Source organism: Coregonus clupeaformis, chromosome 9, assembly GCF_020615455.1.
Source record: "Coregonus clupeaformis isolate EN_2021a chromosome 9, ASM2061545v1, whole genome shotgun sequence".
In the NCBI taxonomy this organism is placed as follows: Eukaryota; Metazoa; Chordata; class Actinopteri; order Salmoniformes; family Salmonidae; genus Coregonus; species Coregonus clupeaformis.
In genome coordinates, this window is record NC_059200.1 from 51,187,438 (window position 1) to 51,331,616 (window position 144,179).

The 144,179-nt window shown below is 43.1% G+C and overlaps 6 protein-coding genes and 1 long non-coding RNA gene across 13 annotated transcripts in view; 5 read left to right on the top strand and 2 right to left on the bottom strand.

Annotated features, from left to right (window-relative positions):
* Positions 1-5,112: 5,112 nt before the first annotated feature.
* On the bottom strand, positions 5,113-25,715 carry LOC121574063 (lymphocyte cytosolic protein 2). Its single transcript, XM_041886634.1, has 21 exons — positions 25,178-25,715; positions 24,972-25,034; positions 24,760-24,806; positions 24,086-24,151; positions 23,964-23,992; positions 23,800-23,840; positions 23,463-23,667; positions 23,208-23,305; positions 23,044-23,110; positions 22,833-22,934; positions 22,716-22,741; positions 20,955-20,974; positions 20,606-20,707; positions 18,513-18,537; positions 17,917-17,929; positions 17,689-17,779; positions 12,229-12,272; positions 12,019-12,104; positions 6,470-6,544; positions 6,064-6,213; positions 5,113-5,718 (listed from the first exon to the last, which is right to left on the bottom strand). Exons 1-21 carry the CDS (start codon positions 25,253-25,255, stop codon positions 5,578-5,580), a joined length of 1,569 nt encoding a protein of 522 aa, XP_041742568.1. The 5' UTR covers positions 25,256-25,715; the 3' UTR covers positions 5,113-5,577.
* Positions 12,084-17,438, top strand: LOC121574064. Of its 2 annotated transcripts, XR_006002139.1 has the most exons (4): positions 12,084-12,151; positions 12,931-13,036; positions 13,662-14,889; positions 16,735-17,438. XR_006002139.1 is itself a non-coding variant. In XM_041886635.2 (3 exons), exon 2 carries the CDS (start codon positions 13,948-13,950, stop codon positions 14,716-14,718), a length of 771 nt encoding a protein of 256 aa, XP_041742569.1. In that variant the 5' UTR covers positions 12,468-13,036; positions 13,662-13,947; the 3' UTR covers positions 14,719-14,889; positions 16,735-17,437. The 2 variants fall into 2 exon arrangements, 1 of the variants encoding a protein (XP_041742569.1); XM_041886635.2 differs by lacking the exon at positions 12,084-12,151 and having other exon boundaries at positions 12,468-13,036; positions 16,735-17,437.
* Positions 25,716-34,242: 8,527 nt separating the features above from the next.
* Positions 34,243-36,221, bottom strand: LOC121574447. The gene is made up of 3 exons (XR_006002200.1): positions 36,015-36,221; positions 35,735-35,808; positions 34,243-34,341 (listed from the first exon to the last, which is right to left on the bottom strand). It is a non-coding gene; the product is annotated as an uncharacterized LOC121574447 (long non-coding RNA).
* An 8,659-nt stretch (positions 36,222-44,880) lies between these two features.
* On the top strand, positions 44,881-54,515 carry LOC121574448. The gene is made up of 8 exons (XM_041887068.2): positions 44,881-45,124; positions 45,657-45,791; positions 47,433-47,504; positions 49,515-49,598; positions 49,879-50,025; positions 53,206-53,382; positions 53,462-53,624; positions 53,705-54,515. Exons 1-8 carry the CDS (start codon positions 45,075-45,077, stop codon positions 53,873-53,875), a joined length of 999 nt encoding a protein of 332 aa, XP_041743002.1. The 5' UTR covers positions 44,881-45,074; the 3' UTR covers positions 53,876-54,515.
* Positions 54,516-54,718: 203 nt separating this feature from the next.
* On the top strand, positions 54,719-66,485 carry LOC121574065 (protein FAM53C-like). Of its 5 annotated transcripts, none has more exons than XM_045222669.1 (5): positions 54,719-54,801; positions 56,777-56,998; positions 57,137-57,194; positions 61,211-62,055; positions 65,257-66,485. In XM_045222669.1, the coding sequence occupies exons 2-5, from the start codon at positions 56,924-56,926 to the stop codon at positions 65,524-65,526; spliced, it is 1,248 nt and encodes a 415-aa protein (XP_045078604.1). In that variant the 5' UTR covers positions 54,719-54,801; positions 56,777-56,923; the 3' UTR covers positions 65,527-66,485. The 5 variants fall into 5 exon arrangements, with proteins under 5 accessions (XP_045078604.1, XP_045078607.1, XP_045078603.1 ...); XM_045222672.1 differs by having other exon boundaries at positions 54,741-54,797; XM_045222668.1 differs by lacking the exon at positions 54,719-54,801 and adding an exon at positions 54,873-55,435.
* Positions 66,486-66,998: 513 nt separating this feature from the next.
* On the top strand, positions 66,999-87,187 carry LOC121574066 (C-terminal-binding protein 1). Of its 2 annotated transcripts, none has more exons than XM_041886636.2 (10): positions 66,999-67,133; positions 67,984-68,098; positions 82,718-82,872; positions 83,081-83,225; positions 83,348-83,554; positions 83,804-84,018; positions 85,419-85,549; positions 85,737-85,864; positions 86,155-86,275; positions 86,455-87,187. In XM_041886636.2, exons 2-10 carry the CDS (start codon positions 68,041-68,043, stop codon positions 86,654-86,656), a joined length of 1,362 nt encoding a protein of 453 aa, XP_041742570.2. In that variant the 5' UTR covers positions 66,999-67,133; positions 67,984-68,040; the 3' UTR covers positions 86,657-87,187. The 2 variants fall into 2 exon arrangements, with proteins under 2 accessions (XP_041742570.2, XP_041742571.2); XM_041886637.2 differs by lacking the exon at positions 66,999-67,133 and adding an exon at positions 69,682-69,797 and having other exon boundaries at positions 68,011-68,098.
* Positions 87,188-142,519: 55,332 nt separating this feature from the next.
* The window catches only part of LOC121574067 (early growth response protein 1), a 3,451-nt gene continuing 1,791 nt past the window's right edge, over positions 142,520-144,179 (top strand). The window contains exons 1-2 of the mRNA XM_041886638.1: positions 142,520-143,098; positions 143,669-144,179. The exon at positions 143,669-144,179 is cut by the window's right edge and continues 1,791 nt beyond it. Coding sequence (XP_041742572.1) covers positions 142,888-143,098; positions 143,669-144,179 — 722 coding nt within the window. The 5' untranslated portion in view covers positions 142,520-142,887. The remainder of the gene's footprint in view (positions 143,099-143,668) is intronic.

Sequence of the window (144,179 nt, forward strand, 5' to 3'; positions counted from 1 at the left end):
TTAAGGTTAGGTTTAAAATATGATTTGATGACTTTGTGGCTGTGCCAGCTTGCACTCTGCAGAGCTGCATCTAGTAGGCTACATGAGACATCCCAATAAATGCCACCTGCAATTCTCACTGCATGTTTTTGTCAACTGGGTGCCAGATAGTTGGTCAGTCAGATTTCTGCTGCAGAATGTGAAGACAGATGCTGTTCTCCATCTAGCTAACTATAATAAATAACTCGTAACAATGCTACTGTTTATAGTGATCTTTATTTAGGGACAGTGCTAAAGTGGTGAGAGTATTTGTGATTGTGAAAATGATTATCAAAGGAATTTCGACAGGAGAGATCACATGGATCTTCTTGCCTTGGCTAGCTAGCTATCTATACGCCACCCTTGGGCCAGCTAACGTTTGCTGGCTAGCTAGCTAGATAGCTAACCTTTTGTTCACAGTACATTTAGCAGAAAGGGTCTAGCTATATGGTAACTTTTGATCAGAAATACCATGGCACAATTATTTTCATGTGGTAGCCTAGTTAGCCACGGTTTGCAGGCAGCATCAAGTAACCTTCAGTCTTATGTAACCATACCAAACGTAACAAATGATACTCATTTGTATCCTGGGTTTTCATTTACTATGTTATGTCTATTCTATGAGACCAGGCTGCATGGCTCCAGAGAGCTTGATGACAATTACATTTAGTCATTTAGCAGATGCTCTTATCCAGAGCGACTTACAGTTAGTTCAAACAATTAAAACATTTTTTTTTTAATACTGGCCCTCCGTGGGAAACAAACCCACAACCCTGGCGTTGCAAGCGCCATGCTCTACCAACTGAGCTACACGGCTTCTTCATGCAGAATAATTCATTTTTACTTAGACAGGGACGTATGTACAGTGGCTCGCAAAAGTATTCACCCCTGTTGGCATTTTTCCTATTTTGTTGCCTTACAACCTGGAATTAAAATATATATATATATTATTATTATTTTTTTTGGGGGGGGGTCTAATCATTTAATTTACACAACATACCTACCACTTTGAAGATGCAAAATATTTTTTTGTGTGAAACAAACAAGAAATAATATTTAAAAAAAAGAAAACTTGAGCTTGCAATTACAGCTGCAAGTCTCTTGGGGTATGTCTCTATAAGCTTGGCACATCTAGCCACTGGGATTTTTGCCCATTCTTCAAGGCACAACTGCTCCAGCTCCTTCAAGTTGGAAGGGTTCCGCTGGTGTATAGCAATCTTTAAGTCATACCACAGATTCTCAATTGGATTGAGGTCTGGGCTTTGACTAGGCCATTCCAAGACATTTAAATGTTTCCCCTTAAACCACTCAAGTGTTGCTTTAGCAGTATGCTTAGGGTCATTGTCCTGCTGGAAGGTGAACCTCCATCCCAGTCTCAAATCTCTGGGAGACTGAAAACAGGTTTCCCTCAAGAATTTCCCTGTATTTAGCGCCATCCATCATTCCTTCAATTCTGACCAGTTTCCCAGTCCCTGCTGATGAAAAACATGGATGGTGTTCTCGAGGGGATGAGAGGTGTTGGGTTTGCGCCAGACATAGCATTTTCCTTGATGACCAAAAAGCTCAATTTTAGTCTCATCTGACCAGAGTACCTTCTTCCATATGTTTGGGGAGTCTCCCACATGCCTTTTGGCGAACACCAAATGTGTTTGCTTATTTGTTTCTTTAAGCAATGGCTTTTTTCTGGCCACTCTTCCGTAAAGCCCAGCTCTGTGGAGTGTATGGCTTAAAGTGGTCCTATGGACAGATACTCCAATATCCGCTGTGGAGCTTTGCAGCTCCTTCAGGGTTATCTTTGGTCTTTGTTGCCTCTCTGATTAATGCCCTCCTTGCCTGGTCCGTGAGTTTTGGTGGGCGGCCCTCCCTTGGCAGGGTTGTTGTGGTGCCATATTCTTTCACATTTTTTTATTATGGATTTAATGGTGCTCCGTGGGATGTTCAAAGTTTCTGATATTTTTTTATAACCCAACCCTGATCTGTATCTTTCCACAACTTTGTCCCTGACCTGTTTGGAAAGCTCCTTGGTCTTCATGGTGCCACTTGCTTGGTGGTGCCCCTATCTTAGTGGTGTTGCAGACTCTGGGGTCTTTCAGAACAGGTGTATATATACTGAGATCATGTGACAGATCATGTGACTCTTAGATTGCACACAGGTGGACTTAATTTAACTAATTATGTGACTTCTGAAGGTAATTGGTTGCACCAGATTTTATTTAGGGGCTTCATAGCAAAGGGGGTGAATACATATGCACACACCACTTTTCTGTTTTTTTGAAACAAGTTTTTCTTTTAATTTCACTTAACCAATTTGGACTATTTTGTATATGTCCATTACATGAAATCCAATCCATTTAAATTACAGGTTGTAATGCAACAAAATAGGAAAAACACCAAGGGGGATGAATACTTTTGCAAGGCACTGTACCGCCATGGACTTTTTCTGGGTGAGCGAAGGTTTTGATTTCAGTGATCCATGCAGGCTTTACTGCAAACATTTCTGCACAGTCATGGGTAATTCAAGCCTGAATTTGGGCAAACAGAGGCATACGGCAGTTGGATAGTTTCTGCTCTTCATCATTCGTGAACATGGAAGTTGCTCCCAAAGATACATCCCACCTTATCAGCTCAGAGTTGTCGCTCTCAAGTTGCCTGCAAGGACAGGTAAAGTGTTCGATTATTCATTTCCAGGAAAAAAAAATATTGGAGGCTGCCAAGGATGGCAGTTAGTGGGATTAAGTAATCCTCTCCTGCTGTGCTGACACAGACATAACAGCATGTCTGTCTCTCCAGGGGGTTTATATTGTCTGCTATTGTATTTGACATACTGTATGCTTTAGATCTTCTCTCTAGGCAGAGGAGTCAGGTTTCAAATGTATTACACAAGGCTTGTGTAAATTATAACAGACAAATGAGAGATTAGGGACATAAAGCTTTTATACACAGATTATGATTCCGGTGGTGAGGCATTATGTTTTACAACAGGTTAGTGGTGCAGATGCAACATACTTACATTTTTTAAAACATGTATTAATTTTACACTGCCAGAGCAGCAGTGAGACAACCCTTTTATCATCTTCTATGTTTCAGGCAAGTTAGAGAAACAATGGAAGTCGTTGACAAAAGTCAATTAAAAAGATGGGGAGAATTTGGCACAGAGGTCAGTAAAGTTTTTTTAGTGTGCCACCATCAATGACCAATGATTTGTAGAATTTCTGCCACAAGTTTCCAATAAAAAAAATAAAAGCTTGTTTAAACAGTGAATACAGCTACAGTTGAAGTCGGAAGTTTACATACACTTATGTTGGAGTCATTAAAACTCGTTTTTCAACCACTCCACAAATTTCTTGTTAACAAACTATATTTTTGGCAAGTCGGTTAGGACATCTACTTTGTGCATGACACAAGTAATTTTTCCAACAATTGTTTACAGACAGATTATTTCCCTTATAATTCACTGTATCACAATTCCAGTGGGTCAGAAGTTTACATACACTAAGTTGACTGTGCCTTTAAACAGCTTGGAAAATTCCAGAAAATGATGTCATGGCTTTAGAAGCTTCTGATAGGCAAATTGACATAATTTGAGTCAATTGCAGGTGTACCTGTGGATGTATTTCAATGCCTACCTTCAAACTCAGTGCCTCTTTGCTTGACATCATGGGAAAATCATAAGAAATCAGCCAAGACCTCCGAAAAAAAACTGGTTCATCCTTGGAGCAATTTCCAAACGCCTGAAGGTACCACGTTCATCTGTACAAACAATAGTATGCAAGTATAAACACCATGGGACCACGCAGCCGTCATACCGCTCAGGAAGGAGACGCGTTCTGTCTCCTAGAGATGAATGTACTTTGGTGCGAAAAGTGTGAATCAATCCCAGAACAACAGCAAAGGACCTTGTGAAGATGCTGGAGGAAACAGGTAGAAAAGTATCTATATCCACAGTAAAACGAGTCCTATATTGACATAACCTGAAAGGCCGCTCAGCAAGGAAGAAGCCACTGCTCCAAAACCGCCATAAAAAAGCCAGACTACGGTTTGCAACTGCACATGGGGACAAAGATCGTACTTTTTGGAGAAATGTCCTCTGGTCTGATGAAACAAAAATATATAATGACCATTGTTATGTTTGGAGGAAAAAGAGGGATGCTTGCAAGCCGAAGAACACCATCCCAACCGTGAAGCACGGGGGTGGCAGCATCATGCTGTGGGGGTGCTTTGCTGCAGGAGGGACTGGTGCGCTTCACAAAATAGATGGCATCATGAGGAAGGAAAATTATGTGTATATATTGAAGCAACATCTCAAGACCTCTGTAGCTCAGCTGGTAGAGCACGGCGCTTGTAACGCCAAGGTAGTGGGTTCGATCCCCGGGACCACCCATACATGAAAAATGTATGCATGCATGACTGTAAGTCGCTTTGGATAAAAGCGTCTGCTAAATGGCATATTATTATTATAAGACATCAGTCAGGAAGTTAAAGCTTGGTTGCAAATGGGTCTTCCAAATGGACAATGACCCCAAGCATACTTCCAAAGTTGTGGCAAAATGGCTTAAGGACAACAAAGTCAAGGTATTGGCGTGGCCATCACAAAGCCCTGACCTCAATCCTATAGAACATTTGTGGGCAGAACTGAAAAGGCGTGTGTGAGCAAGGAGGCCTACAAACCTGACTCAGTTACACCAGCTCTGTCAGGAGGAATGGGCCAAAATTCACACAACTTATTGTGGGAAGCTTGTGGAAGGCTACCCGAAACGTTTGACCCAAGTGAAACAATTTAAAGGCAAAGCTACCAAATACTAATTGAGCGTATGTAAACTTCTGACCCACTGGGAATGTGATGAAAGAAATAAAAGCTTAAATAAATCATTCTCTCTACTATTATTCTGACAATTCACATTCTTAAAATAAAGTGGTGATCCTAACTGACCTAAAACAGGGAATTTTTACTAGGATTAAATGTCAGGAATTGTGAAAAACTGAGTTTAAATGTATTTGGCTAAGGTGTATGTAAACTTCTGACTTCAACTGTACATAATGGAACATAGTGTCAGATATTAAATAATATTGTTTTCATTTAACCATTAAACAATGCAGGAAAGAAATACTGTTTTATTTAGAAGCGGATAAAATTCCATATTATGAAAGCTCAGCAGTTGTGACTGACTGTTTAAACCACTATTTCCTTACTTGGATAATTGCATGTAACGGGAAAATAAGAGAGCAACAAACATTTACAGAACTACACACGGACATGTTCAGCTTCTGTGCTTTCCATACTCAAATAAATATATAAGTAGAGAAAAAAAAACGACAAATATTGTTGAACCCGTATTGACTTTTCTTTTTGAGGTCCATAGAGTAAACAGTTGACAGTGGCGTACTCTTCATCCAAGAGTCACTTGGCTTTACATGAAATGACTGTACATGTAAAGACAATGAACTGGAATTCAAAGGTTGCATAATTAATTCCCCCATAATGTTAGTGGTATTATTTTATTAAAACCAATGTGAATCTTGACTATTGCTCCATGTCATTGTTCTCCCTCCCCCAGGTGTCTATGAAAAGGATGGATGGAGACCTGCTGGGTAGATCAGAGGACACTGGTTCTGCTGACCTGATTCACGGTTCTTAGCATCAATCAGCAGAAGTGGTGACTGTCTGTAATGGTTGATGATGTGTGCCACCATCAGAAAGGTCTGAAACATAAAACATGAACCCATCCATTAGCAGGGTTTCATTGAGCCGTAACATAACAGAAGCTGAAACATACTGTACATGTCAGATGGCTGTACATCTAATCAAATCTTCTAGTTGATGTTTTGGCAAAAAGTACTATATAACAAACTTTCAGATTACATATACATGGATTCAGTTCACAAAGCTCAATACGTCATCCCCAGAGTGATTGATAATATGATATAGAATTACACATATTACTCTGACTTGTCATAATTAGGGCTCTGAATTTATTTCTGACCATGTGACATGATCAGGAACAACTCCTGGCCCTGGTCAGGATGAATGAGGTAGATAATGTGTACCTCTGAGGCCTTAAGACCAGTTCCCAGCAGAAACTCATTCTGTTCGCAGCGAATCTGGATATTGTAGACTTTGTCCTGGTAGAGCACCATGAGCGTATAGGGCTGGATGGACGAGCGTTTCGAACTGTCTCGTACCAGAAATGCACCATCCTAATAGGCAAATGAAACAGAAAAACATTGCTCATCATAGTGGTGTTTGTGTTGTATTCTATCACCACAGAGCACTGGTGAACTATACACATTAAAAAAATATATATATTGACATTGGACTATATATGATATTTCATTGTCCCCTTCAAAAACCATTGTCACGTTTAATCTATGAGTACAGTGCATGAATGAGAGTTTGCCTGTTATTACAGTCAACCAGGTGTGTGAGTGATGTTGGCAGCAGAAGACGTCTCACCTTGTTGACCTGTCTGAGACAGCCCTCTGCTTGGCCCCGCGTCACCTTGCCAACGTACCACTGAGGGTTCATGTCCTACACATTCACACAATCACACATCAATACTATGGGATTTGTGACTTTGTGACCTGTTGATCATTTCTGTAATAGGCTTCAGACAAAAACCATGACACAACAAACATTTGATACATTTGCAACGTTTCCACATTTTTGAATATAAATGATTTGTCGTCTTTTGATGAACATATCAATAATATTTTTTACATCTTCGGAACATTGCAAAAATCAGAAACATTTGGTCCAAAAATTTTGCAGAAAAGCTAATCCGTGCTTTTGTCACTTCTAGATTAGACTACTGCAATGCTCTACTCTCCGGCTACCCGGATAAAGCACTAAATACAACTTCAGTTAGTGCTAAACACGGCTGCTAGAATCTTGACTACAACCAAAACATTTGATCATATATTACTCCAGTGCTAGCCTCTCTACACTGGCTTCCTGTTAAGGCTAGGGCTGATTTCAAGGTGAGTTCCTCCTGAGTGGCGCAGTGGTCTAAGGCACTGCATCGCAGTGCTAACTGTGCCACTAGAGATCCTGGTTCGAATCCAGGCTCTGTCGCAGCCGGCCGCGACCGGGAGACCCATGGGGCGGCGCACAATTGGCCCAGCGTCGTCCAGGGTAGGGGAGGGAATGGCCGGCAGGGATGTAGCTCAGTTGATAGAGCATGGCGTTTGCAACGCCAGGGTTGTGGGTTCGATTCCCACGGGGGGCCAGTATAAAAAAAATATATATGTATTCACTAACTGTAAGTCGCTCTGGATAAGAGCGTCTGGTAAATGTAAGGTTTTACTGCTAACCTACAAAACATTACATGGGCTTGCTCCTACTTATCTCTCCGATTTGGTCCTGCCATACATACCTACACGTACGCTACGGTCAAGATGCAGGCCTCCTTATTGTCCCTAGAATTTCTAAGCAAACAGCTGGAGGCAGGGCTTTCTCCTATAGAGCTCAATTTTTATGGAATGGTCTGCCTATCCATGTGAAAGACACAGACTCGGTCTCGACCTTTAAGTCTTTACTGAAGACTCATGGTGAAAGCCAAGGCACTGGAGCGACGAACCGCCCTTGCTGTCTCTGCCTGCCCGGCTCCCCTCTCTCCACTGGGATTCCCTGCCTCTGACCCTATTACGGGGGCTGAGTCACTGGCTTGCTAGTGCTCTTCCATGCCGTCACTAGGAGGGGTGCGTCACTTGAGTGGGTTGAGTCAGACGTGATCTTCCTCTCTGGTTTTGCGCCCCCTTGGGCTCGTACGTTGGAGGAGATTTTCGTGGGCTATACTCAGCCTTGTCTCAGGGTAGTAAGTTGGTGGTCTGTTGATATCCTTCTGGTGGTGTAGGGGCTGTGCTTTGGCAAAGTGGGTGGGGTTATATCCTGCCTGGTTGGCCCTGTCCGGGGGTATCGTCGGACAGGGCCAGTGTCCACGAGCCCCCCTGTCTCAGCCTCCAGTATCTATGCTGCAATAGTCTATGTGCCAGGGGGATAGGGTCAGTCTGTTATACAGTGCATTCAGACCGCTTGACTTTTTCCACATTTTGTTGTTACAGCCTTATTCTAAAATGGATATACAGTGGGGAGAACAAGTATTTGATACACTGCCAATTTTGCAGGTTTTCCTACTTACAAAGCATGTAGAGGTCTGTAATTTTTATCATAGGTACACTTCAACTGTGAGAGACGGAATCTAAAACAAAAATCCAGATTATTAATTTGCATTTTATTGCATGACATAAGTATTTGATACATCAGAAAAGCAGAACTTAATATTTGGTACAGAAACCTTTGTTTGCAATTACAGAGATCATACGTTTCCTGTAGGTCTTGACCAGGTTTGTACACACTGCAGCAGGGATTTTGGCCCACTCCTCCATACAGACCTTCTCCAGATCCTTCAGGTTTCGGGGCTCTCGCTGGGCAATACAGACTTTCAGCTCCCTCCAAAGATTTTCTATTGGGTTCAGGTCTGGAGACTGGCTAGGCCACACCAGGACCTTGAGATGCTTCTTACGGAGCCACTCCTTAGTTGCCCTGGTTGTGTGTTTCGGGTCGTTGTCATGCTGGAAGACCCAGCCACGACCCATCTTCAATGCTCTTACTGAGGGAAGGAGGTTGTTGGCCAAGATCTCGCGATACATGGCCCCATCCATCCTCCCCTCAATACGGTGCAGTCGTCCTGTCCCCTTTGCAGAGAAGCATCCCCAAAGAATGATGCTTCTTCTTCCTCCAAACACGGCGAGTGGAGTTTAGACCAAAAAGCTATATTTTTGTCTCATCAGACCACATGACCTTCTCCCATTCCTCCTCTGGATCATCCAGATGGTCATTGGCAAACTTCAGACGGGCCTCGACATGCGCTGGCATGAGCAGGGGGACCTTGCGTGCGCTGCAGGATTTTAATCCATGACGGCGTAGTGTGTTACTAATGGTTTTCTTTGAGACTGTGGTCCCAGCTCTCTTCAGGTCATTGACCAGGTCCTGCCGTGTAGTTCTGGGCTGATCCCTCACCTTCCTCATGATCATTGATGCCCCACGAGGTGAGATCTTGCATGGAGCCCCAGACAGAGGGTGATTGACCGTCATCTTGAACTTCTTCCATTTTCTAATAATTGCGCCAACAGTTGTTGCCTTCTCACCAAGCTGCTTGCCTATTGTCCTGTAGCCCATCCCAGCCTTGTGCAGGTCTACAATTTTATCCCTGATGTCCTTACACAGCTCTCTGGTATTGGCCATTGTGGAGAGGTTGGAGTCTGTTTGATTGAGTTTGTTGACAGATGTCTTTTAGACAGGTAACGAGTTCAAACAGGTGCAGTTAATACAGGTAATGAGTGGAGAACAGGAGGGCTTCTTAAAGAAAAACGAACAGGTCTGTGAGAGCAGGAATGATTACTGGTTGGTAGGTGATCAAATACTTATGTCATGCAATAAAATGCAAATGAATTACTTAAAAAATCATACAATGTGATTTTCTGGATTTTTGTTTTATATTCCGTCTCTCACAGTTGAAGTGTACCTATGATAAAAATTACAGACCTCTACATGCTTTGTAAGTAGGAAAACCTGCAAAATCGGCAGTGTATCAAATACTTGTTCTCCCCACTGTATATTTTTTTTATCCTCATCAATCTACAGACAATATCCCATAATGACAAAGTGAAAAAAACTAAACAGATATACCTTATTTACAAATATTCAGACCCTTTGCTATGAGACTCGAAATTGAGCTCAGGTGCATCCTGTTTCCATTGATCATCCTTGTTTCTACAACTTGACTGGAGTCCACCTGTGGTAAATTACATTGATTGGACATGATTTGGAAAGGAACACACATGTCTATATAAGGTCACACAGTTGACAGTGCATGTCAGAGCAAAAACCAAGCCATGAGGTCAAAGGAATTGTCTGTAGAGCTCAGACAGGATTGTGTCGAGGCACAGATCTGGGGAAGGGTACCAAAAGATTTCTGCAGCATTGAAGGTCACCAAGAACACAGTGGATTCCATCATTCTTAAATGGACGAAGTTTGGAATCACCAAGACTCTTCCTAGAGCTGGCTGCACGGCCAAACTGAGCAATTGGGGGAGAAGGGCCTTGGTCAGGGAGGTGACCAAGAATCCAATGGTCACTCTGACAGAGCTCCAGAGTTCCTCTGTGGAGATGGGAGAACCTTCCAGAAGGACAACAATCTCTACAGCACTCCTCCAATGAGGCCTTTATGGTAGAGTGGCCAGATGGAAGCCACTCCCCAGTAAAAGGCACATGATAGCCCACTTGGAGTTTGCCAAAAGCCACCTAAAGGACTCTCCGACCATGAGAAACAAGATTATCTGGTCTGATGAAACCAAGATTGAACTCTTTGGCCTGAATGCCAAGCGTCACATCTGGAGGAAACCTGGCACCATCCCTATGGTGAAGCATGGCGGTGGCAGCATCATGCTGTGGGGATGTTTTCAGCGGCAGGGACTGGGAGACTAGTCAAGATCGAGAGAAAGATGAACGATCAAAGTACAGAGAGATCCATCATGAAAACTTGCTCCAGAGCACTCAGGACCTCAGACTGGGGCGAAGGTTCACCTTCCAACAGGACAACGACCCTAAGCACACAGCCAAGACAACGCTGGAGTGGCTTCGGGACAAGTCTCTGAATGTCCTTGAGTGGCCTAGCCAGAGCCCGGACTTGAACCAGATTGAACATCTCTGGAGAGACCTGAAAATAGCTGTGCAGCGACGCTCCCATTCAACCTGAGAGCTTGAGAGGATCTGCAGAGAAGAATGGGAGAAACTCCCCAAATACAGATGTGCCTAGCTTGTAGCATCATATCCAAGAAGACTCGAGGCTGTAATCACTGCCAAAGGTGCGTCAACAAAGTACTGAGTAAAGGGTCTGCATACTTATGTAAATGTGATATTTCCGTTTTTCATTTTTAATACATTTGCAAACATTTCTAAAAATCTGTTTTTGCTTTGTCATTATGGGGTATTGTGAGTAGATTGATGAGGGGAAAAAAACAATTTAATCAATTTTAGAATGTAACAAAATGTGGAAAAAGTAAAGGGGTCTGAATACTTTCCAAATGCACTGCATCTGATGTAATTCTCCTGTCTTATCTGTTGTCCTGTGTGAATTTAAGTGTGCTCTCTCCCCTCCCAGAGGACCTGAGCCCTAGGACCATGCCTCAGGACTACCTGGCCTGATGACTCCTGGCTGTCCCCAGTCCACCTGGTCGTGCTGCTGCTCCAGTTTCAACTGTTCTGCCTGCGGCTATGGAACCCTGACCTGTTCACCGGACGTGCTACCTTGTCCCGGATCTGCTGTTTTCGTCTCGCTCTCGACCTCTCTCTCGACCTCTGAATGCTCGGCTATGAACAGCCAACTGACATTTACTCCTGAGGTATTGACCTGTTGCACCCTCTACAACCCTGCTGGTCATTTATGAACATTTGAACATCTTGAAGAACAATCTGGCCTTAATGGCCATGTACTCTTATAATCCCACCCGGCACAGCCAGAAGAGGATTGGCCACCCCTCAGAGCCTGGTTCCTCTCTAGGGTACTTCCTAGGTTCATGCCTTTCTAGGGAGTTTTTCTTAGCCACCATGCTTCTACATCTGCATTGCTTGTTGTTTGGGGTTTTAGGCTGGGTTTCTGTATAGCACTTTGTGACATCTGCTGATGTAAAAAGGGCTTTATAAATACATTTGATTGATTAAATGCTCAATTACCATTATTTGCATATACATTATTGTATGAGGGCCTACTGAAATATTTGATTTATTCAATAGGATCTGACTAGTCTCACAGAGTCAAAGGGCTCAGCTTGTAGACACTACAGCTATTAAGACTAGGGGCTGCAGCCAGAATCTACAATACTCCCTTAGAAGAACAATACAATGGCGCTACCTACTGAGCTATGCAAGTCATTGCATCACTAGATCAGGTTCAACGTAAGTACGTTCATATTCGAGAGTCTGTCTGTATGGTAGGCGGTCACCTGTTCATCCTCTTGGTCTGCCGGTGGGGGCATAGAAGCTTGCACAGGTAGCGGCGCGGGCATAATCTTGCTCCTGTGTGAGAAAGCTTACAAAGGAAAAAGGAGAATCCAATCAGTTATCAATCGAGAAATTGTGAGTCATATTTACACAGTATCCTTTACCACGGTAGTGTCTGATAATGGGGACTGAAGTGAAAATACAGCACTCACATGCCTGCAGTCTTGAAGCACTTGAAGCGATATTAGGTGACAAACTGGAGAGAGATGGAACAAGAGTTTGCAGATTACCATTCAAATGTGTGCACCTTTTAATTCCATCACCTCTGCAAAATTATGTCCTCCATATAAACCATATAGCCATTTTCCTTCCTAACTTTGACATGACAAAACAACTGATCTTACCTGCAGTTGTGTAAAGTAATGTTACTGTACTTAAGTAGTTTTTTGGGGTATCTGTACTTTACTATTTATATTTGTCGACTTTTACTTTTACTTCACTAAATTTAAAAAAAAAGTATACTTTTACTCCGATTCATTTCCCCTGACACCTTCGTTACTCGCTACAAAATCAAATCAATCTGAAGCTGGAAGAAAAAAACGAATCATGTTGGAAAAAATATGCAAGCAACATCGGCGAGTCGGCACACTCATGGGTGAACTTGTTTTGCAATGCAGCAGGCGACGACATTCAGAGTTGATCCAATCCTCATCAGTTTGGGCAAATCCAAGGGTCCTAAAGTGCAAAGGCCAAACACCGGGAGCCTGTCACTTGCAAAACAGTCATCCACTCAGTAGCACTTTGGCCAAGCGTGTCCGAAATCGCACAATCATGTCAGACATCGCTCTACCACCACCTCCCGATGAGGACGAACACCCTTCGCTGTATCTAAAATAAATGTTTTATTTTCTCAGAATGAAGGATTCATCCTACCGGTTGAAACGTCTGTTATGTTTACCAAAAGTTCAGGAAATACTAGCGTTCAAGAACTCGCCTTCGAAGCTAACAAAACACATTGAGGTAAGCCTACTGTTAGCTTGCTAGCTAGAATAACGTTAGCATGCTAGCTAACCTTGCTAGCCCACATTTGCTAATGCAACAAGCAGTGTTCGTTGATGCTAGCTAATCCTATATACCTAAATAGTTCACTAGCTAGTAGCTACCTACTTTAGCTGGCTAAAATGTGCCCAGATTCGAAAGCTTTGTTAGCTAACGCAATCTAACTAAACTGACACGAGCTAACTAGCTGGCTTGTTAATAAGCTAGCTAACTAGTAGGTTTCCAAATCTGGGCACATTTTAGTCAGCTAGCGTTAGTCTAGCCAAATACCTTTTCTGTGAACACCTGGTCTAACTAACTAATGTTAGCTTTCGGGTGTTAACTAGCCATTTTATTAATTGTGTTAGTTGATAAAGTTGTTCCTACCTAGCTAATTACTGTAGACTTAAGTTATTGACTTAACCTACTTGCTAGATCAATTAACATAGTTTTTTTCTCATTGTAATATTAAATGGTGGTCACAAACTCTCACTTAACTAATGTTGTTTATAGCTTTAAAATTAGGATCCTATACCTTAAGTATTTGGTGATGGTAGTTATGTAGCTAAGTAACAGTCTTTCTCTTTTCCTTTTATTCTTATTTCAGAGAAAGCATGTACACCATCTTAAGAAGTATGGAGAACTGATGGCAAACACACTGAAGAGAAAACATGCCCCTAAGACTCCCTCCTCCACCAGGCAGAGCGCATTACTGAAGACAGTCTCAAAAATTCATAGACAAAGCTGTGGTGAAGTGTGTGGTCCAAGGGCTCCAACCATTCGCTGTTGTAGAACAAGAACCGTTCAGAGAGTTTGTCCAGGATCTGCAGCCTAACTCAAAGATCTTATCAAGGCCCACCCTGCGCTCCAGGATTGATGAAGCCTCCACGGAAATGAAGAAGGTGACTGAGGCCATGAGAGGAGTTGACCACATCGCCACCAACACCGACTGCTGGTCTGCAAGAAGACGGAGCTTCATTGGTGTCACAGCCCACTGGATAGACCCTGACAATCTCAACAGATGCTCTGCAGCCCTGGCCTGTAAACGGTTGAGAGGATCGCACACCTTTGACGTGTTGGCAGGCGCCCTAAATGACATCCATTCTGAGTTTGAAATCCGGGGTAAGATTGTGAGAACAACAACAGACAACGGCTCTAACTTCTTGAAAGCTTTCCAAGTTTTTGGAGAAGATGAAAACCCCAAGACAGTGGAAGCAGTGGGTGGTGAAGCAGCTCAGCCAGGACAGGAAGATGGTGAAGAGGAACAAGAGGAGAGTGAAGAAGTGGAGTTTGTTGATGTGGCAACGATCCTGAATGAAGATGATGGTTTTGAGTACCAGCTGCCGAAGCACCAGCGCTGTGCTTGCCACCAACTCAACTTAGTATCTACAGTCGATGCCCTGAAAGCAACATCCAGTGAGGCTTACAAAAAAGTGTCCCGTTCAACATTTGGCAAGTGCCAAGCACTTTGGAACAAATGCGGAAGATCCACACTTGCAGCTGAAACGGTTGAAGATGCTTGCGACCTCCAGCTGCTACGCCCGAATGCTACAAGGTGGAACTCCTGGTTCATGGCTGTAGAAAGACTCCTGAGGATCGTCAAAGACAAAGGAGAGGCGGCCGTCAGAGTTATCAACTATCAACCTGCTGATCACAAAACTTGACCGACTCAAGTTGTCCATGAAGTACTGTAAGCCTCTGGTGGATGCGCTACAACTGGGACTGAAGAAGCGCTTCAGCCACATGTTTCACGACCCTGAGCTGATCGCAGCTGCAATCCTTTCTCCCCAAATGCAAAACAACGTGGGCAAAGGATGACGCCACCATCAGAATGGGTAAGACAACATGGTTAATTAACAGTATTTTATTATTCATAAACAACTGTGTATAGTGTACATTTTGACACTTCATAGATTTGAGAACCACCCATTTAAACTACAGTCCTGACTTTGTGGTTCAGTCCAATGGGTAGCCTACTTAGCCCTGTTGCTTGGTTTATATACAGTGGGGAGAACAAGTATTTGATACACTGCCGATTTTGCAGGGTTTCCTACTTACAAAGCATGTAGAGGTCTGTAATTTTTATCATAGGTACACTTCAACTGTGAGAGACGGAATCTAAAACAAAATTCCAGAAAATCACATTGTATGATTTTTAAGTAATTAATTAGCATTTTATTGCATGACATAAGTATTTGATACATCAGAAAAGCAGAACTTAATATTTGGTAGAGAAACCTTTGTTTGCAATTACAGAGATCATACGTTTCCTGTAGATCTTGACCAGGTTTGCACACACTGCAGCAGGGATTTTGGCCCACTCCTCCATACAGACCTTCTCCAGATCCTTCAGGTTTCGAGGCTGTCGCTGGGCAATACGGACTTTCAGCTCCCTCCAAAGATGTTCTATTGGGTTCAGGTCTGGAGACTGGCTAGGCCACTCCAGACCCTGAGATGCTTCTTACGGAGCCACTCCTTAGTTGCCCTGGCTGTGTGTTTCGGGTCGTTGTCATGCTGGAAGACACAGCCACGACCCATCTTCAATGCTCTTACTGAGGGAAGGAGGTTGTTGGCCAAGATCTCGCGATACATGGCCCCATCCATCCTCCCCTCAATACGGTGCAGTCGTCCTGTCCCCTTTGCAGAAAAACATCCCCAAAGAATGATGTTTCCACCTCCATGCTTCACGGTTGGGATGGTGTTCTTGGGGTTGTACCGGTCCTTCTTCCTCCAAACACGGTGAGTGGAGTTTAGACCAAAAAGCTCTATTTTTGTCTCATCAGACCACATGACCTTCTCCCATTCCTCCTCTGGATCATCCAGATGGTCATTGGAAAACTTCAGACACGCCTGGACATGCGCTGCCTTGAGCAGGGGGACCTTGCGTGCGCTGCAGGATTTTAATCCATGATGGCGTAGTGTGTTACTAATGGTTTTCTTTGAGACTGTGGTCCCAGCTCTCTTCAGGTCATTGACCAGGTCCTGCCGTGTAGTTCTGGGCTGATCCCTTACCTTCCTCATGATCATTGATGCCCCACGAGGTGAGATCTTGCATGGAGCCCCAGACCGAGGGTGATTGACCGTCATCTTGAACTTCTTCCATTTTCTAATAATTGTGCCAACAGTTGTTGCCTTCTCACCAAGCTGCTTGCCTATTGTCCTGTAGCCCATCCCAGCCTTGTGCAGGTCTACAATTTTATCCCTGATGTCCTTACACAGCTCTCTGGTCTTGGCCATTGTGGAGAGGTTGGAGTCTGTTTGATTGAGTGTGTGGACAGGTGTCTTTTATACAGGTAACGAGTTCAAACAGGTGCAGTTAGTACAGGTAATGAGTGGAGAACAGGAGGGCTTCTTAAAGAAAAACGAACAGGTCTGTGAGAGCCGGAATTCTTACTGGTTGGTAGGTGATCAAATACTTATGTCATGCAATAAAATGCAAATGAATTACTTAAAAATCATACAATGTGATTTTCTGGATTTTTGTTTTAGATTCCGTCTCTCACAGTTGAAGTGTACCTATGATAAAAATTACAGACCTCTACATGTTTTGTAAGTAGGAAAACCTGCAAAATCGGCAGTGTATCAAATACTTGTTCTCCCCACTGTAGATGGGGGATGGGGATGGATTAATGTAGGCTCATAACGGCCTGATTTCTATTGTCATCTTCCTTGTATATCAGGAATGGACTACATCAAGGACCACCTGGAAGAACCCTTGCTACAGCTAGGTGATGGCACCAGTTCATCAGATGAGGAGGACTTCTTCTCAGCTGGACGGATACCTGGCCTGTTCAGCTGATCATATGGAGTTGCTCAAGTCCTTCCCGTCAGTCTGTAAGCTGTCTCGGAGGCTAAACACACCCTTACCTGCATCAGCTGCATGTGAAAGGCTGTTCAGCATTAACGCTAGCAAGGACACGGATGCCTTATGCGTTTTGTTAATTTATGTTTAGAATTCACAAGTTATAGGTGTCCTTGTTACAAAGGCATGACCTGACACACTGATTTGTAATACAGTTCTATCAGTGGTGATGTCCTCATATTCCTACAGTGAGGTTGTGTGCAGTTCTGTACATGTACTTTTGATAAGCTCATCAATTTTTTATGTATAGGGTTCTATTATAGGATGTTTTTTCTAAAGCAAAGTGACTGTGATTGTAAGTGCTTACGTTTACTGGCTATATTCCTTTGTAATTAAGGAATAATTATATTTAGTCTGTAAGAGATGTATTTTGAAGTGATGCCTATTTGAGAATCCACGTTCTTTCTTTTTTTTATCTGAGCTCTTGTATCTGTAAGATTGTTACCTTTCAGAAAAGCTCAAACCAAATAAAAGGTCTGGCTGTTTTGGATTTACGGCTCTTACGTTTCATACTTTTACTCAAGTATGGCTTTTGGGTACTTTTTACACCACTGCTTAATATAAGGAATTTGATGTATAACATTTACTTTTACTCAAGTATGATGATTGAGTACTTTTTCCACCACTGTACTTGAGTACATTTAAAAACAGATACTTTTAGACTTTTACTCAAGTAGTATTTAACTTGGTGACTTTTACTTGAGTAGTTTTCTAAGGTATCTTTACTTTTACTCAAGTATGACAATTAAGTACTTTTTCCACCACTGCTTACCTGTCTGAATGTAAGTGCAATCCGGGGAGCATTGGTCTAGGGAGCCCTGGTCTAGGAAATGTGTTGGAGATGAAGGGTTTGGCCATGGGCACTAGAAGAGAGATACATATAATCATTATGAGAACTAAATACATACTGCATAGTCCTTCAAGGTAAAACAGGATGAAGATGAAGTACAATGTAAAGTCCCCTTATACAAGAAGAAAAAGCTTTTAGAAAATGGCTTACCTTCATCTCGTACCTGTTGATGACATAAGAGAGGAACATGGTATGAGGTGGAACTGCAGCCTTTTCTCAAGCCCCGTTTATACCTGGTGCTAACATGAGTCCTTTGTTTTGATCTTGTCCACATACTGATTGTGCCCACTTTTTCAGATGTGTCTACACATGGTATTAAAATGTATTTTATCTGTCCACTATGTCCGCATTGTGACCGAATTTCCTGGTTATTATTTGAAGGGATATTCTTTCAAAAGAATATGTATTTATTTTAAAACGCATGACACCTGTCAATGATTTTAGAGGGCGGGATATTTATGATTTTAAATGTTTTCACTATCCAGATCCATCTACACTTGCAAGATATCCAGAGACAATGAGTGCCTGACGACCTCCAGAGGTGGTCAGGAAGATCTGATCACAATGCGTATTTTATTTGTTTACTATATCTGTCAAATGTGGGCACAATCAGAATGTGGACAAGATCAGGACAAAGGATGCATGTTAGAACCAGGTATAAACAGGGCTTTAGTGAAGCTAAAGATAGTTTCAAAATCCTTATTAGCAACTTCCACCATTGTGGTGATCCCGTGAAATAGCCTTACCTCATTTCTTGGATCAGGCACATATCTGCAACAGAAATGGACGTTACAGATGAATGAGTTGTTATATTAACTTGCATATTGCTAATTCGTGTCAAACTGAGTAAGCGAGCACAAAGATTTGGCCAAATATGTGCAACAACCAACAAATCAAACGAAACACGGATGGAAAACTGGAAGGGTAATCATAAAACGATTCACATGTTGTGATGCAAAGAGTTTCTCCTTTGTACCACAAGCAAAGGTCCTACAAAGCTGTGATCTGTGGCAGTGATTCACCCCAGCTCAATTAGCTCCCACTAAGTAAACAACCACAATTCCACTCCGCCACCCCATTTATTCCTGATTGAGTGTACTGTACTTCCCTAACCATTGAACACAGTGTGTTTATTTAAGGATCAGTTGATATGTAATGTACAGTGAGGGAAAAAAGTATTTGATCCCCTGCTGATTTTGTACGTTTGCCCACTGACAAAGAAATTATCAGTCTATAATTTTAATGGTAGGTTTATTTGAACAGTGAGAGACAGAATAACAACAACAAAATCCAGAAAGACGCATGTCAAAAATGTTATAAATTGATTTGCATATTAATGAGGGAAATAAGTATTTGACCCCTCTGCGAAACATGACTTAGTACTTGGTGGCAAAACCCTTGTTGGCAATCACAGAGGTCAGATGTTTCTTGTAGTTGACCACCAGGTTTGCACACATCTCAGGAGGGATTTTGTCCAACTCCTCTTTGCAGATCTTCTCCAAGTCATTAAGGTTTCGAGGCTGACATTTGGCAACTCGAACCTTCAGCTGCCTCCACAGATTTTCTATGGGATTAAGGTCTGGAGACTGGCTAGGCCACTCCAGGACCTTAATGTGCTTCTTCTTGAGCCACTCCTTTGTTGCCTTGGCCGTGTGTTTTGGGTCATTGTTATGCTGGAATACCCATCCACGACCCATTTTCAATGCCCTGGCTGAGGGAAGGATGTTCTCACCCAAGATTTGATGGTACATGGCCCCGTCCATCATCCCTTTGATGCGGTGAAGTTGTCCTGTCCCCATAGCAGAAAAACACCCCCAAAGCATAATGTTTCCACCTCAATGTTTGACGGTGGGGATGGTGTTCTTGGCAGATTCTTGGTCATAGGCAGCATTCCTCCTCCAAACACGGCGAGTTGAGTTGATGCCAAAGAGCTCCATTTTGGTCTCATCTGACCACAATACTTTCACCCAGTTCTCCTCTGAATCATTCAGATGTTCATTGGCAAACTTCAGACGGGCATGTATATGTGCTTTCTTGAGCAGGGGGACCTTGCGTGCGCTGGAGGATTTCAGTCCTTCACGTAGTGTGTTACCAATTGTTTTCTTGGGGACTATGGTCCCAGCTGCCTTGAGATCATTGACAAGATCCTCCCGTGTAGTTCTGGGCTGATTCCTCACCGTTCTCATGATCATTGCAACTCCACGAGGTGAGATCTTGCATGGAGCCCCAGGCCGAGGGAGATTGACAGTTATTTTGTGTTTCTTCCATTTGCGAATAATCGCACCAACTGTTGTCACCTTCTCACCAAGCTGCTTGGCGATGGACTTGTAGCCCATTCCAGCCTTGTGTAGGTCTACAATCTTGTCCCTGACATCCTTGGAGAGCTCTTTGGTCTTGGCGATGGTGGAGAGTTTGGAATCTGATTGATTGATTGGTTCTGTGGACAGGTGTCTTTTATACAGGTAACAAGCTGAGATTAGGAGCACTCCCTTTAAGAGTGTGCTCCTAATCTCAGCTCGTTACCTGTATAAAAGACACCTGGGAGCCAGAAATCTTTCTGATTGAGAGGGGTTCAAATACTTATTTCCCTCATTAAAATGGAAATCAATTCATAACATTTTTGACATGCGTTTTTCTGGATTCTTTTGTTGTTATTCTGTCTCTCGCTGTTCAAATAAACCTACCATAAAAATGATAGACTGATCATTTCTTTGTCAGTGGGCAAACGTACAAAATCAGCAGGGGATCAAATACTTTTTTCCCCTCACTGTATATGACATGATGTGTGTCTGGAGCTGTGTTGTATGGAGTTTGAAGGGAGGCTGGGTGCACTGCAGACCTGTTGCCCACCGATGAGCTGCTCCTGATGACTCTAGCTGACACGGGGAGGGGAGGTTTGGGCATCCTGGGAGGGTCTGGACTCCTCTCTTCTGCCTGAGGCCTGGAAATAGAAGGTATGTGAAGTCAGATGTTCCCAGACAGTTCAGTGTAGTGAGCATTTCAGTTATAGCTTGTTTAATTTCTTAAGAAAAGGTACAGTTCTATTACTGAGTATATGTACAACAAATGTGGCACGTATACACGTGCAGTCACAATTCAATCAGGGAAGGAGGTGCATTGTCAATGACATGAAATAGAATTGAGAGAAGTTATATGAAGGAAAGCAATAGACAAAAAAAATGAATTACCTCCATAAATGTGGAGCAGGCTGCGTGTGTGAGGAAAAACAAACATGTCATACACTTCATTGTGAAATCTTCCTATTTCAAACTATTAGTAAAGATTCTGGGATGGCCTTTAAACACTCACATATAGACATGCTTATAGCAGTTATATAAAAGCAAAATATAACTTCAGCAAGCACATAAAATATATAAACTCAGCAAAAAAAGAAACGTCCTCTCACCGTCAACTGCATTTATTTTCAGCAAACTTAACGTGTAAATATTTGTATAAACATAACAAGATTCAACAACTGAGACATAAACTGAACAAGTTCCACAGACATGTGACTAACATAAATTAAATAATGTGTCCGTGAACAAAGGGGGGGTCCAAATCAAAAGTCACAGTCAGTATCTGGTGTGGCCACCAGCTGCATTAAGTACTGCAGTGCATCTCCTCATGGACTGCACCAGATTTGCCAGTTATTGCTGTGAGATGTTACCCCACTCTTCCACCAAGGCACCTGCAAGTTCCCAGACATTTCTGGGGGGAATGGCCCTAGCCCTCACCCTCCGATCCAACAGGTCCCAGACGTGCTCAATGGGATTGAGTTCCGGGCTCTTCGCTGGCCATGGCAGAACACTGACATTCCTGTCTTGCAGGAAATCACGCACAGAAAGAGTGGTATGGCTGGTGGCATTGTCATGCTGGAGGGTCATATCAGGATGAGCCTGCAGGAAGGGTACCACATGAGGGAGGAGGATGTCTTCCCTGTAACGCACAGCGTTGAGATTGCCTGCAATGATAACAAGCTCAGTCCGACGATGCTGTGACACACCGCCCCAGACCATGACGGACCCTCCACCTCCAAATCGATCCGCTCCAGATTACAGGCCTTGGTGTAACGCTCATTCCATCGACGATAAACGCGAATCCGACCATCAGTGAAGAGCACTTTTTGCCAGTCCTGTCTGGTCCAGCGACGGTGGGTTTGTGCCCATAGGCGACGTTGTTGCCGGTGATGTCTGGTGAGGACCTGCCTTACAACAGGCCTACAAGCCCTCAGTCCAGCCCCTCTCAGCCTATTGCGGACAGTCTGAGCACTGATGGAGGGATTGTGCGTTCCTGGTGTAACTCGGGCAGTTGTTGTTGCCATCCTGTACCTGTCCCGCAGGTGTGATGTTCGGATGTATCGATCCTGTGCAGGTGTTGTTACACGTGGTCTGCCACTGCGAGGACAATCAGCTGTCCGTCCTGTCTCCCTGTAGCGCTGTCTTAGGCGTCTCACAGTACGGACATTGCAATTTATTGCCCTGGCCACATCTGCAGTCCTCCTGCCTCTTTGCAGCATGCCTAAGGCACTGTCACACAGATGAGCAGGGACCCTGGGCATCTTTCTTTTCGTGTTATTCAGAGTCAGTAGAAAGGCCTCTTTAGTGTCCTAAGTTTTCATAACTGTGACCTTAATTGCATACCGTCTGTAAGCTGTTAGTGTCTTAATGACCGTTCCACAGGTGCATGTTCATTAAATGTTTATGGTTCATTGAACAAGCATGGGAAACAGTGTTTAAACCCTTTACAATGAAGATCTGTGAAGTTATTTAGATTTTTACGAATTATCTTTGAAAGACAGGGTCCTGAAAAGGGAACGTCTCTTTTCTTGCTGAGTTTATGTACATGTATATTTATCTTCACTTGACATTGAGCGATGATGTAGGGATGAGAAGAAAGTTGTTTGGACACAATATAGGACTAATCAGAACATAATCAAATTTTATTCTCACCCTATCTGTTGTGTTCAACTTCCTTGCTGTGTGGACAAACAGAGCAGGTGTAAGAACAGACAACTACTGTAGTAAACTTTTGCTTGCTATGCTAGGTTTGGATTGGTTTGAGAGTACCTGGTATTGGAGAATCATTAAGGCTTGTTCGATCCAGTTTGGTGGGCTTTATTCTACGGTCAACTGGTGGAGCAGGAGGAGCACTTGAGAAAGGAGCAGGCACTTTGAAAGACAATACAAAAAGACAAGGTAAAAATCAATACAAGTGACTAAAAAGTGTTCAAATGCTGTATTTATAGTGAGATATTAACATTCCAGAGTGTACACTTACTCTTGCCAGGTAGTCTGCCAGGGCGCTGGGGAGATTGCTCCCTTCTGGGTGGGGGAGGCTCCACTAGCTGCAGATACAAGGAGTTTAACGTAATGGTGAGGGACTGAGTGAAAGGAGAGAGTGGAGGATTGAAAGAGGGGTGCAGTCAGAGGGAACACACTTACACTAGGGCGACTGGCGGAGGGGAGTGGAGGACCAGGCCCAGGGCGTTGAGGTGGTGGAGGTGGCTGGCTTAGAGCTGTACCGCGATGCGGGGTACTATCTAAACACAGACAGAAACACAGACAGACATACATACAGACAGATAGATGCAAACATTCACACACAAAATATAATCAATGTGGGACAATACAAAGACACAACATATGTCCTTTGTGAGAGGAGTTGAGCAAGGCAGTGTTGTACTGATGTCTCCGTACCAATGTAGTAATCGTCAGCATTGCGCTTGGCAGCACAGAGCTGATGGGGAATCTCATCAGGCGGCTCAGACGGAGGTGGCTCATAGTCGTTGTCACTGTCCTCACCTCCAACCTCCGGCCCCTCTGTTGGTGACTCGTAATCGCCCCCACTGCCGTCATCAGCATCAGCATCTGGGCTCTCATAGTCATCGTCACTCACCTCATCCTGGGAGTGACAGACAACCAAGTTAAATATTGATGAAAAGATAAATAATCCAGAGAGGAACAAGACACTTAAACTGAATAAAACAGGGAGGAATGGAATGCAGTAGAGTAACATAGCCAAAGACAGACTTACAAATTCATCAGGTCCCCAGGGCTGAACCTCTTGCGATGTATCTGCAGTAAGTAGCAGTACAATGGTAAAATTGCCCATTTATCATGTTCCAATTGCTTCTATGTCGATCATAATAACTTGATCTAGGGTAAGGTCTATCCTTTCAAATTCAAAATCATCCATACCTGGTTCATTATATTTTGGTGCTGCAGATCTAGAGAAAATACAGAGGAGAGCAAGGTTGTGCTTGGATATTGCTTTGAATTAAACTACTTATGTTGAATAGCTAAGAATTGCAATAAGTTACCTTTTAGTAAAGAATGGCCTTTTTTCTTCTTTCCTGTTGATTTCACAGCAGATTTTGGAGATGAGTCTGTAAAAAGAGCAGACAACATTGTGGCAGTCAATACTGCTACAATATTTTGGGGCAAACAGTGTTTCCATCTTTTGTCACACAGTCGCGTATCGACACAGTCAATAATTCCCTTATAGTTTTGTTCTGAGCATTTGTCACATGTTCAATATTGTGAGCAGTGATTGGTGAGTGCTACTTGAGTCCGCCTGTGACAGGATGTGGTATCTTAAGTAGATTGAAGTTTCAATGTCATGCTTTGGCTCTCCAATTTGTATTTTAAAATAAGGCACCCTACCACTCTCCTCCCTATCTGGCTATCCCTCTGGTCCTTCTTGGTCCCCCTCTTTACAGTTTCCTGCCCTAAAACATTAATGTTGCTCCATTTTTTTTTTTTTTATCTCTGTTGAATAGTTTCCTCTCCCTGTGCAATTATCATACTTCCCAACATTTTCATTGTTCAGGGGCATAAGAAGCTGAGTGGTCTTCATTTTGCCTCACAATGGTCCACCCAAAAGTGTACCTGGGTGCCTATGCTGGTTTTCCGTGTGAGCATGTAAAAATGGTTTGATGTAATTGTTGAAATGTTCAGTTTCACATAATTAAAGAAAAAGTAATGAAATACTCACGGTGAATGGATTTTGGGGAATTTCTGAAGCTCATTTTCACTCATGTTCTACAAAATGATAGATTAAGTATTTCCATCAAGTGATATATTACATGACAGTCCCCCTCCAAATAAAATGAAATCCTTAATCAAAGATTAATTATTTTGTCTTCTAGTCCAACTATACAAGGAAAACATGGGAAAATGGACACACATTTGCTTCATATCACTTACCAAGAACCTTTGCCCATTTATTTTACATTTCATGATGACTTTGTCACATCCACTTAACTCCAACTGTAAATTCAGAAAAAAATGAATTAATATGGGCACTGTGAAGTAGCTTTGAATATGATGTTGTAAGACAGAGAATTAAGGAAAGCTTTTACAGGTTGTGAACTGTCAACAAAAGGTGCAAAATTAACCTGAAAATGACTTACCCTCCTCATGTAGTCTGACAATTGGTGTGGATTCCAGCCCATGACCTCTGACTTGGATGGCACTCGGTCAAAACTCATTTTTTCCCCTCTGTCTTCTGAATATAAATTAAATATTTACAAACTCCTTTGAAAGACAGCTGGCTTGGACACCTCCTCTGTTACGGTGCAGTCATATCCATAGCCATGTTTGACTTCGAGGCCTGTCAGAAAATGGCTCCTTGTATCTTGCTGTGACGCCCTTGGCAATGCTCTGTCTGGCGCTGTGTGGAGGAAGTGTGCAGCCTGAACCGTGTTCAGAGAAATAAAATGGGAAGATATCACTCTTTCACAACACAGAAAAGAGGCAGAACAACACCCACCACTATCTGAGGGCTACAGTAGAAAAAAAATAGAATATTCTGTGAAATCGTGTCAGGTGTGATGTCAAGTGCCTGGTAGGTGATGAAATCCATCCATCAAGAGTTATGTATGATCTGAAGTCCAGACAACAGCAACACATACATTTAAATGTCAATATTTTCAAAGTTAAGTTAGTCAGTTCTCAGAGCTCTGAGAAAAGAAAGAAAGCAAACTTCCTCTTGCGTTTCCTGTCGATGATGACAGTAGTGGTGGCAACAGCAAGGGGAAGTACAGCCCCTTTTAAGAAGAATACCAGTTAACATAGATAGGAGTAGAACATACACAATAGGCCTAATGACACTCACTAACATACACACACACACACACACACACACACACACACACTTCACATACATTGTTGCTATTACTTTAATGATTTGAGACTTCTGCAAGGTCATTAACTTGTAAACAAGGTCCAAGACCAAGGCCAGTCACACAGGCCTTTTGCACGCTCCTCGGGGAGGTCCATTATTACGTAGCTAGCTAATCACACAGGTAAGGATCTTTGATGTAATAGAAGCACCAGAATCTATGTATCGTGTCTTTTTTTTCATTGCATAGTTAGCTAATGGTTGTGCTAACGAACCTGCTAGCAAGCTAATAGCTATTTGTGCTATCAAGCTACAGCTGGCTAGCTGTATAGACAGACCTGTCTTTGGACATGGCTTTCTCTGACTCGATGTGTTCATCCTCCTCTGCAGCTTCTTTGCATTGTGTGAGTATGGTTCATGAATCTGGCTGTCCAACGGGCAAGCTAGGTAGCTTGCTAGTTAGATACAGTGGGGGAAAAAAGTATTTAGTCAGCCACCAATTGTGCAAGTTCTCCCACTTAAAAAGATGAGAGAGGTCTGTAATTTTCATCATAGGTACACGTCAACTATGACAGACAAAATGAGAGAAAAAAATCCAGAAAATCACATTGTAGGATTTTTTATGCATTTATTTGCAAATGATGGTGGAAAATAAGTATTTGGTCACCTACAAACAAGCAAGATTTCTGGCTCTCACAGACCTGTAACTTCTTCTTTAAGAGGCTCCTCTGTCCTCCACTCGTTACCTGTATTAATGGCAACTGTTTGAACTTGTTATCAGTATAAAAGACACCTGTCCACAACCTCAAACAGTCACACTCCAAACTCCACTATGGCCAAGACCAAAGAGCTGTCAAAGGACCCCAGAAACAAAATTGTAGACCTGCACCAGGCTGGGAAGACTGAATCTGCAATAGGTAAGCAGCTTGGTTTGAAGAAATCAACTGTGGGAGCAATTATTAGGAAATGGAAGACATACAAGACCACTGATAATCTCCCTCGATCTGGGGCTCCACGCAAGATCTCACCCCGTGGGGTCAAAATGATCACAAGAACGGTGAGCAAAAATCCCAGAACCACACAGGGGGACCTAGTGAATGACCTGCAGAGAGCTGGGACCAAAGTAACAAAGCCTACCATCAGTAACACACTACGCCGCCAGGGACTCAAATCCTGCAGTGCCAGACGTGTCCCCCTGCTTAAGCCAGTACATGTCCAGGCCCGTCTGAAGTTTGCTAGAGTGCATTTGGATGATCCAGAAGAGGATTGGGAGAATGTCATATGGTCAGATGAAACCAAAATAGAACTTTTTGGTAAAAACTCAACTCGTTGTGTTTGGAGGACAAAGAATGCTGAGTTACATCCAAAGAACACCATACCTACTGTGAAGCATGGGGGTGGAAACATAATGCTTTGGGGCTGTTTTTCTGCAAAGGGACCATGACGACTGATCCGTGTAAAGGAAATAATTAATGGGGCCATGTATCGTAAGATTTTGAGTGAAAACCTCCTTCCATCAGCAAGGGCATTGAAGATGAAACGTGGCTGGGTCTTTCAGCATGACAATGATCCCAAACACACCGCCCGGGCAACGAAGGAGTGGCTTCGTAAGAAGCATTTCAAGGTCCTGGAGTGGCCTAGCCAGTCTCCAGATCTCAACCCCATAGAAAATCTTTGGAGGGAGTTGAAAGTCTGTGTTGCCCAGCGACAGCCCCAAAACATCACTGCTCTAGAGGAGATCTGCATGGAGGAATGGGCCAAAATACCAGCAACAGTGTGTGAAAACCTTGTGAAGACTTACAGAAAACGTTTGACCTGTGTCATTGCCAACAAAGGGTATATAACAAAGTATTGAGAAACTTTTGTTATTGACCAAATACTTATTTTCCACCATAATTAGCAAATAAATTCATAAAAAATCCTACAATGTGATTTTCTGGAGAAAAAAATTATCATTTTGTCTGTCATAGTTGACGTGTACCTATGATGAAGATTACAGGCCTCTCTCATCTTTTTAAGTGGGAGAACATGCACAATTGGTGGCTGACTAAATACTTTTTTCTCCCACTGTAAGTAAACTAAGCTCTTATTAGATTTATTTTTGTGACCAACTTTTTATTTAATGTTGTCATTTTTTTTCAGGGGTGGTGGGGGGTGGGTACAGTTTAAAAAACAATCAAAGAAATGCATACAAAGACAACCCCAACCCATTCCCCACCTCAGTCACCATCCACCTGACCGCATCCTCCCACCCCACCCGGAAACCACGTTATCCAACCCGGCTTGCACCATTTGACTAGCTCCATTCATTCTCCACTGGTTAAATGGGAGAGAGTGAGGTGGTTGCCATCTTAGAGCCAACATTTTTCGCCCCAGAAGTGCTGCCTGCCAGCAGTAATCTTCTCTGATTGATTGAGAGATTGAAGGGGCTATCAACGTTAAGTAACAAAATAGATGCAAAGCATTAAATATTTACATTCATGCAAATCCAAATTAAATTTTGTAACTTTGCCCCAGAAGCATTTAACTGCAGGGCACTCCCACATCCTATGAAGGAACAGTTAGAAGTTGGGGCCAATTTCATCATAAAACATTTCCTTGGTGTTAAATACAGTCTGAGATTATGGGATGCCAAGCTCATATTTTTCCATATTCTGTTCCAGTTAAAGGGTTGCTCAGATTCAGTTAGGTCTATGGACCATACTTTTTTAATATAAGCTTTCCAAAATGTGTTTATATATATTATAGAGATCAGTCCTTTCGGGAGCCCGGATAATTTATTTATAAATCCCATTACTGGATGATTGGGTAGTTGGGTTTCCCAAGGGACTCCATAGGCCAGCATAGCTATACAAAATTGTTAATATAGAAAAAAGGGGTTGCCTGGTAATGTGTATGTATCTTTCAAATCTAGGAATGTTCTAAAATCATTACTGTCCATGATATTGGTATGGGTACGGCGTCCACATTTGGACCATTGCGGGGATGCAAAAGGCCGGCCTCCAGATCGCAAGGGCATTATTGTGAAATATTGGAGTATGGGCATGCCATTTTGATTCCAACTTACATTGCTTTTCAATGTTGCTCCTGCGGTGTCAGAGACAACGATGCTGATCTATGCTGTGATGATAAGAAGTCCGCTTACACTGTACTTTGATTATAAAGGTTTATTGTATCAAAGATCACAGTATCAATTTACAGACATCTGCAGATATCTGGAGAACAACGGCCCAATCTGTTAATATGTTGTCTCTCTCCGTCCTTTGTTCAAAACATGGTATTTATATCCTATGTAACATAATATGGCGTGATTTTAATAGACCTGTCAGTAGCTGAGTGTAGATGCGGTGAGGAAATCAAGCGCAGGAAACACGGGCGTTCGTCAACAGACTTTAGTTAACAAAATGCAGCACCAAACAGGCGAACAGCCAACCCAACCGGGAGGCAAAATACAAATTACGCACAACACACACAGTGCGTAAAATGAAGATAGCGCACACAGTGCGGACTCTCGGAAAACAACAAACACGAGAGTAATACAAAAAGAGCAACAGCTTGACAATAAACAATACCACATAACACCTGCCCCCACACACGAAAACTAAATAGGCAACCAAATCAAACACTAACAAGGGACAGGTGTACAAACAGACAAAACCAAACAAACATGAAACATCGAACGGTGGCAGCTAGTACTCCGGGGACGACGACCGCCGAAGCCTGCCCGAACAAGGAGGAGGAGCAGCCTCGGCCGAAACCGTGACAAGACCAATCCCCGGCCTCTACATAGCAGACTCTCCTCTGTTTTAGGGGGCCCCTATAATAATGTTTTCCAGATGTTTCCGCAAGCAGAGCCAAGTTCCTCTAACACACCATTTGCAAATGTCAGCAAAATCAGAAACTGTTTAGATACTACACTCCAAATAGAGATTGTGTGAGCAATGATAGGACCAAAGCACAGTTTACATTGTTTAAGGGATATATCAGTGAAGACCACCTCTTCCAGGGCAATAGGAGACACCATATTTCTCTCTATACTCAGCCAGGGGCAGAAGAAACATGTCTAAACCAATTTAGGATGGGGCGAGACGCTAATGCCTGGAAATACAATTTAAAGTTTGGTATGGATAGTCCTCCTACATTTTTCCCTCTTTGTAAATTTGTTAATTTTATCCTTGCCATATAAAAGCTCTTATTTGTGTATAAACAATTATTATAACTAATACCTACAACTTTGATTGCACATGACTCAAATTTGGGTTTGCGTTTGTGGAGGCTGACAAGACAGATCCAAAGAACGTCTCCAATGTCATATTTAAAAATGTTTAGCAGACAGTTGAAAACAAATTGAACGTTTTCACAATTTGTTTCCAATGGTGGGTGGTGGGGGGGCACTTATCTTGAGCTGCACACCCAATTTAGGATTTTTTTTTTTGCCATCTTCAATAACACCTTTTGCAATATGTAAATGTTAACTGTGAAGAAGATCATTGTGTAAGTGTTTAATCTATGAAGAATCAAGAATCACATCCAAAAAATGAGACTGATATTTCAGGCTACTGTAGCTGTCACATGCTCACAGGCCTCCACTGACACCAACCCATAAACAGGTTGTAAGCTTTATGCTTGCATGCATGCTGCTTGCTGTCTTGACAGCAGTTGTTTCAATAGCACAGTTTCCACTTCCTGGTGACTGATGTGGCGTAGTGGGAGTTTGTGAACTATGTTTACAGGTCAAAGAAGAAAATGAGTAGGTGACTGTTTAGGTCATGAAGATCTTTAAATCTGCTGGAAAAAAGTATTCATGCTTTTATGCAAAACAACTGACAAAACAATAGGCCTCACGGGTAAAGCAAAGTTCACTATTTCTTTTAACCCCTTTTCCATCCATTTTTTGCTTCCACAGTTGTCACTTTGCTGGCCCTGCATTTGTCTTTAGGGAGCATAACACTGTTATCAGAACCCAATTCTTCCTCACACTGGACAACACAAACATGGTGCACTTCTTCTTCAACTATGTTCGCTGTGCTGTGGCCACTACTCTGGCACTAGGGGCCGCCAACAAGAGGACAGAACCCATCGGCTACCTCATTCTGCAGGGTTGGGGAGTAACTGATTACATGTAATCTGATTACAAAAACCCAAACTAATTAGTTACGTTACAAGCAAGAATATTGTAATCAGATTACAGATATTTACAAAAAATGATATGTTACTTGTTGATTACTTTTAAATTCAGATGTATACAAAAAAATACATTATGACACCTTGCTGTTTTCACAATGACATTCAATTCAGCATTAAAAAATGTGCACAAGTTTAAGTTTGTTCCACCTGAGCGAGTCTGACCACAAGTCAGAGACCACTATGATGACACCCTAAATGTGTTTGATGGATTGTTTTTGTCTTCTTCTAATGCATAAGGGGAAAGTAATCCAAAAGTTCCGTTACTGATTACAATTTTGGACAGGTATCTAGTAACCGATTACATTTAGAAAGTAACCTACTCAAACCTGCATATGTTTTCTCAGGTATTCTCACTCACTGATTCTAAAACCACGGTTTTTGTGCCACTTTCTCTCAACTCAATACTTTTGAGGTGAGGTTTGTTATATGGCTTGTGTTGAGAGTTTTCTTGCTTTCTCAGAACTAATCTACCCCCTGGCTTGTCACTGTGTCTGGGACCAGCAAGGCATCTTCAGTCAAACTTCCGCCTCCTACCCATCACAGGTGTGAACCAGTCACATACCATACTCAAATTCAGGATTTAGGTATGTATTATAAGCAGAGAGAGTATCTCGTATTGACCCACATCTCTGTTCAGGACTATGTAGGCATCAATGTGATCTTGCTGGGTTGTGCAGCTGCAGCCATCTCACTGCAGGTTATAGGATCACGGGCTTGATGCTGGAGTCCCCATTTCAAAGGCCATCAGAAGACTACACAAGTAGATTCTGTTACATGCTTCTGCATCCACCAACTCCCTGGGGTTTTCTCACTTGGGCAAAGGACCATCTTCCATCCTCTCTCCTCCGTGACCCGGAAACCGATAAAGGTAGAGTGGTCAAAGAGTGTGTCAATTCGTTAGTAGGCAAACGGAACAGCGTCCTCCCCTCCTCGATAGCCACCTTTCATCACGTATACTCATGTGTATCCTACCGCAGAAGAGTTTTGAAATCTGCCCCCCTTTGAATCAGCTTTTGTTTTGTCAGAGGAGAAAAACATACACACATTTAACAATATGCTACATATTGTTTTATCTATTTAATGTCTTGCACAACTAACTTAAATTGTTTTTAGCATCCACATTAAAAAATACTACAGTACTTACTATAGAATTCTGTAGTAAACTGTAGTACAGTGCATTCGGAAAGTATTAAGACCCCTTGACTTTTTCCACATTTTGTTACGTTACAGCCTTATCCTAAAGTGTTTTAAATTATTTTTCCCCTCATCAATGTACAGACAATACTCCATAATGACAAAGCAAAAACAGGTGCCTTTTTCAGAGGAGTGGCTTCCATCTGGCCACTCTACCATAAAGGCCTGATTGGTGGAGTGCTGCAGAGATGGTTGTCCTTCTGGAAGGTTCTCCCATCTCCACAGAGGAACTCTGGAGCTCTGTCAGAGTGACCATTGGGTTCTTGGTCACCTCCTTGACCAAGGCCCTTCTCCTCCAATTGCTCAGTGATGAAGGACACTGTGCTCTTGGAGACCTTCAATGCTGCAGAATGCAAATGCACTGTATACTGTAGAATACTATACTACACACTGTAGTATCCCTCGATCATGTGTAGTACTTACTATAGAACGTTGTAGTATACTGTAGAATACTATAGTAAATACTACAGTATTATCCGCAAAAGAAACTGTAGTAAATACTACAGTAATGTAACAGTAATGTCCACAAAAACACTACACTTTAACTATAGTAAATACTACCGTATTTAATTTGCATATACCGTGCACATTCCCCTCCCCATATCCCAATTTGTGCAGCCCATAAGTGAGAAAGCCAAGTATAGACCATATATTGTGTTCCATACTTTTACCCATGTACCAATAGGTTCCCTTCTTTGTGAGGCATTGTAAAATCTCCCTGGTCTTTGTGGTTGGATCTGTGTTTGAAATTCACTGCTCGAGTGAGGGACCTTACAGATAATTGTATGTGTGGGCTACAGAGATGAGGTAGTCATTCAAAAATCATGTTAAACACTATTATTGCACACAGAGTGAGTCCATGCAACTTATTATATGACTTATTAAGCACATGTTTACTCCTGAACTTATTTAGGCTTTAGTAAAGTCCGCAAAATCACTACAGTGAATACTATAGTATTTATACCATAGTATACTATAGTATTTTTTCATGTGGGCACTTTACACATTTATTTTGGGATCCACCCCTGTAAACGTAATTTGCCTAATGATGGGCGAGTGGAGAAGGAGCGTCTCATTTCAAACAAGCGCATTCCCATCCACCTTCACTCTCCTCGCTGACTCTCCTCGATTAACTTTGACCTTTTTCAAAAGGAGGCGAAAGAGGACGGAGGAGAGAGGACGCAGGAGGTGAGCACATCTAATTGATAAAAGGCCCTTATGTCTCCCTTGTGTATGACTGTTCATAGATGGCGGTGCTGGGAGGATGCCTTCAAATGCTGGGCTTCTTGGGCCTGGTGATGGGCGCTCACCCCCATGTGTTGGATGCTGATGAGGGCTGCCCACTATAAACCTGCTGCATGCCGCTTCAAGCGGAGGACTCTACGGACTATTGGTCCAACGCATCGACAAGAACTACTATGATCTCGACAGCATGCTCTCTGGGGCCATTGCTGGCATGGTAACACACTTCGGGGCTTGAAGTTGTTGTCTGTCTGTTCTGATTGCACATAATCCAAGGGGCTTACATTGACCAGTGCATTATCAATAACAAAGCATTTCTTTTTACGCTGACTTCAGAGTCCTGTCCTTCCTTGGTGTTTACAGGTGGCAGTGTGTGCAGAAACCTACAGTACATGCCTGGTGTGGCAGTCATGTGTGGGGCCAGTGGTTCTCTCCTCTTTCTCGGCTTTTGCCATTCCTCTGTGCTGTAAAGGTGGATATCTTCCGTCCCCAAAACCCACATGAATCATGTGTCTCACTTTCTTTTTATATCAGGATACTTAATTCCAGGGGTCTGGGTTTTATGCTTGCTGGTTTATTCTCTAATTATGGGGCTCGTGGAGGAAATAGCCAGGTGAGGAATAAAACAGAACACCCTGAGTCTGATAGAATAGTACAGACAGCAAAGTTTTCTTTTTGATCAAATACATTTCTTTAGGTAATTTGTCTTTCTTTGAGAAACCAAACCCTGAGAATCCTATCATATCAGCCATTTCATCGTTCTCCTGGAAGAGATCCTCCTCTGCTTTCTGCTTCTTTTCTTTCTGCTTCTCTTTCTTTCTCTTTCTCCTCCTGGGAAAATAAGTAGCAGGGATACATGCTTTCACTATTTGTTGTAGCATAGCTTTAAAGCCATTAAACTCAAGTGTTTTACATGCTGACCAAACCGGCTCCGCGCGTTTGTCTGCATGCGCATGTTGATTCTGTCTATCCCCACCCGATGCGTTCATGACACGCAAGTCAAAATACCAAAACCGAACTGTGAAGCAACTATATTAATTTTGGGACAGGTCGAAACACACATGAAAAGTTCATGGACATCTATCTAGCATGCTGCTGCTAGCTACTTTGTCCTAAGGGATTAACATTGGGTTGTTATTTCACCTGAAATGCATATGGTCAATTTTTTTGCTGGATCTTTGTAGAATTGTAACCCATTTTGAGTCATACAAAATCATGTGTTCTCTACTAGTTTTTTTTATTTTGTTTTTAAAAAATGTATCTCTCCTCGTACATCATCCTTCTTCTTCTTCTTCTTCTTCTTCTTCTTCTTCTTCTTCTTCTGTGGATTTTATATGGAGGTTGGCAACCAACTTTAAGGTGAATTATCGCCACCATCTCACAGATAAAGGTTTCCACTATTTACCACAGCCACAAAGTCAAAATATGTGGCTATATCGGTGCATGGATTTTTTAAGGTTAATTTAAGGTTAGGGTTAGGCATATGGTTAGCAGAGTGGTTACGGTAAGGGTTAAAATCACATTTCAAGAAGGGAAATTGTAGAAATAGGTGGGGTTTATGACTTTGTGGCTGTCGTAACTAGTGACGACCCAGCTAGAACAATGAGACGGAAGCATCCGGTTGGCATTTACACTCACAACCAAATATTGTGATGAGAGGAAGCCCAGTGGCTGGCAGTAGTAGAAGATGGAGCAAGATGGATTTTGGCCGATGTTTTGCTAATTTTCTCATCTATGAAACATTTTCATCTCATTACAGTTTTCTGTTCTTCCATGGCCTACATACTCACCAGACATGTCACCCATTGAGCATGTTTGGGATGCTCTGTATCAATGTGTATGACAGCTTGTTTCAGTTCCCGCCAATATCCAGCAACTTCGCACAGCCGTTGAAGAGGAGTGGGACAACATTCCACAGGCCACAGTCAACAGCCTGATCAACTCTATGCGAAGGAGATGTGTCGCGCTGCATGAGGCAAATGGTGGTCACACCAGATACTGACTGGTTTTCTGATCCACGCCCCTACATTTTAAAAAGGTATCTGTGACCAACAGATGCATATTTGTATTCCCAGTCATGTGAAATCCATAGATTGTGGCCCAATAAATTTATTTTAATTGACTGATTTCCTTATATGAACTTTAATTCAGTAAATCTTAGAAATTGTTGTATGTTGCGTTTAAATTTTTGTTCAGTGTAGATGACAATGTTGTACATACTCACGTTTCTTGCCATTGACGGGGTCCAAGATGTTGATGGAATCCTTCACGACACAATCACACACATTGCAGTAGTACCTGAACGTGAGAATAGAAGATACTAGCATTCATAATGCTTTTATCACACGCCTGTATCACTGTTGTCAAAAAGACAAGGACCTAACTAATACAGCAATTAGGTTTAATCTGTATCAAACAATTAAATGCATACAACCATTAGATAAGGGAGTGAAAACCCATTGTCAAGTTAATTTCAGGAGTATCTTTGGATGACAGCCTCTTACCCCCCCATCTCAACCTGTGGTGTGGTCTTGGTGATAACAATGGTATTCCCCAGCTTGGACTCAATTACCATGTTTTTTGTCCCTCTCCTCATTGAGTCGTTTTTGAGCCAGTTGTTCATACTCATCTTTCTCCCACTTTCGTAGAAAATCATTCTTGCTGCTATTACTGCCACCACCACCACAGTTAGTTTGAGAAATGCATGATGACACAATACATTTCAACACAGAACATCCGATTTCTTCAAGCACAATTGCTTTTACTAATAGCATTTACTTGCTACGTACATTCAGTTAGACAAACAAAAACAACAGCCATTGGTAACACACGCTTTGCTAGCCCAAGATGGCTTTAGCCGGCTTCATCACAGTTGCAGCCGACAGTATTTTTCAGTGACAACACGTTTCTGGCGGTCTTCACAGGTGTTCGGAGCATGCTAGAAAGCTAATTAGCACAGGTGGTCCCTCTGTCTTCTGTCTGTCGTAAACGCGCTGTAACATGGAGATATGGCCGAGTGGGAACACTAACCCTAACCCTATAAAGGTGTGTATCAATTTAACGTTTTATTTTTGGATTTAAAACATATTTTTGATATGAAAGATAAGGTCCTTATGCTTCCAAAACCGCAAGCAATGCGTGTTAACAAAACTCTGCTGTGCAGAAGGCGCCTTATGTGTAATGTAATGGAACTGAGAGTCAAATCAAATCAAATCAAATTTTATTGGCCACATGCGCCGAATACAACAGGTGCAGACATTACAGTGAAATGCTTACTTACAGCCCTTAACCAACAGTGCATTTATTTTGTAATAAAAAAGTAAAATAAAACAACAAAAGTGTTGAGAAAAAAATTGCATAAGTAAAATAAAATAACAGTAGGGAGGCTACATATACAGGGGGGTATCGGTGCAGAGTCAATGTGCGGGGACACCGGCTAGTTGAGGTAGTTCAAAATTGTCAAAGACTCCAGCCACCCTAGTCATAGACTGTTCTCTCTGCTACCGCACGGCAAGCGGTACCGGAGTGCCAAGTCTAGGTCCAAAAGACTTCTCAACAGCTTCTACCCCCAAGCCATAAGACTCCTGAACAGCTAATCATGGCTACCCGGACTATTTGCACTGCCCCCCCACCACATCTTTTTACGCTGCTGCTACTCTGTTAATTATTTATGCATAGTCACTTTAACTCTACCCACATGTACATATTACTTCAACTACCTCAACTAGCCGGTGCCCCCGCACATTGACTCTGCACCGGTACCCCCCTGTATATATAGCCTCCCTACTGTTATTTAATTTTACTATTTTTTTCCTCAACACTTTCTTGTTGTTGTTTTACTTTACTTTTTTATTTAAAATAAATGCCCCCGCCTGTCGGGCACGGTTTTCTCTGGTACACAGCAGGCCGGAGGAGGGGGCGACACCATGTGATAGCTAGCTAACTAGCAAGATAGCTCACGGTGTCACCACAAATAGAACAATGAGACAGATATTTCACCGGATGTATAAATGTGAACCAAATATGGTAGTGAGAGGAAGCCCAGTGGCCGGCAGTAGGAGAAGATGGAAGGGGATGGATTTTGGCCAACATTCTGCCAACTTTGTCATTGATTAAACATTTGTTCTCAATACAGTTTTCTGTTCCCAAAACTAGAATATGTTATGAACAGAGTGGACTAGGTTTTGTAGACTTTACCCTTTGCCAAAGTTTTACAAAATCGCATTGTTTAGAAGGAGTGCAAAAGCGAATGGCATTATTGCACACGCGCACTTCACAGAGTAGGCGTTCCCTAACGGAAATATACAGATGTATGCTAGAATGGGCCAATAGGATCTCGCTAGCTCGTGCTTGGCTCTGCCCACCTCCATGCTTGTTCTGCCCACTATGACTCATTTGTTCCCATTGGAAATGACAGGCTGTGGTCTATCTTGGTTTTGTAATAAAAATGTTTTGTGTCACTAACTAGCTAGTTAGCACACATTGTCACCCCAGCCTCCCGCCTGCAGTGCTAGCGGGAGGCGGGGGCGACCGGTAGACACTGTCCTTGGCCCCCGCACGGTTTTCTCGGGTACATAGCAGGCGGGAGGTGGGGGCAACAACGTGTGCTAGCTAACTAGCAAGCTAGCACACGGTGTCACTAACTAGCAAGCTAGCTAGCTAGTTAGCACACAGTGTTGCTCCAGCCTCCCGCCTGCTGTGTACCGAGAAAACCATGCCCGACAGGCAGGGGCCAAGGACACTGTCCGCCATTGTTTTGGTAAGGGCTCGGAGCATAGCTCAATCACAGATAGAACATTAAAATATTTGTCTCAATGGCTCGGAGTGATAATAATAATAATAATAATAATAATAATAATAATAATAATATGCCATTTAGCAGACGCTTTTATCCAAAGCGACTTACAGTCATGTGCGCATACATTTTTACGTATGGGTGGTCCCGGGGATCGTAATATCACTCACCCAAGAAGGCTCAACCAATCACCCAACGTATAAAATGACTTTGCCTTTGGCTGTCCTACGAAAGGACATTTCGCCCACTGTGACCAAAGCAAATTAGCAAACATGGCTCTGGTGGGACTCTTTTTTTAAAAGACGGGGGCAGCTATTTTAAACAGACCAACAACCTTCAAGAATGGTGCCGGTCAAGTGCCCTCCACATCAATGTGGAAAAGACAAAGAAGCTGATCATCAATGGCAACAACATGCCAATGTCCCAACCGTTCTCTCTGAACGACCAACCAGTGGAGGTGGTTGAGTGTTTCAAATACCTAGGGACACAAATTGAAAACAAGCTGACTTTTACAGAGAATGCAGACTGTCTTTTTTTCAAAGCAAGCAAGCGGCTGTTTTTAAAAGAAGGCACTGGCTGTCGTTTGCCACCCCTCCCACCCTCTACACCCTACAGAGGCTTCCCTCTGGCCGGCGCTTCAGAATGCGTATGGCCAAGAAGAACGTGTTCAAACATTCATTTGTTCCTTGTGCTTTTGGACTACTATATGCAATGTAAATTGTATCTGTATATGTACTTAAATACAGTGGGGGAAAAAAGTATTTAGTCAGCCACCAATTGTGCAAGTTCTCCCACTTAAAAAGATGAAAGAGGCCTGTAATTTTCATCATAGGTACACGTCAACTATGACAGACAAAATGAGAAAAGAAAATCCAGAAAATCACATTGTAGGATTTTTAATGAATTTATTTGCAAATTATGGTGGAAAATAAGTATTTGGTCAATAACAAAAGTTTCTCAATACTTTGTTATATACCCTTTGTTGGCAATGACACAGGTCAAACGTTTTCTGTAAGTCTTCACGAGGTTTTCACATACTGTTGCTGGTATTTTGGCCCATTCCTCCAAGCAGATCTCCTCTAGAGCAGTGATGTTTTGGGGCTGTCGCTGGGCAACACGGACTATCAACTCCCTCCAAAAATTTTCTATGGGGTTGAGATCTGGAGACTGGCTAGGCCACTCCAGGACCTTGAAATGCTTCTTACGAAGCCACTCCTTCGTTGCCCGGGCGGTGTGTTTGGGATCATTGTCATGCTGAAAGACCCAGCCACGTTTCATCTTCAATGCCCTTGCTGATGGAAGGAGGTTTTCACTCAAAATCTAACGATACATGGCCCCATTCATTATTTCCTTTACACGGATCAGTCGTCCTGGTCCCTTTGCAGAAAAACAGCCCCAAAGCATGATGTTTCCACCCCCATGCTTCACAGTAGGTATGGTGTTCTTTGGATGCAACTCAGCATTCTTTGTCCTCCAAACACGACGAGTTGAGTTTTTACCAAAAAGTTATATTTTGACCATATGACATTCTCCCAATCCTCTTCTGGATCATCCAAATGCACTCTAGGAAACTTCAAACGGGCCTGGACATGTACTGGCTTAAGCAGGGGGACACGTCTTGCACTGCAGGATTTGAGTCCCTGGCGGCGTAGTGTGTTACTGATGGTAGGCTTTGTTATTTTGGTCCCAGCTCTCTGCAGGTCATTCACTAGGTCCCCCCGTGTGGTTCTGGGATTTTTGCTCACCGTTCTTGTGATCATTTTGACCCCACGGGGTGAGATCTTGCGTGGAGCCCCAGATCGAGGGAGATTATCAGTGGTCTTGTATGTCTTCCATTTCCTAATAATTGCTCCCACAGTTGATTTCTTCAAACCAAGCTGCTTACCTATTGCAGATTCAGTCTTCCCAGCCTGGTGCAGGTCTACAATTTTGTTTCTGGTGTCCGTTGACAGCTCTTTGGTCTTGGCCATAGTGGAGTTTGGAGTGTGACTGTTTGAGGTTGTGGACAGGTGTCTTTTATACTGATAACAAGTTGAAACAGGTGCCATTAATACAGGTAACGAGTGGAGGACAGAGGAGCCTCTTAAAGAAGAAGTTACAGGTCTGTGAGAGCCAGAAATCTTGCTTGTTTGTAGGTGACCAAATACTTATTTTCCACCATAATTTGAAAATAAATTCATTAAAAATCCTACAATGTGATTTTCTGGATTTTTTTTCCTCAATTTGTCTGTCATAGTTGACGTGTACCTATGATGAAAATTACAGGCCTCTCTCATCTTTTTAAGTGGGAGAACTTGCACAATTGGTGGCTGACTAAATACTTATTTTCCCCACTGTACCTATGATGAAAATTACAGGCCTCTCTCATCTTTTTAAGTGGGAGAACTTGCACAATTGGTGGCTGACTAAATACTTTTTTTCCCCACTGTATCCAGTGCAGTTGGGACAGCGGTCAGTTATGCGTGAATGTATCGATGTCCTCTATGTTTTTAGTGTATGCAATATGATGGACTGACTGGTTTAAACATGTATGATGTGAGACTGTACTGTCGTGGTCAAAAGTTTTGAGAATGACACAAATATTAATTTTCACAAAGTCTGCCGCCTCAGTTTTTATGATGGCAATTTGCATATACTCCAGAATGTTATGAAGAATGATCAGATGAATTGCAATTAATTGCAAAGTCCTTCTTTGCCATGAAAATATACTTAATCCCCAAAAAACACTGCATTTCAGCCCTGCCACAAAAGGACCAGCTAACATCATGTCAGTGATTCTCTCGTTAACACTGGTGAGAGTGTTGACGAGGACAAGGCTGGAGATCACTCTGTCATGCTGATTGAGTTAGAATAACAGACTGGAAGCTTTAAGGAGGGTGGTGCTTGAAATCATTGTTCTTCCTCTGTTAACCATGGTTACCTGCAAGGAAACACGTGCCGTCATCATTGCTTTGCACAAAAAGAGCTTCACCGGCAAGGATATTGCTGCTAGTAAGATTGCACCTAAATCAACCATTTATCGGATCATCAAGAACTTCAAGGAGAGAGGTTCAATTGTTGTGAAGAAGGCTTCAGGGCGGCCAAGAAAGTCCAGCAAGCGCCAGGACTGTCTCCTAAAGTTGATTCAGCTGCGGGATCGGGGCACCACCAGTATAGAGCTTGCTCAGGAATGGCAGCAGGCAGCTGTGAGTGCATCTGCACGCACAGTGAGGCGAAGACTTTTGGAGGATGGCCTGGTGTCAAGAAGGGCAGCGAGGAAGCCACTTCTCTCCAGGAAAAACATCAGGGACAGACTGATATTCTGTAAAAGGTATAGGGATTGGACTGCTGAGGGCTGGGGTAAAGTCATTTTCTCTGATGAATCCCCTTTCCGATTGTTTAGAGCATTCGGAAAACACCTTGTCCGGAGAAGACAAGGTGAGCGCTACCATCAGTCCTGTGTCATGACAATAGTAAAGCATCCTGAGACCATTCATGTGTGGGGTTGCTTCTCAGCCAAGGGAGTGGGCTCACTCACAATTTTGCCTAAGAACACAGCCATGAATAAAGAATGGTACCAACACATCCTCCAAGAGCAACTTCTCCCAACCATCCAAGAACAGTTTGGTGACGACCAATGCCTTTTCCAGCATGATGGAGCACCTTGCCATAAGGCAAAAGTGATAACTAAGTGGTTCGGGGAACAAAACATCGACATTTTGGGTCCATGGCCAGGAAATTCCCCAGACCTTAATCCCATTGAGAATGTGTGGTCAATCCTCAAGAGGCGGGTGGACAAACAAAAACCCACAAATTCTGACAAACTCCAAGCATTGATTATGCAAGAATGGGCTGCCATCAGTCAGGATGTGGCCCAGAAGTTAATTGACAGCATGCCAGAGCGGATTGCAGAGGTCTTGAAAAAGAAGGGTCAACACTGCAAATATTGACTCTTTGCATAAACTTAATGTAATTGTCAATAAAGGCCTTTGACACTTATAGAATGCTTGTAATTATACTTCAGTATACCATAGTAACATCTGACAAAAATATCTAAAAACACTGAAGCAGCAAACTTTGTGAAGACCAATACTTGTGTCATTCTCAAAACTTTTGACCACGACTGTATGTGTATGTGATCCTTTTAATGTAAGGTGATGCCAAAGAAACATTTCCATCCTGGATGGTCAATAACATTTTATTTTATTATATTTAAAAAATGTTAGCTGACATGGGTTAATTGACTGACTATGAGTGACTGACATAACAAGAGAAAAACTGCTGATGCGCAACCTGTCACGATCGTCAAAATTAACGGACCAAGGCGCAGCGTGATATGAGTACATACTTTAATAGGTACTTTCAATATAACACAAAACAACAAAAACGATACGTGAAGTCCTCGGCCATAACACAAACCTACATGGAACAAGATCCCACAAAAGACAAGTGCACAACAGGCTGCCTAAGTATGGTTCCCAATCAGAGACAACAAGACACAGCTGTCTCTAATTGGGAACCACCCCGGCCAACATAGAAACACTTAAACTAGATCGTGAACATAGAAAACTAAACATAGACACTACACAAAGAAACTAACACCCTGGCTCAACATACAAGAGTCCCCAGAGCCAGGGCGTGACACAACCACATTTCGAAATAGTACCTTGTGTATCCTGCTATTCGTACTCACAACAGTAAGTTGAGACCCGACTGAGTTCCAAAAATATATTTATTTAATTTTTTTCAACCTTAACCCTAGCCTTAACCACACTGCTAACCTTATGCCTAACCCAAACCTTAAATTAAGACCAAAAAGCTAATGTTCTTTTAAAATGAATTTTTCAGATCTAGCCAATTTTGACTTTGTAGTCATTGCAGGACGCCATTTTGTTCAGGTCGGTGCTATTCCAGTCCTTGGAAAGTCCCCACCCTAAACCCTAACCTTAACCCCATACCCTAACCTTAACCATTTCACATTTAAACTTAAATGGGGTAGGGAAGTAAATTGCAGTTTTTATAGCAAGCGCCCTGTTTTTATTACCAAAATAAATAGCCTATTTCCCCTATTCATATCAAGTAGTAGAACCATCAGATCCTCCTCTCCACCCTCTCCGAGTTGGGCATCTCCGGCGCGGCTCACTCTTGGATTGCGTCCTACCTGACAGGAGAATCTGTCTCCGCACCACGTGCTCTCACCACTGGTGTCCCCCAGGGCTCAGTTCTAGGCCCTCTCCTATTCTCGCTATACACCAAGTCACTTGGCTCTGTCATATCCTCACACAGCCTCTCCTATCATTGCTAAGCAGACGACACACAATTAATCTTCTCCTTTCCCCCTTCTGATAACCAGGTGGCGAATCGCATCTCTGCATGTCTGGCAGACATATCAGTGTGGATGACAGATCACCACCTCAAGCTGAACCTCGACAAGACGGAGCTGCTCTTCCTCCCGGGGAAGGACTGCCCGTTCCATGATCTCGCCATCACGGTTGACAACTCCGTTGTGTCCTCCTCCCAGAGTGCAAAGAGCCTTGGTGTGACCCTGGACAACACCCTGTCGTTCTCCGCTAACATCAAGGCGGTGACCCGATCCTGTAGGTTCATGCTCTACAACATTCGCAGAGTACGACCCTGCCTTACACAGGAAGCGGTACAGGTCCTAATCCAGCCACTTGTCATCTCCCGTCTGGATTACTGCAACTCGTTGTTGGCTGGGCTCCCTGCCTGTGCCATTAAACCCCTACAACTCATCCAGAACGCTGCAGCCCGTCTGGTGTTCAACCTTCCCAAGTTCTCTCACGTCACCCCGCTCCTCCGCACACTCCACTGGCTTCCAGTTGAAGCTTGCATCTGCTACAAGACCATGGTGCTTGCCTACGGAGCTGTGAGGGGAACGGCACCTCCGTACCTTCAGGCTCTGATCAGTTCCTACACCCAAACGAGGGCATTGCGTTCATCCACCTCTGGCCTGCTGGCCCCCCTACCTCTGCGGAAGCACAGTTCCCGCTCAGCCCAGTCAAAACTGTTCGCTGCTCTGGTACCCCAATGGTGGAACAAGCTCCCTCACGACGCCAGGACAGCGGAGTCACTCACCACCTTCCGGAGACACTTGAAACCCCACCTCTTTGAGGAATACATGGGATAGGATAAAGTAATCCTTCCCTTACCCCACCCCAAAAAAAAAAAAAAAAATTGTAAAGTGCTTGTCCCACTAGCTATCATAAGGTGTAAGTCGCTCTGGATAAGAGCGTCTGCTGAATGACGAAAATATAAATGTAAAATGTAGATTTATCATATAATACATTTTCTAAACAAAATCGAACCCCTTTCTTTGAATGTTCGCCTGATTTGATGGAATAACTGATTGCATTGCATTAAGATAAACAATCACATTGTTATCTGCTGTACATCAGGTAAGATGATTAAATAAATTACTTTAATCATACTGGGATGCAGAACCAAAGAGGCATTGACCAATCCCTAAAATAGCAGCACACAGGGAACAGGGATCACAATGTTACTCAGTCAAACTACACGTGATAGAATGACCAAAAAAAACATACAGATAACTGCACCTTTAATTGCGTGCGGTTTCGACGCGTATTGGCGTTTTGAGGAAACGTGTAGTTCATTCCAAACCGTAGGCAACGTAACAAACATTCAATCGAACTGAACGCACCCAAGATGAGGCTGGCGCACACCCCTGCCGCCCCGCCCTGATGGCGCCTGGCGTTAATTTAAGAACTGTCCTTGCAGTAATGACGCATTTACTGCAGACAAATTCATCATGTCAACACGTGTCGAAACCGCATTTCAAGGTCCATTAATGGAGCCGAGGTCTGTATGTTCTTTTTTGTCATTCTATCATGTGTAGTTTAAAACGACCCTACTGACTCGACATTTAAGATGATTAGCCTATTTTCAATATTTACATGACCGAAAATCCCCTGTCCATGAAGTTGCCTACCACTTAAATTGTTTGTTTTAGTTTTATCTGCCACTAATTAATGTCACCATTAAGATGATCACATAATTGATTCTGACAAATTGCTTAGGCCTTCCCCCAAAGTGTAATGCAAAGTGGTATAGTTTAACAAAGAAACTCAAATTCATGTATATCAATGACAGGCACCTCCAGCCCTGGGGGGGCCCTGATTGGTTACCTTTGCCGCTAGTAAACACCTGAATCCAAGAATAAATTAACCATGGTCTTTAGTTTAGAACGCAATTAGTTTAATCAGGTGTGTTAGCTATAGGGCTGAGGGAAAAGTGACACCAATCAGGCCCCCGATGACTGGAGTTGCCATCCCTGATGTATATTGACAGAGTAACATTTTGGTCCCTGCTCCCTGTGTGCTGTTGTTTTTAGGGGTTGGTCAATGCCTCTCTGGTCTGGCATCCCAGAGCTGCCCCCTGGCTTCAGGTCCAGAGCAACTACTCATTCATGCAGCCCTGAACCTTGGCTTCTTCCAGGCTGTAGCTCTGTGTATGACAGTCTGGTCAGGTAAGGTGGCAGGAGAGCCCTCTAATTGAGATACCAGAGTTTCTTTGTTGATTGAGCACAACAGCCAAACTAAAAACATACCCAGAGAAGCAGGTTTAGGCCAAAAAAGATGGTGTACTTTTAGACTAGCCAGCAGATCCGACTCGCTTGCTTACAGCTGCACTCGGGTAAGACAGCATTCCTGTGTAGTTTAAGAAATGAAAAATGGCTCGGAAAACGTACCTCAATCCAGGAATAGAAGAATGCGTTGTACACCGAATTGTCCTATTAGCCCAACTGTTACAGAGGAGATTGTACGACTGCTAGTTTACGGAAAACTGTCTATTTCGTCCTCATGCTAGGTAGCAGAAGCCACAGCAGCCATTTTGGAATGGCAGTGTCAGCCAATCAGCTCATTTGTTGTTCAACGCGACGTGCAATTCCATAATGGCTGCTGTGACTACTGCTAGCTAGCACGAGGACAAAAACGGCAGTTTACGTAAACAGCAGTCTTTCAATCTTCTAGGTGTTTTCAGTTGGGACAATTCAGAGGACCACTCCACAGATCAACGAAGAGAAAGATATTTCACTTGATGTATATATGTGACTCATCCGGTTGGAGTTTCAACTCACTACCAAATATGGTGATGAGAGGAAGCCCAGTGGCCGGCAGTGGGAGAAGATGGCGTGAGATATATTCTGGCCAAACTTATCGATGAAACATTTGATCTCCATACAGTTTTGTTTCCAAAACTAGAATCTGTAGCAGAAGACTGCGTTTTGTACTTTGCCAAAGTTTATTAAAAATGGTTGTTTAGGAGTGCAAGGGCGAATTGAGTTATAGCACACGTGCACTTCAGAGTAGGCGTTCCCTAACGGCAATATGCAATAAATGCTAGAACGTGCCAATAGGATCTCACTAGCTTGGCTCTGCCCACCTCTTGCTTGGCTCTGCCCATTGGATTAATTTGCTCCCATTGGAAACGACAGGCTCTGGTCGATCTTAGGTTAGTTAAAAAAAATATTTGACTAAGCATTTCTCATCCCTGGATTGAGGTACATTTTCCGAGGCATATCTCGCGGCGGCTCTGCAGGGTCTTAATCTACACAGGAATGCTGTCTGACCCTAGTGCAGCTGTAAGCAAGCGAGTCGGATCTGCTGGCTATCTTTACACAGGCAGAAAATGAACAGCGGTGCTTTAACCAATTTCAACTTTTATGCCTTTCCCTAACACTAACCCTTACCTTCACCTTACTGAAACTATACCTAACCTAACCCTTGTTCCTTAACCTAACGTTAAAGGTAGACTCAGCTAAATTAAGGACGCCACGAGCAGCACCGCAGATATTGAGATGCAAGACTTCGCTGTCACACACAGTGTCTGTGCATGGGTTCGCTTCACTCTGTTCGAGTGTGGTAGGTACAAAACACTGCGGGGAGTTTAGCCTTGCGCTTCAACGCTCTTAGTTTCGGAAATTGACCCACTATGCCATTTACTTTGTGCACCTACGTCATATTGCTGATTCTACCTTTAACCCTGACCTTAATTAATTTCAACCCCTATGCCTACTCTTAAATATTTGTTCAGTCGGTTGAATATCCATTTCCCTACTTTTTTATGTTTATCACGTTTTTAATCACCAGTTACTGTCCCTTTTTAGTAATGCAGCCCCAGCCATGCCTCCCTCACCCATGAATGGTGAAAGGGGACCTACTATGCAAAAGCCTCGCAGGTACTGTTCATGACTATGGTATTCCAGCGCCTGCCTTGGACTTCCACTCATCAGGGTTGTATATACACTGCTCAAAAAAATAAAGGGAACACTTAAACAACACAATGTAACTCCAAGTCAATCACACTTCTGTGAAATCAAACTGTCCACTTAGGAAGCAACACTGATTGACAATACATTTCACATGCTGTTGTGCAAATGGAATAGACAACAGGTGGAAATTATAGGCAATTAGCAAGACACCCCCAATAAAGAAGTGGTTCTGCAGGTGGTGACCACAGACCACTTCTCAGTTCCTATGCTTCCTGGCTGATGTTTTGGTCACTTTTGAATGCTGGCGGTGCTTTCACTCTAGTGGTAGCATGAGACGGAGTCTACAACCCACACAAGTGGCTCAGGTAGTGCAGCTCATCCAGGATGGCACATCAATGTGAGCTGTGGCAAGAAGGTTTGCTGTGTCTGTCAGCGTAGTGTCCAGAGCATGGAGGCGCTACCAGGAGACAGGCCAGTACATCAGGAGACGTGGAGGAGGCCGTAGGAGGGCAACAACCCAGCAGCAGGACCGCTACCTCCACCTTTGTGCAAGGAGGAGCAGGAGGAGCATTGCCAGAGCCCTGCAAAATGACCTCCAGCAGGCCACAAATGTGCATGTGTCTGCTCAAACGGTCAGAAACAGACTCCATGAGGGTGGTATGAGGGCCCGACGTCCACAGGTGGGGGTTGTGCTTACAGCCCAACACCGTGCAGGACGTTTGGCATTTGCCAGAGAACACCAAGATTGGCAAATTCGCCACTGGCGCCCTGTGCTCTTCACAGATGAAAGCAGGTTCACACTGAGCACATGTGACAGACGTGACAGAGTCTGGAGACGCCGTGGAGAACGTTCTGCTGCCTGCAACATCCTCCAGCATGACCGGTTTGGTGGTGGGTCAGTCATGGTGTGGGTTGGCATTTCTTTGGGGGGCCGCACAGCCCTCCATGTGCTCGCCAGAGGTAGCCTGACTGCCATTACGTACCGAGATGAGATCCTCAGACCCCTTGTGAGACCATATGCTGGTGCGGTTGGCCCTGGGTTCCTCCTAATGCAAGACAATGCTAGACCTCATGTGGCTGGAGTGTGTCAGCAGTTCCTGCAAGAGGAAGGCATTGATGCTATGGACCGCCCGTTCCCCAGACCTGAATCCAATTGAGCACATCTGGGACATCATGTCTCGCTCCATCCACCAACGCCACGTTGCACCACAGACTGTCCAGGAGTTGGCAGATGCTTTAGTCCAGGTCTGGGAGGAGATCCCTCAGGACACCATCCGCCACCTCATCAGGAGCATGCCCAGGCGTTGTAGGGAGGTCATACAGGCACGTGGAGGCCACACACACTACTGAGCCTCATTTTGACTTGTTTTAACCCTCCCGTTGTCCTAGGGTCAAAATGACCCGCCACTGTGTTGAACCAACTTTATTTAATTTTTATATTTTTGGGATCATTTGTGAGGAGGCAGTGAGACTTTAAAGAAAGTATCACTGCCTCCTTCTCACAAATGTTCCAAAAAATATACAAATTAAATAAAGTTGGTTCAACACAGTGGCGGGTCATTTTGACCCTAGGACAACAGGAGGGTTAAGGACATTACATCGGTTGGATCAGCCTGTAGTGTGGTTTTCCACTTTAATTTTGAGGGTGACTCCAAATCCAGACCTCCATGGGTTGATACATTTGATTTCCATTGATCATTTTTGTGTGATTTTGTTGTCAGCACATTCAACTATGTAAAGAAAAAAGTATTTAATGAGATTTATTTCATTCATTCAGATCTAGGATGTGTTGTTTAAGTGTTCCCTTTATTTTTTTCAGCAGTGTATTAGTGCACACGGAGCAAAATGTCTTCCAAATGAAAATATACATTTCTTATTGGACAAGTTCACTTAGTCCCTTCCCGTTTAGGTCAGTTTTCTTCCACGTTACCGTGAGTACTCTAACCTGACCTTTTGTCTGGTTGCTTTTCCCATCAGGTCATCCATCCTTGAGCGATGTATCCTAAGGATGTCTACTGCCAGTGTTGCTGTTGGAACCGAGGACATGGATGGTATCAGGAGGTCAGTATGAAAAATGTATGCACTCACTACTGCAAGTTGCGCTGGGAAAGAGTGTCTGCTAAATGACTAAAATACAGATCATTTTTATTTTCTTGTCAACCTAAAGAGCACAATGAAGGGCCTCAGTACCTCAATCGGTGGAATACAACCATTTACCATTCTACATTACCCTTCCTCTTTTGAAATGTAGTGCATGTTCTCTATTTAGATGGAAAATTCCATGCACAATATTATTTCCAGCAATATTATAGGGGAAATCATGGAGGCTTGTTTTTCCTAGGTCCCAGTCAGGGATGCGGTGGGTCCCACGAAACCTGGATCCAGCTCACACAGAAGGCAATGAATCGGTTCTGAAACGACGGCAGAAACAGATTCAGTACGGCAAGAACACGTCTGGCTACCAGAATTACCTGGAGCAAGTTCCCAAGTATGACAACTGATTATTCTACAATACATTTTTATTGTAACTAGGTTCTGAAAGGGAGCTGATGGCCTGTGAAGAGCCCACAAAAACACATTTACTGAACTGTTTATTGGTTTAAACCTACAGTGCATTCGGAAAGTATTCAGACCCCGTGGCTTTTTCCACATTTTGTTACGTTACAGCCTTATTCTAAAATTGATTTTTTTTTTAAGAATCCTCAACAATGTACACACAATACCCAATAATGACAAAGCGAAAACAGGTTTTAAGAAATATTTGCGACTGTATTTAAAAAAAAAAAAAAAGATACCTTATTTACATCAGTATTCAGAAACTTTGCTATGAGACTTGAAATTGAGCTCTGGTGTATCCTGTTTCCATTGATCATGCTTGAGATGTTTCTACAACTTGATTGGAGTCCATCTGTGGTAAATGCAGTTGATTGGACATGATTTGGAAAGGCACACGCATGTCTAAATAAGGTTCCACAGTTGACCGTGCATGTCAGAGTAAAAACCAAGCCATGAGGTCGAAGGAATTGTCCGAAGAGCTCCGAGACAGGATTGTGTCGAGGCACAGATCTGGGGAAGGGTACCAAAAAATGTCTGTAGCATTGAAGGTCCCCAAGAACACAGTGGCCTCAATCATTCTAAAATGGAAGAAGTTTGAAACCACCAAGACTCTTCCTAGATCTTGCCGCCCGGCCAAACTGAGCAATCGGGGGAGAAGGGCCTTGGTCAGGGACGTGACCAAGAACCTGATGGTCACTGACAGAGCTCCAGAGTTCCTTTGTGGAGATGGGACAAACTTCCAGAAGGACAACCATCTCTGTAGCACTCCACCAATCAGCCCTTTATGGTAGAGTTGCCAGACGGAAGCCTCTCCTCAGTAAAAGGGACATGACCGCCCGCTTGGAGTTTGCCAAAAGGCACCTAAAGACTCTCAGACCATGAGAAACAAGTTTATTTGGTCTGATGAAACCAAGATTGAACTATTTGGCCTGAATGCCAAGCGTCAAGTCTGGAGGAAACCTGTCACCATCCCTACGGTGACGCATGATGGCAGCATCATGCTGTGGGGATGTTTTTCAGCGGCAGGGACTGGGAGACTAGTCAGGATTGAGGGGAAAGATGAATGGAACAAAGTACAGAGATCCTTGATGATAATAACCTGCTCAGGACCTCAGACTGGAGCGAAGGTTCACCTTCAAACAGGACAATGACCCTAAGCACACAGCCGAGACCTACGCAGGAGTCTCAATGTCCTTGAGTGGACCAGCCAGAGCCCGGACTTGAACCCGACCGAACATCCTCTCTGGAGATACCTAAAAATAGCTGTGCAGCAATGCTCCCCATCCAACCTAACAGAGCTTGAGAGGATCTGCAGAGAAGAATGGGAGGAAATAACCAAATACATTTTTACATTACATTTTCGTCATTTAGCAGACGCTCTTAATCAGAGCGACTTACAAATTGGTGCATTCACCTTATGATAGCCAGTGGGACAACCACTTTACTATATATATATATATATAATTAGAGTAGAAGGATTACTTTATCCTATCCCAGGTATTCCTTAAAGAGGTGGGGTTTCAAGTGTCTCCGGAAGGTGGTGAGTGACTCCGCTGTCCTGGCGTCGTGAGGGAGCTTGTTCCACCATTGGGGTGCCAGAGCAGCGAACAGTTTTGACTGGGCTGAGCGGGAACTGTGCTTCCGCAGAGGTAGGGGGGCCAGCAGGCCAGAGGTGGATGAACGCAATGCCATCGTTTGGGTGTAGGGACTGATCAGAGCCTGAAGGTACGGAGGTGCCGTTCCCCTCACAGCTCCGTAGGCAAGCACCATGGTCTTGTAGCAGATGCGAGCTTAAACTGGAAGCCAGTGGAGTGTGCGGAGGAGCGGCGTGACGTGAGAGAACTTGGGAAGGTTGAACACCAGACGGGCTGCGGCATTCTGGATGAGTTCTAGGGTTTAATGGCACAGTCAGGGAGCCCAGCCAACAGCGAGTTGCAGTAATCCAGACGGGAGATGACAAGTGCCTGGATTATGACCTGTGCCGCTTCCTGTGTAAGGCAGGGTCGTACTCTGCGACTGTTGTAGAGCATGAACCTACAGGATCAGGTCACCGCCTTGATGTTAGCGGAGAACGACAGGGTGTTGTCCAGGGTCACGCCAAGGCTCTTTGCACTCTGGAAGGAGGACACAACAGAGTTGTCAACCGTGATGGCGAGATCATGGAACGGGCAGTCCTTCCCCGGGAGGAAGAGCAGCTCCGTCTTGCCGAGGTTCAGCTTGAGGTGGTGATCCGTCATCCACACTGATATGTCTGCCAGACATGCAGAGATGCGATTCGCCACCTGGTTATCAGAAAGGGGAAAGGAGAAGATTAATTGTGTGTCGTCTGCTTAGCAATGATAGGAGAGGCTGTGTGAGGATATGACAGAGCCAAGTGACTTGGTGTATAGCGAGAATAGGAGAGGGCCTAGAACTGAGCCCTGGGGGACACCAGTGGTGAGAGCATGTGGTGCGGAGACAGATTCTTGCCATGCCCACCCAGAACTGTGAGGGGTGAGCCATCCTCAGGAAAGGAACTTGTCAAGCTCATTGATGAACTCTCCAAGGGAACCTGGAGGGTGATAAATGATAAGGATGTTAAGCTTGAATGGGCTAGTGACCGTGAGAGCATGGAATTAAAATGAGGAGATAGACAGATGGGTCAGGGGAGAAAGAGACAATGTCCACTTGGGAGAGCTGAGGATTCCTGTGCCACCACCCTGCTGACCAGATGCTCTCGGGTATGCGAGAACACATGGTCAGACGAGGAGAGAGCAGTAGGAGTAGCAGTGTTTGTAGCGTCATTCCCAAGAAGACTCGAGGCTGTAATCGCTGCCAAAGGTGCTTCAACAAAGTACTGGGTAAAGGGTCTGAATACTTATTTTTAATAATTTTGATAACATTTCTAAACCTGTTTTTGCTTTGTCATTATGGGGTATTGCGTGTAGATTGATTGGGGGCGGGGGGGGGGACTATTTAATCAATTTTAGAATAAGGCTGTAACGTAGTGGTCTGAGAACTTTCCGAATTCACTGCTACTTGCGAACACAAAAGATGGAAATAAATGTAAGTCTCCGTCACGAGAGTGGGTGGAATATGTATTTTTGCTTGTCTCCCCTCTCTCTGATAATAGGCGTCTGAGAATCCCTGGGCTGCACCCATCCACTCCAAACAAATATAGAAAATACAGCCGCCGATCTTGGGACATGCAGGTTCGTCTTTGGCGGAGAGCTCTGCATGGGTGGGACCCTCCATCTAAAGCGCAGAGAGAAGCCAAGGGACTGGAAGGACAGGACCCTGTTGACCAACTGTAGGTATTGGGTGATTTTACGTTTGTAATGGTATTTCATTGTCTTAAGTTGACCTCATCGTTGCTTGACTATATGCAGGAAGGGGTTGCTTGAGCAGATGAATTGCAAGCTATATGAAGACAGTGGTGTTAAAGAGGGGGCCAAAGGGAGAGGGGTGCCTTCAGATTCAAAAGCCCCCTTCTCCCCTAAACCTGCTGGAATGTCATTCAACAGTCCCTGGATGCTGCCCCATGGATCCCAGGTCTGAGTTTTACTGTTCTTAGGTTAGCAGGCATTTTCTTGTTTGGAGACATCCATTCACTGTGTGGTTTGGTTCTTTAGGTGGATGTGTCTGGTCCTCAAGTCTCATCCAAGCCAGGCTTGGGGTACTCCTTTAGCAGTGGCCTAACAGCTGAAGAGAATGTTTTGGGGTGGCTGAGATTTCTCCTGGAAACGGACCACGATCAACAAGTGCCCATGCAGGGAGACCGGCTACCGTGGAAACCATACTGATCATGGCTGTCAGTCACAGTGGTATATCTCTGGGGTATATCCTAATAGACTTGCAGGGGTACACTGGGTGTTGTGTTGACTGAAAGAAGTGATTGCTGTAAAATATTGACCACACACTTTGTAATGTCAGTTTGGGTCCCTTTTTACACACTTATTGTTTGTAATCAAACACACTTTTTAAGCAGTATATGCTTCACTAATGGTGTACCTAGATGTTTATTTGGACCCACTATTATTCTTAACTTTTTTGCACCATTTACTTGTCTGTCCCAATTACATTTTATTTATGTTAGGTTTTCTTCATGGCCCAACCCTCTAACACCAACGTTTCTCTCTTCTCACCCTGCCAATTCTGTTTTCTCTGTAAAGAGTAAAGAGGTCTTAAGCTTTATGTTGCTTTTGGCCCACTATCCACTTCACCATGTTCACCAGTCTGTGACCCAACTGACTGTCAGGCTCTACTGCCTCATGCACAATCTCTCCTGCCTACCTCGGATGTTTTTCTAAAAACAGAATGTTGATGCGAAATATGCTATCACTTTGTTTTGTCGTTTTTTTAAAATGATTTTCTCAGTTGTCATTTGTTACAACCTGAGTACTGATGCAAAGCGAAATTAATAAAGATGTGTTCAAAATTGAATATGTGGAGAATTTAACTTTTTCCACACAATTCTCAGGAGATTTATCCACAATAGAAATGTTTGGAATGTAGGCAGTGTCCGCAAAGTTGGCTTTCCTGGCTTAATGGGTCTCCGGGATTGGGGGACAGCGCTGAGCGCTAACGTCTTGCGCTTTCATTTGGCCCGTCCAACATGCAACACTAACTGCAGTATTCAAAGCATCCACAAGATTACGGTATACGCTATTTCTTGTACTTGCCTCACCAATACCTTGTACGGTAGGATGATATCGAGACCCTTCAGTAGGTAATATGAAAAGTGCCGTATTAAGGCGTGATTGTAAAATTGTCCCAGGGCCTATCAATTTGTCACAAGTTAACTGATCCTAATATAGCGAACTACAAGTACCACACGTTATAGCCATCTAATAACCCTCCGTCTGTTCAGTCAAAGTTGTGCCATTTTCAAGCATGAATGAACTCTTGCGACTTGACAACCTTTAAAAAAATGTAATCCATGCTTTTAAAATTCTACGCTATTGTACGTCAACTACATTAAATATTTTGTTTGAATTATCATTGAATGCGCCCACTCTCACGCAGTGATGTTATTTATAAATTCCAATCGCTCACTGGCTTGAACGTTTTTTTTATTTATTTTAAATGGACGACTGAATTGATTGTACGCTATGCTATTTTTCTAAGACTATGTCTTGTATATTTCAACGGCACGTTGATTATGACGTGCATGTTATGTTCCAGATATTGTAATCAACGAATGGTCTGGTACATGTTATGCTTTTAATAGGTCAATAATATCCGAGACGCATAGATACTAGTGTGGCTGCTAGTCGCATGCTGCACAGGCTCCAAATTGGTTTATCCTTCACGAGCAGTATTTAATCCTTGTCTGAGGTCCGGTGGTGTTCTTGGTCGTCAAGGTAAGAACGACATTTAATCAAGTAGCCGTTACAAAGAAAGGTTATTGATAGCAGCTTTATTTCTCTGAAATGTCTAGCTGCATCATATTCTGCATGGCCGTGTTTTGCTAGCACGCGTCCTAGAGACAGCACAGCGGTCCAAGGCTGTAGCAATATATGCATGCAATAGCTCGCGAGCCTCGACAGCTAGTGATTAAATCGGATAGTGGGGAGTGGGTAATTCATTGTTTATTTATTACAGGCTAACAAGCTATTGTGTTTTCGTGAGTATGTGTGTTTGTCTTCATAATCAGTTAAATGGACGTACGCTAAGCTAGCTAGCTTGCTAACCATATAAAATGACGATTAGCGTTAGCTAACGGAGCTCACTTAGTATCAGATTGTCACAGTGCGGCTTGCTATTGCTAACGTTAGCCATCTTGACTTAGCTAGCTAAGTGAATGCTTCATATTCTGTGAAGGGGTTTAGACCGACCTTCAAAACGATGATATACTAATTGTGAATGAATAGCTAGCTACCACACATTGCTCATTTGAAAGGTTTGTAATGGACAGCAAGTATACCATAATTTAGATATCTACTATTTATGTAGCTATCATTCTTGCTTTCCAAATGCCCTCATCAAAATGGTAGCTACCTGGCTAGCTAAGAAGCTTTTTCTCAATCTGTTCCGTTGCAAATGTTATTATTGAGTGAAGAAGAGCATGCCAGTTCTTGATAGATCATGACATGCTTGGTACTTTGCCAGATTGGACCTCAGTATGCACCCTTTTCAAATTCACGTATCCATAATCCAGGTTACTGGTTGAGGTGTTCGTTTTTGGTTACATTTTCTGGTTGTTGGACATGTGCCTAGTGATCTTGAGAAGGTATTTAATAAACCCCGAGTGGCATCAGGCAGGCCATCCCTGGACAACAGGCCCCTTGAGTCGTTGTACTTGCTTTCCCCAGGCACCTGTCACCATTATTTCTGCACTCACAGAGATGGTGTGTCCGAACACATCAGTGAGCACGTTTGGTCAGTGGTTGAGCATCTAAAGACCTGTTAAAGTTATGGCAGTCCATCTTCTAGGTCTGGAAAATACAAAATTTTGACATCTAGGCCTATTTTGTCTACTTCGTAAGATACAGAGAAAGTGATGGGTTTACCAAAAGTCAATATGGCGAACTGTACAGAACATGAATATGTGATTATTACAAATGTCCGAAAACATTAACAGTTTTTTTTGCATTTGAGAGGTACCACCACTGTTTGAAAACCCCTGCACTGTCATTTCCTGTTGAGAAAACAAAAGTGGTTCCAAACTAACAGTGGTCCTGCTGTCGGACTTGACTGTTCAGGTGAGCTGACTACAGGGATGATCATGTCCCAGTGAGACTGGGCAGGGCAACCTGGCCCAGAGGAGGAGTGGAGGTGCCAGAGAAGCTCTGCCGCTCACAATTAGACGAACAGACAGAGGGACACCCCCCTGCTCCTCGCAACCATGCATGGTCACACTGATCATCGAGCATCTGCAGAAAAGTAGTCTGGACAGCAACGCTCACCAAAGGGCCCTCAACGTGGTAAGGTGTCTTCACTTGTGTCAGCCTATGACTCTGCTTGCATGTCCTTGTCTTGATTGTAACACAGTGCTCAGCTTTATGACCATTTATGTCTCTTGCTGTCAATTGCTCCTCCAAATGAACATGTCTGTCTTCCAGTCTCAGCTGGACCCCAACAACCTAGGAATTTGCTGGCCTACAAATGGATTGATGCCTGGTGAGTATGTACAAGTAAAGCCACTTAGCCCGTTATTCAGCAATGTCTTGCATTAGGCATTGCAACTTTGGCTTTGCACTGTGCCAAGTTAACGAGAACAGACTAATGGAGGTTAATTCCAAATTACAGAAGGGAAATGGTTCTATAGCTTGTTAACAGGAAACCACATTACGTAATCTATTACATGCATGTACCTTCTCAGGCTGATCATGCAAAGGGGGTCTTCTTAAAGGTAGACTCAGTGATACAGTGCATTCGGACCCCTTGACTTTTTCCACATTTTGTTACGTTACAGCCTTATTCTGAAATTGATTAAATTGTTTGTTTTTTACCCTGATCAAGCTACACACAATACCCCATAATGACAAAGCAAAAACAGGTTTTTATACATTTTTGCAAATGTATTAAAAATAAACAACTGAAATATGACATTTACATAAGTATTCAGACCCTTTACTCAGTACTTTGTTGAAGCACCTTTGGCAACGATTACATCCTCAAGTCTTCTTGGGTATGATGCTACAAGCTTGGCACACCTGTATTTGGGGAGATTCTCCTCTGCAGATCCTCTCAAGCTCTGTCAGGTTTGATGGGGAGCGTCGCTCCACAGCTATTTTCAGGTCTCTCCAAAGATGTTGGATTGGGTTCAAGTCCGGGCTCTGGCTGGGCCACTCAAGGACATCGAGACTTGTCGCGAAGCCACTCCTGCGTTGTCTTTGCTGTGTGCTTAGGGTCGTTGTCCTGTTGGAAGGTGAACCTTCGCCCCAGTCTGAGGTTCTGAGTGCTCTGGAGCAGGTTTTCATCAAGGATCTTTCTGTACTTTGCTCCGTTCATCTTTCCTTCGATCCTGACTAGTCTCCCAGTCCCTGCCGCTGAAAAACATCCCCACAGTATGATGGTGGTGGCAGCATGCTTCACCGTAGGGATTGTGGCAGGTTTCCTCCAGACAGAACTCTTTGGCCTGAATGCCAAGCGTCACATCTTGGTTTCATCAGACCAGAGAATCTTGTTTCTCATGGTCTGAGAGTCCTTTAGGTGCCTTTTGGCAAACTCCAAGTGGGCTGTCATGTGCCTTTTACTGAGGAGTTGCTTCCGTCTGGCCACTCTAACATATAGGCCTGATTGGTGGAGTACTGCAGAGATGGTTGTCCTTCTGGAAGGTTCTCCCATCTCCACAAAGGAACTCTGGAGCTCTGTCAGAGTGACCATTGGGTTCTTAGTCACCTCCCTGACCAAGGCCCTTCTTCCCCGATTTCTCAGTTTGGCCGGGCGTCCCGCTCTAGGAAGAGTGTTCGTGGTTCCAAACTAATTCCATTTAAGAATGATGGAGGCCACTGTTTTCATGGGGATCTTCAATGCTGCATAAATGTTTTGTTACCCTTCCCCAGATCTGTGCCTCGACACAATCCTGTCTCGGAGCTCTACAGACAATTCCTTCGACCTCATGGCTTGGTTTTTGCTCTAACATGCTGTGGAACCTTATATAGACAGGTGTGTGCCTTTCCAAATCATGTCCAATCAATTGAATTTACCACAGGTGGACTCCAATCAAGTTGTAGAAACATCTCAAGGATGATCAATGGAAACAGGATGAACTTGAGCTCAATTTCGAGCAAAGGCTCTTAATACTTATGTAAGTAAGGTATTTTTATTTTGTAATACATTTGCAACAATTTCTAAACCTGTTTTCGCTTTGTAATTATTGGGTATTGTGTGTAGATTGATAAATTAATTTAATCAATTTTAGAATAAGGCTGTAACGTAACAAAATGTGGAAAAGGGGAAGGGGTCTGAATTCTTTTTGAATGCACTGTATGTACAGCAGTAGATATACTAGAGTAAGCTGTCAAGAATCCAGTGTATGTGTATATATATATATATGCAGTGTGTATAAACAGCGTAACTAAGATGTAAAGTAGTAGAAATATTAGAATGAGCAATGTCGAGAATACATTATTTAAATACACACTACAAAACCCCATGGTAAAATGGATAGAATTGTAAGAAATTAGCTTCCGGACCAGTGTCAAGCTGCAACTACATTGTATCAGGAATGAATTGCCTTTTTTCCATTTTCTCACATATCATTGAATTAAATAAACCTCAACAGTAGTTTCTATTAATGTTAGAGCTGGGCGATATGGACAAAAATCCATATCACAATAAATTGACTGAATTATCACAATAAATAAATAGAACGATAAGTCTAACAATGTGCACCATAGTTACGTTAGTATACTTTTAACTGCTACTACTACTTTGAATGTTGTAGTTATCAAATGTCCCGTTAGCAATTGCCCAAATTAGCAGACTTTTTTTTAAACTTCACATTTCTCTAGTATAGTAAAAAAATATATAGCTCAAAAAAATAAAGGGAACACTTAAACAACACAATGTAACTCCAAGTCAATCACACTTCTGTGAAATCAAACTGTCCACTTAGGAAGCAACACTGATTGACAATAAATGTCACATGCTGTTGTGCAAATGGAATAGACAATAGGTGGAAATTTATAGGCAATTAGCAAGACACTCCCAATAAAGGACTGGTTTTGCAGGTGGTGACCACAGACCACTTCTCAGTTCCTATGCTTCCTGGCTGATGTTTTGGTCACTTTTGAATGCTGGCGGTGCTTTCACTCTAGTGGTAGCATGAGACGGAGTCTACAACCCACACAAGTGGCTCAGGTAGTGCAGCTCATCCAGGATGGCACATCAATGCGAGCTGTGGCAAGGTTTGCTGTGTCTGTCAGCGTAGTGTCCAGAGCATGGAGTCGCTACCAGGAGACAGGCCAGTACATCAGGAGATGTGGAGGAGGCCGTAGGAGGGCAACAACCCAGCAGCAGGACTGCTACCTCCGCCTTTGTGCAAGGAGGAGCAGAAGGAGCACTGCCAGAGCCCTGCAAAATGACCTCCAGCAGGCCACAAATGTGCATGTGTCTGCTCAAATGGTCAGAAACAGACTCCATGAGGGTGGTATGAGGGCCCGACGTCCACAGGTGGGGGTTGTGCTTACAGCCCAACACCGTGCAGGACGTTTGGCATTTGCCAGAGAACACCAAGATTGGCAAATTCGTCACTGGCGCCCTGTGCTCTTCACAGATGAAAACAGGTTCACACTGAGCACATGTGACAGTCTGGAGACGCCGTGGAGAACGTTCTGCTGCCTGCAACATCCTCCAGCATGACTGGTTTGGCGGTGGGTCAGTCATGGTGTGGGTTGGCATTTCTTTGGGGGGCCTCACAGCCCTCCATGTTCTCGCCAGAGGTAGCCTGAGTGCCATTAGGTACCGAGATGAGATCCTCAGACCCCTTGTGAGACCATATGCTGGTGCGGTTGGCCCTGGGTTCCTCCTAATGAAAGGCAATGCTAGACCTCATATGACTGGAGTGTGTCAGCAGTTCCTGCAAGAGGAAGGCATTGATGCTATGGACTGGCCCGCCCATTCCCCAGACCTGAATCCAATTGAGCACATCTGGGACATCATGTCTCGCTCCATCCACCAACGCCACATTGCACCACAGACTGTCCAGGAGTTGGCGGATGCTTTAGTCCAGGTCTGGGAGGAGATCCCTCAGGAGACCATCCGCCACCTCATCAGGAGCATGCCCAGGCGTTGTAGGAAGGTCATACAGGCACGTGGAGGCCACACACACTACTGAGCCTAATTTTGACTTGTTTTAAGGACATTACATCAAAGTTGGATCAGCCTGTAGTGTGGTTTTCCACTTTAATTTTGAGGGTGACTCCAAATCCAGACCTCTATGGGTTGATACATTTGATTTCCATTGATCATTTTTGTGTGATTTTGTTGTCAGCACATTCAACTATGTAAAGAAAAAAGTATTTAATAAGATTATTTCATTCATTCAGATCTAGGATTTGTTATTTTAGTGTTCCCTTTATTTTTTTGAGCAGTGTATATTTGAGTGGTCGGTTTGGTCCATGTCGATAATTTTCGGTTTATCATCCCAGCTCTAATTAATGGTATCATCTTTCTCCTTATTCTCATAGAGAGCAGTTATTGGCAGCTCTGCCCTCCCTCCAAGCCTGGCCTGCAGGGTGTGCTGAGCTCCAGCTTCCCCCCCTGCCCTGTCCCTCTGGTTCCCCCCGAAACTCACCTGGCAGAGGGGGAAGCCCTGCACCGGCCCCTGGTCCCAAGCACCTCAGTGACAGACCTGTCTTTTCCAGGTGCACCCCCTCCCCCCCCGCCACCCCCCAAACGCCACTGTCGTTCACTGTCCGTGCCAGAGGACCTTTCACGCTGCCGTTATACCTGGCGGCCCAGCGCCTCGAGGGTCTGGACACCTGTGAATCGCCAATGCCACAGTGGAGGGGGAGCGGGGGGACCTTGTCCACTTCGTGCTCCTAGCTCGTCTCTAAACTCTTCACTATACTCTTCTTCAAGCCCCACATTCTTTAGCCTTGCTCTCTCCCCTGACTCCCCACTGCCCTGGAATTTCCCATGGGACCCCAGTGACACTGCTGGAGGAGGCGCCTGCTGCTGTTTCTTCCCCTCCCCGTCGTCCTGCTCCTCTTCTCCGTCCCCGCTCCACCCTCCCCCTCCTCCACAGCGACGCTTCTCTCTGTCCCCTGTCCTTATCAGAGAGGCTGCCGCCCAGTTCCTGCCCCCGCCTCCAGTTCCACCGCAGCGTGCAGCACCCCCTCCGGCTGTGCCTGCTTCGCCCTCCTCTGCCTGCAGCACCCCGTCCTCGCTTCGCCGGGCCATCCCCCCTCAGCTCCCGCGCTGCCACTCCCAGCCCTGTGACCTGCTCCTTCTCAAACCGGGCCTGAAGCGACGCCGTGACCCAGACAGACCATTTGCCCGGCCAGTACTGGATTTCACCAAGATGACTCGGGTAAACAAAATATCATTTAAGGGTCAGGAAATGAATAGAAATGGTTGCTGTATGTAGATCGGTGGAGGTGGATCATGCCCTCTCCTAGCCAGAGGAAGGTTGTTAATTTGAAGGTTAAAGTGATAGTTCACCCAAATTACATAATGGAATATTGGTTTCCTTACCCTGTAAGCAGTCTATGGACAAGATATGACCGCAATGCATGGGATTTGTGCCACAAAGGCTAAAACATTAGCATTCGGAAACAGTGCCAGGGAAACGAAACCTGACCACTCTTAGTTGTTGTGGAAATTGACCCACTATGCTGTTTATTTTCTGCACCTACGTCATATTGCTGAGTCTACCTTTAACCTTAATTAATTTAGACCCCTATGCCTAATCTTAAATGTTTGTTCAGCAGGTCGAATATCCACTTCCCTACTGTTGCAGAAATTGACCCACTATGCTGTTTACATTCTGCATCTACTAGGGGTGTGCCGACATGGCCGTACTCTTAGTCATATCCGTAAATTGACAGTTGAATATCGGATGATACTTGTGATCGGAAAAAAAACTAAAGCGTTTTAATATGCCTAAATAGATGTTGGCAAAATACCTCCCTGCAGATTAGGAACAGCGCGCGAATGGGTGTATGTGTGTCCTCAATTTGCAGCAGGCAGCCAAGTTTGCAGTAACTCAGTCAGAATGCGCATCAGTGTTTAATATTTTTTCCCTACCCTTGCCCCGCTTGTTAGATATTATGCACATTGATAGCTTGATAGCAAACGTCCTCGCCATGCGATTTATCATAGTAGCAGGCATCAACAATCTAAATGATCAGACCAAAATGATGATGCGAGTGGACGGATTCACTCTCTCCAATCAGAGCAGCAGGATCAACATATATCCCGCCCTTCTCTTTACAGACAGGCAAACTAGCCAGTTGAGTTATTTAGACCACGTAAAACCTCGCACATGACTGACTGACATGAGAAAGATGCATGCTGGCACACAAAAATTACGTTTTTTCCGATCATGGATAATTAAAAAAAATACTCTGATCATAATCGTATCCAGAAAATTGCCCATATCCATTACGATACTTGTTTTGTCCGACTACTCGGCACACCCCTAGCATCGACGTCATATCGCAGAGTCTACCTTTAAGGCTCAAAAAGCATCCTTGTTAAACTTGTCAAATCACACAGTCTAACCGTACTGTAAGAAACATTCCATTTCATCAGCGAGATGGACCATTTATCTTTACAACATCAATAGACATGCAGAGGCAACGTTCACCCATACCTCCATTCTTAGAATACAGACCACACCTGTGTATTATTGTTCTTGTTACCCATCGTCCCAGGCCACAGATGTCTCTTCTGCTCCCATGCCCCAGGGTGCCAATGGCTCTCAATGTAGGCAATGCCAGGCCAATGTTATACTGTACACCAAGACTCACTCTTGAATGTATTTGCATATAATTTACATGCAGCTGCAGAAAGTCTGGCATCCCTTTTCAGTGTACCCACCCAGTCACCCCCTCACATTAAAAAAACAAGGTACGCTACACTTAAAAGTTGCAGGTTAATTTAGCCCGAATCCTTTACATGTGGTGTATATGTAAAACAGTTGTTCTGGTTAGGTTTAGAATAGTCTCTTTCAGCAGCCACAGTCATTGGAAGAGCTTATTAGAAGAGTTTGAGTCGGGCATACGAGACTAGGCTTACACCTACAGTATTTGGTAGTTCAACCCCATATATTGAAGTTAACAATACGAGCCCAGTTCATTTTCAGGGAGATGTGGCATCATATTACCCTTGTTTCTATTGTTAGTTCAGGATTTTCTTTTAAAATGTGACAAACTAAACTGCTGCGCCCATGTTGTAAGAATCAGAAAGATTATGTATGATGCTTCATTTTTCCACTTCCTAACCAGTTATATCAACTTGGTATCATTTGATTTGGGTTGTTCCATATGAATTCAATAATTTTCTGACTGCACCCCTTTAGATTTGAACGAAACCTTCCATTCAAGTTTGCCCATGGTAGAAGTGGTCAGAAAGGGACATTTGGACCGGAGTGCCCAAACATTTAGGGAGATAGAGGTGCTCAAAGTTGACCTGTTTTGCATACCCCACCCTACCATGAGACATCATCCATGTTTTCATTACTGAAAAATATTTACATAGCCTATTTTACCGTCATCGGTTGAGATGCAGCATTCTCTTGAGTACCTGGTGGGTGTCATTTCATTCATAGAAACAGAATTCATAGAATGGACCTATCCCTTCAGACAACTTCAATTTAGCTGGTACACTATTGACATTTAATTTAATTTTTATGTTTAAATTACTACCAGAAAGATGGCCACCAGTCCACCCACCGTTGAATGTCAACATTTAATGAAAATGTCTATATTTCAATGATTTCAATAGGTTTTCTATGGAAGATTGACAGTTTAATTTTAAACAATGGATATTCCCACTCAAGTCAACGTTATCTGGTGTGTGGACCTCCAACCATCTTTGTGGTACCATTTGAAAGTTGAAATTACAATTTTATTCACGTTTTAGTTCATTTATCAACCAAAACATTAGCTACAGATTGTAACACCAGATATTGTGATTTAACCCAAAAAATTGGCTATCCATTTAGGTTAGGTACTGTTTGGTGTAGCACAGAGAATTTTCTACCAACCTTGGCGATACTGTCTTCATCCTCGATTCGTGGAAACAAGAGTCTCAATGTCCTTGTCTAGTTGCAGGGGGTCCATTTTTTTAATTTAGAAAATGCTCTGTTATTTAAATATTTTTTTTTGCTCCGTGAAAAAAATCCAACAATGTGTACGCCGCCATCTTAAGTTTTTAGGTAATTTATGTTCAAGTCATGAAGACATGGATGTCTCATGGTAGGGTGGGTTTGCAAAATGGGTCAACTTTGAGCACCTCTATCTCCTGAATGTTTTGGCATTCAGATCCAAAAACTTTCTGACCACTTCTACCATGGAAGGTTTTGTTCAAATAAAAAAGGGGTGCAGTCAGAAAGTGATTGAAATCATATGGAGCAACCCTTTACCTATTTCTGTATCATGAATAGAGAACATGTGGTTTGAATGCAGTCCAGAATGTAGACTGCTCTTGTCTTTTTAGAGAGGGATGATACATGTGTAAACAAGGCCTTGTTCTCTCTTAAATGTTTATCCTATTTGTGTATTTTCAGACTCGCAGTACAGACCCCTTGAGTGGTATGGAGCGTGGGAGGCTGGCTTGTGGAGGGGATGTTTGCATGGGCTTTGAGCCTTTTTTGGGGGACTTCAGAGGGTCGTGTTCACCAGCAGAGGGGCTGGGAAGGACAAGCATTGGACCTCTAAGTGAGAGTGACGAGGAGGGGGAAGAGGGGGAGGAAGACCCTGATCGAGAAGAGTGTCAGCCGAGTGTCTTTGAGAGGGATTGTACAGAACTAGATTTGAGCCTAATTGAAGAAAATTAAAATCTTTCCCCTTTACCGCCAGCATTCAACACTCCACCCTGCTACACTTCATCGGCAGGGCTCTCAGGAACACGACTTCTCTCTCATGGGATGAGCTGGGGTATATATAATCTCATTGACAATGGTCATGATTTGACTTCTACCAATAATAACAATTAATTCAGGTAGCCATGGATGCTGTCCTTCCATCAGAGTACATTCCAGAAACAGTTGCTGAAACATTCTTGTGAATAATCTGAATGCTGGAGATGCCAGCTATTTCCGTAGTGTGTTGGATGTCTTCTTAATGCACCCTCACAGACTAGGATGGAATTTGGGAAGACTAACACGCTTCTGGTTGCTTTCTTTCTTTTACATGACTTTCCTCTCAATTGCCTTTTTTTGGTACAGTAGTAAGACTAGACTTTCTTGAATGATGGTGGTGAATTGAATATCTGTGTTTTGTTCAGTTTGATGCAAAAGGAAAGTATGGCATTGCAGTTTTCTTTCTGCGGTCCTATTAGTTTCTGGTAAAGAATCCATATGATTCAGCATAAGCCTTAAGACACCATATTTGTTCTGTTAACAAAAAAATACAACTATGAAAAGGAAATTAATTGTGTAGATATTAGTCCTTTCATTGTTTCTTTTCTGCAGTTTCTTTTATTTTATATTTTTTATCTATACGACTCATCCTCTGAAAATAGAGATGTATAGACATTGATAATGAATGCACTGTTTGACAAGTTAAACAAAAACATAAAAATGGAAGCAACCACTATTCTGAGGGCACATTGTAATATTGTATTATACAGCGATCATTTGTTGAAAACAAGTTGTGTAAAGATGGTAGCTGGGAGACCTGGGGCAGGCCATTGCTGTCTTTTAGAGATGTTTTTTATTGTATGTGTTAAAAAGATGGCAATTTCAAACTCCGTTTTGAATAAATAAAGTTTATTGGAAATTATTTTACAAGGAAAGGGAAGTGTCCAGTGAGCTTTTTTGAAAATATTATTGAAATAATGTGTGTATACATGCTTGATCTCAGGCATGCATGTCAGGTATCAGTCCACATCCACCATGAATGAGTAGCCCCCATCTATCACTGTCCACCATTAGTGGCAGTGAGTGATGATAGAACATAATGCCATGACGTCAGAAATACCCTGCATCTGATGCTCCTCATCCTCAAGTAGCTCAGTAATAGAGTCCGCTCTTGATGCTCCTCATCCTCAAGTAGCTCAGTAATAGAGTCCGCTCTTGTCCTTTCTGTGACTGCCCTCCACTAAAATCACTTGAACTGTTGCGATTAAATTGGGCAATAAATGGGAAACGGAAGTAGCAGCCTGCCTGTGGTTGAGAATACATTATGATCTTTGCCATCTTTAAAAAAACTAATCACCCTCAAATGTGGTCCCTGACCAATCAGAGTCGGATGCAATACCCCTGTGTTACGTGAAGGCGCCACACTCAACTAACAGCGGTTTATCGAGGCTTCTCTTCATTCGGTGACTCGTCCGTCACCTGACTCTTCTGAACAAACTGTTGGATTCATGACTAGCCGATCAGTGAGAAGACATCACCTCATTTTGACCCCACAGCACTAAGAACAGAACCTGCACTACTTGGTAATGAATTAACCGTAGCTAGCTAACGTTACCGATTAGTGCTCTGATCTGATCCAACAGCAATGTTACTGGTCCGTAGTCGTCGTCTTATTATTCTATTGGAAGCAAAAAATAGTTTTTCGCCGCCTGAACTTGTGTGTTGATGTATGCCTGTATTTTATCAGTGCTAGCTAGCTTTATTAGCTTACTAGCTAGCTGATAGCTTTGTAAAACAGGCCTGTTTTCGCGAACAGTATCACGTTTGCTTGGTGTTAGGTACGCTAACTAGCCTTGTTAGCCACACGACTTTCTTGGCTACCGACTTTGAATTGTTAGGCTAGCTTACTACTTTTTAGTTAGCTAACGTTAGTTAGGCTGCTAACAGTTATCCAACTCGCTAACAACATATAGCCAGCTAAAGTACCTAGCTAACGTTAAGTAATTTGTAAATTATTTAGCTAGCTACATAAACTGGAGCTTGTGTTTTGCGTTATTTGCTAGCTAGTCAACGTTAACTAAGAAGCCAGAATAGTGTGAAAGTTATTGAAATAAGAGTTGGGTAGTTAGCCCCTAATTAGCTGTGTTGGCTCTTGCCAGCAGTGGAAAATGATGCTAACTAGCTAGGGTTAACTAAAATAGTTAGTTAGTAAAACATAAAAATCCAAGCAGAGATAAGTCAACTTTATTAGCCATAGCTACGTCTAGTCTCGTGGCTAGCAACTTTATGAATGGTAGCTAAGCCTGTCACGTAACGTTAACTAATTTAGATAGATATTGAAACGCTGTTCATTTTATTTAGTCTACAGGTTTTTACCGGTACACATCATTGTTCCCCGAGAGATGTTTTGACTATTTGTCTTGTGCCTCACAGCTAAGCCTTTGGCTTTGGTCTGGTCTGTTTGTGCTTTGGCTGGGGTGAAGAACGCCGATGGCTCTCATGGATAAGCACAAAGTCAAGCGACAGAGGCTGGACCGCATTTGTGAAGGTCAGTAACGTTAACGTTACATACTTTCCCCCCGTATGTTAGGGACTGACAATCCACGTGTACAAGCTTCTGTAGCTAGCGAACATAGATAAGGATTCTTGAAAATCTGATTTTTTAATCTCCAATGTAGAATGGCCTGATGATTGACCATAGACATAAATAGGTGATGGACAGCATGAAGTTGTGCTTGACTTCATTATGGCAGACAATGGGAGCATTCCTCTGCCCAGGCGTGACTGACAAATGCCAGATTTTACGTATAAACTAACCGCATATGTTATGGCAATCTGTCAATTGATGAAACAGTCGATGAAGTGACACGCAACAGTTGATTAATGCATGCAGCATCTGAGCAGGTGAATGCGACCAGTGTTATACTCCTGCCCAATTTGTGAAGGGAAGGGTTCTCAATGACTGATTCAATAACTGATCTAATTACATAAACAGCAAAAGAGGGAGGGTGCCTGCCTGTGGTCCTTCTACATGTTGCCTTTGTCAAGTCATTACTGTCTGTTTAGGTTACATACATTGATAACAAACAGGAGTGCATTCGAAAAGTATTCAGACCCCTTCACCTTTTCCACATTTTGTTACTTTACAGGCTTATTCTAAAATGTACCCCATAATGACAAAACAAAAACAGGTTTTTAGAAATGTTTGCAAATGTATTAAAAACAAACAACTTATATACATGAGTATTCAGACCTTTTGCTATGAGACTCAAAATTGAGCTCAGGTGCATCCTGTTTCCATTGATCATCCTTGAGATGTTTCTACAACTTGATTGGAGTCCACCTGTGGTAAATTCAATTGATTAGACATTATTTGGAAAGGCACACACCTGTCTATGTAAGGTCCCACAGTTGACAGTACATGCCAGAGCAAAAACCAAGCCATGAGGTGGAAGGAATTGTCTGTAGAGCTCAGAGACAGGATTGTGTCGAGGCACAGATCTGGGGAAGGGTACCAAAACATTTCTGCAGCATTGAAGGTCCCCAAGAACACAGTGGCCTCCATCAATCAGCTGCTGGGTTTGCTGTTATTGACAGAGGTTTGGAAGTCTTTCTTATTGGTATATTAACTAATTTACTGCGGCAGGCCAAAACTCCATCACACCAAAACGGGCTGAAATTTCAGGTGGTCTTTTCAAACTGCTCTTACACTTAAAGGGCATTATCATCATTTTCACAGTATTATTCCAACCAGTGTGGATATATGTAGATAGATCTATCTACTACAGGAAAATCACAGTTCTGAAAGCACTGGGCCTTTTTTATATATTTTTATTTATTAGAAAAAGTCATTCAAGGTTTTACACGTGGTTGGGCTATGTTTTATTGTTATTTTTTCTTCAATAGCATTTGGCATATTATACACTTTATTATGAATCTAGTTTACTGCATATCAAGTATCTGCCACTTCCTCTCTGCTTACCTCGTGTCAAAATAAAAGTCCCACACAAGTTATGCATTTTTTGTCCACAAATGGCTCACATGCAGGACTACCTAACCTAGCGTCTCAATGCTAAAAAGCTTTGTTTTGGTTGGTTAAGGCTGAATTGTTCCTCCCTCTGATTGGAGCAGGGGGCAGGCAGAAGGAGGAGGGTGTTTGCCTGGGATTGTGCCAAGCGAAAGCATTCTGACAGTAACTGTAAGTGGAGAAGGAGAGGAAGAAAGGCTGGTCAACTGCAGCATGCAAGGTTAGAAGGATGAATGTCTTTTTTTTTGTTTTTCTGGGGCGAGAGGGAGGAGGGAAGGAGGAGGTAGGGGTAGATGGATATGACAGAGTACAAATCTGCTATTTGGTTTAGCATTTTTGTCGTTGTGGTCTCTTCTAGTATTGTGTGTGTGAGATGGATTGCTCTGGAGCTTGTGTGGCAGGGGGCTGGGTGGGGTCCTGCAGCATTATCAACCACCCCTCCCTGCGAGCTCACTTACATCCACAGAGCGGCAGGCAGAGGGGGAGAATGAATGAACGCTGAATGAATGGCATTGTGTGCATGGCCCTGCTGCCGGTCAGACCAGGCTTTCTACACACACCAACACACAGTCACATGGTCATACACACACACTGCCAGGTGTCTGTCTCCAAGACCATATGGTGCATGTGTGTTGCCAGCTCTGCGCTCTTTCTGTGTGCCTTTTTTTTTGTCCTCCTTTAGGTTCATTTGTAATCATGCCTTCGTCTTTTTGTCTAGATAGAAATTGGTACATTTTGTAGGTTTGGTGAGCGCTCTGCTTTTGTGATGTGTGTTTATATATTGCGCCAAATGCATGTGAAGATTTGTCAGACTAGCGCCTTATTACAGCTATGTTTCATTTTCTGGGTCAGATTAGAATGAGCCAAAAAGCAATTTCTTTCTCCATGAGTTGTCCTTGAGGGGGAATGATGGAATTTGTTGGCAAACAGAACACTTATCTGTACTTGGAGCCTTCATATTAAGCAAAGGAAGTAATTGACAGTCACAAGTGTTGTGGTCTGTGTGCGCGCAGTGCTGTTGCGTTGAGGATCGCATTCTCGTCTCTTTAAGCATCAATAATGTCTAGGCTACACTGATTATCCTTAGCTCTGCAGAAATCTTAGCTCCACATAAGGACCCTTGTGTGCCTGTTAATTTTGTGTGAGGGTTATTTGGTACTCCCTGTCTTTAGTTGCTGAAAGACTGGGTCTTGTCCATCTATGCTACACTCTGGATTAACCGGTTGGGCTACTGACCATTCACTGCTGCCCAATTTTAGATTGTTGGTGTCAATACAACACATTAAGATTGAAAAAGCCCATACATCAATGTGTCAATGGCTAAACGCATACAATATCTCACAGTTCTTGGGGGAGGGTAAACTAACTTGTTGTTTTGGTTAAGGTAATGATATCTCTTACATAATTGAGTTTGCTTGTTTAGGCTATTTGTCTGTTTGGGCAATATGTTGACACGCATTCCATGATCAATTGTGTTTAGTGTCATGATTTAGAAAAACACTTGCAGTTGCAATTTTTTGCTTGTCATTGAGTTTTCTGCAGTCTCTACTTTGCACTCTGGTATTAACGTTTTAGAGTTGCACTATTGGCGTGGGTTGGCATTCTCTACTGCCCTTCAAGTATTAGCAGTGAGTTAAATTGCTGCATCACTTTAGGGGATTTCTCAATATCACATACATACTGCACTGACAACTGTTATTGAATTATCTTACAGCTATCTCTATTAGGGATGGGCACGGTTATTCGAATATCCAAACTGAAATTATTATTCCATTACTTGGAGAGTATTCATTTTTGAAAAAATCAATAAAATAAGGCCTATTTTAACAATGAAAAAGCTTTGTATAAAATAATCTGTGACATTGCTACATAGCCTACAGGGATAGACCATGACATAAGAAATGTTAAAACAGCAGTTTGAATGCGCCCCATAAAAAAGATGCACCGGTAGCCTACACGCGTTTTACACCTTTAGCTTGTTGTTATTGTCGGTCAATGAAAGTGGTGCTACAGTCAAAAGGCTAGTTTGTCTAACTAGCGCAAGTCTGTTTGGCTACTCACTCGCACTCTCTCTGCCACACACACACACACCGGCCCCTGCTACTCGAGTCTGGCTAACAAGTCTCCATTGAAGTAAAAAAAAAAAAAAAGACATGCTTTAATACATGTTCCGACTATCCGGATAGCTTAAAAAATATCATGATATCTGCTAATGTAAAAAGGGCTTTATAAATACATTTGATATTATTCGAATAGTGAAAACATTTCAAATGCCTATCCCTAATATCTGTCTTTGCTAATTTAGGTGTATATCTTATGTATGTTTATTTATGAGATGTTTGTGGCTATAGGGCAGGCAGGCTGTGTATTGTTGCGGAAAGGCAGGGGTCTCTGCCTCCAGACATGGAGAAATGTAGGTCATTATAACTCAACAAGCCCGTGCCCCCAAACCCACCCATCTGCTAATCAGTTGGAGGAGTCTCCCCTGATTGGGGGTTGGAGGACTGCCATGTCTGTATTTGAGAATGAAGCAGACAGCTCTCATGTGAACAAGTAAGTACACCTCCTGGAAAGTGTCTTATTTTTTAAAAATCTTTACATATTTGGACAGATGAGATGTGTAATCTTCACTTAAACACTTGACAGATAAAGGTAACCTAATTTAACAAATGACACTGAAAGATTATACTTTGCAATCATTTATTCATCAAAAATCAACAGAAATGCAATTCCATGGTGCGGAAAAAATAAGTACACCCCTAGCTTCAATAGCTTGTGTTGCCCCCTTTAGCTGAAATAACGTAATGTAGACATTTCTTGTAACTGTCTATCAGTCTTACATCGACTGGGAGGACTTTTTGCCCACTCTTCTTTACAGTACTGCTTCAACTGCGTCATGTTCGAGGGTTTTCTTGCATGCACGACCCGCTTCAAGTCCCCCCACAGCATTTCGATAGGATTGAGATCTGGGCTTTTACTCGGCCATTCCATAACCCGCCATTTCTTATTTTTGAGCCATTCTGTTGTAGCTTTGCTTTTGTGTTTTGGATCATTGTCCTGTTGCAAGAGCCATGTTCGGTTCAGCTTTTTGACAGATGGCCTCACATTTTCCTCAAAAATTCTCTAGTACAATATAGAATTCATGGTTGACTCAATGATGGCAAGTTGGCCAGGCCCTGAGGCAGCAAAGCAGCCCCAAACCATAATGCCACCGCCTCCATGCTTTACGGTTGGCATGAGGTTCTTCTGTTCAAAGGCAGTGTTTTTTTCGCCAAACATGGCGTCTGGCATTGTGGCCAAACAACTCCACCTTTGACTCACCTGTCCAGAGCACATGTTGCCTGGCAAACGTCAGTTGTCTTGATATTCTTTTTTGAGAGCAGAGGCTTCCTTCCTGACCTCCCATGCAGGCCAAGTTTGTGCAGTCTCTTTCTGACAGTTGACTCATGCACTTCGACATTGATTGTGGCAAGAAAGGCCTGTATATCGCTTGATGTTACCCTGGGTTTCTTAGAGACTTCTATGAGCATCTTTCGGTCAGCTCTTGGGCTGAATTTGGTGGGACAACCTGTCCTAGGTAGATTGCCAGTGTTCTGGAATTTTCTCTATTTGTAGGTGAGCCGTTGGACAGTGGAATGATATACATTTACATCATTTAGCAGACGCTCTTATCCAAAGCGACTTACAAACTGGTTCATTCAACTTATGATAGCCAGTGGGACAATCACTTTTATTTTATGAGGGGTGGGGTAGGGATTGCTTGGAAATGGGTTTGTAACCCCTCTCATACTCATGGGCATCAATAACTTTTCTTCTGAGGGCCTTGGGTAGGTATTTTCATCTTGGCATGATGTGTTACCACACACCTATATGATTAAGGCCAAACCAGACCAAGTTTCTAATCTTTATGGAAGGCTGGACCCTCTGTAATGATTTTCTAACCATTTGCACCTGTTTTGGTGCACCTGATTCTAATTTTAGCCATTTTATGTGATGGTAAATGTAGTGGTGTACTAACTTTTTCCGCATAAGGAAAAGGCATTTTTGTTTATTTTAATTGCATAACATTTTAAATTATACATTTTTTGTGTGATTTGTTAAATCGGGTTACCTTTATCAATGAATGTGGTGGGAATTTAGCTCAGTTTTCCATGTGTCCAAATATGTAAAAACAAATCGCTTTCCAGGGGGTGTACTTATTTTCACATGACTGTATATACAGTACCAGTCAAAAGTTTGGACACCTACTCATTCAAGGGTTCTTCTTTATTTTTTGTATTTTCTACGTTGTAGAATAATAGTGAAGACATAAACTATGAAATAACACATGGAATCATGTAGTAACCAAAAGTGTTTTAAGATTCTTCAAAGTAGCCACCCTTTGCCTTGATGACAGCTTTGCATGAGGAACGTTCATGAGGAACGCTTTTCCAACAGTCTTGACGGAGTTCCCACATGCTGAGCACTTTTTGGCTGCTTTTCCTTCACTCTGCGGTCCAACTCATCCCACGCAATATCAATTGGGTTGAGGTCGGGTTATTGTGGAGGCCAGGTCATCTGATGCAGCACTCCATCACTCTCCTTCTTGGTTAAATAGCCCTTACACAACCTGGAGATGTGTTTTGGATCATTGTTCTGTTGAAAAACAAATGATAGTCCCACTAAGTGCAAAGCAGATAGGATGGTGTATTGCTGCAGAATGCTGTGGTAGCCATGCTGGTTAGGTGTGCCTTGAATTCTAAATAAATCAGTGTCACCAGCAAAGCACCATCACACCACCTCCTCCATGCTTCACGGTGGGAACCACACATGCGGAAATCATCCGTTCACCTTCTCTGCGTCTCACAAAGACACGGCAGTTGGAACCAAATTTGGACTCATCAGACCAAAGGACAGATTTCCACCGGTCTAATGTCCATTCCTCATGTTTCTTGGCCCAAGCAAGTCTCTTCTTATTATTGGTGTCCTTTAATATTGGTTTCTTTGCAGCAATTCGACCATGAAGGCCTGATTCACACAGTCTCCTCTGAACAGTTGATGTGTCTGTTACTTGAACTCTGAAGCATTTATTTGGGCTTCAATCTGAGGTGCAGTTAACTCTAATGAACATATCCTCTGCAGCAGAGGTAACTCTGGGTCTTCCTTTCCTGTGACGGTCCTCATGCGAGCCAGTTTCATAGCACTTGATGGTTTTTGCGACTGCACTTGAAGAAACTTTAAAAGTTCTTGAAATGTTCCAGATTGACTGACCTTCATGTCTTAAAGTAATGATGGACTGTCGTTTCTTTTTGCTTATTTGAGCTATTCTTGGACTTGGTCTTTTACCAAATAGGGCTATCTTCTGTATACCCCCCCCTACCTTGTCACAACACAACTGATTGGCTCAAACGCATTAAGAAGGAAAGAAATTCCACAAATTAACTTTAAAGAAGGCACACCTGTTAATTAAAATGCATTGCAGGTGACTACCTCATGAAGCTGGTTGAGAGAATGCCAAGAGTGCAAAGCTGTCAAGACAAAGGGTGGCTACTTTGAAGAATCTCAAATATGAAATATATTTTGATATAACACTTTTTTGGTTACTACATTTAATAGTTTTGATGTCTAAACTATTATTCTACAATGTAGAAAATAGTACAGAAATAAAGGAAAAACCCTTGAATGAGTAGATGTGTCCAACCTTTTGACTGGTACTGTATGTATGTATATATACACAGTGCATTCGGAAAGTATTCAGACCCCTTGACTTTTTCCACATTTTGTTATGTTACAGCCTTATTCCAAAATGGATTAAATTGAACCCCCCCCCCTCGTAAATCTACATACAATAACTCATAATGACAAAGCAAAAACAGGTTTAAAAATAAATAAATCAGAAATAATACATTTACGTAAGTATTCAAACCCTTTACTCAGTACTTTGTTGAAGCACTTACAGTCTTGTCTTCTTGGGTATGAAGCTACAAGCTTGGCACACCTGTATTTGAGGAGTTTCTCCCATTTTCTCTGCAGATCCTCTCAAGCTCTGTAAGGTTGGATGGGGAGCGTCGCTGCACAGCTATTTTCAGGTCTCTCCAGAGATGTTTGATCGGGTTCAAGTCCGGGCTCTGGCTGGGCCGCTCAAGGACATTCAGAGAATTGTCCCGAAGCCACTCCTGCGTTGTCTTGGCTGTGTGTTTAGGGTCGTTGTCCTGTTGGAAGGTGAACCTTCGCCCCAGTCTGAGGTCCTGAGAGCTCTGGAACAGGTTTCCATCTCTGTACTTTACTCCATTCATCTTTCCCTCGAGCCTGACTAGTCTCCCAGTCCCTGCCACTGAAAAACATCCCCACAGCATGATGCTGCCACCACCATGCTACACCTTGGGGGTGGTGGCAGGTTTACTCCAGACTTGACGCTTGGTATTCAGGCCAAAGAGTTCAATCTTGGTTTCATCAGACCAGAGAATCGTTTTCTCATGGTCTGCGAGTACTTTAGGTGCCTTTTGGCAAAGTCCATGCGGGCTGTCGTTCCTTTTACTGAGGAGTGGCTTCCGTCTGGCCACTCTCTACCATAAAGGCCTGATTGGTGGAGTGCTGCAGAGATGGTTGTCCTTCTGGAAGTTTCTCCCATCTCCACAGAGGAACTCTGGAGCTCTGTCAGAGTGACCATCGGGTTCTTGGTCACCTCCCTGACCAAGGCCCTTCTCCCCTGACTGCTCAGTTTGGCCAGGCGGCCAGCTCTAGGAAGAATCTTGGTGGTTCCAAACTTCTTCCATTTAAGAATGATGGAGGCCACTGTGTTCTTGGGGACCTTCAATGCTGCTGACATTTTTTGGTACCCTTCCCCAGATCTGTTCCTCGACACAATCCTGTCTCGGCGCTCTAGTGACAATTCCTTCGACCTCATGGCTTGGTATTTGCTCTGACATGCACTATATAGACAGGTGTGTGCCTTTACAAATCATGTTCAATCAATTGAATTTACCACAGGTGGACTCCAAGTTGTAGAAACATCTCAAGGATGATCAATGGAAACAGGATGCACCGGAGTTCAATTTCGAGTCTCATAGCAAAGGTTCTGAATACTTATGTAAATAAGGTATTTCAGTTTTATTTTTAATAAATTAGCAAACATTCATCCCCTTTGGTTATGGCAAGCCTAAGTAAGTTCAGTGGTAAAAACTTTCTTAACAAGTCACATAATAACTGGCATTTACTCACTCTGTGTGCAATAATAGTACTTAACATGATCTTTGAATGACTACCTCATCTCTCTACCCTACACATACAATTATCTGTAAGGTTCCTCGATCGACCAGTGAATTTTAAGCACAGATTAAACCACATAGACCAGGGAGGTTTTCCAATGCATCGCAAAGAAGGGCGCCTATTCGTAGATGTGTATAAATCAATGAAGCAGACATTGAATATCATTTTGAGCATGGTGACGTAATTAATTACACTTTGAATGGTGTGTCAACACACAGTCACTACAGAGATACAGGCGTCCTTCCTAACTCCGTTGCCGTAGAGGAAGGAAAGTGCTCAAGGATTTCACCGTGAGGCCAATGGTGACTTTAAAACAGTTAGCGTTTTAATGGCTGTGTTAGGGAAAAACTGAGGATGGATCAACAACGTTGTAGCTACTCCACAATACTAACCTAAATGACAGAGCATAAAGGAGGAAGTCTGTACTGAATACAAATATTCCGTAACATGCTTCCTGTTTGCAATAAGGCACTAAATTAAAACTGCAAAGAAAATTGGCAAAGGAATTACCTTCATGTCCTGAATACAAAGCGTTATGTTTGGGGCAAACCCATCCAACGCAACCCACCACTCTTCATATTTTCAAACATGGTGGTGGCTGCATCATGTTATGGGTATGCTTGTCATCGGCAAGGACTAGGGGTTTATTTTGGTTGACAAAAATAAATGGAATGAAGAGCTAAGCACAGGCAAAATCCTAGACAAAAACCTGTTCTGCTTTCCAACAGACACTGGGAGACAAATTCACCTTTCAGCAGGACAGTAACCTAAATCACAAGACCAAATATACACTGTAGTTGCTTATCAAGATGACGTTGAATGTTTCTGAATGGTCTAGTTAAGTTTTTTTTATTAAATCGGCTTAAGTCTATGGCAAGACTTAAAAATGGCTGTCTAGCAATGATCAACAACCAACTTGACAGAGCTTGAAGAATATAAAAATAAATGCAAATATTGTACAATCCAGGTGTGCAAAGCTCTTAGACTTACCCAGAAAAACTCACAGCTGTAATTGTTTGCAACAGTGATTTATAAATGTATTGACTCTGCGGTGTGAATACTTATGTAAAGAAAATTCTGTATTTCATTCTTAATACATTTGAAAAGATTTCTAAAAACATGTTTTCACTTTGTCGTTATGGCATATTGTTTGTAGATGTGAGAAACAATGTAATCCGTTTTGAATTCAGACTGTAACACAACAAAATGTGTGATAAGTCACGTTTATTAGGTACACCACCCCGTTCAAAATAATGGTTAGCTCCTACAGACAGTGAGTCACGTGGCCGTGGCTAGCTATACAAAGCTGGCAGACAGGCATCGAGGTATTCAGTTACTGTTCGATTGAATGTTAGAATGGGGAAAACTAGTGATCTAAGAGACTTTGAGAGTGGTATGATTGTCGTGCCGGTTCCAGTATTTCAGAAATGGCTGGTTTTTTAATGCACGACCGTGTCTAGGGTTTACCGAGAATGGTGCGACAAACAAAATAACATCCCATCAGCGGCAGTCTTGTGGGAGAAAACAACTTGTTGATGAGAGGTCGAAGGAGAACGGCAAGTGGTGCAAGCTAACAAGGTGCAAGCTAACAGGCGGGCCACAAACGGGCAAATAATAGAGCAGTACATCAGTGGTGTGCAGAACGGCATCTCGGAACGTACAACTAGTCGATCCTTGCCACAGATGGGCAATTGCAGCAGACGACCACACCTGGTTCCACTCCTATCAGCTAAAAACAAGAAGGGGCTCCAGTGGGCATGCAATCACCAACAGTGGAGAATTGATAAGTGGAAAAACATTGCCTGGTCTGACGAATCCCGGTTCCTGTTGCTTTCATGCTGATGGCAGAGTCAGGATTTGGCGTAAGCAGCATGAGTCCATGGACCCATCCTACCTGGTGTCAACGATACAGGCTGGTGGAGGTGGTGTACCACCATCCAATCTGCAGCAACTGCATGATGCCATTGCGTCAGCATGGACCAAGATCCCTGTGGAATGTTTCAGACTTGTAGAATACACGTCCTCGAAGAATTCAGGCTGTTCTGGAGGCAAAGCGGGGTCTGACCTGGTACTAAATCGGTGTGCCTAATAAACTGTCCGGTGAGTGTATAGTCCAGTAGATAAGCTCCCTGAAAATACCATATTGTTCGATTTGGTATTAGGGATGGGCAAGAGTAATCAAGAACTAAAGTACTCGAACTGACAACTCGATTTATAACCCATTTTTATTATTTAAAAAATTCTTCAAGCTCTGTCAAGATGTTGGGGATCATGGCTAGATGGCTATTTTCAAGTCTTGCCATAGATTTCCAAGCATATTTAAGTCAATTGTAACTTGGCCACTCAGGAACATTCAGTCTTCTTGGCAAGCAACTCCAGTGTAGATTTGGCCTTGTGTTTTAGGTTATTGCCCTGCTGAAAGGTGAATTCATCTCCCAGTGTCTGGTGGAAAGCAGACCGAACCAGGTCTTTTTTTTTTTTTTTTTTTTTTTTTCTGTGGAAAATCTCCCCAGTCCTTAACGATTACAAGCATAGCCATAACATGATGCAGCCACCACTATGCTTGAAAATATGGAGTGTAGTTCTCCGTAATGTGTTATATTGGGTTTTCCACAAACATAACACTTTGTATTCAGGACAAAAAGTTAATTGCTTTGCCACTTTTTTTGCAGTATTACTTTAGTGCCTTGATGCATGTTATTCTGGACAGGCTTCCTTTTTTTTTACTCTGTCAATTAGGTTAGTATTGTGGAGTAACTACGATGTTGTTGATCCTTCCTCAGTTTTCTCCCATCAGACATTAAACTCGAATTGTTTTAAAGTCACCATTGGCCTCATTGTGAAATCCCTGAGCAGTTTCATTCCTCTCTGGCAACTGAGTTAGCAAGGACGCCTGTATCTTTTGTAGTGACTGGGTGCATTGATACATCATCCAAAGTGTAATTATTAACTTCACCATGCCCAAAGGGATATTCAATGTCCGCTTTTTAATTTATTATTACCCATCTACCAATAGGTGCCCTCCTTTGTGAGGCATTGGAAAACCTCCCTGGTCTTTGTGGTTGAAATTCACTGCTTCACTGAGGGACCTTACATTTATTACATTTACATTTTAGTCATTTAGCAGTGTGTGGGGTACAGAGATGAGGTAGTCATTCAAAAATCATGTTAAACACTATTATTGCACACAGAGTGCTTCCATGCAACTTCTGTGACTTGTTAAGCACATTTATACTCCTGAACTTATTTAGGCTTTCCATAATGAAGGGGTAGAATACCTATTAACTCAAAGCATTTCAGCTTTTAATTTTGTATTAATTAGTAACAATTTTGAGAAACATAATTCCACCTTGAAATTATGGGGTATTGTGTGTAGGCTTGTGACCAAACATCTCAATTTGTTCCATTTTAAATTCAGGCTATAACACATCAAATTGTGGAAAGTTTAGGGGTGTGAATACTTTCTGAAAGCACTGTATGGCATATTTAGGCCATGCTATTGTGTTCTCAATAAACACAACAAATTTAAGCCATCATTGGGCGTTATGTACCAATTATTTATTGAAATACTGCCATGTGAAACCTGTCCTATTTGGCACCATGGAACTAGTTGGTGGGCATTTTGGAAAACTGCTGCCTGAGAGTGTAATAGGTTACATTTGCAACGGCACTATCGCTTTATTGGGACATATCCTGGCTTTTTGTAGAAGTGTTGTGGTCATCATAAAGGGATTTAGCTAAAATGGGTTACTTCTGTCCCTGCTGGTTTTACATAGTGACTTGTACAGGGCAGTATTCCTGTTGCATTTCTTAAGTGACAGTATATCATAGTGTAATCCGTAGACTTCAGGGAACACTTAAATCATGTTTCTTGAGTGTAAAAGCTAACTTTCTACACTGCTCAAAAAAATTAAGGGAACACTTAAACAACACATCCTAGATCTGAATGAATGAAATAATCTTATTAAATACGTTTTTCTTTACATAGTTGAATGTGCTAACAACAAAATCACACAAAAAGTATCAATGGAAATCAAATGTATCAACCCCATGGAGGTCTGGATTTGGAGTCACCCTCAAAATGAAAGTGGAAAACCACACTACAGGCTGATCCAACTTTGATGTAATGTCCTTAAAACAAGTCAAAATGAGGCTCAGTAGTGTGTGTGGCCTCCACGTGCCTGTATGACCTCCCTACAACGCCTGGGCATGCTCTTGATTAGTGGCGGATGGTCTCCTGAGGGATCTCCTCCCAGACCTGGACTAAAGCATCCGCCAACTCCTGGACAGTCTGTGGTGCAACGTGGCGTTGGTGGATGGAGCGAGACATGATGTTCCAGATGTGCTCAATTGGATTCAGGTCTGGGGAACGGGCGGGCCAGTCCATAGCATCAATGCCTTCCTCTTGCAGGAACTGCTGACACACTCCAGCCACATGAGGTCTAGCATTGTCTTGCATTAGGAGGAACCCAGGGCCAACCGCACCAGCATATGGTCTCACAAGGGGTCTGAGGATCTCATCTCGGTACCTAATGGCAGTCAGGCTACATCTGGCGAGCACAGGGAGGGCTGTGCGGCCCCCCAAAGAAATGCCACCCCACACCATGACTGACCCACCGCCAAACCGGTCATGCTGGAGGATGTTGCAGGCAGCAGAACGTTCTCCACGGCGTCTCCAGACTCTGTCACGTCTGTCACATGTGCTCAGTGTGAACCTGCTTTCATCTGTGAAGAGCACAGGGCGCCAGTGGCGAATTTGCCAATCTTGGTGTTCTCTGGCAAATGCCAAACGTCCTGCACGGTGTTGGGCTGTAAGCACAACCCCCACCTGTGGACGTCGGGCCCTCATACCACCCTCATGGAGTCTGTTTCTGACCGTTTGAGCAGACACATGCACATTTGTAGCCTGCTGGAGGTCATTTTGCAGGGCTCTGGCAGTGCTCCTCCTGCTCCTCCTTGCACAAAGGCGGAGGTAGCGGTCCTGCTGCTGGGTTGTTGCCCTCCTACGGCCTCCTCCACGTCTCCTGATGTACTGGCCTGTCTCCTGGTAGCGCCTCCATGCTCTGGACACTACGCTGACAGACACAGCAAACCTTCTTGCCACAGCTCGCATTGATATGCCATCCTGGACGAGCTGCACTACCTGAGCCACTTGTGTGGGTTGTAGACTCCGTCTCATGCTACCACTAGAGTGAAAGCACCGCCAGCATTCAAAAGTGACCAAAACATCAGCCAGGAAGCATAGGAACTGAGAAGGGGTGTCTTGCTAATTGCCTATAATTTCCATCTGTTGTCTATTCCATTTGCACAACAGCATGTGTAATGTATTGTCAATCAGTGTTGCTTCCTAAGTGGACAGTTTGATTTCACAGAAGTGTGATTGACTTGGAGTTACATTGTGTTGTTTAAGTGTTCCCTTTATTTTTTGAGCAGTGTATTTAGTGCACCACTTTGAAAGTGACAATATAAATATTTTACTGTCATTTCTGATGGGTTTTCAATGTTACGATCATAAAGAACAAAACAAATGCCATATGTTTTTGGTTGTGTATTGAATGTGTTCCCCAATCAATCTTAAACATGCAGATGTTGAGGGGAAACTGTAGAAATTGTTGACAGTTAGACCATCTACATGATCACATGTGGTCCTCTGTAGCTCAGCTGGTAGAGCACGGCGCTTGTAACGCCAAGGTAGTGGGTTCGATCCCCGGGACCACCCATACACAAAAATGTATGCACGCATGACTGTAAGTCGCTTTGGATAAAAGCCTCTGCTAAATGGCATATTATTATTATTATTACATAGGCCTGTCTGACGCTATAGAAAGACATGGGGGATCCCATTTGACAATGCCCATGTCTATTTTATGTTGATTGGTTGCATTTGTCTAGGCATTCGCCCCCCGATTCTGAATGGGCCGATGCACCCGCGCCCCCTGGTGGCGCTGTTGGATGGGCGCGACTGCACCGTGGAGATGCCTGTCCTAAAGGACGTGGCCACGGTGGCCTTCTGTGATGCCCAGTCCACCCAGGAGATCCACGAGAAGGTAACCAACTATCTCTCCCAGCACCATTACTCTCCTATACACCAAGTATCTGTCTGCACTTTTAAGTCGGGGAAATGGATGCTTCATGAACCTGTCTTTTTATGTGGTGGGGGGCTATTTCCAACTCAATAGAGCTTGGGAAAGTAGTTGCTCTTTTAGTGCAATGGTAGAATAAGGATATGTCTGAACACTCTCCCTGGTGCTTCAGGTGCTGAATGAGGCAGTGGGTGCCCTGATGTACCACACCATCACCCTGTCGCGGGACGACCTGGACAAGTTCAAAGGCCTGCGGATCATTGTGCGAATCGGCAGTGGCTTTGACAACGTGGACATCAAGGCTGCGGCTGAACTAGGTTGGCTACTGGAACAATACTTAGCTTCACCACCCCTCCAGCCTGCATACTACACCCATCCATCCACCTTTTAATATGTATCATAACTAACCGCTGTCTCCTTTGTGCTCTGTCGTCCTCAGGTATAGCGGTGTGTAATGTGCCTGCTACATCTGTGGAAGAGACGGCGGACACGTCCATGTGTCTGATCCTGAACCTGTACCGCCGCGTCACCTGGATGCACCAGGCTATGAGAGAGGGCACCAGGGCTTCCAGCGTGGAGCAGATCAGGGAGGTGGCCAGCGGCGCTGCCCGCATCCGGGGAGAGACTCTGGGCATCATCGGCCTGGGTGAGGAGGGAAATGATTATTGTCTTAGCAAGGGCTCTCTGCAAGTGCAGTCGTCATAGGACATATGTTAATTGACGTTATCCTAATGTGATCTGTTTCGAAGTTGCAGTGTCTTTTTATTATTGGTGTCCTCACAGATCCTTTTAATGTATATTTAAAGCAAATAATTGTAGTTTTCTGAAGTAGTGAACGGCTCCTCTCACCGCTACTCCATCCTCCAGTCTGAGTGTATCTGTGCTTGTGCCGCAGGGCGAGTGGGCCAGGCTGTAGCGCTGCGGGCCAAGGCCTTTGGCTTCAGTGTGATCTTCTACGACCCCTACCTGCCAGACGGAGTGGAGCGCTCTCTGGGCCTGCAGCGAATGGCCACCCTGCAGGACCTGCTCATCCACTCTGACTGTGTGTCACTGCACTGCAGCCTCAACGAGCACAACCATCACCTCATCAACGACTTCACCATTAAACAGGTATAAGACACACGCAGACTAGTGTTGCAAGGTATACCGAAACTTCTGTACTTTTTTTTTGATTCTCAAACATGGAAAAAACGGTTTGGTACTAGAATTTGTTACTTTCGGTACTTCTGTCAAATGTGTCTCATGGATCAAGCCTGTCTAACAACACAGCCCTTATTATAGCGCGCACCGTGCCTCCTCCACTTACACCTCGATCACACCGACAGCGTCATTGCGCAAAATGTCACGCAGCATCATCTGGATATGTGTGCAACAAAAGTTCAACATTCACCTTCTGCTACCATTTCTGTCAAGCCGTCGACGCATACAGTTTGACGTATGCACCACACAACGCACTGCCTCTGCAACGCAATGCTGCAAGGCAAACGCAGCGTTCCATTGGAAATGAATGTACTTCTGGTGTACAAAAAATGCAATGACGCTGTCGGTGTGATCGAGGCGTTACTCATTGCTAGCCTGCACTGGGAGTCTGGGCTGCATCATGTTAGCTCCCCGCTCATGCTGCACAGAAGTGAACTCTTGAATAATGGGACACAGCATGTAGCCATTTTGAAACTGTCAATACAGGCTAGAACACTTTACAATAGAAGATGATACCGGTAGCTTCCAGCTTTGTAGGCTAACTTTCCTTGCTAGCTTACAGCTGAAGCTATCATCAATTCATTACCCTAGTACTTTGCGTTATGGTTTGCATATTATCACAAACAAAATATGCTGATTTCTTAGCTGATTGCCATGAAAAACGTATTGGGTCTCTCACGTTTCTCCCAAAGATTATCAGCGAACTGACTGAAATGACTGCCTCGTGAATGACGTCATTACTGGTTAAAGTGACGGCGCACATCTTTATAAAATAAGCTACTTCTATGCAAATGTTGATCAGTACAATAAAATAAGTCCCAAATGGAAGGGAAACAGATTGTCATCTAGCCCCATGAAATCAGGCAAAACAAGCTCAATAACTCAATGCATGCATTCATAGCTAGGCCTAGGCTGCATCTTTGATTTACCCAGTTTATCAATAGATACCATTCAAATAAATGCTAACCATTATGTAGTTAGATTAGTAAAAACAAAGTCAAAATGACTAATTGATTTTATTAATGCATACTTGGCTGTCTCTGAAAAATGTATTTAAGAAATTCAAAATGTCATGATATTCAACTCAAAAGATGCCTAACGATTGCCGTGGTATCGTTCTGGTATCGCGTATCGTGATGGTATCAAGTATTGTGATACTAAACCTGGTATCGAAGTCAAAATTCTGGTATCGTGACAACCCCAACACACACGTAAACACCATTCCTGCCACCCACAACACCCTCATTATCAATGCGTTTAGGTTATTTTTGTCTGCATGGCTTGCTGACTGTGATCTGTCGTATGTGCAGATGCGTCAGGGAGCATTTTTGGTTAACACGGCGCGAGGGGGCCTGATGGATGAGAGGGCCCTGGCCCAGGCACTGAAAGAGGGCAGGATACGGGGTGCTGCCTTGGACGTACACGAGACAGAGCCCTTCAGGTCAGCTTCCTCCCAGCCCACAGGCACTTAAAGCCTCCTCATCCTGCTTATCCCAGTCATTTAAAACGTGCAAACAGTAACTGGTTTGAAGGTTGTGCTTCACCATTTTAAAAAGTCTCTCTATCAACACCCCCTTGCACACACTCTTTAATCTGTCTCACTGGTCTGTTGATCTATCCATCTCCAGCTTCTCTCAGGGCCCATTGAAGGACGCCCCCAATCTGATTTGCACTCCTCACGCATCCTGGTACAGCGAGCAGGCGTCACTCGAGGCGCGGGAGGAGGCAGCTAGAGAAGTGCGCCGGGCCATCACAGGTATTCAGTTATGCAAGCCTCCGTGTATAACAGAGTATTTATAGGCGTTAGGCACATACACTAGGGAACAATGATACATTTCCATTTCTGCGCAGAGTGAACAACAGTCTGTCCACTTGAGACTTGGCACGGTAGCCCTAACCACTAAGTGATATAGTTTATGTATTACAGCCCACAAGTTGTTATTTTGTCAGCTGTTTTGTAGTCCAGCCCAAAGAACCTTATCAAGAGTTGTCATTAAGTAGCCTTTGATCAGTTAGCTTGACTGTTGTGGTGGTTTATTCCGACAGGCCGTATCCCTGACAGTCTGAAGAACTGTGTGAACAAGGAGTATCTGATGGCAACGCCCCAGTGGCCTGGCATGGACCCTGGGGCTGTGCACTCAGAACTCAATGGAGTTACTGATTACAGGTACGACCAGACTTTGTTTGAGACTGTTAAGAGGGACAGTAAGCACCTGTAGGTAATACATGAGTGACAGTAAAGAGAACTCCAGGTATCGCTGACATCTGGCTTGTGTTCTATGACCCTAGAAAGATAATTCCATATCATTTCTAATTCTTCTGACTCAACCCCTCATTTGTCAACAGGTTCCCTACTGGTCTAGTGGGAGTGGCAGCGGCAGCGGCAGCAGGAGGCCTGACAGGGGCAGGCACTGCAGTGGAGGGAATTGTTGCAGGGAACCTGGCTATGGCACATGGGATTGCCCCCGTGTCCCGACCTCCCCACACACCGTCGCCGGGGCAACCCTCTAAAGCAGAAACAGACAGAGACATGCCAACGGACCAATAGCCCCGCCCCTCACCCCCAACTGTCCCCAATCCCCCTCTCGTCCGCAATCGCCCTCTCGTCCACAACATTCCGTCGTCACCCTTCATGTTCATGCAAGCAGATAGACACTAGTATTGAGGTCCATTCTGACCCGGCTTTGGTCCCATCCAACAAAACGGAATCCTTCAGGAGGGACCAGTCTGCAAAGACTCCCTACCCTCATCCTATTTTCTCTCATCCAGAAAGCAATAAGTGGATTACTCAAGGATTTTTTCCCAGTTTGCTTTTAAACCCCTCTGTGTCTGACTTTCCTGTGGCTCGGTGTTTTTGTAAATTACTCCTTTATGGAGGGAAACCTGTTAATGTTTTTTCCTGTGTTTTTTGTTGTATCAATTGCTGTTTGACATGCTATAAAGTGAGGCATACGTCTGGAACGGTATTGAAGATGAATTATGTTTTTTCCACTACTATTTGTTCACAAACCTTACAAAGGATTTTATAATATTGGGCTTAATACATTTCTAGTTATCACAATAAAAGTGGCTGACTTTTTATGAGCTTTTTGACATGAATTGAATAATATCGCAAGATATGCCTCTGCTGATAAGTGAAATGCATACAATGTTTGTCAAGACACCCACCTACACTTATTTTCTCTGTTGCTCTTAACCTCTTTTCATGATTAAATATATAGATCATCTTTGTAGTTGCCAAGACTAGAGGGGCGGCGGTCTTCTTACCTTTCTGTTACCTTTTATATGTTACCTTTGGATATGAATAGAACATGAAAACAATATCTTTGCCAAGTACTCAAATGATCTATCCTCCTTCAGCACTCCAGTATCGCCATTGTCCCACCAAAAGTGTCCGCTGTCATTGACGCTGGAATTTTAGGGGTTAATCTTGTGTACATACTGCAGGCCTTGAAACATATTTTACCCATATGGATTCCACAGTGGCTGTCAATCTCAAATCGAATAATCAGGCTTCAAGATATCCAATTTGTTTACTGACTATCAAGGCAAGTATAAGAACGGATGAAGTGGAAAATATAGTATAATTTTGGGTGTGTACTTAGCATTGCAGTCTGATGTGGGTAATGAAGTCCCTTATTGTATAAGGTCAGCGATTCCGATATGCTAGTGGCAAAGCCATAACACCCCAACAGTAGTCTGGGTACTAGTCTGTTTAGCTATCATTACACTCCTTGTTATGCTAAACCGAATCATCTTTGGCATATGTCACGGAGTACAAGGAGTGGAATATTAGCTAAACAGACTGGTACCCAGTTTACCCCCACAGGCCTACAGTCATTGAAAATCAAGGGAGTTTATACATTCCACTGGCACAGCTTCAGAGTTGTGTAAGTGTGTTACTGGAGAGGGGGGATGTGTGTGAGGAGGGCAGCCTCCTATAATGCCATGCTTGTAATCGGGTCATTTACAACCGGGAAAGCAGTGGAATGGAGTTCTGTCGTCTTTGGCCACCATGATCTGTAGAATTTCATTTCAACCAATGCTCGTAATGGCACACTGGCCAGGTATAGGGAAATGCCTTTGTTATACCTCATTAACATATTTAATGTTGCTTACTATGTTATTCCTCTTAACAGATACTGCTGAGATCTAATACCAATAATTTTAAGTATGTGAAATCACTGTTGACCCATCTGTCAGTAAGATGCATGCTTTACTCGGTTTCAGCAGATTTATCTGATTAACCAAAAGAAAAGAAATCCTCCCTGATGAGTCTTGACCTCCATACTCATAATTTTGAAGTTGTCTTGTGGTATGTTTTGCTCTTTCTTATGGGTATTAATTAATTACATTAGAAGCCCCCCAAAATTAAGAAATTAGATTTACTTGCTTTGATGGAGATACAACAGAATGAATAGTTGTCCTTGCCTATTTCATCAGTCAAGTTTTATCATTGACATTGCAACAGAGAATATGAACAGAAAAGGGGAATCAAACATTGTTGCTAAAGTGGACTCGTTGCTGACACCCATATCAGTTTACGTTTATATGCAGAGGTTGTACATTGAGCTACACAGCTGTGATGAATGCCTTATCCTGGACCTAGGGTTTAACTCAGTGTTATTAACTTCCCACCCTCCCTAACAGGGTGCTCCACTCCGCTCCTTTCTAGCCAAGTTAGATAGAGTTTAGATCTGTATTCTGAAGACTGCATCTTGACACCCCTAGTAGCAGCATGAATGGAGCATTAAATCAAATGTTATTTGCCACATGCACCGAATACAACCGGTGTAGACCTTACAGTGAAATGCTTACTTACAAGCCCTTTAACTAATGCAGCAGTAAAATAAAATAACAGTAGGGAGGCTATATACAGGGGGTACCGGTACAGAGTCAATGTGTGGGGGCACCGGTTAGTCGAGGTAATTGAGGTAATATGTACATGTGGGTAGAGTGTCTCTCAGGGTTCGTTCAAGCATATGATCCTGTTTTATGTAAACTGATCATTTTAATTATCTGGAAAACAGCAAATTGAAATTAGCTGAGGGGGGTGGGACGGATGTGAGAGAGATCAAATCTTTAGTAATGGAATTCATGTGGTTCAAATCTGATGTGCTTGATGCCTGGATAATTTACATTACAACATAAAGAAATGTCATGTGCATTAGGCTATTCTATTTCATGTTTAGATTTAATCTCAATCAGACTGCAAAATGAGAACAACCCAATACATTTGTAACTAGGATTTATTCGGAACTTTTTAAATAGAAACAATCATTGTGATGTAAGCTTCTACAAAGTATTTTAATAAAAAGTCATGTTCCTCTGAAATGTTTCAGGCATGGTAATGCATTTTTGTCAGTCAGATTTTATGATTTATTTTCATTGGTTTGGTCTCAGATTATTAATTCACAATGGTAAAAGCTTTCCATGCAATAATTAATTGCATTGCATTTTAGCGTTTGAAAAGCTATCACATTTATAATTTCCAGTAATCCTCAGACAGAGCAATCCTGCGGATTTCAAAAAGCCAACCTTGCGCGCTCAAATAGTGTGTGATTGCGGCCTGCAATTCGGGGCTTTCCTGCATGTGGGCATTCCTCCATCTGCAGGAACAGATGTGGGTCAAAAGAGAAATCAAAGTATTATCAGAGTTTTTTTGTTTAGGCTATGCCATTATTTTAGTAGTATAATTAATGTGCAGTATTTTACCTTAAAATGTATGTGTAATCTGCTGATGCATTGGATAGCAGATGTTACAGATATACCAGCCACCCCACCCCTCTCTTTATCAAAGCTGTGAGGAAGTGATGTAACAAATAGACACTCGCCATAACGTTAACAGAACTGTGGGAAAGCAGTGCTCGGCAGGCAGGGGCGAAGGACTATGGCCTTCTATCAATTAGATGTGCTCACCTGTGTCCTCTCCTTCGTCCTCTCTCGCCTCCTTTTGAAAAAGGTCCAAGTTAATCGAGGAGAGTGAACATGGATGGAAATGCGTTGCATGAAATGAGACGTTCATTATCCACTCGTGCGTCATTAAGCTAATGACATTTACAGGGGTGGATCCCAAAATAAATGTCCAAAGTGATCAAATTAAGTTTGTTGTGCAGGACATTTTATAGATAAAACAATACGTTATTTTTTAAACGTGTGCATGTTTTTCTCCTCTGACAAAACAAAAGCTGATTCAAAGAGGGTGTGGTAGATTTAACAACTCTTCCGGGGTAGGATACACGAGTATCCTCGATGAAAGGTGGCTATCGAGGAGGGGAGGACACTTCCGTTAGCCTACTTACGAATTGACACATTCCTTGACCACTAGACCACTTATCAGTTTCCGGGTCACAGAGGAGGGAGGACGGAGGAGAAAGGACAGAGGGCGGTCTTTTGCCCAAACAAGAAAACCCCAGTGTCTACCGGTGTTTTAGCTAGCTAGCTACAAGTGTCGCCCCGCCTGTGTACCGGAGGCAAAATTTCATTTTGTAGGGTAACCGGAGTCAAATTCATTGGGCGCGTTCGACATTGCAACCTACTTTAAAGTTGAGACTGACTGATCTACAAATCACCTTGCATCCTAAATAACTACTCAATCTGTTTGTGTTTGTGAATAGAGCCCCAGAACCAGCTTGCTCTCTAGGTTAATCTCTCTGTAGGTGATAGCTTTTTTATGGAAGGTTTAAGAATCGCTTCCTTTTAGGTGGTTGTAGAATTGAATGGCTCTTTTCTGGATTTTGTTCAATAGCGGTTATCGTCCTAATTTTGCTCTGCATGCATTATTTTGTATTTTACGTTAGAAGATGTTTTTCTGAATTCTGCACGCAGTCTCAATTTGGTGTGTGTCCCATTTTGTGAATTCTTGGTTGGTGAGCGTACCCCGAGACCTCACAACCATAAAGGGCAATGGGTTCTATAACTGATTCAAGTATTTTTAGCCAGATCCTAATTGGGATGTTGAATTTTATGTTCCTTTTGATGGCGTAGAAGGGCCTTCTTGCCTTGTCTCTCAGATCGTTCACAGCTTTGTGTAAGTTACCAGTGGTACTGATGTTTAGGCCGAGATATGTATCGTTTTTTTTGTGTGCTCTAGGGCAATGGTGTCTAGATACCATTTGTATTTGTGGTCTTGGCAACTGGACCTTTTTTGGAACACCATTATTTTTGTCTTACTGAGATTCGAGTGCTGCTTTAGAACCTCCTTGGTTGGGGACAGAAGCGCCAGATCATCAGCAAACAGTAGACATTTGACTTCAGATTCTAGTAGGGTTTGGCCGGGTGCTGCAGACTGTTCTAGTGCCCTCACTAATTCGTTGATATATATACATTTTGAAGAGGAAAGAAAGAAATCTGTGTGTTTTTTGCCAATTTTAACTGCACACTTGTTGTTTGTGTACAAGGATTTTATAATGTTGTATGTTTCCCTCCCAACACCACTTTCCATCAATTTATATAGCAGACAAAATCTTTTTTTAAATCAACAAAGCATGAGAAGACTGCTTTTATTTGGTTTGTTTGCTTGTTATATGTTGATGCATATCTGACGGTAGTTATTACTAAATTTGTCTCCACTTTTGTGGATTGGGGTGATCAGTCCTTGGTTCCAAATATTGGGGAAGATGCCAGAGCTGAGGATAATGCTGAAGAGTTTAAGAATAGCCAATTGGAATTTGTGGTCTGTAAATTGTATCATTTAATTTAGGATACCATGAACACCACAGGCCTTTTTGGGTTGGAGGGTTTGTATTTTGTCCTGTAGTTCATGATTGGTTGAGCCTTCATTGGTGCGTGAACCTTCTTGGGTGCGTGACATCACTCCAAGTCCTTACCAAAACATAAAACAATGCCTGGTGGACAATTTCTCTTCCCTCGGATCGAAAACCAGTAGTAATTTAAAAGGTACATCTAATATTCCCGTACCCCAATAACATTGTTGCTGAGGGCGGCTTGTTAGAATAGCTACAGAGTTTGAATCAGTGGCTTCCGTCTGGCCACTCTACCATAAAGGCCTGATTGGTGGAGTGCTGCAGAGATGGTTGTCCTTCTGGAAGGTTCTCCCATCTCCACAGAGGAATTATAGAGCTCTGTCAGAGTGACCATCGGGTTCTTGGTCACCTCCCTGACCAAGGCCCTTCTCCCCTGACTGCTCAGTTTGGCCAGGCGGCCAGCTCTAGGAAGAATCTTGGTGGTTCCAAACTTCTTCCATTTAAGAATGATGGAGGCCACTGTGTTCTTGGGGATCTTCAATGCTGCTGACATTTTTTGGTACCCTTCCCCAGATCTGTGCCTCGACACAATCCTGTCTCGGAGCTCTACGGACAATTCCTTTGACCTCATGGCTTGGTTTTTGCTCTGACATGCACTGTCAACTGTGGGACCTTATATAAACAGGTGTGTGCCTCTCCAAATCATGTCCAATCAATTGAATTTACCACAGGTGGACTCCAATCAAGTTGTAGAAACATCTCAAGGATGATCAATGGAAACAGGATGCACCTGAGCTCAATCTCGAGTCTCATAGCAAAGGGTCTGAATACTTATGTAAATAAGGTATTTCTGTTTTTTATTTTTTATACATTTGCAAAAACTTATAAAAAAAAGACTGTTTTTGCTTCATCAATATGGGGTGTTGTGTGTAGATTTCTGAGGATTTTTGTTTATTTAATCCATTTTAGAATAAGGCTGTAACGTAACAGAATGTGGAAAAAGTCAAGGAGTCTGAATATTTTCCAAAGGCACTGTATATATCTGGCACACCTGTCTAATTTATGTGTATTCTACATCACTATGAACATTTTAAGTTATTATTGGGCATAGGCCTACTACAATTATATTTTATATTGGTATGGTCATACCAGAGCTGGCACCACAGGTAAAAAAATTGGTGTGGCAAAATTAGTATTTTCTGGGGCCTATCATGACCTGGTCAGGTAAAACTGGGTCCTATTCATAGGCTGACTTGTTATAGATAGCGTCCCTTTTCATCTGTGTTACGACTATAGGGCTGGGGGTTTTCTTGTCGGTCATGTGAATTGGAAACACTCCTGGCCTAAGGTGGATCAAATCCTTTCAAACTACCTAGAACCATGTTATTATTCATTCTGAATCTGATGTCAAGAGAGCCTTACACAACAACTTCAATGGACATACAGTGGGGAAAAAAAAGTATTTAGTCAGCCACCAATTGTGCAAGTTCTCCCACTTAAAAAGATGAGAGAGGCCTGTAATTTTCATCATAGGTACACATCAACTATGACAGACAAATTGAGAAAATCACATTGTAGGATTTCTAATGAATTTACTTGCAAATTATGGTGGAAAATAAGTATTTTGTCACCTACAAACAAGCAAGATTTCTGGCTCTCACAGACCTGTAACTTCTTCTTTAAGAGGCTCCTCTGTCCTCCACTCGTTACCTGTATTAATGGCACCTGTTTGAACTTGTTATCAGTATAAAAGACAACTGTCCACAACCTCAAATAGTCACACTCCAAACTCCACTATGGCCAAGACCAAAGAGCTGTCAAAGGACACCAGAAACAAAATTGTAGACCTGCACCAGGCTGGGAAGACTGAATCTGCAATAGGTAAGTGTTATGTGAATTATTTAACAAACTATTTCAGTTTCTCTGTGCGTCTCCCAAAAGGTTGTAAGTCTTTTGGGATTTAAGTAACGGCCAGAGTCCCGGTCTGCATAGTCAGAGATATTTATTCATTGAGAATTCTGCCATCACAATTTCAGAGTCCATCTTTTATACTCATACGTCATACAAAAAGAAATCCCTTCCCTCTGTAGGCGGGCTGTAGTTTTCCACTCTAAAACTGCTCTACTGACCTTCAGTTCACACACACACACACATATACACACATGCATACACACATACATACACACACACACACATATCCTACTCCCTGCTTTACTCAGTTATTGCCGTTCTCACAATATTCTGCACCATGTTTTCATAACAGTTTCTCCCCTCCCTAAATTGGGAGGCCTCTTTATCTTAGTTTCTCAGTTGTCTTTGTTGTCTGGCCTAACTCTTACTCACATTGCTAAATAGTGGCTCAATGCCATAGCCTTTACTGGTCCTACACTCACACATTTCTAACACATTATACACAGTTTCAGGGTGTAATAATTAGTCATTAATAATTAATCTATCAATTCCACCCTTTGACTAAATATTACACACATACAAAATATATGTTGTTATAGAAATGAATCACACTCATTGAAGTATATAAGATGGTTTGCATATAAAAACATTACAGGTTCATCAGTGTTACCCCATGATTAAAAGCGTAACGTTACTTTTTAGCAATGGTAACTAGTACATCATACTTAAAACGAGACTTTAATACACAAAAGATCATTACAATATCTTTTAAACTAGAGATTTATAGTTCTAGGAAAACATCCAGACTCAAACTATCTGGATCGTCGTCGTCCTCCACCAAGCCTGGTAGGTCATATCCTTAATTCCTTAGGTCGGAGTCCGGGATTGGGCCGTATCTCACCATCTGTTGGGAAACCACCTTCTCCATCTCCTTTCTCACCAACCCTCAGACACAGGAAATAAGACAACATCCACAAAGAACAAGTATACCCATAGAAGCTAAAACTTCACCCAGAATAGTTACAACAATAGTTTTCCATTTACCAAATATGTTATCAAACCAACCATTTATGGAGCTATCAATACCAGAGTTCTCAGCCAGTTCGTTTGCCAGCGTGGTGAGTCCCTGAAGCGCTTTGGTCACGGACCCGTCCGGTGCTGTATTGTTGGGGATGAAAGTACAGCACATAGATCCAAACAGAACACAAACCCCATCCCGCTCAGCCAAAAGCATATCTAAAGCTATTCTATTCTGCCATGTCATTAAGCTAGTTGCCGCTGTCTGCTCAGCTAATCCCTTTATTGCATCACGAGTGTGGTTTATAAATCTTTTGCTGGTTATATTAAATATAATTTATCCAATCTACATTTTTATTAATTGTTGACCACCAGAAAATACTTGATTCAAACCCAGCTGCGATCTGATTGTGGATCCCATCAATATATATCCTTTCATCAAAGGATCCCAGGAGGAGGTCCTACTTTCTATGTGACAACTCACCAGTCTCTGACACGTTTGATTGTTTACATATGTAGGTGAGTTCACAATCAGTTATCACCACACAACCATCAGATGTCAGCACGGGCCTGGTTTTGGTTCCTAAAATCCTCTGGCTGCAACAAAGAGGAGAGATTAGTCATGGTCTCTTTTAGTTGTGACATTCTCTGTGTGGGAGCAGGAGCTAAGATGCCCTACCCTGTATCCTATCTTATTAGTCCTAGAAAAACAATAAGAATCCCCTGTGACTTCAAACTGAGGCAACCCAGGTCGGGATGACTTTGTTATCGGGGGATACAGATAGTGCAAGTTACTACAAGACTCTTTCACCACATTCCCAGGTGGCTTGCATGGAGGATAAACCTGACAGAGAGTTAAAGCCTGTCAAGGGGAACGGAGTAGTTGTTAACCTTGGTTTGGCTGTCCTACAGGTACAACAGTCCTCTTTAGACCGTATACTGAACCCATTCCAACCACAGGTTAAAATCTATTTACTCCGTCTCCATCTGTACTACTTCCTTCAGGTCTATAGTTTGCACTGTCTCACTACCTCCCTCAGAGAGGTTTACTCTATAGGGTGCCCCAGTTGAAGAAGATATCTCACTTGTCAGGTCTGTAATCTGTTTTAGCATAATTCAGACTTTCAGACAGTACCTACCCTTATATGGGTCGCACTGCCATTTCTGATAATTCCCTACTTTCACAATACTACACCTGTCCCTAAACTGTGTATGGAGATTGACATGTCCCCCCCCGCTTGGTATAAGCAACTACATAGTCCCAGGATGTACATGGTGACATACATATGGCGATGTCCTTCCCTAAAGTCCCTAGTATTTCCCCTTTCCCTACGTCTAGCTGTCTCCTATGCCTTTTCAACTTGTGTTAGGTTAACTACCACTTCTGGCTGAAACAGGAGGGTCCGTGTGTGTTAGGAATATGGCCCCCACAATCAGACAGCTACCTACCGTCGGGAGACCTGTGAATCCCCACCCTCGCCCTGAGAACATGTCAGACGCCAGAGGCCAACCCATTGCTTCACCTTCTACTCGAACTCACACAGGGATGATCAGACAGGGTAAGGGAATCTTCGTTAAGGAGCCAACCCCCGAGCCCTAGTGGTGATCGGTTCTTTCTCCTAACTCTGTGTTTGTTCGTCAGGTGTAACTGGGTTTACCTTTTTGCAGTGAGTGACATGCACCCAGATGGATCTCTCAGCTATTCTGCTGGCAAAGGCAGTACTTGGTAGGGCCCTTCCCGCCAGGCCTGCTTCAGTCTCCTGGTTAGATAGAGTGGGTCACCTTCTCCTTTAGTTCACCTGTGGGGCACAAAACCTCTGACATACAGGTGTGGTTAATAAACTACCTTCTCACGTGTTCTGCTAGGGTGCTCTCTAGTTCTATGTCTGCCTGTCTGGTCCTGCCAACTGTGGCATTCTGTAAGGTCTTCCAAACACTTTCTCAAAGGGGTATAACCCATCTTCATCTGGGGTTACTCTAAATTTCTTCCCTTCACTCCGTGATAACTCTATAAAATCCATTTCCAGTTGCTGGAAAGGGTGCTTAGCCGGAGGATACTCACCCTGAGGTGCCCTTTGTCTGCCCTGGTGATTATTTTGAGCACAGATAACACATCTTGAACATTTTTTATTTTATATATATATATTTTTTTATAATGAGTAATCCCATATGCCACAAAGTGTTGTCTAATCTGTTCTACCATCCATCCCTCCTTTTGACACATGTCAATATTATCACCTACCTAACAATCACTTACCTACCTAACAATCACCAAATGCCATCCCTTATTTTTATTTATTGGTAAAATAAACTATCTTAAAGTCCTCCTCTCATGCCTTTAGAATTTACCAGTGTGGATGATTAATTAACACCAGAAAGTTAAAACAGAGTTCAGAGGCAATTGAAATTCCATCCCATAGTATACCAAACATTACCATTATTCTAAATATTTAATAAATGTTACTTATCCCAAGTGTTCATTAATCCTCATGACATTCATTCTCATAAGAAATCATACATACCCCAAACTCAGCCAAAACCTAAAAAACTCCATAAAATGCACTGTGTGCTCCTCTAAGACCTATCACCCTTGACCTGCTGAAAACCCCCCAAAATTGAAACAACAAGGCTTTATAAACATCATACTAGGTGTGTTGTTTTTTATTTGAAAACCCCAATTAAAAAACAACAACCAAACAGCCAGGTCATGAGGACTCCTGATTTCTCTCTTCCCCTTCTGCCTACAGTTTCTTAACTGGTGCCCTTTCCTTGCACAGTAACTACACGGTTCCTCACATTCTCTAGCAAAATGTCCCGTTTTGTCACAATTGTAACACTTCCACTCACTCCTGTCTCCACTATTACCATTTCCTTCTTGTCTGTCTTTGCTACCGTAACCTCTCTTCTCTCCTAGGTATTGACTAATAGTCTCACTGTCTCTAATTCAACACAAACCCCCATCATCAAATGTACTCCCAGCAGAACTGAAAAAAACAAAACAGACTGTGATTTCCAGGACACTGCACCTTTGTTTCTGGCCTCACTATCTCCCCGGGAATTGGCCCTTCCTCAAGGTCCCTCCCAATCTGCTCTTGGTAAACTGCAAACCTTTTATTGCTTCTGATTTCATAGGGTATTGCTTCTGATATGGCCTATGATTAGATTTGGGTATCACCTGTACTGGAATTACCCCTTTTATTAATCCTACGTCTGCTGGACCCCGGGACCACAAATGCTCTGGAACTTATTTTAAGTCTGACTCCTGTTGTTCTGTCAACAGGTATTCCTCTCCTCAGCATCTGCCATTCTCATCTAAATGTACTATCTGTGGATGGGCTGTGTTGATCGCCACTCACAATATTGACCCAATCAGTGATCCTCTTACCCTTGGATACCCACTGGCCCATGTCTTTCCAGTACTCTGCTGGCTCCTTTGCTAGGGACACATGTGGGCTCCATCTTTCTCTGAACTTTGGGGCCCTAGTTCCACCTCCACTGCTGCGTGGGTGTTGTCATAGTGAAACCATTTCAAGGCTATAGTCCTTTCTGTGGTTTTAAATAATGCTTCCTCATAGATTGCATCTGGACCTGGGTGTTTGCTATACCAGCGAGTACAGTGTAGGTCATCGGGGGACATTTTAGTGGGGCCTGGTACTACATCATCAGCAAGTTCCATCAAGGTTCGGGGAATATCAGTTATTCCCCCCCCTTAACAAATCTTGCCTATACCAATAACATGGCTCCCCTTCCCCACAGACCACCATATTGTCTCTGACTATGTGTACTTTCATTCCCCCTCTCAGCGGAAATGACAGCCACATTCAATTTAGTCATTACATCACGTCCTAGTAAATTTACCCGACACAGCTTAGATATCAGGATGGGTATGGTTGCCTCTCATCCTGATTGGTCATGTTTTAGGGTTATTGGGACTGATAACCTTTCAATAAATTGATGACCAGAGGCAGATCGCACTATGATTTTCTCCCCATCAATCCTGACTCCATCTGGCTTGTCTGTTGCACAGGTTGCTGTCCTGCAGGCTCCCGTATCACAAAGGAATTTAATTTTCATACCCATTACTGTCAATGTCAAATAAGGTTTCTGTTCCTGTTGAAGTCAATAGTAGCCAATTCAAACACCTCACAATTTGGATCAAAGGGTTCCTTAGTCTTCCCCCCACTAGAGTCTACTATTTCTCCCTCAAGGACTAGTCACGCCTTATCTTCCTCTTCCTCACGCTCAAAGCTGGGGGATGGACTTCTCTCTCTCTTTTCTCTCTTTTCTCTCCTGTCTGACTTTCTCTGCCCTTGTCCTGTACTCCTCTACCTCTGGCTCTTCCTCACCTTCATCTTCCCTTCCTCCTCCAACCCCTTCTTCCTCATAGGGAGGTGGGGCCGGTGGGGGGGCAACATTATTCCCCTGCACTCTCCTTCTCCTCCCTATGTATTCATCATCTGGATTTTCTCTCCATGCCTGGTCTGCCAAGTTTGGATATAACCTTTCTGCCCTCTGCTCTGGGGGAGGCACGGAGACCTCAACCTTCACTTCTCTTTCCCTCTCACTCACTTCTCTTTTCTTCCTGCCTTCTTTCTTGGCTCTGTCCTGTCTGTTATTCTGCTCATGATGGATTGCATGTCTCTCTGAGGCTATTACACAATTCAGTTATTTTCCCAACATACTCTCCGTGATCGGCCCATGGCAAAAGTGTCCTCTGGGCATCCCCTGAAACCCACTGCCCTCTAACGGCAGCCCAAACCTTACTATTCCTGTTTTGGGGTGGGTCATTCCTTCTACCGCTCTGGCCACGTCCTCTGTGTTCATGGCCTGTCTGCTAAATGGCATATTATTATTATTATTACTGTATACATCTAAGGTTGCTGGGGCCCCTTTCATTCCCTGCCAATAGATTAGGTAAGGCTATCAGTGGGTACTGGCCCCCTCCTACTCTCTCACTGCTTATTTCTCCTTTACACACCTTATGTATCTGTTTAAGCATGGATTCGAGTTTATCTGCGTCTAGACGTCCCTCAAAACCATACCTCTCCCTCCACCTGGTTACATAATGGAGATTTCTTCTATCCCTGGATTCCATTTTAATTACATCAAGCATTTCTCGTCCCCAGTAAATTATGGGACCTCTTGTGAGGATTTGCCCCCCCCCCCCATGGTTGGTACTGTTAAAAATCCCTTAGCCACCTCTTCTATATAACAAGTCAATTTAACAAGTAATTCAAAATAGCTTCACACAACAACACCTTGAATCACCCCTTCCTGTATATGTAATCTTGACTAGTCCCCCAGAATTATCTCATACTTTTACAGAGGGATTGATCCCCACAATGTAATCTTGATAATTCCTGACAGTCTCATACAACAGGAATGGGTTCTCCCTCCTCTATACAACCACCTGGAACCACCCCTCCCTGTATATGTAGTCTTGACTAGTCCCCCAGAATTATCTCATACTTTTACAGAGGGATTGATCCCCACAATGTAATCTTGATAATTCCTGACAGTCTCATACAACAGGAATGGGTTCTCCCTCCTCTATACAACCACCTGGAACCACCCCTCCCTGTATATGTAGTCTTGACTAGTCCCCCAGAATTATCTCATACTTTTACAGAGGGATTGATCCCCACAATGTAATCTTGATAATTCCTGACAGTCTCATACAACAGGAATGGGTTCTCCCTCCTCTATACAACCACCTGGAATTATTCATGTGACTTTTGAGCAAATATTAGGTCTCACACGTATACAACCTTACATGATTATTGGTGTTATATCGGTAACCTGGAGTTTATAAGGCTCCAGAACGGATAGAGTTACAGCAAAATCTACAGTTGTTTGTGACTTTTGACTTTACTAATATTCTATTTCTCACACATGCTATTTTAATTCCTTCTGGTGTACTTTTTGTATTTGTTTAACCCGGATTATTTGTTGACTGTTCAATAATCTCTTACAGGTTACATCCCATAGGTGTACTTTTAATCGTTCCTTCTATTTCAACACCGGGTACTTTCTTTTGGTAATGGCCTATTACCGTGAATCATTACGGACCCACCACCAGGTTGACTAGTCCCCCAGAATTATCTCCTACTCTACGGAGGAGTCTATCCTCACAATGTAATCTTGATAATTCCTGACAGTCACCCCCACATTTCACTTAAAATGGCTACGCATTGATCAATTTGCTACTTTTCAATATTTTAGCAAGTCCTCAAATCAATTTCACCAAGTTAATGAATAAAGACTACTGACCTTCAATGTAGGTTTGGATTCCGTCACCGTCTCTGTCATTAATCAGGTGTCCTCTGGCCTGTTTTAACCCTTAATGTCAAAGGGCAGGACTTTCTATTTACGAATGTATCATTCGCCCGTCGACGGTTTTCAGAGTTACCTGGAATGACAGAAACAGGGTATTGGAGTCCGGCTCAGAAGGACCAAGCTGTTATGTGAATTATTTAACAAACTATTTCAGTTTCTCTGTGCGTCTCCCAAAAGGTTGTAAGTCTTTTGGGATTTAAGTAACGGCCAGAGTCCCAGTCTGCATAGTCAGAGATATTTATTCATTGAGAATTCTGCCATCACAATTTCAGAGTCCATCTTTTATACTCATACGTCATACAAAAAGAAATCCCTTCCCTCTGTAGGCGGGCTGTAGTTTTCCACTCTAAAACTGCTCTACTGACCTTCAGTTCACACACACACACACACATATACACACATGCATACACACATACATACACACACACACACACATATCCTACTCCCTGCTTTACTCAGTTATTGCCGTTCTCACAATATTCTGCACCATGTTTTCATAACAGTTTCTCCCCTCCCTAAATTGGGAGGCCTCTTTATCTTAGTTTCTCAGTTGTCTTTGTTGTCTGGCCTAACTCTTACTCACATTGCTAAATAGTGGCTCAATGCCATAGCCTTTACTGGTCCTACACTCACACATTTCTAACACATTATACACAGTTTCAGGGTGTAATAATTAGTCATTAATAATTAATCTATCAGTAAGCAGCTTGGTTTGAAGAAATCAACTGTGGGAGCAATTATTAGGAAATGGAAGACATACAAGACCACTGATAATCTCCCTCGATCTGGGAGCAAGATCTCACCCCGTGGGGTCAAAATGATCACAAGAACGGTGAGCAAAAATCCCAGAACCACACGGGGGGACCTAGTGAATGACCTGCAGAGAGCTGGGACCAAAGTAACAAAGCCTACCATCAGTAACACACTACGCCGCCAGGGACTCAAATCCTGCAGTGCCGGACGTGTCCCCCTGCTTAAGCCAGTACATGTCCAGGCCCGTCTGAAGTTTGCTAGAGTGCATTTGGATGATCCAGAAGAGGATTGGGAGAATGTCATATGGTCAGATGAAACCAAAATATAACTTTTTGGTAAAAACTCAACTCGTCGTGTTTGGAGGACAAAGAATGCTGAGTTGCATCCAAAGAACACCATACCTACTGTGAAGCATGGGGGTTGAAACATCATGCTTCGGGCTGTTTTTCTGCAAAGGGACCAGGACGACTGATCCGTGTAAAGGAAAGAATGAATGGGGCCATGTATCGTGAGATTTTGAGTGTAAACCTCCTTCCATCAGCAAGGGCATTGAAGATGAAACGTGGCTGGGTCTTTCAGCATGACAATGATCCCAAACACACCGCCTGGGCAACGAAGGAGTGGCTTCGTAAGAAGCATTTCAAGGTCCTGGAGTGGCCTAGCCAGTATCCAGATCTCAACCCCATAGAACATCTTTGGAGGGAGTTGAAAGTCCGTGTTGCCCAGTGACAGCCCCAAAACATCACTGCTCTAGAGGAGATCTGCATGGAGGAATGGGCCAAAATCCCAGCAACAGTGTGTGAAAACCTTGTGAAGACTTACAGAAAACGTTTGACCTGTGTCATTGCCAACAAAGGGTATATAACAAAGTATTGAGAAACTTTTGTTATTGACCAAATACTTATTTTCCACCATAATTTGCAAATAAATTCATTAAAAATCCTACAATGTGATTTTCTGGATTTTTTTTTCTCATTTTGTCTGTCATAGTTGACGTGTACCTTTGATGAAAATTACAGGCCTCTCTCATCTTTTTAAGTGAGAGAACTTGCACAATTGGTGGCTGACTAAATACTTTTTTCCCCCACTGTATGTCTGAAACACAGTCTTCCAGGGTAGGCAATTTTGGGGCTTCACCATGTTTCATCGAAATGTAGAGCTGTGTGTCGTCCGCATAGCGATTTCCTAAATTAGCCATTAATGGAGATAGGGATTTGGACTTGTGGTTTTACTTAATTTTCCATACTGGCCAATGATTATAACGTTGATTCTGATCCAACCATAAAGTCATACATTGTGCCCCTGGCCTGAGAGGATGGAAGTTCAACATGTAGCTAGATGTAGTAGGCTAATGTTAACTAGCTGGCCTGGTGCATCGTTGTCCATGAAAGTTAGGCTAAAAAGCAAGCATTTTAGCCAGGTAACCTAGGACAACAAAAACTAAAAGTGTGTACTGTATGACAGAGTCATAGACCATTTAGGCAACATGAAAGAGGAGGATGGCATTGGCGTTTCTCTACAAGTAGGGTGAGCCAACATGTTTTTTTCTACTTGCACACACACACACACACACACACACACACACACACACACACACACACACACACACACACACACACAAGAGAGAGAGAGAGAAATCAGCACCATGAACAGCCACCAGTGCTTAATTTGTAAATCGGGAGGTGCCGGAACAAACAGTGAGCACCAGAGGGGGGTGACCTGGGAGTTCTGAGGTACCGGAATGCATAAAAAATATATATCTCCTTTATAATAAAGCATTGCGTTCATGTCATCGCATTTGCATAGTGGCATAGAACAATAAAGTAGAGGCACTTTCAGAAGTTGCACATATGGGGTACACTTTTAGTAGCATAATGTCCGGAAAAATGTTGGCCTTTTATAAACGCATTTCATGCAATTCTACATCATTTTAGGTGACTGGAGACTTTGGCAGAATCTTTGTTAATTCCACACAAATTATCGAAATGGCAGGCTACTTTGACACTGACAAACGGAGAATTAGAGAGCAACAACAACGACCTTGTCTTGAATCCATCAGTAGCCTAGGCCTAGGTGTGTGGAGACACATATTGTAGGCTACAATATGAGGAGAAAATTATAGTCCTAAAAATGCTTTCCAGTTTCACTGACTCACCCAATGATGCGCAGCTCACTCACTGGGGATGGCCGATGCACTCGTGCCAAAAGCCTCTCTCTCTTTTTTGTTTGGAAGTTGATCAAATATTTTGGTGGCCTACAGCATAGAGTCTAAATAAATTATTAAGTGCAACGCTTGAGAGAATAGAGTTTAGGCTCATGTCTATCGGAGCAGAGAGGGAGAGAGATCATAGAAAGTGAATCTCATTCTAGTTATGTGAGAGATACTGGCATGCATCTCACACAGCCACCGTCACGTCGCTACACGTTGGTATCATACATATACTATGCCCACATACTCTAGTATAGCTGTGGGGCTTACAAGTCTGAATTTCTTATAGCCTAATTTTCAAGACATCAATGTACAGCAACATTTTTAGGCATCACTGCAGAACACCCGCCATATGCACACATTCTCAGCTGTGGGGCTTACAAGACTCGAATTTCATATACTTTTCAAGACATCAATGTAGCAGTAGAACAAACATATCACAATCATTTGATTTGATATCAGAATATAATTCAAATAAAATAAATCAATGTAGGCTACAGCAGAACACATATTATAATATATAGGCCTCCTGCCTATGTGATAATATGAAGCGCATATTCAGATTAAACTTCACAGTACAGAACAAGTTTGTAAAGACAAAATATGTTCCTATCTTAGTTTTCCAGAACCTCCCACAACACAGCTTGTGTGGCTTCTCCTCCCTATGTCTTGTTTTGCTCCTGGTGTCTGTGACACATCTGTGTCCTTTAGCAATCCATGACCTCACATAGGGGACTGGGTTGAATTTGGTCAGGGGTGGGCCAACGTTCAGAAAGAGTAGCCCTGATATGGTGGAGGTATGCAGAGAGGCGCGGGTTGAGGTGCAAATCTGATTCATTTGAGAAAATCCCCGCTCGCATTCTGCACTGGAGATGGAGATGGTGCTGACCACCATCAACAGCTCTTTAAGTCCATCTGGAAAGGCTCCTTTATCATTACCATTAGTGTCCCTGTACTGCCTGTAGGCCCGTGGACTGTCAATGCCAAACCGCTGGCAGAGAAATTATATCTCTGTTTCTCCATACAGTGCTCCTGCGTCCTCCGGACACACCATCACATGTAATTCCAATTAGGCTTTTGGAGAGAAAGTCCTCAGTAAACGTTACACCCTCTAATGCAGATAACAGAGTATAGACAATTCCCCCAGCAGATAAATCCTCCAGTTCCACAAGATCAACAAAAATGTTTGCTGGTACGTCCATATCTGCCAGCTGAAGTCTGATGTATACAATCAAGGCACTCATTTTATTCAAACTAGTAGCCTCATCAAGGCTGATTTTGGGAGAGCACTGTACTATTCTTTCAAATAGTTTTTGTTTAATTTCGGATGAAATATGTTGCTGTATGTTGGAGCAAGCAACATTGGAATGGAGAATTCTCCCCATGTCATGTCCATTTAACTCCTGACAGTCCATTTCTTGCTCAAAAGCGTGAGCGGGTCTGTGACGTCTAGCCTCCTTGTAAGCTGTTCGGAAGACTGGCTGTAGTGTCTATGTTTTTATTTTGAGCGTTAACTGTCCTCTTTAGCCTTGTCTACAATGCTTGCTGCCTCTAAATGGGCCTTGGTTTGGGCATGTTCAAAAACCTTTTTTCTGAGTGCTCTTTGTTGCTTTTTTATGTCGGAGGCAGAGGATGTTACTGTACATTCCACCCACTCTTTTGCTAGTTTCATCCCTCCACAGTCTTTTCCGGGCCCAAACTCCCTACCTTCTTGCATGTTGTACAGCCCAGCTTTGAATCTTGCTTGACAAGACAGGGGTTATAAGTTTGCTTGGTCTTGAACTGAGCCTCCGTCCAAATTGTACCTGCTCCGGGCACTTCGTCGGTGGTTGATAGCCTTTTCTTATTCATCTTTGATTTGGCTTTCCCTCAGTTTCAAATTTAGTAGGGCGATGACTAGCCTAGGCTCCGTGACGTCATTACGTAGGGACCTCTTCACTAGCTGACCACAACTGCCAAGACCTGTTTCAAGATCAGTTACTTACCTCTCCGGCCCGCCCCATAACCTATATGTACAAATAAGAGAGCAGGTCTGAAATCAGTGTGGAAGGATTAGGATGAACTCTGATCGCTTTTTTAAAATGTTTACAGTGCAAACAGTGAACAAATTGTATAAATAATGCCGCGTGAGGTACCGGAGTCGGGCAAATAGGTGCCGGAACAAAAGAGGTCAAATCTGACAACCACATCATATAATCGTTTTTGGTATGTATTAGTTGTCACTGTATTAGACTGAGCAGGATTGAGTAGGTTACTTTCTAAAAGTAATTCGTTACAGTTACTAGTTACCTGTCCAAAATTGTAATCAGTAACATAACATTTCGAATACCCCAAATTCAATAACGTAATCTGATTACTTTCAGTTACCTTTAGATTACTTTCCCCTTAAGAGGCATTAGAAGGAGACAAAAATGAATATTACCAATTTAACAACATCTATTGCAGGATAATTCAATGTTAGAGTTTACATAGCTGGCCATAAACGGGTGTTGCATTTTACTTTATGGGTTGGTTATGTAGGCTTCTTCTAACCCTTTGCTTTCTACTACAGATAATAATACGATTAGGCTATATTTGATTTTGTTTTATTAGGATCCCCATTAGCCGACGCCAATGGCGACAGCTAGTCTTACTGGGGTCCGACACATAACGAAAAATACATTACAGACAAAATAATTTACAATTTACATACATTTAAAAACATGAACATGTAGTGTGCATGTGTGTGCATCTATCAGTTACACATAAATGTCAGTACATACACACAACAAGTAGGTCAAATGGGGGAGAGGCGTTGTGCGGTGAGGTGTTGCTTTATTTGTTTTTTGAAACCAGGTTTGCTGTTTATTTGCGCAATATGACGTGGAAGGGAGTTCCATGCAATCATAGCTCTGTATAATACTGTATGTTTCCTTGAATTTGTTCTGGACCTGGGGACTGTGAAAATACCCCTGGTAGCATGTCTGGTGGGGTACGTGTGTGTGTCAGTGCTGTATGTAAGTTGACTATGCAAACAATTTGGAATATCCAACACAATGTTTCTTATAAAAACAAGAAGCGATGCAGTCAGTCTCTCCTCAACTCTTAGCCAAGAGAGACTGTCATGCATAGTATTTATATCAGCCCTTGGATTACAATGAAGAGCAAGATGTGCCGCTCTATTCTGGTCCAGCTGCAGTTTAACTAGGTCTTTCTTTGCAGCACTTGACCACATGACTGGACAATAATCAAAATAAGATAAAAATAGAGCCTGCAGGACTTGCTTTGTGGTGTCAAAAAAGCAGAGCATCTCTTTATCACGGACAGACTTCTCCCCATCTTTACAACCATTCAATATGTTTTGACCATGACAGTTTAGAATCTAAGGTAACAACAAGTAATTTAATCTCCTTAACTCGCTCAACAGCCACAACATTCATTATTTTTATTTTATTTTTATTTAACCTTTATTTAACCAGGTAAGCCAGTTGAGAACAAGTTCTCATTTACAACTGCGACCTGGCCAAGATAAAGCAAAGCAGTGCGATAAAAACAACAACAACACAGAGTTACATATGGGATAAACAAAACGTACAGTCAAAAACACAATAGAAAATATACAGTGTGTGCAAATGTAGTAAGTTATGGGGGTAAGGCAATAAATAGGCCATAGTGCAAAATAATTACAATTTAGTATTAACACTGGAGGGATAGATGTGCAGAAGATGATGTGCAAATAGAGATACTGGGGTGCAAATGAGCAAAATAAATAACAACATGGGGATGAGGTAGTTGGGTGGGCTAATTACAGATGGGCTGTGTACAGGTGCAGTGATCGGTAAGCTGCTTTGACAACTGATGCTTAAAGTTAGTGAGGGAGATAAGAGTCTCCAGCTTCAGAGATTTTTGCAGTTCGTTCCAGTTATTGGCAGCAGAGAACTGGAAGGAATGGCGGCCAAAGGAGGTCTTGGCTTTGGGGATGACCAGTGAGATATACCTGCTGGAGCGCGTACTATTGGTGGGTGTTGCTATGGTGACCAATGAGCTAAAATAAGGCAGGGATTTGCCTAGCAGTGATTTATAGATGACCTGGAGCCAGTGGGTTTGGCGACGAATATGTAGTGAGGGCCAGCCAACGAGAGCGTACAGGTCACAATGGTGGGTAGTATATGGGGCTTTGGTGACAAAACGGATGGCACTGTGATAGACTACATCCAATTTGCTGAGTAGAGTGTTGGAGGCTATTTTATAAATGACATCGCCGAAGTCAAGGATCGGTAGGATAGTCAGTTTTACGAGGGCATGTTTAGCAGCATGAGTGAAGGAGGCTTTGTTGCGAAATAGGAAGCCGATTCTAGATTTAACTTTGGATTGGAGATTCTTAATGTGAGTCTGGAAGGAGAGTTTACAGTCTAACCAGACACCTAGGTATTTGTAGTTGTCCACATATTCTAAATCAGACCCGCCGAGAGTAGTGATTATAGTCGGGCGGGCGGGTGCAAGCAGCGTTCGATTGAAGAGCATGCATTTAGTTTTACTAGCGTTTAAGAGCAGTTGGAGGCTACGGAAGGAGTGTTGTATGGCATTGAAGCTCGTTTGGAGGTTTGTTAACACAGTGTCCAATGAAGGGCCAGATGTACTCCTGAGTGGCGCAGTGGTCTAAGGCACTGCATCGCAGTGCTAACTGTGCCACTAGAGATCCTGGTTCGAATCCAGCCAGTTGATAGAGCATGGCGTTTGCAACGCCAGGGTTGTGGGTTCGATTCCCACGGGGGGCCAGTATAAAAAAATATGTATTCACTAACTGTAAGTCGCTCTGGATAAGAGCGTCTGCTAAATGACGTAAATGTATACAAAATGGTGTTGTCTGCGTAGAGGTGGATCTGAGAGTCACCAGCAGCAAGAGCGACATCATTGATATACACAGAGAATAGAGTCAGCCCGAGAATTGAACCCTGTGGCACCCCCATAGAGACTGCCAGAGGTCCAGACAACAGGCCCACCGATTTGAAACATTGAAATCTATCTGAGAAGTAGTTGGTGAACCAGGCGAGGCAGTCATTTGAGAAACCAAGGCTATTTAGTCTACCAATAAGAATGTGGTAATTGACATGGGCAAGTTGCAGCGGAGGGTGCAGAGCTGGTGGCCGGGGTAGGGGTAGCCAGGTGGAAAGCATGGCCAGCCGTAGCAAAATGCTTGTTGAAATTCTTGATTATCATAGATTTATCGGTAGCGACAGTGTTTCCTAGCCTCAGTGCAGTGGGCAGCTGGGAGGAGGTGCTCTTATTCTCCATGGACTTTACAGTGTCCCAAAACTTTTTGGAGTTAGTGCTACAGGATGCACATTTCTGTTTGAAAAAGCTAGCCTTTGCTTTCCTAACTGATTGTGTATATTGGTTCCTGACTTCCCTGAAAAGTTGCATATCGCGGGGGCTGTTCGATGCTAATGCAGTACGCCACAGGATGTTTTTGGAAGGAGACGCGTTCTGTCTCCTAGAGATGAACGTACTTTGGTGCGAAAAGTGCAAATCAATACCAAAACAAGAGCAAAGGACCTTGTGAAGATGCTGGAGGAAACAGGTACAAAAGTATCTATATCCACAGTAAAACGAGTCCTATATCGACATAACCTGAAAGGCCGCTCAGCAAGGAAGAAGCCACTGCTCCAAAACCACCATAAAAAAAAGAGACTACGGTTTGCAACTGCACATTGGGACAAAGATCTTACCTTTTGGAGAAATGTCCTCTGGTCTGATGAAACAAAAATATAACTGTTTGGCCATAATGACCATTGTTATGTTTGAAGGTAAAAGGGGATCGCTTGCAAGCCGAAGAACACCATCCCAACCGTGAAGCACGGGGGTGGCAGCATCATGCTGTGGGGGTACTTTGCTGCAGGAGAGACTGGTGCACTTCACAAAATAGATGGCATCATGAGGAAGGAAAATTATGTGGATATATTGAAGCAACATCTCAAGACATCAGTCAGGAAGTTAAAGCTTGGTCGCAAATGGGTCTTCCAAATGGACAATGACCCCAAGCATACTTCCAAAGTTGTGGCAAAATGGCTTAAGGACAACAAAGTCAAGGTATTGGAGTGGCCATCACAAAGCCCTGACCTCAATCCTATAGAAAATGTGTGGGCAATGCTACCAAATACTAATTGAGTGTATGTAAACTTCTGACCCACTGGGAATGTGATGAAAGAAATAAAAGCTGAAATAAATCATTCTCTCTACTATTATTCTGACATTTCACATTCTTAAAATAAAGTGGTGATCCTAACTGACCTAAGACAGGCAATTTTTACTAGGATTAAATGTCAGGAATTGTGAAAAACTGAGTTTAAATGTATTTGGCTAAGGTGTATGTAAACTTCAGACTTCAACTGTATCTGTTCTTAGTTCTGAATTTTTTGAATGGGGCATGCTTATTTAAGATGGAGAGGAAAGCACTTTTAAAGAACAACCAGGTATCCTCTACTGACGGAATGAGGTCAATATCCATCCAGGATACCCGGGCCAGGTCAATTAGAAAGGCCTGCTCGCTAAAGTGTTTTAGGGAGTGTTTGACAGTGATGAGGGGTGGTCGTTTGACCGCGGACCCATTACGGACATAGGCAATGAGGCAGTGATCGCTGAGATCCTGGTTGAAGACAGCGGAGGTGTATTTAGAGGATAAATTAGTCAGGATGATATCTATGAGGGTGCCCATGTTTACGGATTTAGGGTTGTACCTGGTAGGTTCGTTGATAAGTTGTGTGAGATTGAGGGCATCTAGTTTAGATTGGAGGACGGCCGGGGTGTTAAGCATATCCCAGTTTAGGTCACCAAGCAGTACGAACTCTGAGGATAGATGGGGGGCAATCAATTCACATATGGTGTCCAGGGCACAGCTGGGGGCTGAGGGGGGATTTCACTAGCTGTGGTTGCTGACGCGTATAGGGTTGAATCATCAGCATACATTGACACACAGGCTGAAATATAATAGTACAGCTCCCACAATCTTCTTATTATCAATTTATTTCAGTCAATTGTGTCAGTGCAGTACATGTTGAGTGCCCTTCTCTGAAAGTCTGTTGTTAATTTGTTTATAGATAGATAGCATTGCCTGAGGACAAACACTTTCTTTACATTAAAAACCAAAGTCTGTCAGATTTCCAGTCATTCCAATTAATTTAATACCCTTTGATCTTCAAGAAAAGGACTTGGAAATTTGGAAATATGGATTAGCCAAATTGTTTTACCTGAGCCTAACCCCAAAACTAAGGATGTATTAGCCTACTTATTAGCCCCATAGGAGAACCCTTTTTGGTTCCAGGTAGAACCCTTTTTGGGTTCCATATAGAACCCTCTGTGGAAAGGGTTAAGGGTTCTTCAAAGGGTTCTCCTATGGGGACAGCTGAAGAACCCTTTCAGGTTCTAGATAGCACCTTTTTTTTCTAAGAGTGTACCGAAAGTGCTAAATGTGAAAAAGTAATGCCATACGCTGCATTTACTATAGGCCTATTGTTTAGGTTTTTGTTGGTGACACTTTGATATCTAAATAAGCTATTTAAGTCTATCAAAAGTGTACGAATTTGAGCATGTGTCCATTAGGCCTATGGACATTTAAAAAAAATCATATAATGAATGAGATTGAGCATCAAAAACCCCACTCGTGGCCGTCTTATATTAAACTTGTTTTTGACAATACCACTGAGGAGTTTAGATGGGAGGAACTCCCTTAAACTTTTATTCCATAGGCTGGGATCTGTACTATTCAGCTGTTGCAAAAGTGCATTTTTCACTGGCTGTCCACAGGTCGTAAAAATAAGTTAAATTAATGTCTAATTGTGGGGTCTTTGATGAACAAAAGTGTCACAATACATAGGGGCATATTTATAAAATGTATAAAAAACTTTTTTTACTAAGTCGTTCAAATTAGATACTAAGTCGTTCAAACGAGATAATTTCAAGTCAATAGTTTTTTTGTGTGTTTTTTTTCCCCTTTTTCTCTTTGCCTCTTCCTCTTTGACAAATATCCACTTTGTTAGATCAGAATTGTTGAATGTGCGGCAATGACGGACGGCATCACAGTGTCCTGAGTTCCATCTATATGTGCAATTTTTAAACAATGGTTGTTACTGGTGCTTTCAAAGTTGTTTATATTATATACAATTTGAAAGGTAATTTCATGACCTTTCAGAACCATTTTTTTGTCTGGCTCATGGACTACATATCTCTGTCTATGAATTTGAGAGTGGTTACATTTCTCCAGCCCCGTCCTTCAGCTTTTTACAGAAACAGTGTCAGGGAGTGAACAGTATATGTTTGGATGAAACACCAAACCTAAAATTTGATCTAATAAATGATCTAGCTAGTGTTTGATACCATTCCATTCACTCCATTCCAGCCATTATTATGAGCCGTCCTCCCCTCAGCAGCCTCCTGTGTTAGCTACGCGATATGATCCCAAATGTAAAGCAACATTCAGATCTGTGGGATAGCTCTTTTTGTGAAGCCCACAAAATCTGGTGAGTTTATATTTACTCTTTGGGGAGGGTAGCCTACTATACCTCAACCTACCAGAATAAGATCAATGTAACATTGCCAAAAAGTATTGGAATTCTAATTTCATAAATTCTTTGTAGCTCTGTTTACAGTATTTTTGTGACCAAAGATGACTTGTTGACTGAAAAAACATTATCTCAATGATGTACTATTATAGAATATATACTATATGTATAACAGTTTAAGTAAAAAAATCTACATGTGTAGAAATAATTGACAAAATAAATGTATCCCAACTGTTTTAAATATGCATGAGCCCAATGTGAATGAAGTGTACTTATTGTTTATCTTGTTTGCTTTAATATATCTTGATTGAAGTGTTTTTACCCTTTATTTGCTTCTTGAAATTACAGTTGCAAACACTCAGCCCTTAGAATGGTATTGGTGATGGGAGCATTTGTAGTTTTCTTCTTGAACAGCAGAGGGCCCAATTTAGTCATAAAAGTTATGTGGATGATACAAGGACAGAACACACTAGACAGGTGCCTTTTTGTTTGTAGAGAGTCATTTCAGTATTCTCCTTTTATACTTAAAATGTTTTACCCAGCACCTAGATTATCTACTTTGTCATGAGTTTTAATAGTGTGATTTCTTGCCAATAACCCCATACCATTAACATAACATTGCAGTGAATTATTCTTTAGGTATTTCAGCAGGCATTTTTAATTTCACATCTCTGGGTGAAGCATGGACATTTGTAATGAAATACATGCATATTCATTCTGTACAGTTATCATTTGTTTATCAGTGTTAGGTATTGTCAAGTATATTGTACTTAATCACAACAGGACATGTCAACAAACATAAATAGCAACTTTATATCTTCTTAAATTGATTTTTTCTTAACATTACTGAGGCTAGGTCCCTTCAAAGTCTTCATATTTCCTAATGATCATGACTGGTAAAGGATTTCAAAGAAAGATGCTGGCTGGGAGGAGGAAATACCATCTCACCAGAGAGAGGTTTAGATTCGTTTATTAGTCACATGCACAGGGTCGGGGGGTTCTGAGTGATGGAAGCCGGGAGAACAGGATGTAGCTTGGGTGGCTGAGGTCCTTGATGATCTTCTTGGCCTTCCTGCGACACCTGGTGTTGTAGATGTGTTTGGCTGAGCGTACCACCCCCTGTAGAGCCTTGCGGTCAGCGGCGGTGGAGTTGCCGGACCAGGCTGTGATGCAGCCCGACAGTATGCTCTCGATGGTGCTCCTGTAGAACACTGTGAGGGTCCTCGGGGAGGTTGAAGAGTCGCTGTTGTGCCTTCTTCACCATGATGTCCGTGTGGTTTGACCATTTCAGCTCCTCGGAGTTGTGTACACTGAGGAACTTGATGTTTTTGACTGTCTCCACGGCGGCCCTATTGATGAGGATGGCGTGCCCAGCCTGGTTCCTCCTGAAGTCCCCAATCAGCTCCTTTGTTTTGCTGATGTTGAGGGAGGGGTTGTTTACCTGGCACCACACCGTCAGAGTGCCTACCTCCTCTCTGTAGACTGTCTCGTTGTTGTTGGTAATCAGGCCTACTACTGTCATGTCGTCAGCAAACTTGATGATGGAGTTGGAACTGTGTGAGGCCACACAGTCATGGGTATATAGGGAGTACAGAAGGGGACTGAGGACGCACCCTTGTGGGGATTCCGTGTTGAGGATCAGTGTGAAGGGGGTAAAGTTGCCTACCTTCACCACCTGGGGACGGCCCGTCAGGAAGTCCAGGACACAGTTGCATATGGAGGAGTTCAGTCCTAAGGCCATGATCTTTGTGGTGAGCTTGGAGGGCACTATGGTATTGAAGGCCGAGCTGTAGTCAATGAACAGCATCCTCACATATGCATTCCTTTTGTCCAGGTGGGTGAGGGCAGTGGTGGAAAAAGTACCTAATTGTCATACTTGAGTAAAAGTAAAGATACCTTAATAGGAAATGACTCAAGTAAAAGTGAAAGTCACCCAGTAAAATACTACTTGAGTAAAAGTCTAAAAGTATTTGGTTTTAAATATACTTAAGTATCAAAAGTAAATGTAATTGCTAAAATATACTTCAGTATCAAAAGTAAAAGTATAAATAATTTCAAATTCCTTATATAAAGCAAACCAGACGGCATCATTTTCTTGTTTTTTATTTACTTACGGATAGCCAGCGGCATGCTCCAACACTCAGACATCATTTACAAATGAAGCATGTGTTTAGTGAGTCTGCCAGATCAGAGGCAGTAGAGTTGACCAGGGATGTGCTCTTGATAAGTGTGTGAATTAGGCAATTTTCCTGTCCTGCTAAAAATTCAAAATGTACTTTTGGGTGTCAGGGAAAATGTTAGGAGTATAAAAGTACATAATTGTTTTAAGGAATGTAAAAGTAAAAGTTGTCAAAAAAAATAAATAGTAAAGTAAAGTACAGATACCCCAAAAAATGACTTAAGTAGTACTTTCAAGTATTTTTACTTAAGTACTTTAAATCACTGGGTGAGGGCAGTGTGCGTGGAATGGTGATTGCGTCGTCCGTGGATCTGTCGGGGCGGTAGGCAAATTGGAGAGGGTTGAGTGTGTCTGTGAGGGAGGAGGTGATGTAATCTTTGACTATAGCCTCTCGAAGCACTTCATGATGACGGAAGTCAGTGTTACGGGTCAGCAGTCATTCAGTTCAGTTACTTTCCCTTTCTTAGGCATGAATCTCTCTGCTACTGAGTTGGGGTTCCTTCTCAGTCGCCCACAGAGCAGAATGAGATCAATTGTTGCAGTTGATAGGCTATATATTATAGCTGCAAAGGGTTAGGTCAAAATTATAACGCTCAGAAATAGATGGTAGGGATGCTGATCAGTTTATCCTACCCCACCCGATTCCTCCACCTTTTATCCATCAGTTACCCACCCTGACATTTCAGATCCATGTTGTGAGATCCCAACAGGGTCTGGCGTTCCCATTTACTGTAGATTGCTGTGATGATAATTAGCCCTGCAGGCTGATTGATGCCTTGTCATTTTCAGACAATCACCAAACATGACTACAGTAAACTGAGCTATATCAAAGCTACAACTTTGGGGGTCTGGGGTGTTGTATGTGTGGACATGTGAAATTAATTAGAGAATGGACCAGCACTACAGTTTAATTCAGATTCAGTATCAAATGCATTGAGAAGCTAATAGCCATGCTGAAGCCCAGGGCTGCCTTTAAAGGTTAAAGGGCTGACGTTTATTTAATAATTAATTGCGTAAATATCAATTTATAGAGTGACATGTGGCTGCCATGTCTCATCCTGTAGCATCAATTCATTGGGAATGATTACCTACGTTTATAATGTCACATAACAAGCACTTGCCACAGGGTATTACAACTTTAGAAGTGATGCTGATAGAAAATGTAAATTTTATCAAGACATATTACATTGTCTAATAGACAGATACGATTTGCCACACAAGGCTATGCTGCTGTGCGTAGAATAAAGTGTTTAGGACATTTGGCCCTTATGTTTAGCGGGAACATTACTTCAGTTGATGTTTTAATGGTAGAGACACAGACCGTTATCACGTTCATGATTACATACAGTTACTCTTTATCTCCTGATACTTTTAAAACCAATTGAATCTAAGGAATAGTTTGGGGCTCTTTATTTTGATGCACGTTCAAACAAAAAATATACAGAGTCCTATAAGTGTATTATTTTAAAGGGGCAGTGCAGTCAAAAACCTACATTTTCCTGTTAAATGTTTTTTCTACCACACTGTCAGTTTGAAATAACACTCTGTGAAAATTATGATAATGCCCTTTTAGTGTAAGAGCTTTTTGAAAAAATGCTTGGAATTTCAGCCTGTTCAGCTGGGATGGAGTTTTTGGCCCACAGTATGACATCATCATCAGATCTGATTATTCTGACCAATAACCAGTCATCTTTATTTGCATTTATACAACGGGTGGGGTCTAATCCTGAATGCTGATTGGTTAAAACCGCATTCCAGCCGGTGTCTATTCCACAAGTTACCACTGGTTAAATCTATGATGTTAAAATGCCTATTTACTCTGTTCCATTTGACTGCACAATTCACTGTCTCATCAGCCCAGCCAGGCAATTTATAAACTCCACTATAAAAAGCATCTAGAGATTATCTAACATTTCTTTTAGACTAACATTTAGTTTTCAAGAGCTGAGATTTATATAAACCTTGCTGTCTCTCTCCGACATTTGCAACATTGTTTCAATATTCAAACTCGATCTCCAGCTGTCGCATAGTAATGAACGTGTCGGGATGAGACAGACAGCCAGGCAGGCAGCCTTTCTCAGCCAGTCGAAATCATGAATCAGCATATTTTTTTATGGATATATACAAAGAAACATCAATAGAGAACAGGTCAAATGAAACGAAGTGCAGCTAGTTTGCAGTCTTTCCTGCTTCATTTTTGTGATTGTGTTAGCTGAGCTGTGTTTTTGGCTAGCTCCTCTGAACAACAGTGTCCTGACGAGAGAGCACATTTTCTATACCAGGTGAAATCTGTTGGTAACCCTTTGTATAAAAGTGATAATGCCCTCGAAGCCGGTGTTTTGAGGATATATTGGCAAGGTTTGCCGGCAACACCCGTGCCAATATATCCTCCAAACACCAACTTCTTGGGTATTATCACTTAAATGTGTCCTCCTACTTTGAAGGGGTAAGCGGGATAGGCTCTAGAGTCTAGACCAGGGGTGTCAAACTAATTTTACCCCTGGGGCCGCATTCAGTCTTCAACAAGGTCCGTAGGGCCGCACTGATGTTTGAAAAATATTTCCTTGCCGTCAAAATTAGCAAAAATAGTCCTCTATCCACTGTTTTTGGAATTTTCTATGCTCCGGTGATTATTAGCGAGCTGGACACAGTCAATTAACTGTATGAATTTAGGTCCATTATCATTTCTACACAGTTTCGATTCGGTCATTTTAAAGTATATTGAGTTTGTTCCCCAATTTTTTTCTTCTAAATGTGTATACAGTGGGGAAAAAAGTATTTAGTCAGCCACCAATTGTGCAAGTTCTCCCACTTAAAAAGATGAGAGAGGCCTGTAATTTTCATCATAGGTACACGTCAACTATGACAGACAAATTGAGAAGAAAAAAAATCCAGAAAATCACATTGTAGGATTTTTAATGAATTTATTTGCAAATTATGGTGGAAAATAAGTATTTGGTCACCTACAAACAAGCAAGATTTCTGGCTCTCACAGACCTGTAACTTCTTCTTTAAGAGGCTCCTCTGTCCTCCACTCGTTACCTGTATTAATGGCAGCTGTTTGAACTTGTTATCAGTATAAAAGACACCTGTCCACAACCTCAAACAGTCACACTCCAAACTCCACTATGGCCAAGACCAAAGAGCTGTCAAAGGACACCAGAAACAACATTGTAGACCTGCACCAGGCTGGGAAGACTGAATCTGCAATAGGTAAGCAGCTTGGTTTGAAGAAATCAACTGTGGGAGCAATTATTAGGAAATGGAAGACATACAAGACCACTGATAATCTCCCTCGATCTGGGGCTCCACGCAAGATCTCACCCCGTGGGGTCAGAATGATCACAAGAACGATGAGCAAAAATCCCAGAACCACACGGGGGGACCTAGTGAATGACCTGCAGAGAGCTGGGACCAAAGTAACAAAGCCTACCATCAGTAACACACTACGCCGCCAGGGACTCAAATCCTGCAGTACAAGACGTGTCCCCCTGCTTAAGCCAGTACATGTCCAGGCCCGTCTGAAGTTTGCTAGAGTGCATTTGGATAATCCAGAAGAGGATTGGGAGAATGTCATGTGGTCAGATGAAACCAAAATATAACTTTTTGGAAAAACTCAATTTGTTGTGTTTGGAGGACAAAGAATGCTGAGTTGCATCCAAAGAACACCATACCTACTGTGAAGCATGGGGGTGGAAACATCATGCTTTGGGGCTGTTTTTCTGCAAAGGGACCAGGACGACTGATCCGTGTAAAGGAAAGAATGAATGGGGCCATGTATCGTGAGATTTTGAGTGTAAACCTCCATCCATCAGCAAGAGCATTGAAGATGAAACGTGGCTGGGTCTTTCAGCATGACAATGATCCCAAACACACTGCCCGGGCAACGAAGGAGTGGCTTCGTAAGAAGCATTTCAAGGTCCTGGAGTGGCCTAGCCAGTCTCCAGATCTCAACCCCATAGAAAATCTTTGGAGGGAGTTGCAAGTCCGTGTTGCCCAGCGACAGCCCCAAAACATCACTGCTCTAGAGGAGATCTGCATGGAGGAATGGGCCAAAATACCAGCAACAGTGTGTGAAAACCTTGTGAAGATGTCACAATGCCGTGCTAGAACTCCGGTCTCAGATGTGGAGAGCTGGGGGTAATACCCCTTAGCCACAGAGGAGGTGTAGTAGGACCCAAATGAAACACCCAAGGCAATACTCCAGGCCAGTAGATTTAATGTAAAAACAAAGGTTCTTCGCCATTCACAAATAGTCCAACAAAAGTTCTTCTCAGAAAGAGGTATGTTAACAAAACAGGAGGCAAAACAAAATAACTCCATGAGGGGAGAAAAACAAACTAAAGATAACTTAGAAAACCTTACTTGGAAAGACACGGTGGAACAAAGCAGGAGACACATAGCCAGGACTCAATAACCAAGTGAGAAACAAGGGGAAAACACACAGCTAAAATACACAAGGGGAAACAAGGCACAGGTGACCTGGATCAAGCTAATTAGGACACACGAGGAAGAACTAAGGCAGAGGGGAACACAGATGACCTCTAGAGGCCCGGAGACAAACAGGAGGCAGGAAGCTGACAGGACCCCTCCTCTAGGAACGACTCCTGACGTTCCTTCCAGAACACCCCGGCCCCAGGGTGCGAAAATCTCGGATCAAACCTGGGTCCAGGATGTCCCTGGCTGGAACCCAGGAGCGCTCCTCTGGCCCGTAGCCCTCCCAGTCCACCAGATACTGCAGAGAGTTCTGGACCCTCCGGGAGTCCAGTATCCGGCGGACTGTGTAGGCTGGCTGGCCGTCAATGATCCTGGGAGGTGGCGGGGGTCTGCGTGGGGGGCAAAAGGAGAAGACAAGACAGGTTTAAGGAGTGAAACATGGAAAGTGGGGTTAACTCTAAGGGAGCGAGGCAGAACCAAACGATACGAAACAGGGTTAACCTTTCTAGCAATGCGGAAAGGGCCGATGTATCTCTGGGAAAGCTTCTTGGATTCGACCCGGAGGGGCAGGTTCTTAGTGGCCAACCAAACTCTCTGACCAGCTCGGAAACTAGGGGCCGTCCGGCGGTGTCGATTAGCCTGACTTTGGTATCTCTGGGAGGTCCGAAGGAGGATACACCTGGCCTTCTTCCAGGTCCGCCTACAGCGTTGGACAAAGCGCTGGGCCGAGGGAACACCAACTTGCGCCTCTTCCTCTGGAAATAATGGAGGGTTGTAACCGAACTGGCATTCGAAGGGGGGACAATCCGGTGGCTGAAGACTGGAGGGTGTTGTGGGCATATTCAGCCCAAATGATATAGGTGGCCCAAGACGTGGGATTACTGGCCGCCATACACCGCAGGGTGGTCTCCAGATCCTGATTAATCCGTTCCGTTTGGCCATTAGACTCTGGATGGAACCCTGACGATAGGCTGGCTGTGGCCCCAATAAGCCTGCAGAAGGCCCCCAAAACCGGGACGAGAATTGGGGACCTCGGTCAGAGACCACGTCCAGGGGAATGCCAAATATCCGGAAGACATGGTTCATGAGGAGCTCAGCAGTCTCCTTAGCCGAGGGCAGCTTGGGCAGGGGAATAAACCGGGCAGCCTTAGAGAACCGGTCAACGATCACTAGGATGACGGTGTTGCCCTGGGATGGAGGAAGTCCCATAACAAAGTCCAGAGAAAGGTGTGACCATGGCCTTCGAGGAATAGGTAAGGGATGGAGCAGTCCCTGGGTCGCTGGCGCGTCGACTTTCCCTGGTTGCACACCGGGCAGGCCTCAACATAGACCTGCACGTCCTTCTTGATGGACGGCCACCAAAACCGCCTCGGAGGAATTCCAGTGTGCGAGCACTGCCTGGATGGCATGTCAAGGGCGACTCATGACCCCACTGCAAGACGCGGGCCCGAACAGAGAGAGGAACGTACAGGCGACCGGCAGGACCACCGCCTGGATCGGGCTCATGGACAAGGGCTTCTCGTTACCCTCTTTCTAGTTCCCACTGAAGAGGTGCGACGATCCTAGACCTCGGAATAATCGATGCCAAGGGCTTCTCTTGTACCTCGGGAGAATAGGCTCGAGACAGGGCATCCGGCTTGACGTTCTTGGTGCCAGGTCGGTAAGACAGGAGGAACTGGAATCGATTAAAGAAAAGGGACCATCGTGCTTGCCGAGGGTTCATCCGCTTAGCCTGTTGGAGATATTCCAGGTTCTTGTGGTCTGTGAGAACCTGGAACGGGTGCTGAGCCCCCTCAAGCCAATGGCGCCACTCTTCCAAGGCCAGTTTTACTGCAAGCAACTCTAGATCCCCCACGTGGTAGTTGCGCTCGGCCTCAGACAGGCGGCGAGACATGAAGGCACAAGGGTGTAATCTCCCATCCTCACCCCTCTGTGACAGGACGGCTCCCACCCCCACCTCTGAGGCGTCCACCTCCACCACGAAAGGTCTTTCTGGGTCAGGAGTCACCAGAATCGGAGCAGACGTGAAGCGGCGCTTGAGATCCTCGAAGGCCCCTGCTGCTTCCGGACCCCAGTGAACCTTGGTCCCTCCTCCCTTGGTAAGCGTCGTCAAGGGGGCTACCACTGAGCTGAAATTCTTGATGAACTTCCGATAGAAGTTAGAAAAGCCAATGAACCGTTGAACCTCCTTGACCGTGGCAGGTGTGGGCCAGCTGCGGACCGCTTCAACCTTCTTGGGATCCATCTCTAGGTGCCCGGGAGTGACAATAAACCCGAGAAACTGAGTCTGAGAAACATGAAATTCACACTTCTCAGGTTTAACATAGAGGTGATTGTCAAGGAGCCTCTGGAGAACCCCGGCTAACATGCCCCTCATGCTCCTTCAGTGACCTCGAGAAGATGAGGATATCGTCCAGGTACACGAAGACGAACAGATTAAGCATATCCCGGAGAACATCATTAATCAGGGCTTGGAATACTGCGGGGGCATTGGTGAGCCCGAACGGCATCACCCGATATTCATAGTGCCCCGTGGGCGTGTTGAACGCCGTCTTCCATTCGTCACCCTGCCGGATCCGCACGAGATGGTAAGCATTGCGGAGATCCAGTTTAGAAAAAATGGAAGCCCCTTGAAGCAGCTCAAAAGCAGTGGCCATGAGAGGAAGAGGATATCGATTCCGAACCGTGATCTTGTTGAGTCCCCGGTAATCAATACAAGGCCTAAGACCCCCGTCCTTCTTTTCAACAAAAGAAGCCCGCCCCAGCCGGGGAAGTAGAGGCATGGATGAGGCCGGCTGCCAAGGACTCCTTAATGTAGGTGTCCATAGCTGCGTGCTCGGGGAGGACAAGGAAAAGATCCGACCTCTAGGAGGGCAGCACCCAGGAGTAGATCAATGGCACAATCATACGTGCGATGAGGCGGTAAGGAAGTAGCCCGGGCCTTGCTGAACACAGCCTTGAACCGATGGTAAACACTGGGGACTAGGAGACGTCAACAGACTCTTGAAACTGGGTACTAGGGGCTGAGGGACTCTGAAGCATGCAGGTGAGTTGGCAAGTGGGACCCCAGCTTAGAATGGTGCCAGTAGGCCAGTCGATCTGGGGATTATGTCTGCATAGCCAAGGGTGACCCAGGATAATAGGATACTCGGGAGAGTCAATGAGATAGAAGGTTTCCTCCTGCTGGTGTTGAGAGATGGTAAGTCGCAGGGACTGAGTCGCCTCTGTAACCTTTCCTGGTTCCAGAGGTCTGCCATCTAAGGCTGTAACTGCCTGGGGATGAGGAAGTAGTTGGGTAGGGATCTTAAGTTCCTTAGCCAAGGTTACATCCAGGAAATCACCTGCGGCACCGGAATCGATCATAGCCTGGACCCGATGCTGGTGGCCCTCCCAGGACAGAGTGGCTGGAATAGCCAGGACAGCGTTAGTAGGAGGAGCTCTAATTCTCCCCATCACAGCCCTCCTGTAGCTGGGCGGGGACTGGCGTTTCCCAAAGCTCGGGGGCAAGTGGATCGGAAGTGGCCGGCAACCCCCGCAGTAGAGGCACCGACGCTCCCTCATGCGACGTTCCCTTTCATTGGGAGAAAGCCTGGAACGGCCTAACTGCATGCTCTCCGGGGAATCCTGGAGCAGTTCAGGAGCCGGGGAAGCTCTGAATGACGGAGTCCAAACAGGAGAAACAGAGCTGCTCCGAGGAACTTGGGACTGAGACACCTGGCGGCGAGCCGTTCTCCGCTCTCTTAGACGATTGTCCAGGCGGATGGCCAAGGCTATGAGGGACTCGAGATCTCCAGCTGGTTCTCGGGTGGCTAACTCATCTTGAAGGGGCTCCGATAACCCTCCCTGAAAGCAGACCCTCAGCGCTTCATCATTCCATCCGCTCCTTGCTGCTATGGTCTGAAAATCAATGGCGAAATCTGCCGTGCTTCGGGAGCCCTGACGGAGAGACAGTAGGCGCTTGGAAGCCTCCCGCCCACTGACAGGATGATCGAACACCCGCTTGAACTCTTCTACAAATGCAGCGTGGGAATCACAACAGGCCTCCTGGGACTGCCACACCGCAGAGGCCCAGGCGAGCGCCTTGTCTGAAAGAAGGGTAATGATGTAGGCAATCTTGGAACGGTCTGTGGGAAAACTTGAGGATTGGAGCTCGAAGGTGAGGGAGCATTGGGTGAGGAAACCCTGGCAAGAGCTTGGATCCCCAGAAAAGGGCTTGGGAGGTGGTAGTCGGGGCTCCGCCAACCGAGAAGGCCTGTCGTCACTGGGAGGTGACCTGGGGGAAGGGAGAGGACCAAGGAGGCGTTCAAAGAGCTGGTGAAGGGAACTCATCATTTCGGCCAGGAGTTGAGAATGTCTAGCCATCAGCTCCTCTTGTCGGCTGAGAACGGCTTCATGGCGCTGGAAAGAAGCCTCATGTCGAGTGATCACCGCCAACAGGTCCTGGGAACTGAGTGTTTCTGGGTCCATGATTGACTTGGTTATTCTGTCACAATGCCGTGCTAGAACTCCGGTCTCAGATGTGGAGAGCTGGGGTAATACCCCTTAGCCACAGAGGAGGTGTAGTAGGACCCAAATGAAACACCCAAGGCAATACTCCAGGCCAGTAGATTTAATGTAAAAACAAAGGTTCTTCGCCATTCACAAATAGTCCAACAAAAGTTCTTCTCAGAAAGAGGTATGTTAACAAAACAGGAGGCAAAACAAAATAACTCCACGAGGGGAGAAAAACAAACTAAAGATAACTTAGAAAACCTTACTTGGAAAGACACGGTGGAACAAAGCAGGAGACACATAGCCAGGACTCAATAACCAAGTGAGAAACAAGGGGAAAACACACAGCTAAAATACACAAGGGGAAACAAGGCACAGGTGACCTGGATCAAGCTAATTAGGACACACGAGGAAGAACTAAGGCAGAGGGGAACACAGATGACCTCTAGAGGCCCGGAGACAAACAGGAGGCAGGAAGCTGACAGAAGACTTACAGAAAACGTTTGACCTGTGTCATTGCCAACAAAGGGTATATAACAAAGTATTGAGAAACTTTAGTTATTGACCAAATACTTATTTTCCACCATAATTTGCAAATAAATTCATTAAAAATCCTACAATGTGATTTTCTGGATTTTTTTTCTCATTTTGTCTGTCATAGTTGACGTGTACCTATGATGAAAATTACAGGCCTCTATCATCTTTTTAAGTGGGAGAACTTGCACAATTGGTGGCTGACTAAATACTTTTTTCCCCCACTGTGTGTGTATATATATATATATATATATATATATATATATACAGTTGAAGTCAGAAGTTTACATACACTTAGGTTGGAGTCATTAAAACTTGTTTTTCAACCACTCCACAAATTTCTTGTTAACAAACTATAGTTTTGGCAAGTCGGTTAGGACATCTACAAGTAATTTTTCCAACAATTGTTTACAGACAGATTATTTCACTTATAATTCACTGTATCACAATTCCAGTGGGTCAGAAGTTTACATACACTAAGTTGACTGTGCCTTTAAACAGCTTGGAAAATTCCATAAAATGATGTCATGGCTTTAGAAGATTCTGATAGGCTAATTGACATCATTTGAGTCATTTGGAGGTGTACCTGTGGATGTATTTCAAGGCCTACCTTCAAACTCAGTGCCTCTTTGCATGACATCATGGGAAAATCAAAAGAAATCAGCCAAGACCTCAGAAACAAAATTGTAGACAAGTCTGGTTCATCCTTGGGAGCAATTTCCAAACGCCTGAAGGCACCACGTTCATCTGTACAAACAATAGTACGCAAGTAGAAACACCATGGGACCACGCAACCGTCATACCGCTCAGGAAGGAGACGTGTTCTGTCTCCTAGATATTAATGTACTTTGGTGCGAAAAGTGCAAATCAATCCCAGAACAACAGCAAAGGACCTTATGAAGATGCTGGAGGAAACAGGTACCAAAGTATCTATATCCACAGTAAAACAAGTCCTATATCGTCATAACCTGAAAGGCCGCTCAGGAAGGAAGAAGCCACTGCTCCAAAAGCGTCATAAAAAAGCCAGACTACAGTTTGCAACTGCACATGGGGACAAAGATCGTACTTTTTGGAGAAATGTCCTCTGGTCTGATGAAACAAAAATAGAACTGTTTGGCCATAATGACCATCGTTATGTTTGGAGGAAAAAGGGGGTAGCTTGCAAGCCGAAGAACACCATCCCAACCGTGAAGCACGGCGGTGGCAGCATCATGTTGTGGGGGTGCTTTGCTGCAGGAGGGACTGGTGGACTTCACAAAATAGATGGCATCTTGAGGAAGGAAAATTATGTGGATATATTGAAGCAACATCAAGACGTCAGTCAGGAACTTAAAGCTTGGTCGCAAATGGGTCTTCCAAATGGACAATGACCCCAAGCATACTTCCAAAGTTGTGGCAAAATGGCTTAAGGGCAACAAAGTCAAGGTATTGGAGTGGCCATCACAAAGCCCTGATCTCAATCCTATAGAACATTTGTGGGCAGAACTGAAAACGCGTGTGGGAGCAAGGAGGCCTACAAGCCTGACTCAGTTACACCAGCTCTGTCAGGAGGAATGGGCCAAAATTCACCCAACTTATTGTGGGAAGTTTGTGGAAGGCTACCAGAAACGTTTGACCCAAGTTAAACAATTTAAAGGCAATGCTACCAAATAGTAATTGAGTGTATGTAAACTTCTGTCTCACTGGGAATGTGATGAAAAGCTGAGTTGTGATGAAAGCTTAAATAAATCATTCTCTCTACTATTATTCTTAAAATAAAGTGGTGATCCTAGCTGACCTAAGACAGGGAATTTTTACTAGGATTAAATGTCAGGAATTGTGAAAAACTGAGTTTAAATGTATTTGGCTAAGGTGTATGGAAACTTCCGACTTCAACTGTAGTCCCCTGTAGCTCAGTTGGTAGAGCATGGCGCTTGCAACGGCAGGGTTGTGGGTTCATTTCCCACGGGGGGCCAGTATGAAAATGAATGCACTCACTAACTGTAAGTCGCTCTGGATAAGAGCGTCTGCTAAATGACTAAAATGTAAATGTATGTATGAGGTGAGCATGCATTGGTGCTCGGCAGATTTCACAGGCTGCTGAACACACCACAATACCAGATAAACACTTTCAGACATAATTAGTTGGATTAAAACGTGGAATAGGGAACTTAGACACCTGAAGCCTTTGTATGAGTACAGTTGCAGGATTCTTCCATTGCCTTGCTGCTCCCAGCTTCCTGCCAGCAGTGACCCTCTGATCCTGTGTTAGAAACAGCAGTGCTCAGATCACAGGACCTCTCATCTGTAGCCCAGACTCTAGAGCCTATCCCTGCTTACCCTAAGCACACAGCCAAGACAACGCAGGAGTGGCTTCGGGACAAGTCTCTGAATGAGTGGCCCAGCCAGAGCCCGGACTTGAATCCGATCGAACATCTCTGGAGAGACCTGAAAATAGCTGTGCAGCGACTCTCCTCATCCAACCTCACAGAGCTTGAGAGGATCTGCAGAGAAGAATGGGAGAAACTCACCAAATACAGGTGTGCCAAGCTTGTAGTGTCATACCCAATAAGACTCAAGGCTGTAATCGCTGCCAAAGGTGCTTCAACAAAGTACTGAGTAAAGGGTCTGAATACTTACGTAAATGTGATATTTCTGGGGTTTTTTCCTTTTCTTTTTTCTTCTTCAAAAAACCTGTTTTTGCTTTGTCATTATGGGGTATGTAGATTGATGAGGGGGAAAAACAATTTAATCCATTTTAGAACAAGGCTGTAACGTAACAAAATGTGGAAAAAGTCAAGGGGTCTGAATACTTTCCGAATGCACTGTTTATATATTATTATTATGTTTGACAACCCTGGTCGAGATAACCCTATCCGCCAATCAGGGCACTGTATGTAAATATATTTACATTTGTATCAACACGCCCACACAATCAGACTGAGCATTTCAATGGAAAAGGAGGCTCTGGGAAACAAATGATACAAAATATATTTGAAGTTATTTTCATGAAATAAACCCAAACAGTGATTTATTAGACATACAGTGATGATTTAAACATACAATTAAAAAGACTGCATGGGGGCTTTAATATTTCAGGATTGGGTGCATATAAATGATTATTCGACTGAATACATAACATAGGTTACTGTTCTGCTTTGCCTTTCACCATGCTCTCAATTCGGATCTCCCCCTACTGAGAGATGAAAACTGCTGCAATTACAGGTTATTTATGGGGAATTTGTGATAATTAATGCTTTTGAAATCTGCTATTATTAGGTTCTCATCGTAGTTCTTGTGTGGTTTTTATTCATACTTGTATTTTGTATTCTATTTTCTATTATTATCTATATTATTATTATTATCACTGCATTGTTGGAAAGAGCTCTCAAGGTAAGAATTTCACTGTACTGTTTTACACCTGTTGTATCCTGTGCATGTGGCGAATAATCTTTGAAATTTGAAACTAGGTTTTTCTTCAGGCTTATTCATGCCCAAAATTGCACTGCAATCATGCTGTTATGGTACAGCTTTCAGTTACTTATGTTCCACTAGCAAGAAAGTGAGTGATGGATGGATTCACATGCTTCTCTCATAAAATGAGGAACCAACAGTTTTGGAACAAATAAGACGTCATACTGTAATCATACTGCATTATAGTCAAATGATCATGTAACACCATATCACATTTACAGTGAGATAAAATGCCCTTCTCCACCGGCTCTGGGCACTTTAGCAGCATTAACAATATTATCAATTAATAATTTCTAATTATCTTCTCTGCATTACCTATTTATTTTTATTCATTTTCATTCTTTTAATGGTCTTGTTCTAAGCATAAGACATTGTGAGAGTATATCCTGTGCCATCATATATGTTCATGCCTTCCTGCTAATTTCAGATAGCAGCACGATTTATTGGGGGAGAGAAATTGGAAATGTTTGTTCATAAGGGGTCAGAGCAATCCAGTGATGTTACAATGTTGCCCAGTTTTTTGGACCGTAAAGTAAGACTAACGTGGAAACACCTTGTTGAGATGTCCTGTGTCAGCTTGTTACTGCTCTAGGTTAATTGAAGGAGTACTTACTCGTAATCCCAAAGGCTGTTGTAGTTTCTGAGAAGAGACTCTGGGAATTCTGGACACATTTTGGACCTACCCTTCCATTTACCTTCACTAGTCACAAAAGGAAGGCAATGGAGACTCCTTAGAAACAATACCAAAGTTAGGAAGAGAGAATAATATTCATAAGTATGTAGTAAGATACACGCATCAATATCCTTTTATCTACTTTGTTGTGTCAAGCTGGATTCCTGTCACGAGACCATAGCCACATGACACAACAAACAGTCAAGAACCCAAGCAAATAGGTCACGACAGCCTCAAAGAGAGGCATTACAACATGCTCATTTCCTGTTGGAAACCAAATATAGATCTGTTCGAGGTGACATTATAGTGAACAACACATTAGACACAGCAATACAGCTGCTCTCACCATTCAAATTAGATCACCCAAAAGAAGCAGAGCATCTTTAAACACAATGTGTGTTTGTGGAGATGGGGGATGAGTCATCAGTGGCGCTGTAATGATTAATCTGATCCTTCCATCCTATTTGTTCCACCTTAACCCTTCCAACTGGTCTCTCTTGTTTCCTTCTTTTCACAACGGCTGGAATCGTCCCAGAGTCACACAAACACATACAAGCACACACATTCATCCCTGCATTATGACCATAGCTATGGCTCACTGATGGAGACCAAGTGGATTATAATAATAATAATATTATTATTATTAGATGCAGTGACAGTACACATGAGCGTGACTCTGTATGAGGTGAGCATGCATTGGTGCTCGGCAGATTTCACAGGCTGTTGAACACACCACAGGAGCAGATAAACACTTTCAGACATAATTAGGTGGATTAAAACGTGGAATGGGGAATTTAGACTCCTGAAGCCTTAGTATGAGTACGGTTGCAGGATTCTTCCATGGCCTTGCTGCTACCAGCTTCCTGCCAGCAGTGACCCTCTGATCCTGTGTTAGACACAGCAGTGCTCAGATCACAGGGCCTCTCATCTGTAGCCCAGGCCTGGCTCGTCATCGAATTAGTGTCTCTGAATGGTTCCAGAGAGGAAGAGACGAGGAACGGCTAGCTCAAAGGACCTCTGGTGGCCGCTGTCACACTGGGACCCCGCTCGCCGCTCCTCTGTCTCCTCGCATAAGTCACGTGCTGCAGCCGAACGCCTAACGACCAGGACGCGCCACATCGCACATTGCCCTCCAAAGAGGGGCCTCCGCCTGACCAGAAGATAAACCATGTTTGGAGATCTGAAGGGGTGAGGGTGGCAGTGGGGGGATGGGGATGGGGATCATAGGATATATAAGCAGTTAGGGTTTATTCTACAAGCGTTACTCCACCCTTGGCCTGTATACTCCGGTCATCAGTAACAGTGACCTCTCTCCTGTCACCTCTGGCAGTCAAGCTGTCCTCCAGACCCACTGCACTTGATGAGCACTCTCCCCTGGGCCCTTCTCTCTCTCTCTGCTCATGGTGTCGTTGGAATATACATCAGCTTGTTTATTTTCCCTCTCCGCATCTCACAATGTGTGTATGTTTTGAGCAGTTTGTTGTCACAGAGGCTTGTCCCCTAGGCATGCAAGTTGCAAAACATGAACCACTTTTCCATACTGTAAGATGTAGGTCAGCTTCTGAGAAGAATAGCTGCATCGTCTGTCACAGTGAGGAGAGGATTTACATGATAAGGGTAACAGCAGAAATTCTAGCTGCGTTCAATCATTCCTGCGTTTTGCAACATTAATGAGTTCATACTACTGTCCCTGGCTCCCTGCAATCATAGACATGTAACAATAAGCGTCAACAATATCATGCATGTTGTAAATACTGTAATGTGAGTGTGATTGAATGGAAACCAATGTCATCACATTGGACCAATTGTCTGATTCCAAAATATAAAATGAATTTAAAATAGTGTCTAGCCGAGTGCAGTCCCATATAATGTAATGCGTATGAATGTTGTGTGATTCATTTTAAATCTAACATCGTTAGGAGATCCGTCATCAACTAACGCCAGCTTTAGCTCCTCTGCCCACTTGCACAGCTATAGTGTTTTAAGTTGAGTAACCTTTACTGTTTCCATGGAAACTGGGAGTCCGAGGCTCTGAATATCAGACATAAGGACACATGAGCATCTATTTACTCTACAGAGAGGCAATTCATATCAGCATTTCATATAAATGTAAGGGTCAATGATCCTTATGTCGTTTCAACGAAAAGGATCAATCAAGAAGCACCTCAAGCACTATTGACAATGCAAACAAAAATGTTTGGCTTCCAAATTGATAAGGAAGGATATTGGAAATACTGAAAACAACTGAACTCCAACCGTTTCAGGTGGGGATGAGTAATACACTCAATTCAAACCCATTGTATCACACCAATAAAAGTACATAAATAAATCTGTAGGGGGAGCTGTCACTGTATTAGTTCCTTAGAAAAAATATTCCAGTTTGGAAAAAGGCCAGAAGTGCATTCCCATCCTGAGGGGCTCCAAAAATCCTCAGGATAACACAAGTGTAATAGTTTCTTCCTTAAACATACATGTGTAAATGTATTTTTAGCACTGTCTCTGTGCACTGTGTGCCTGTAGAAATTGTATGTAAATGCAGTTTGTTGGTATAAATGTTGTCTTAATAACTAATAAATCAAAATGAGATTTTGGGATCATTGAACAGCTACTATTTAAAACAGCCTGGGCTGCATTATGTGGTTGATATTACAGCATCCTGCACCATCCCTGGACATGTTACATGTCCTTTAGGACAAACTCCTTCAGAGTGATATTTAGCCACTGAATTCTCATTTGTAAAAAGTGGAAATCCAAAGGTAATTGGTGACACTGGTGAATAAGAATTGGTGACACTGATAGATGAATAAGAGGTGAAAGATTTTAGTCATTTTCTTAGGTTTTAATAATGAATTTCCCCCTCCAAATATAATTATCAAGCTTTACTCAAATGTATTCTTAGGCAATCGGTAGGATGGCTGGACCTGATATTTTCTATCACTCTACAAACTACTATTTTGTGACTAAATGTACAACTCAGCCAGACAGATCCCCATCTTTATAGTTGGCCTGTGCACAAATTATGTCACACTGAAGATCTATTACAAAGCAATTTGTCATGGACGTTAGTCATTAGATCAAGTCTCCATGGCAATGAGGAGAATTGACAAGCGTTGTGGTTTATCATTGTGGTTATTTCCCACCCTGCAATGCCACGTCATATTAGAACAGGGAGGCAATGGACCATGTCCACAATGACTCACTGTGTTCTAGCTCTGGGGATCTAAATCTACTATGACGATTGACTGACCATTGATTCAATAAGCAAGTAAAAAGTATGAAATCATCAATTATAAGCCCCTGTCTTTCCAAGCAGATTATTTAATGGATTGGAGCTTTATCGAGACCATTGTGAAATCCATTGCCTGGTTTAGTCATATTAAAGGATGGTTTCTGAATTAGACATTAGATTACATTAAAACAGGTTGAATGTAATGTGAAATATTTAAGCCTCCACACCTATAAGTTCACAATGCTAGTATGATGAAAAGAGGTTGGTGTGGAGCCCAGTGGAGAGAAGGGACCCTAGGAGTTTCTAGACTGTAATGTGACCATAGCGATGAAAGAAAAGCAGGAGTGTAAGAAAATACCAGAAATATAATTTGATCTGTTTCAAAAGCACATGGATGTTACTGTTCGGTACAGTAAGTACCTTACTGTGATTGTTTTCAATTAAAATGGTCAAAAATAAATGAAAACAGCTTCTTAGCAAAACGTAATATCTCAAGCAAGACTTTTGCTAGGACTGTCTGGGAGTGGACTGATAGAGGGGCCTAATGGGAGGGATGTGTAACCTAAAAACTATCTGTTATTGGCAGAGAGGAGGGCAAACTTTCTTTGTTATTTGTCTTTTAACTTACAAGCTGAAATTTCAGGCAATCTTTTCAAACAGCCCTTACATTAAAAGTGCATTTTCACAATTTCACAGTATTATTCCAACCAGCACTTCCCTTTAATAAAAGATAACCATTATAGCTACTTATTTTCAAGACATGACAAATAGCACAGTAGAGCCATATCCTGAGACAGTGTTTAAAAATATATATGTATTTTTAATGAAATTAGCACATATAATTAGAGACTATTCATCAAATAACATTGGATGCCCCTAACTTCCTCTCCCTTAGTTGGATGACTTGGTGGAAAACATTACAATTCTATATATACACTGAGCAAAAATATAAACGCAACATGCAACAATTTCAAAGATTTTACTGAGTTACAATTTAAATAAATTCATTAGACCCTAATCTGTGGATTTCACATGACTGGGAATACAGATATGCATCTGTTGATCACAGATACCTTGAAAAAAAGGTAGGAGCGTGGATCAGAAAACCAGTCAGTATTTGGTGTGACCACCATTTGCCTCATTCAGCGCAACACATCTCCTTCACATAGAGTTCATCAGGCTGTTGATTGTGGCCTGTGGATTGTTGTCCCACTCGTCTTCCATGGCCGTGCGAAGTTGCTGGATATTGGCGGGAACTGGAACACACTGTTGTACACGTCGATCCAGAGCATCCCAAATATCATTCATAAACATAATACCTTCATTGAGACACAGTGTTTGAGACATTGAGACACAGTGTTTGAGACACAGTGTTTGAATCCCCAGCAAATACAGATGGTGTCACTGACATTTAGCTCAGAGATGATTTTAAACAGAAGTGACCCGCTCTACTGGAAAAGGCCAAGACCGGCAGGCTATCTCGCATCATGTGAGATCATTGTCTATCTAATCCACTCACAGCAATTTACTAACCACATCAGAAATGAGGTTATATTGCGACAAACCGTGTTTACAATAACGATGCTGCTAAAGGTCTGATCTGACTTGTGGAAATGTGTGTCTGCAAGACAGAGTTTCAGGAGAGGAGTGCTGTGGTCAGGTCAGGCCTAACATTACACTTTAGACCTGGTTTGGGTGGGCTGTTGAGGAAGCAGTATGCGTCAGTATCACACCTCAGCCCCACTCATGTTCCAGTGCAGGTGGATTAAATCTGTACTGTAGTATAGGATTAATATAGTTGGCGGATGGTGAGGGTGGGCTTCAGGTGGAAGTCATTGTCATTGCAGACTGAACTGTTTCTTCTCATGGAAACAGTGAGTGGGCAGCTGCAAGTAAACAGGGCATCACTGTATAGGGGAGAGTGGGGTAAGTTGAGCCAAAGGGTTAAATTGAGCCACCCTTTTTTCTAGGAAACCATATACAAAATGTATAATTTGACCAAATATTTAGGAAGAGCTCATCATTTCATTGAGTCTGTGGAGGAAGAAACCACATGGAAAAAGTGGTAAGGAAGTTAGGTCCAAAAAACGGATTTTCACCAAGTCAAATGAATTTATTGTGTTAAAGGTTTCATGATGCTTGTATCTAAACCGACGTAGATCATTTTAAGATTTTCTATACATCAGTTGGGGTCTCTATAAGCTTCAATATGTGGTCCTAGACCTAGTATGAAAGTGCATCCTTGTAGCTGTGTGGGCTAATATAGTCAAAATGTTTGCCTTGTTGTACGTTGAGCCATTGGTTGAGCCAATAGCAAGGCATAATGCAAGGCATTATCATTGGGATATGAGGTAACAACAGGGCCTGGCCTGTGTTAAAAGTGTTTTTTAAAGTACAAAGTGTTAAAATATGCTTAAAATGGTTAAAAGACAAAAAAGTGATTGTGATTGTGTTCAACTGGGTACCCCACTCTCCCCTACAGTTCAAAGACCAGTGGTGCTGTTCTTGGCCAACAAAGGCTACATCTATTGTGTTGCGATGTCCAAACTCACTGATATTCTATACATATTACACACAAGTTTACAATCTGACAAGAATCATCCTATTTAGAAGTGATTTTAGAGACTTTAATATCTAATAAACCATGTGACATAGTAAATACAGATGTACAGTGGGGGGAAAAAGTATTTAGTCAGCCACCAATTGTGCAAGTTCTCCCACTTAAAAAGATGAGAGAGGCCTGTAATTTTCATCATATGTACTTGTCAACTATGACAGACAAAATGAGGAAAAAAAATCCAGAAAATCACATTGTAGGATTTTTAATGAATTTATTTGCAAATTATGGTGGAAAATAAGTATTTGGTCAATAACTAAAGTTTCTCAATACTTTGTTATATACCCTTTGTTGGCAATGACACAGGTCAAACGTTTTCTGTAAGTCTTCACAAGGTTTTCACACACTGTTGCTGGTATTTTGGTCCATTCCGCCATGCAGATCTCCTCTAGAGCAGTGATGTTTTGGGGCTGTCGCTGGGCAACACAGACTTTCAACTCCCTCCAAAGATTTTCTATGGGGTTGAGATCTGGAGACTGGCTAGACCACTCCAGGACCTTGCTTCTTACGAAGCCACTCCTTCGTTGCCCGGGCGGTGTGTTTGGGATCATTGTCATGCTGAAAGACCCAGCCACGTTTCATCTTCAATGCCCTTGCTGATGGAAGGAGGTTTTCACTCAAAATCTCACGATACATGGCCCCATTCATTCTTTCCTTTACACGAATCAGTCGTTCTGGTCCCTTTGCAGAAAAACAGCCCCAAAGCATGATGTTTCCACCCCCATGCTTCACAGTAGGTATGGTGTTCTTTGGATGCAACTCAGCATTCTTTGTCCTCCAAACACGACGAGTTGAGTTTTTACCAAAAAGTTATATTTTGGTTTCATCTGACCATATGACATTCTCCCAATCCTCTTCTGGATCTTCCAAATGCACTCTAGCAAACTTCAGACGGGCCTGGACATGTACTAGCTTAAGCAGGGGGACACATCTGGCACTGCAGGATTTGAGTCCCTGGCGGCGTAGTGTGTTACTGATGGTAGGCTTTGTTACTTTGGTCCCAGCTCTCTGCAGGTCATTCACTAGGTCCCCCCGTGTGGTTCTGGGATTTTTGCTCACCGTTCTTGTGATCATTTTGACCCCACGGGGTGAGATCTTGCGTGGAGCCCCAGATCGAGGGAGATTATCAGTGGTCTTGTATGTCTTCCATTTCCCTAATAATTGCTCCCACAGTTGATTTCTTCAAACCAAGCTGCTTACCTATTGCAGATTCAGTCTTCCCAGCCTGGTGCAGGTCTACAATTTTGTTTCTGGTGTCCTTTGACAGCTCTTTGGTCTTGGCCATAGTGGAGTTTGGAGTGTGACTGTTTGAGGTTGTGGACAGGTGTCTTTTATACTGATAACAAGTTCAAACAGGTGCCATTAATACAGGTAACGAGTGGAGGACAGAGGAGCCTCTTAAAGAAGAAGTTACAGGTCTGTGAGAGCCAGAAATCTTGCTTGTTTGTAGGTGACCAAATACTTATTTTCCACCATAATTTGCAAATAAATTCATTAAAAATCCTACAATGTGATTTTCTGGATTTATTTTCCTCAATTTGTCTGTCATAGTTGACGTGTACCTATGATGAAAATTACAGGCCTCTCTCATCTTTTTAAGTGGGAGAACTTGCACAATTGGTGGCTGACTAAATACTTTTTTCCCCCACTGTATGTACTGTAATTTGCTTTTCTTTACTGGATCTCATAGAATAAATAGAATTTGGAAAGTTCTAACTGTGTCAGTATTGTATAACTTCATGTTCTTATGCTTTGTGGGGGTCAACTAAGACAATTATTCAAGAGAGTTCAAGAGGAGTGCACTATTTCTCCCTGATGATACAGAATAAAGGCATCCTGTAAATGTAATCTAATGTCATCTGATATGTAGGCTACGTTATCTAAGGATTAAATCCTTTTATCTCGGTGTGAAACTGCGATTGATTTTCAAAACCCACATGGTGTTGTTCAGAATGCAGAAAATTAAGTAGGAAGTATACACATGACAATGCCATTCATCCAAAAACAAAAAGCACACACACACACATGCTGTGTACACGTTATATGGAAACATTATAAAGATATTTACAGTTTGTCTATTGTTGCCATTACATGAGCAATCATTCTAGTTAAACCGCAACTGTTTTACCCTGAGTCTCGTCACTTGCCTTGTGTTTTTCCCCCTGAACAGCCCCTGTTACAGTTTCCAAACTCAGCAGAAAACCACGGGGGGCTAAATTTGTCAGCCAACCACAAAAAATAAAATAAAATTAACAGGATGATAGGGTCTTGAAATAGAGCATTTAACAAAAAGCTCCGTTATTCAACAATCCTTTAGATATATTGACAGAACTACTTTGATTGTGTACTTGGCTACCCTTTGGCATGTGTTTGTATATTGTGACACAGTCATGCATACATACATACACAATGCACATATGATGCACGCACACATGCCCATGCCTGTATTTCCACTTAGTCTACTCTGATGACATCTGTCTAGATCTAAAACAAAAAGTGAACTATTGCCAAATGACAAACAACAAAAGTATATTCTGTTGTAAGAAAAAAGTAATTTTCAAGCTTTCTTTTTCAGCTTTGGTGTGAATTCTTCGTGTCATGCGATGTGATTGTTAAATTAAGTTTGTGAAAGGCCTCTCAGAGCCAGAGGGAAGGATAGAAACCGCCTGTGTTTCTATAATAGGAGATGCTTCCGGAGGTATGGGGGGTGGAGGAATATAAGAATGATACTAGACAGACAAGCCTAGTAGCTGGTCAAGTTCCACCGTCTGCATGCCAGAAAGGACCAAATGCTAGCTAGAGTGAGCACACACACACTGCATTCTTTCACTCTCTAACTGTCACAGTTCTCAGAGGAAATAGTGATCCCTATATATAGACCCAGTGACCAACACAGAGCTGGCCATCGGTAGTAAAGCGTATTATCACTGAATGCATGACAATAAAATAAATGAAAAGTGAAGAAAAGGGGAGGCATAAAATGGTACGATTTATATCATTTTATCTCTGAAAGGAGGTCAGTTGTAGCTGGGAACAGAGTGTCTATTGCTTACTCTCTCACCACTTCTATGCACCCATTTGCCTTCCTCTGATGGGGAACGATCCCTGGCCTCTCAACTGGGCATGGCACACATGAGAACAGTAAAACTCGGATAACTGAGTGAACCCTCATCTATTAACAAACCTTACAGCTATTATAAAGTCAGAGCACAGACATCCTTTGATACAATGGCATAGCCAGGAATAATAATGGCAAACCTTATTGCAAATGAAATAGGATACATGTAAATATGACCGTGAGTATTCATATTTGTGTATGCAAACACTGACACAATATAGATGGAAATCAAGGAGCTCATTATTCAAGTGACAACATGCTGACCTTATAAATAAATAACCATGTGTAGTACTAGAACTGTGTAGTGGGCTAGTGTTTCCATCTAGATGCAGCATTGTGTTATGCTGGCCATTAATCAGACCCGGCCTGGGGGGAACCGCTGTAGAGTAGAGACCCTGACTGACCACAAGCCACTGGCTAATATACTGTATATACAGGAAGCCCTGGTCTGTGTGATTCACTGAGGACCACAGGCAGCCCATCCACGTTATGACCCTCTTGATAGAGCTCCAGGTCTCTCTCCCTCTTTAGTAATTTACTGGGCCTGTTTGATGATAAACAATGTGGAGGTATTTCCTTCTTTATGTGAATAGCACTCATCCAGTCTGACTGAATAGGACCAGTAATAATCAGACATCCCCTGAATAGGACCAGTAATAATCAGACATCCCCTGAATAGGACCAGTAATAATCAGACATCCCCTGAATAGGACCAGTAATAATCAGACATCCTGAATAATCAGATTGCATTTGTCACAGGGCTTTTCTGATCTTAACTTTGTGAATAATTAGTGTAATTTATATTTTGACTTTTGAGTTCCCTCTGTGTATTCTTTGCTAACAACAGATAAATCATTGACAACTCAGTAGGAATAAAGAAAGAACACAAGACCTACAATTACATCCAAAGACATGTTGGTCCATAATTCAATAGAAATCTCAAATGAATTAACTGGAAGTCTATTAATCTGACCCCGTTACAGCTCAGCAACCTCTCCTTCTATTCCAATACGTGGCTGTTTGTTTCCTTGAATAGTCTGCACAAGAATTTCACAAAGACTACAAAAGATAAGGCAGAGAAATCACTTGGTCCGCGTTGGGAGATTACATGTTGAGAAATAGAAAAATCAAGAGATGTGTAATCTGAAAGCTCAGTTGTAATTGAAAGAGTGAAAGGAAGCTGTGTTTGTGAGAGTGAAAGGAAAAAGGCTGTGTTCACATTTGACTCTGGCCTGGCACCCCGCTGTGACATCACGGAGAGCAGGAAACATCACCACTTCCTGTTTTGTGAACTCTGGTACAGTAATCTAAAAAAGACACGTAAAATGTTGAGATAAGATTATATGGGATGCAAATGATCTCACACTGTGTATCTGCTTTCCTAGTGACTTCTATTCCCTTTGGAGCAATGATCAATAATGTGTTATGTCTGCAATTATCCTTAATGATCATCATTGAGCGGGGAATTTATTTACGAGGGCTTATTTACGATGGGTTCAAAATATATTTCCATTAAGGAAAATACCCTGAGTATACCACATGGATACCTTGGAGACTCCCTCACTATGGCAACCATTTGAAGTGATTATATAGGCCTATGTTCATGTATTACTTGCACAGTGAATCTACCTCAGTGCAAGCATTTTTTATGGGGATAGTTTCATAGCTGCCAACATGGTGACATCCTGTAGCTAAGCCAATGCAAACACACTAGACACTAGACTAGTCTGACTGATGGTCATGTGTTTTAGGTAGAACTGCAGAAGATGAACAATATATATCTGTGTGTGTGTGTGTGTGTGTGTGTGTGTGTGTGTGTGTGTGTGTGTGTGTGTGTGTGTGTGTGTGTGTGTGTGTGTGTGTGTGTGTGTGTGTGTGTGTGTGTGTGTGTGTGTGTGTGTGTGTGTGTGTGTGTGCACAATGACAAAACGGGTGTTGGCCATGACACAACTATTACCTGTGTCATGGTGTAAAAACCTAAATAATGATGGCAAGATGAGCTCAGCTGAGAGAGTGATGTGGAGACAGTACAGGCCTGTGCAGCAGAGATGAGGGAGCACTCTCTCTCCCTTTCTCTCTCTCTCTCTCTCTCTCGCTCTCTCTCTCTCCCTTTCTCTCTCTTTCTCTCTCTCTCTCTCTCTCTCTCTCTCTCTCTCTCTCTCTCTCTCTCTCTCTCTCTCTCTCTCTCTCTCTCTCTCTCTCTCTCTCTCTCTCTCTCTCTCTCTCTCTCTCTCTCTCTCTCTCTCTCTCTCTCTCTCTCTCTCTCTCTCACTTTCAGCGAGGGACCAGGGATTAATTAGATATCAGCTGCTGAGCAAGGAGAGAGGGGGAGAGTAAGGGAGGGGGAGAGGAGGCGAGGGTGAGACTGCAATAGGGAGAAGCCCTGTCAGGGAGGGAAGCATTCCTCTCTCTTATCTGCTGCACTGCGTGGGCCATGCCATGGGGGGGACACTGATGCTGAGGAGAGAAGAGAAGAGGGAGGGAAGGGGGTTCCCGCCTCCGCCAAACCACAAGAGGAAAATACCACAACAATTTATTGGTGGATCACGCCCTGTATGTCTTTTTATCCTGTCTTTTATAACTCTTAAAATGGTGGATGACCTTCCGTTTTTCCCATCTCGTATCTGAGATACTAGCCTGCATCATTTGACTTAATAGCTGCTTACTGTTCAGAAGACTATCACAAACCCATTGTATTGCCAAAAATACAGTACATTTACTCACATATTTATTTGCTGTCTCCACAACAGAGAAAATTCAATCACTGAGTATGAGATGGTCTTACTGCAACTGTAATGACTGCTGTAATAACATTAGTTGTTGGTGTTGTAAGAAACAGTAGGCCGATATAATTTAACAAAATGACTACCATAAAACTTCAATTAAACGTCAAGTCTCAAATAGCTGCCTGTCCTTTTTAATTGCCGGCAACGGCACACATTTCAGTAAAGAAATGCTTGTTTCAAATCAACTCTGGGTCTAAATGAATTGTTTACAAGGTTACCATGAATTGTGTACCAGGTGTAGAGCTGCAATATCTAACTTTTTGGGTGACCTGAACCAAATTCACATAGAAATGTGAGTTATAGATCTGTCATTGTCATTGAAAGCAAGTCTAGGAAGCAGAATATATTTTATATGTATGCCAATAATCCGTTTTTATGCCTGTAAGAAACTGCTAGCAATTTGCTGCTAACAGCTGAGAACTGCTAGCTAAGTGACAAGCACAAAAACATTCAACAATTTCAGGAGTACATACTAGTGGCAAAAGTAAGAACTGCCGAAAATGCACAGTCAAAGAGGAGAATATGAATTATTCTGTCAAGGAAAAGTTGTTTTTTTACTGTGACATTCGGCGGAGTCTCTATTAGTGCACTAACATTTTTATGAGTCTAATACTAAATACATGTCATTTAACGGTAAAATGTATTACATTTTAATGTGGCATGTACAAAACCAGTCATGATGCTTTTATCTGATTGTCAAACAAATTACTTCAAAACATTTGATGAATGGAAAGAGACATCTGTTACAAACACCATAAGTGTAATGACATTCGGTGAATGTCATTAGGCGTACTTCACAGAGGTGTCTATTATTCATGAAGACATAAATGTGAACATTAATCCCTAGACTGAACCAGAGTCATAAAGTAGGACAAATTACATAACAACCTGTGATCTGGGATATCTGAAGCCAGTCACGTAGCAGTCAATAGCCCCTCTCACACTGCGTAGCCGACACACTGAGCCAGGGAAACCTGCCAGTCTCTCACTTCTTCTTTCTCATTTCACGCAGCACCAAAAAAATGTGATGGCATTATGTGACAGCTCAGTTTTGTCCTATTTTACCATCATTAATACGAAACCAAGGAAGTCTGCCAGAAATAGGGAGCATGCTCAGTTGAGATACCACTGTGTCGAGGGCTTTATTGCGCCTGGCTTGACTTCAGAGAACCCGCCACAGAGAACAGAACAGGCAGAACGGAGCACATCTCTATCGGATCGAACGCTCTTACTTGTGTGTTCAAATAAGAACATTTTACTGTATTATATAGCCAAATATTGCAATAAAGTTTTCTCTTTGCGTTTTCTGGAATTCATGCACTGTTTGAGCCCCAAACGTGGGGCAATCCAGTATCACTTTCTCACCTAAATATAATATTGCAGTCTTTTAAAAATAGCTCCCGTAGCCTAAATAGTGTCCAATAAGTAGATAGAGCCGAGAAAGAGACTCGCCTGAAATGAACAAGAAACCCCCCATGGGCAGCGGAGTTGGCTTTGACCTGTATGTCCAATTGCGCAGAGAGCAAGTTTATGATCAAAGGTCTAGTGAAATAGCTTACTGTACAGTGCCATTTTTTGTGCAACCTACAAATCTTCCATAATGAACAACTTCATGCAATAGCATAGGCTATAGTTTGATTAGTGCCCAGAACACATGGTTTGCCCAAACCATCTTGGACAACATCTCGCAAATAATCTTGCATTGAGTGAGTCTTGCTCTGAAGATATATTGAACTCTAATGGAAGTAAGAATGTTTGCGGCCACTGAAATAAATGGACACTTCTTTTTGATTAAAGATCAGATTGTGCCAAGAGTAACACCTGTCCCAAGACTAACATTACGACCGCTATACTACCAGGCCACTGGAGACAGTAGGGATTTGTTTTATATATATGTGTATATATCCAAACAATTGTGATCTAGCCTATTGCATAATAACTTTTTTTTTTTTTTTTTTACGTGCTGGATTTGAACAGGTCTTGCACATTTATTGCCGAGCTCTGATCAGAATTACCACTGGAAACGCTTAATAAGAGCAAGGAAGTGGAAACCCACCGGAACCGGTTTGTGTGACGGGACAACCTTATATGGCGTGTCATAGCCGAGGTTCCGGCAATTGCGGAGCGCTGCATTGATAGGGAAACTGCATTTATTCCGAAAACAACGGCAAAACAGCAGTGGCCGTCGCTTATTTCTATATGGAAACTACTTTTGTTATAATATGCACCGTGTGAAATATCTGAATTTTGTACAATATCTGGATAAACAGTCTCCCGCTCTCTCCATTTACTCTGACAAGCCTTCTGTGTACTCCACTGCGTTGCCTAAATATGGCTTTCCTCCTTTCCTTATTTGGACATTTACGTCACGGCAAGAGGCTTTATAAAGCGGTGGAATCCTCAGCCTAGTGAAACAGTTCTCGGAGCCAAACAGATCTTATGACAGTACACGACAGAGCAGACAGCCCCATAGTAGGCTAGTTTAGAATTTATTCTAGCACACACCAAACACGTGAACTAAAAGAGAAAACACAACAACTACACATTTCTTAATTCTTGATCATACTCACACGTCAAGATTATTAGAAAAAAATGAATGAACCACAACATTGTTTTTGAAGACTGGGACCTTTTGCAAAGAAGCGTAGTTGAAAGCAGCAAAACCTTTGAGATCTTTCAGCATGGGATTCCTCTGACCATCTTCCTCAACAAGTGCAGCAGCAGCATCTTCAGAGTTCCCCTCTAAAGCCAGCTGGTAATCTCCTCTCATCTGAGACAAGCAGCACCAGCACCATGGCTGCAACCAAGACAGAGATGCTCCTCTCAGCCCTTCAGATCTCAGACCCACTAGGCTTCCCCTACTCTCCCATGGACAGCTACCCCAAGTTGGAGGAGCTGATGTTGCTCCACTCCTCAGGGACCCCGTTCCTGGCTGCCTCCACAGCAGAAGGTGTAGGCTTTGGGACCGGGGAGCCAGGAGACTCATACGAACATCTGAATGAAGGTAAGGGCTGCTCTAACTCTAAACTCTTTATGGTTTCATTCAGAAATATGCATGAAAATGTGCATAATCTTTTAGGTTGCATTTGAGTTCTGACATACAGTCTATGCAAAAAATATGAATATGCTAAGATGTTTGGATAAACTATAAATAGCTTTAAAAAGTGTTATTATTATAGTGCATAGAGCTATACTGGTATTTGTCTTCTTTAACGATTGGATGATTGAATTTTTGCAACAAAAAATAACTAAAAATGAATGAATATGTAGTATAGTTCTATGATATAACTTATTGCGTAATTTACATGCATTTGGTGCAAATATGAGACAGTATTACTATTTTCATAAACTGCATGATCATTGATAGACAGTCATAAGGGGTCGAAATTTGGGGGAATTCTCTTGTATTGTGTCAGCACCTTGTAAGTTGATGTATTTTGTATGAGCCAGCAGGATTCTTCTGTGCTTACCCCCTGAATCCTAAACAGTAGCGGGGGCTGCCATCTGCAGCAAATGTAAATGTGCTTTTACATGGCAGCTGTTAAATGCTAACTGTTTGTTGTTGTTCTTTCAGATACATTACCTGACATCTCTATCGGCTGTGACAAGTCTCTTATCGACCAGACCTACTCAACCCCTCGACTGCCCTCTATCTCCTATACAGGGAGGTTCACCCTGGAGCCTGCAACCAGCTGCAGCAACAGCATGTGGGCAGAGCCATTATACAGCCTGGTCAGTGGGCTGATAGGCATGTCCCAACCGCCCACCTCAGTTGCCTCATGCTCCTCTGCTGTGCCGGTCAGCTCCTCCTCCCACACCATGAGCTGCCCCGTCCAAATCGGTGATTCCAACCCCATCTACTCGGCTGCACTCACCTACTCCAGTGTTAGCCCTGACCTCTTCCCTGACTCTAACCAGTCCTTCCCCAGCCCCTCAAACAGCTCAGTCCAGTACCCACCGCCCACCTACCCCAGCAGCAAGACCTGCTCCTCCAACATGGCTCTGCCCATGATCCCAGACTACCTGTTCCCCCAGCAGCAGGGTGAGATCAGCCTGCTTCCCCCTGACCAAAAGCCTTTCCAGTC

Coding starts and splice junctions, on each gene's coding strand:
- LOC121574066 (XM_041886636.2), top strand. CDS start 68,041: ATGGCTCTCATGGATAAGCACAAAGTCAAGCGACAGAGGCTGGACCGC. Junction 82,873..83,080: donor CCCAGGAGATCCACGAGAAG/GTAACCAACTAT, acceptor CTGGTGCTTCAG/GTGCTGAATGAGGCAGTGGG. Junction 84,019..85,418: donor ACGACTTCACCATTAAACAG/GTATAAGACACA, acceptor TCGTATGTGCAG/ATGCGTCAGGGAGCATTTTT.
- LOC121574063 (XM_041886634.1), bottom strand. CDS start 25,255: ATGAGTTTTGACCGAGTGCCATCCAAGTCAGAGGTCATGGGCTGGAAT. Junction 25,035..25,177: donor TGTCAGACTACATGAGGAGG/GTAAGTCATTTT, acceptor CTGAATTTACAG/TTGGAGTTAAGTGGATGTGA. Junction 23,306..23,462: donor TGCTGACGATTACTACATTG/GTACGGAGACAT, acceptor GTCTGTGTTTAG/ATAGTACCCCGCATCGCGGT.
- LOC121574065 (XM_045222669.1), top strand. CDS start 56,924: ATGGTCACACTGATCATCGAGCATCTGCAGAAAAGTAGTCTGGACAGC. Junction 56,999..57,136: donor ACCAAAGGGCCCTCAACGTG/GTAAGGTGTCTT, acceptor TCTGTCTTCCAG/TCTCAGCTGGACCCCAACAA. Junction 62,056..65,256: donor ATTTCACCAAGATGACTCGG/GTAAACAAAATA, acceptor GTGTATTTTCAG/ACTCGCAGTACAGACCCCTT.
- LOC121574064 (XM_041886635.2), top strand. CDS start 13,948: ATGAAGAAGGTGACTGAGGCCATGAGAGGAGTTGACCACATCGCCACC.
- LOC121574448 (XM_041887068.2), top strand. CDS start 45,075: ATGTCAACACGTGTCGAAACCGCATTTCAAGGTCCATTAATGGAGCCG. Junction 45,125..45,656: donor GGTCCATTAATGGAGCCGAG/GTCTGTATGTTC, acceptor TGTTGTTTTTAG/GGGTTGGTCAATGCCTCTCT. Junction 53,625..53,704: donor TGCTGCCCCATGGATCCCAG/GTCTGAGTTTTA, acceptor TTGGTTCTTTAG/GTGGATGTGTCTGGTCCTCA.